This window comes from Trachinotus anak, unplaced genomic scaffold, assembly GCF_046630095.1.
Source record: "Trachinotus anak isolate AG129_WGS33_773 ecotype Australia unplaced genomic scaffold, CSIRO_AGI_Tana_v1 ptg000026l, whole genome shotgun sequence".
In the NCBI taxonomy this organism is placed as follows: domain Eukaryota; kingdom Metazoa; phylum Chordata; class Actinopteri; order Carangiformes; family Carangidae; genus Trachinotus; species Trachinotus anak.
Genome location: NW_027273877.1, coordinates 7,297,311 through 7,441,489, shown reverse-complemented (window position 1 = coordinate 7,441,489; position 144,179 = coordinate 7,297,311). Strand labels below are relative to the sequence as shown.

Below are 144,179 nucleotides of genomic sequence, written 5' to 3'. Positions count from 1 at the left end.
TTCCCTGCTCACAGTTCTGTAATATTTATGTATCTGATTTCAGTCTGACAAGGAAACAAAAGGTGCATGAAACTTAGTTACTAGTGTGCAAGCTTTTCTGTTTTGCCTCATCTTCTGTATGTGTATAACTATCATCAGCAGTAGCTCTGGATGTCCTAATTACCAGCTGAAATATACTATATAAATGACACGTACTTGACTGTGCTTGACGAGCTCCAGCTAGGCCAAACACAATCAGCGCCCACTGGGTTTGCTGCAGCTGACATATTTATTGTTTTTTTTAATATAACATAAAAAAAACCCTGCACCTCATTAATTACTCCGGGTTTATAAATTCACTGTTGGAGTGATTACCATGTCAATTTAAGTCACCCCAGTTGTGCTGATGACAAGGAAGTAAATGTGTTCGTCAGTGGAGTGTTGCGGATTGTTTGTTTGTGATCAGTGGTTGTGTTTAAAACATGACATGAATGTTGAAGAAGCCGATAACAGTTTCATTTTAAATATTAGTGTTGTAACTGTCCTGTGACCTTTTTGGGGAATTCTGTGCTGCATCGCTGGACACGCTGACCATTTCAAACATTTTAAATTCAATATTTACTGCTGAAGGAGTGAAATCTGCCAAGTCGAAACTCCAGAGGACCAATTGCAACAGCATTACTACATTAAAATAGGGTCAGAGGAGCAGACCGCAAACAACTCGCAAGCTTGACCAAGAATTTCACAGTCACCAACAGGAAGAAAACAGCCCAATTTTACTAACTCATGCCCTATAATCATTGTCTGTAACAGCATCCTGTGTGGTCTGAAGATACACATTGACTCACACGCTGTCATTATACGTAACTACACCTGAGTGACACAATTTATTTCCTTTTTATACAACACAGAATAAATAGAATGAAGAATACTCAGCAATCACAGCATGGATCACCATGAACTTTTGTACACACATTCATGTTTCACGGATAATGTATCCTAATCAGTTTGATGATGGTTTGACTTTTCCACAAATGTCACGGTGGGTTTGACATTTTTGATTCTGAGGGAAATGTCTTCAGAGTCCCTGAACTCTGGGGTTCCTGACACAGTATGACTTGCAGTTTATTGTAACAACAGAGGAGCAGCAGAAACCTGACTCCTATAATATCTGTCCACTTACTGTAAAGACGACGCTCAGAAGTTCAAACATAACCTGAGAGAAGCAGGAAAACTGAGATTTGCTAATCAAAAATATAAACAAAATCACTTGTAGCTAATATTCCTATTTTGGAATGATTGGGTATTTTTGGGTTGCAGTTATTTATTCATGGTTTAATGTTTAATAAAGGACAAATTTTAGGTACTCATTCACATCCCCTGAGGATGAATTGTAATAACACTAGTCGTCCTCAGACTGTTTATCCAGCACCATAATTGTGCTACCGTGCTAACAAGCTAAACCAAGAAGGGTTTTAAATGCTCTGGCACATGACAAGGCAAAGATTAAAAACACAACAAATGCTAATGTCATCATGCCAACACAAAGACGATGAAATCAAGCCGACATCAACTGGCTTAATTTCTTTAAAGCGTATTTAGTGCCCGTTTTCGACAGTCTGCTCCATGTGCACCACTGCTTGCATCTGGGATTATGCTGATAAAGATTCATATGTCCTCCTTAGAGAAAAGACTAGGTTTGAAGATGGTTACTGCTCAGACTGGGAATCAGCCCCCAGGATCAAAGAACCAATTTATCACTGCGTTACATGCAATCCTTTGAGGACGCTGGTAAAAAAGAAGAAGAAGAAAAAAGACAATATGCAGTATTCTTGTCTCTGTGGTTTGTAAAACATAAAATTATGAAGTAATTTATTCTTTATCATTTTCCCTTAACCCCAGAAATTCAGTGAGGAGATCAACCTGCATATTGCTGTGTAATTTTCAAACCCTAATTGTCATTTGTGGATGCCACAAACGCATCCTTAATATACCATGTTTTACCTCAGGGGCTGCTCTCCTGAACATATGTCTGTAATGAGCACAGCCAGGTCCCTGAAGAGCACCAGCAGCCACAGATGGATAAGAGAGACGCACCAATTAGGAAAAAAGGACATCAATTTAATATATCGTGAGCATGATGGAATAAGGTACACACTGATCTGATATCACAGCTCTGTAGGGCACTTGGGCACAGCGAGGTAGAGATATGTATCCCTCCACTCTGGATACAAATCCCACATTGTATATATTAACATCCCCTGTGGTTCCTGTGCACCTCAGAAGCTCATCCCCATGGTTTCTCCTGTTACTTGTGGCTGCCGTGTGTCGATAGACCCTCCAGATTCTTGCTTCAGCGCCTGAACTCCTGCTGGTCCAAAAAAAAAAAGAAATATATATATATCTGTGGCTCAGTTGCTGATATATGGTCAAATGTGATTTTTGAAAACACACAGCAAACCGTGTGACTTGTTACCTGTGGCTATGTTGATATAGATTTTCACTTCACCGCTTATGCTTCCTCATGGGGATCCAGAAGAAGAAAAACAGAATACATATGGTTCCAATATAATGGCAGCCTGTGCGGTAAATCGTGCCCATGAGCGTATCCTGACATAAATCCACCTTTGCTTCTTACATTTGTGATCCCTGCTGATAGAGTTAGAAGTGACATATTGTCTGTACATATAATAACCCCCCTTGTGGTCCTGATGAGCCACTTAAATACATTCAGGTTTCATGATTACCTACCTGGAGGCCATAACTGGTCACTTGGAACACCTGCCACTGGGTGGGCTTAGTGTGTCCAGGTGTAAAACAGATGACCTCTGACCCTTAAGGGCCAAACTTAGACCCCCAGGGCTTCAGTTCCCAGGGTGTGAGAGAGAGGCATATGACAGAAAACGGAGGAAGCGGCTCTGCTTGTAACTCTATAAGCATAAATATCTCTCTTGGACAGGAAGGATTCATTTGCTCTTTTGCTGACTGGTAAATCTTTGGTTTCCCATATGGAGGACCTGAGGTGAAATCCCGTCTGTTGCATAAGCAGATCTTTGAAGAGGATTTTTTTTTTCATAAAAACTGCAAAGAGCTTCAAAGTTATGCATTTGCACACTGATCAGAGCAGGAGTGCTGATCTTTAAGATTAAGTCAGGCTCACTTTATCTTATTCTCTCTTATCTTCAAGACAACATATACTGCACTTGTGTTTGTACACATCTGTGATTGATTGCCATATCAGTGTCGATTTAAAAAAAAAAAAAAGCAAACTGCATCAAAAGTGTATGTGCATATGTAGCATCAAAATCCCTCTGCTGATTAAATATGCATCTTGAGTCTGTCTCAGAGAGGCAAAAAGCAGATTTTGACAAACATAAATACACACAAAAAGGACTGAATAATGATTCTCCACAAGAGCTTATCTTTTGATGGTTGTTTGGTCAGGATTTAATTTGATTTTTTTTTTTTTTTTGTCAAAGTGACACTTTAAAATGTGACCGGTTTATCTTGATCACCAGTTCACTGAAACACTGTGGGAAACTCTCCCACATTTACACCTCAGATTAAGTAAAGTGGTTAAAATTCCTCAGAGAAATGAAAGGGCAGGACAGGCTGTACGCTCGCAGCCATCTTTGCCTCACGGCCTCAGAATGCTAACATGTAATTTGGAGGCATGTCTAAACATACTTCAGTCTATTTACATCTATTTATGCCAGGTGTAAAAGTGGTCTGATGACTCAGTACTGGCTTAGAGCTGAATTCTTTGATGAACAGATAGTGAACACAACAAGTGACATTGAACAGAACAAAGTGCCAGTGTAAAAGAGACTGTTTTGAGAGCAAATGATTTTGAAGAATAAAGAACTGTTTTAAGAGAGCTTCCCAGCCACAGTCTCGTGATAGCTCAGTCGATCTCATGATTGATCATGTAGCACCCTCATTTCCTAAATATATGCAACATAACAGCTCAGTGTCCGAGGAAAGAGAAGAGTAACAGCTTGGAGACTGTGTTACTCTCAGAGGTTTGATACCTAAACATGAGAGCTGGCACAAGTTGTCTCATGATTCTCATACTGGTTCTGATAGTGTTACTTGCCTGATGCACCAGCCTCAGGGCTTTCCTCTATTTCGTTCCTGCACTGGCTGTTACATAAATTGCAGTCATTGCATGCAGGCAAGGCTTACCTACTTGTGCTGACATGACTTCTTGGTAAACAGGATGTTTTTGATCTAGATGTAGCGTATTAAGAGTAGCTTGTTGCCAACACTTACGCAAGGAAGCCTCTAATATTTACGTATATATTATGACAGATGATTCTTTTATGAGGTTGATCTCAGGGAATACTAAGTGTACTAACAATAACCATGAGATATGAGTCAACAGTCAAGAGAAACAACATGTTTTGCACTAAATTTGCAGCATTTGTTCAACTCTCAATACTTTTTGACTTTTTTAACCTGTCTTTTGCACCTACCTCCAAGCCTTTAAGACATACATCTGTAAATATGCCTCACAAATATGTATGTTTGTTTCTGCAAAAATAGCTGGGCACTGCAGTTTTTAGGCAATGTTACTCAGAAAGGAGTAAACAGCACATTTGTTCCGGACTATTTTCCGCAGCGGATTGACACATGTTCAATGCAAAATAAACCACAGTGCCCATGTTAATCACAATGAGGGAACATGTCACAGTACCACAACAATTAACTTTAAAGCAAGCTAGCTACCACGATTAATGCCATTTTGTAGGCTAATGAGCTAATCACTAGGACTAAAAAATATGCACATTTAGCATCTTGACGTCCTTATTCTTCAATATCACACTTAACGCTGTCTGTTCTTGCCCTGTAAGCTGCAGTTACAATGGCAGGTGTGCAAACATTGTATCTTCGTGTTGTTGCCAGGTCAGCTGTCAATCAAACAGTCATTGGCCTGCCCACACAGAGACTTGGAGACAAAGATTTATGATATCCATGAAGACTTTTGTTTTTCTTGCAGTTCTAAGGAAAATAAATAAACTGTTTCTACATGACTTTGGACTGCGCAGGAAGTCTTGATTTAGCAATCTCGTGTTGGCACATCGAGACCTAGAAACTCATCGCTTCCCTGCTGTTATCTTCCCCTTCCCTGACTTTTTTCATAATAATACCCCTCTCTTGATGGACCAGTCAGAACATTTACGAATTAGTCCTCAAAAATTAAATACTGCTTCCCCACTTACTGTGGCACTGGCTCCTTTGATGATTGAGCAGTTCATTAAATAAGGGTCAGACATGCGGAGAGTGGTGACTTGCCGATAGAGCTGCAGCGTAGGTGTAACTCACAGGGAGAGGAATATTTTGTAGCCTCAGGTTGCCGGTAGAGACGCAGAGTCTGCTATCAAGTAAACAAATTCCAGGCCTCTTGTGACAACAATAAGGATGTTTACTGTAAATGCAGCATGCATTTCATCCAGTGTTCACAGAGTGCTCATTAGGCTGGGTAAACAAGTTCATTGTAGTGTGGGATGCAGCTCTGTTGTTGGCGTTTGTGGAGCTCGGAAACAAGTTTTTTACAAATGAATTATGAATAGACAATGATTGTATATGTATTACAATACCTAGAAATCTGCTATGCATACATATTTTACAATTAAAGATGTAGCTTTGCGTGACATTCAGCTTGTATTATTAAAATGCCAGAAAATAGAGGCACAAGGATAATCCAGAGAGGAACTCAACATCTTAATCTGACAATTATGAGACTATATACATGTAGACAAAGTCAGTTTATGATGTGGCCAGTTATCTCTGGAGAGAAGGAAAATAAATTACTTATTTCTTGCCTCAGTGGTTTCCAGTATGTATGGCCGAATTCCACTTTTCGAACAGGTGGGAACGCTTGTACATATATTTTGCTTGGCTCAAAGGAAGAAGGATTACGACAGCAGTAATCGGAGTAGACAATCAGCCATCCATCAGCATGGTGCCTTCAGTTTCTCTGAAACGTTGCCAGTCACTATATGGGAACACTCACAACAGCAATTTCACATTGTCAGTATTTTTTTTTTTTTTTTTAAATCTTACCAAACATCACCTTTCTATGGGTGTAATTGCAAATTTGAAATATATTAAAGTGTTTTGACACTGCCCTTAAGGCATTGATAGTTTTTGCTTTCCTGAGGCTGTGCAGCTATATACGCTTTATCAGCTCTGTGCTGAATGATGCGCCTGGCAGTTGCAGAAATTCATATTCTCTAGTTGCAATTTGTAAAACTACATGACACATTGTTTTTGAAATGGGATGTGCAAGTATAAATGCAGATTTTTACATATATACATTGAATTTTTCAAACATTAAAGTTTTTGATGTTTAATGTGGGTTTTTGTGCCCATACTGAAAACACTATGGCACCTTACTCTTTCAGTACTTACATATTTTCTCTTGAGCACATCTGTATTTTTGAACAGAGGGCAACGCAGTCTACGAAAATGTATACATGTGTCACATGATTAATGCTCAAACATTAAATTAGTTCACAAAGTTAGTTAAGGAAATTGCATTTGTTCAGCACTTTTCTAAATAGAGTTACCAAGTCATTAATAGAAGCAGAAAATAACAAAACAAACAGAGGATATAAATGAGCTCCTGTATGTGGGGAGTGTTTCTAATCCCTTTATATTAGCCTGATGCTTCTATTTCAGATCATCCAGTTTGCAGTCTGTACCAGTTAAAAAACATCCTATTAAAAGGCTGCAACCTGAGCTGGGGTTACATCTGCTCAGTGTACATTTCCTGCACTGATTGCTACAGTCAGTTTCTTTCCGCTTCTTTAAAGAAATGACAGTTTCAACCAGCAAACGCTCTCACTTTTTAAAGGGAATAGATTAGGAAGGTTTTAAAGCCTCGTGTGTGTGTCAGAAAGTAAACAGAGTTTGGAAATGTTAGGAAGTCTGGGGGGAGATTTCTTCTTTTCTTTTCTGTTCTTTTCATGAGGAGGAATGGCCCCTTGATTTTTCTGAAGCACCTCTAGTTTTGTGTTACATGAGCCTAATCAGGTCTTTTAATTTGAAAAGGTGTAGTCCTGCAGTGCTCACCCCAAGGACCCTCTATAAGTAGATACCTTACATTATGGTTCTTATTTAAAGTAGTTAAGGTCACTTTTTTATCTTATTATTTTATTTATATTGGACTTCCTTTTGTAGAAGGGATAGATTTTGTTACAGGCTGTCTTCCAGAACAGGTAATGTAAAAGGATCCTTATAGTATATTTATATTGTGTTACATGATTTTAGATGACAGCATGTAAGTAAAATAATTGCTTTATAGAGGAAAGTACATTTAACATCACAACAATTTTTTTTTTTGGACATTTTTCATGTCATGTTATACTTCAGAAATGTTCATAATTCACATTAACAGTATTCCTTTCAAACCATAGTGTTGAAAAAGTTGACAGTTGAGCCCAAACAAGCCTCAGGTTTGGGTTAACAGTAGTGAAGAAAAAAGAAAAAGGCATCTGTTTGTGTTTCTATCCCATAAAACCAGTACATTTTTCATACCTTAGTCGTTTGTTGAGTGTTGCTATTTGTTAACATGTACATCGTGCAGTTCAGTTTGGCACTGTGTGGTTAGACGCAGATCTGAGGTATTTATTTTAGCCTCAGGCTCTGTGGAGTTTTTCTCAAAGTTCAGAAAGGTGAACTTCCTAAATGGGATCTTTGCAGGGAGAAAGTTGAGATTTAAAATCGATAAAATAAACAAAACCTCCCAATATTCATCGCGAGGGATCAGCCCACACTGACGGGGGCAAAGCAAATCTTATCTTATTGCAAGAAACAAGCAATTAAATGAGACATTGGTTTCACAGTATTGTAGAAAGTAGAAATGAAACATTTCGAATGGCTAAGTAAGACATTATTGCACTGTGTGTTTGAAAGATGAAACATAAAAAGTAAGCAGAGGGTGAGTGGATGTGGCTGGACATTTATGTAAGCCTCTGACCACAGAGTATCCGGCCGCCCCGCTGTGCAGAAGAAGCAACCAGGGGGTATAAAGAAAGAATAACTCGGAAGAATCGGACAGCACATCAAAGCGATGGCGAAACAAGAAGGTGTCATTGGCTCAGAGGCAGCACCAGTTGAATCTGCCTTCACACGATATCCATGCACATAGCCACCTCAAGGCAAGTGGACACACACAAAAACATGCGAGGTCGCGCACACATGGAAACCTCAACCCAAGCTATCAGTGGCTCAGAGGCAGCATTGTCGTGGTGGGAAGGAGTCGGAGCTCTCAACAAGCAAAAGCCTTACAAAGCCCCGTCCGTGAATACATTAAAGTTATTTTTGTTGTTCCCCAAGAACTTGTTTATCAGCGAGGGGATTGTTTTATCTTTGCTGAGGTGTGTGTTCGCAGCCGTGCCTCGGAGCGTGCATAAGTCGTGTTTGCATGCATGCATGTGGTGCGTGTGCGCGCGCTGTTGCCTGACTGTATTTGTGTGTGTGTGTGTGTGTGTGTGTGTGTGTGTGTGTGTGCTCTCTCCCACAGACCCCTCCCGCTTTAACAACAGAGTTAAGTGGGTCAGCATTCCATTTCAAATGCTCCAGCAGTTAGTACTTTTGAAGGTGAGCTTCAAATAGAGCTGCAGGAGAAATCTTGCAGAACCACGTCCGTCCTTTACAGGTCCTAACAACTCTGCACTGCTTTATTTTTCTGTGTTCATGCATGTATGTGTAACGAGAGGGGGGTGGGCAAGTGGACATCCTTGCTGTGTACCACCCCTCTGATGGAAAATATATTAGAGTGTGCAGGCAGCTTGTCAAACAGTCGTGGACAGGAGCTATAAATTGTGTTGGTCCGTGTAAACACGATTCGTTAAGTGCCAAAAGGTGCCTGGCAGGCGCCCCTCTGTTATGAAACGTGAAGGAGAGTTGTCACGCTTTCCGCGTCCCTTTATTAGCACAGTCCACACCTGATAAACACAAATCAGCTCTCCCTTCAATCCGGACTGGCAGGGAATGTCAGATAGCAGACAGATAAGGGGGCTCTGAGCAATTAGTAACACACATTAGGTTAGTCCCCGTTTTCTGTGATGGAGCGAGTTTGTAACAATAGGTCACCGCTGATGCATTAGATGGTTTAAACTTGTTTTTGTTATTGTTTATTGAAAAAAGCTTTGCTCGACTCTGAACCCTCAGGCCCAGAAAACCCATTAGATCCTCACCAAAATGTGTGATTGTCAATTCTGAAATGAATCTGTTTTCCTAACTTTAACACAAAGTTGTTTTTTTTTTTTTTTACCTCCTCCTTTAACTTCCATAGAAAAGCACTGTTGTGTTCAGGGGCTGTGACAGGCCTGTATGCTTTAAAGGAGATCGAGGCGACTCCAGATGAGGACTTTGATTTGAGCTCTTGGCTCCTGTAGCATACACACAGTCTTTCCCACTTAAACTGTGTCCTGATCTGTGGGACGTGACAGCTCTCGCTAGTCCCAACACTTATCACATCTAAGATAACTCTCCCCATAGATTCAGAAATGTGCGGGCCAAGGAGATGCAGGTTTACGGCTTGAAAATGTTTTTGCATCATTTCACTTGCCCCGGCAGAAAAGAAATGAGGGGCTTTGTGAGGACGGAGATCGATGTGTAATTATTGTATTTTATGTGCACCCTCGCAATCAATCATTAACAATGCGAAAGTGTGTTAAAAATTATGGGATCGTTACTTTTAATGTTCCGCTGCTGTCGTATTGAACGGGACAAAATTAGCAGTTGGCCCGCTCAACTTTTTACTCTGATGTCAATAACACAGAAAATAAATGCACATGGACATGTTCTACAGTGTCCAGCTAAAAATATGGAGATAGCGTTTGGGTTAATTTTACCAAGAAATATGTGGTTTGAGAAAGTTTGTGTTTTTTTAGTTAACAACAGAGGATCTCTGACCCAAAAAGCATAATTATATATATAATTTTAACAAGATAAGCCTGTTTTCATTGACCTTAAATTAGCATAGAGATTGTTCTTTTCAGTGATTCAAGGTAATACTGTTAATGGCACAAAGGTCTTTTTAATTGAAGCTATTATGGTGATGTTTACATCTGGTGTTATTAAGTATTCATGTATTACTAGCTGACCTTGCCCTGACTTCAGGTTACCACTTTCAAACTGATTATAAAAAGCGAATGATTTGCATATTTAGTGGCATGAAGAACGAACACACTACAACCCTCATGACTGAGAATCTTTGTGTGCACAAGCCTCAGTGACAAACACTGTGAACTGTGCCCTCATGAGAAGTAAGGTATGTATATATAATACTGGCTCACAGCGCTTCCTGAGTTATTAAGTTTTTTTTGTGTCTCAACTTTTTGTCAACTTTGCTTATTTCAGACTTTAGGGCAGGTTTTATACAAATTATGCTGCTGTTGACTCCAATGCATTGTACACATTTTAGAGTGACTTGCAACCTTTCATGGCCGTCTTTGTTTTACTTCCATGCCAGGAAATAAACAAGAATTAGATTTAAACTAAACAGCCGCTTTGAATTGGCTAATATGCTTCTTCTTTTTTTTTTTTTTTTTAAATCTATTAATGCACTTACAAAAAATGTTTGTTCTTAAATGTCCACAATTAAAGAGTATGAAACTGATGCAGATGAATCATTTGCTGTGGCAGTGGTGCCCAACCTGCAGGAAGACTGACTTAAATTTTTATTTTCTTCATTATTAAATAAATTAAAACTTGTTTTTTGTAGTTTTTGCAAGTTTTGTGTAGTTTGCACTAATGTAATTGCGGTTCTAAGATTCTATTGTCTCTCAGTTCAGAAACATACATGAATCCATATTGAACACCTGTAGTAAAGTTTGGATTAACATGTTAGACAACTGTCATCACCATCGTCAAAACACAACAGGAGGGAATATCTGTTGGAGGGAAGGTTTTAATCTCTTGAGTTCCAGAGACTTTCAGAATCTATGCCAAGAAGCAAAAACATAAACACAACATGTTCTCTGTCAACGTCTGACAATGTCCACTAACGACAGCTAAAGCCTGAGTAAGGTATAGTTAACACTAGCTAAGTACAGGTGATCAGGTGAGGTATGAGGCAGGACACAAACCTAAATACCTGTTTGTACATGAAGGGGAAAAGTAGAGGTATTTGATCGACAGCACTTATAGCCAATAGTGTTAACCCTTTGTATGCCTGCTGCTGGTCCCCAAGTCACTGCTGTGAGTGTGTGTCATTATTCAGCTGAACAAATAAATAAGAATTAAGTTACTTTGATTTAATATGCAGTCGAGGAAGGATTCTGGTTTCCACTGAGGAAAATGCGAAAAGGTAAACAAAGGATACACTCGCTAATCAAATCTCTCTCCTCTCATTTCCTATGTGTGGGAAAATCATCTTAGTTGTGTGTGTGTGTGTGTGTGTGTGTGTGCTTTGCTTTTGTGGAGGTCTCGCAGCAGTTGAGAGATGATAGAGGGATAACATTTTCAGCATCATGCCGCTCCGGTATAATTAGAACAAATACAGCAGGAAAATGCAGGCTCATATGCTACACACACACACACACACACACACACACACACACACACACACACACACACACACACACACACACACACACATTTGTAGGCTTTATACAGAGTGAATAATTCCATATCTAAAAATACCCCTGAAAACAAATGAAACAACGTCACAGCAACCTTGGCAATGACAAGAAACACCACCCCAGTGCATTAATATGCTGATTTCCCAGCAGCCAATTTTCATTGCAACGCATAAAAATAATAATCAATACCAGCTGCTGGTCACATGTTTGTTAATTTTAGGTCAGTGTGACTTTTGGAAGTCTGAATGTGTTTCAACTATGGCCACAGTTATGGCTTGATCCACATGGAGCCGAAGCTGTTTTAAATGAGAGTTAAATTGATGCAACTGAACTTTAAATCTCTTCCTTCAAAATCTTTAAAATTTAATTACCCTTGGACAGAAAACCAACTAGTGCTTTACTGTGAAAACAGGATTTGAAACTGTTAGCACTGAGTTGCAATTTGTTAAGCCCCGTCTTGTCAATTGCCAGATAGATGCTACACTGTCTGTCTGTGGGAATTTAATTGGTACCACGGAGCCAGTGTAATCAATCAGAGAGAGAGAGAAAAACATGTTTATGGAAGTGTGACCTTGGTCTTGTGCACAAATGGAAACGATAGCCAAAAAAAAAACTATGACCACAACTTCCAGTATGGAAATTTATTTGAATAGAGTCACTGCAGAGGGATAAGGTCAAACAAACACCCTTCACTCAAAGCAGCACCGAAGAGGAAATAGGTTTAATGTTACAGTGGGTTGCCAATTTAAAGTGAGCAATCCGGTGTGCTTTAGCATTTTGTCAGTTATTACTTTTTGCACAGAGTGAAAGCAGAACAGGAAGGATGTAAGAGGAAATAGGAGCCAGATTCCCTCCTGCAGCAGTTGCAGTACATGGACAGTTTCCCCAGGCGAGCATCACAGTCAGCTCAGTGTATCTGGGGGCAACCCGGAGGATGAGTTTCTGTTCACCTTTACCTGTGATAATGTGGCTCCCAGAATCCTCTCATGACTTTAAATTATTCAGCTCACCAACACAGGTATCCTCAGTCTCCCCTTTTTTTAGTGAGTTATACATTAAATATTTATTTTGTTCAGACTCTGTAAGACATGAACAGGAAGTGGTTACTTTAACATACTGTAGCCTGTTTGAGTGACAACATGATACTTCACTGTTCAGCACTGAAAATATATAGTGGAGCTCAACAGCAGAATGTAAAATGTGTCCTCATTAAAAGCTCAACGGGGAAAAGATCTGAAGCTTTTTTGTTTTTTTGTTTTTTTATCTTTGGAGGAACCGGTCTGTTAAGAGTAGAGTTTTAATGGTTTCAAATGTTTTTTGAAACCTCTCAGGTGAGGAACAAGACAGATGAGCAGTAGATTTACTGTACTTACATTTGCATACCTACTGTAAACATGGATGGATTACTGAATGGGCCCAGGGGGCTCTGTTTGAAGTGACTGCTAACATTTCTTGTTAGAAAGTCAAATGACGAGGAAAAGACACAAAACAGCCACAAAGAGATGCTAAACAACCACAAAAAGACACAAAACCACCATAAGGACACTCAAAGCAGCCACAAAAAGGTGCAAGACATTCACAATGATATCAACAAAATGACCACGAGACACACAAAAATACAAAGAGACACAGATCTATAAATCTGTCAAGTTACTTGCTCTTGAAATGTAAATATGATTTCTCCAACTCAAAGGCATATTAAAACCGAATATGCTGTGATTCACATCATTTGGTTTCTAGTAAATGATGCACATCAGCAGACTCATCATACTTTCAACTGAAAGTATGTTTTTTCAAGAAACATTTCACTTCTTCATATTGATTTTTGTGATTGGTAGTATTCTATTGCAGAGTGCTGCACTCTAACATTAAATGGCATCAGTGCATTAAAGACAGCATGGAAGTTGTAATGTTCAGATATTTTTGGTGCTTTGTGCCTCCTACCGATTCCTCGTCAGTAAAACACAAATGTGTTTTTTATTAGATTTTCTGTTTCTGCTGTATTGGATTTTCTGTTTCTGTCTGTTCCAAACAAGCCAGAAGCCCATCAGAGGATTTTGGATCAGTAGACTGACAGTTTTAACAATAGTAAAAGCTATTGTCAGCTGGCCATATATTGAACTGCAAATAGTTGTAGAGAGGAGCATAAATTTGTTCACAGGAAACATTAATCTTGGTAGTTCCTGAGAGTGTTATCACTCAATGATTCCAGTATTAATGTAATTCAGTCACATCTAGGATTAGTAATATGTCTACATCCAATGAATGCCTTGTAGATTTTTTTGTTTAGCAACCCATGGACACTGACCCTGCTTTCTCCACAAAATTGTCAAAGTATTCCAAATATAAAGGTCATAATTAAATGACAGGGAAATGAGTGTTACATATTTATTCCCTTCACATAGTGCAAAGCCATTTGTCGGAGGTGTATTGTATGAATTATAGAGGATTCATTTGGGGTTCCTCAGGGGTCTGCTCTGGGGCCACTGCGTTTCTCCAGCTACAATATACAAGTTCTTGAAATCAACTAGCGCTAGCATAAGACTTGTAATCAAACTATTCTGTTCCTCCCACCCTCCCTCTCTGTGCTCTGTTACACATCATTGTCACGTTCACTGTATCAGCTAATGTGGGAATTGGGAGCTTTGCTAGCCTGTGACTTAGCCATAGCGATGCCTTCCAGTAGCTAATACTAGCCTGAAGCCTTGGTGGAGAAGTCAACCAGAGGCATGTTCTCGTATTGAGTGGTAGCCGTGAGCTCCCACCTCTTACCTGATTAAGTAACATTTTTAAAGTAAAGTCAGATGTAAGGTTGTTTTATGGCCTTTATCCCATACTATTATGTTAAACTTTCGATTTAATGCTGGTTTTGACACCCTTATTTATTCACCATTTTTAGCCACAAAGTCATTGTTATCTTTGATGAGAGATTCCTGACGGCCTAATTGCTGCTTTCGAAGCTAATTATGCAAATTTAAGCATGCTGTCAGCTTCATAACATTTCACCAGTACCACTCTTGTCAGCTCGTGATGGTGCCACTAGTTTGTTAAGCAGCCATCTCTGACTTATACTGTCCTAAATTTGCCCATGATGAATATCCATGGTCACGATTCATGGAGACTGGATCCAGGGGATTTGGACACTTTATCTCCACCACCATACTTTCTTCTAACTTTCAAGCATGTGGGTGTTCATGCTAGTTTCATGTCCTCAGGAATAATTACATCAGATCTTGTATATGGGTAAATAATAGATGTGCAAATGTATCATTGCATCACTTGTAAGATAATCCTCATGAATTGTTGTTTAATTATCTTTTTTTAATCATTAAAGGGGAATTCAAGCCCTTCACACATTGCACTCCTGTGGTTTAGTACATTATGCTCTGTCTTATAACATTCTTTAATGTAGTTTTGCAAGGTATTAATAGACAATATCCACCCCGTGGGAGCCAAACATTCTACTTTTGGACTGGCACTAGCTTATGAAGTTCATTTTAATGGAAATTTTCAGGCCAGCATTATATCAGCCAGACTGTGTTTTTTATCTATCTGGCTGTGTTGTTCAGGCTGTGCATCAGTGTGTCATAGCAGAATGCAATTTTGGTTCTCCACCCTCTACCTCAGAGAATTAAATATTACTCTTTGGACAGTGCAGACCAGTGGAAAAACAAGTTGGGAATCTTGAGTGGCATCTCCTTTTACTGTGGTAGGTTGACCTTCCAAGGTCTCATGAAGCGCAGGGCCCAGCTGTAAAATAAACATCTAAATGTACAAACCTCTCCCATAAATACCAGTCTTTAATCTGTCTCAATCCCCCTGCGATAGCAGACAGAGCACCACTCTTCCCCCGTCTCACACAGAGAAACACAACCCTCTTAAGCTCACTCAAATTTCATCCCTCTCAAGTTTTGCCTTGAGTCTCCTTTTCACTGTCCAGGGATTGAGAGCTGCCATCTGTCTGGGTCATCCACGCTTGCCTGCAAACTTTTGACTCAGGAGGCTTTTTGATCACACACAGTCTCTCTGCTTATTGATATTCAAATAACCCTCATAGGGGATTTTCAAAGAGCTGCTAAAAGATGCATTAACTGAAGAGGAAATGGGATTCTTTTCTCAATTTTACAACATAATATCTCAATCTGGAGGGGTTTAGATCGGAACAACAATGTGATTAGGTTTTCATTACCATTTATAAAAGAACTGTAAAAGTGGCAGCAGTGGTTCAGGGCGTTTATTCAATGTATAAACAAAAAGGGTCACTTGCAGCACTTACACAGACTTATAAAACATACATTTCTTATTATAACAGTTGTGAACCTTGAGCTTCTGATTTTTTTTCTTAATATTCTAGCTGCCTGGTTGAAACTGACAAACCATTGGAAAACATTATTAAATGTAAAAGTAATTGGTGGACGTAATGTCTTAACAAGTTCACAGCCATGCTAGCAGCTCTGTAGCTTTCTGAAGCTGTACTTATGCGCAGTTATGATTTGAGCTAAATGCTAAAATACTCACAACAACAATGCTAACATGCCAAAGCAAGAAGGCTATTGTTTACATGTTCACAATCTTACTAGCATTCGCTAATTGACACTAAAGACTGGAGTGAAATTAGATCTCATGATGGCGCTAGATTAAAAGTGAGGGGATCAAGGATATTACAGTTCATCTTCAGGGTTGTCGCACCAGTTGAAAACCCAGGGGATCAACAATGTGATTTTGGGGACCACAAATGTCTGTACAAATTTTTGTTTGTGCCAGTCCGTCTGTGTTAAATTCATAACACCCTTAATAATGAACTTGAGTGTGCTTATGGGGACACGTTAAGCACTGTGCTTATTGCTTCTTGCATCTTAGTCACATTCAGCATCACAGTAAAGAACATCCCTGCTGATATAATAGCTATAATTATCATTATGGATGTGATCTTTCGACTGGAAATGAGCATCATGTGTTTCATTAGAATGCATCACTGCATGATTCGCTGGACATTTTCCTTTCACAAGTATTAGGACAGTGCTCTTTCTTCTTAGTGCCATTATTATAACAGATTTCAAAATAGAGGCCAATTAGGCCCATAATCAAAGGAGGAGGACTGTTTCTTCTGCTTCGTATTCATAATGTGATATGAAGTCTAATACTTTATGGGTGAGCTCACAGCCAAAACAGCTACCGTTAGCTCACTGTCACAATACATCTGCTATAACATACCTCTGTTCACTGGCATTATCTCTTGATCTCACATTCTGTTCTTTTTTTTGTTGCATTCTCTCTGAGGCAAGCAACAGTGCTTTCAATTAATGCACAAAACATAAAAGTAGAAAGAGAATGTGCTTTGTGTATATGTATCTGGCCACACATTAATTGTGATGATATAATTTAAATCTAAAGTAATTCAATTCAAGCCATAAAACATGTTGTAGCCCAAATTAGGTGACATAATATTCTATTTTCCTATCAAGATCCCAGCTTCGTATCACGTTCCCCAGTGTTATGGGGCAAAGTATCCACTCAAACTAGAACGTGTGGCAGATGAAAAAGGCCTTGGGTGATGTCACACTCAGTAGAAAGTCACAGTTGAGGACGTTGGCTTTTATGGGGAAGAAGGACAGGCACCACTGACCTAGCTATAGTTCCATTAAATCCTATAGGAACAGGAACTAGTTTCATTTTAAACTTGATGAAATGGACAAGAACACATACACATGTCATATGTGCATAGATTTATTCCTAAACATTGTTCAGTCCTGGTCTGGAAAGCTGCAGAATAAAAAAAAAGTTACCTAAGGAGGTGAACTGCAGTAATTGTTTCAGTGCTCTTGTTAATCCGTGCAAAGCTTACCTTGCTTGCACATACTTCCAAATAAAGGTCAGGATTTCTATTTGCCACCTTTGTACCTGTTCCTATACTTCCACTGCTGTCCTCATTTTCTTTTCTACTATTATTTAACACCAGGTCAACTCTGTCTCTAATTTGTTGAAAATCAAGGGCCTCAGGTGATGTCAAAGGCTGTTGAGAGTATGTGTCTGAAGACTTTGGCTGTTTGTGCCAGCGCTGCAGAAACTCTGTGACCTGACTTCCACTGTTATTACCAAGGGATTTGTGTCCTGGGACGTGTACTGTATATCTATAAAAGAACAAACAATAGGCTCTGTGAACACTCATTCACCACCAGGGTCAGGTACAGTAAGATAGCACAGCAGATGGGCTATGAAGTAAGTTTCACAGCCATAAAATGCTGCACTGGTTCACAAAGTATTTCTGTATGGTGTAATGTAGCTTTCACATACTTGATGTACTGGATCATTAAGCTAAATGATTATGATGTGCAGTTACTAATTACTGCAATTAAAGCTGCTATACATACCGTTTTAAGTCAACAACATATGTTGACTTTTTATGGTTACACCTTTGTCCACGTGTTTTCTGCTCTTTACAGTATTTTTTCTTATTTTTTTTGTGTTTACTGAAAGTAAAAAAAAAATCTGTTTGAGTTTCACTTGTTTTGTGAGAACATCTTGTTCCATTCACTGGAAAAAATAAATGACTTACTCCTCCTGTTTTGTGCCCTAAAGCATTATTCTCTTTTACCATAAAGCATATCGCAGACTTGCAGCAAATCTAGCTGCAGAGGTCAGTACAGATTGGCTTCATGATGACGCATGACATCATGTGTCAAAACTAATCTGATAAACTGATGTTACAATAGTACAGACTTATGATTCCGCATGATAGAACCGAGTTTAAAAAACATGCATTTAATGCAGCTAAATTATGTTGAAATACTATATCAATAATTCTGACACAAGCCTAGCCATGAACGAGCAGGAGATTAGCTTAGTTTAGCATTAAGACTGGAAGTGGGAAAACAGCCTGATATTTTGTTTTTTGTATCAGTTCATCAAACAAATATTAATTAGTGAGTTAGGGTTGGTTGTTGAGGGTGGTTGATAAGTGTATTTTATTTTTATTGTATTTATATTTATATTTATATTTAAGCTAAGTTAAAAACTTAGCAACCAAAACTACTTGGTTGGGTTTAGGGAAAGATCATGGTTTGGGTTAAAATAAGTGCTTTGCTCAGGTTAGAGGACCTTTGTTGTCATGGTTACACACACTTATTGTTGGTCGGAAATGGAGTCACAGTAACACAGTGTTTGTTTCATTGCCTGTCTTTCCCTGCGTCTCCTCCCCCTTGTGTGTGTGTGTGTGTGTGTGTGTGTGTGTGTGTGTGTGCGTGCGTGCGTGCGTGCGTGCGCCAGGTTCTCAGCGGGGGTGTGGCGCAGCTCTGACTACCTGGCACACCTGCCAATCATCGCTCATCGAGCTCTGTATAAAAACTCCAGCTCTCCATTCACTCACTCACTCATCGCCAGATTGTTCTGCTCTCTTCGTGGTCACACTCGAGGATGCTTCACTCTCGAGTGTTAAAACCTTGTTTGATCACTTGTTATTTTGGATGCAACCTCACTGGTGTCTCTCTCTCTCCACCTCAGTTTTGCCTGCACCAGCTGAAACTCCGCTGCAATTACCAGACATGCTGCTCACCTGCTGCCTGCGCACCACTCACTCACAAGCTGCCTCCACACAGCTCACCTGCCCCACGCCAACCATCCACCTCCAGACTCCACCACCCGAATCACTTGCGCCCCTGCACTCCCCCGAGGACTTTCACTATCTCAACAGCTTGTGCCAATAAAGAACTTTTTTTATTACACCTATCTGGCCTTGTCTGTGTCTGAATCTGCTCTGGGGTCCAAACTGAAAATATACCAAATTGTAACAAATGGAGAAACAAACAGCGGTCTCCCATATTTAAGTCCAATGTTTTGTCAAACCATCCTCACCCCTACTTTGTTGCTTTGTGAGAATGTCACCTGACTTCAGCACCCTCAGCTACTAGATGGTTTTGTCACTCGACATGAACATGTGGCTTAACAAAAAAACTGAACTATTGGTTGTAATTTCTTGGTTCCTGGTAATGACAACTATTTATCAAAAATAACTACCTTGTTTAATGAAACATCTCCAAATTATGTTGAATTGACTCCAAAAAATGTCACTAGAGAGAAGCCACGTGTGGACATATTTTAGATTTTCTCCCTGATATTACAAACTCCTGCTTCTGTTCCTGTTGGCACGACTGACCACAGTGAGCTGAGCACAGCATTCTGGCCCAAAGATAGATGTCACAGTGCATTATGGTACTAATGACTCAGGAGAAAGGACAGGCACTAGCAATTAGAGGTATGTGTGGATCTGGAGGTAAAGCACAGGCTCTGAGTTGCTGTTCTACTGTGCAGAGGAAGGAGAATAGAGAGGACTGAATTAGGAACTGGGACCTGTGATTGCAATGCTGGGAGTGGGGGTGTGGTGGAGTAATGAGTGCTGTTTCTGACAATGGATAAAAAAAGAAAAATAAATTGAGGTGGATATACAGAGGAAAACAGGGATAATAGAATGCCCCTGTAGTAAGGCCTCAAAAGGAAAAGAAAGGAGGGGAGGCAGGGGAAATCGGATGACTTGAAGAGATGCTGTGGGGGAGAGAGAAAGAAACAGAAACTTGGTGAGGGCCGGTAATTTTAACTTTAACAGTCATTTGCATAAACTCATACAAAGTTTAACATTGTAGGTGGTAGTTATGAATATGTATCACTATCATAAAAACAAGAAATACAGTACATTAACTTCTCAGCCTACAAACTGCAAATGCAACTTTTTTTTTTTTTCTACCCTGGAGCACAGATTTTCCCTTGGGATCAATTCAGTGTTTGTCTAGTTGTACAAATATTAAAAGCTAATTGCTTTTGGAGACCACTTTACACACATAAGACATCAACTTCCAACATCTCATTTGCAATGGTCTACATCAGTGTTGTAGAAATGCATCCATGCAAATCTGGCTATTGCAGGGAATCTTCCACTCTATCTTTCATGACTGTGTGATTTTCATTTAAAAGGCCAAAACTTGTGAATCAAAGTTCCACTGTTCAACTTTTTGTGAAAGCCCAGCATTCATTTCTGTCTCTGCCAGTGAATCCACTCAATGTGGCAATCTTGTTCCAAAATTTTGCTATAAATTCTGCTATGAGGGGTGTGGGTTTTCCATCCCCTTCAGTGACTTTGTGGTTTGACTTTGGTCACAGTTATTTCGTGAAAGGCACGTAAGCACAATATACTAAGCTGTATTTTAAAGGTGCCCTGTGGAGTGTTTGACCACTAGTAATGGTATGGACCAATGTTTTGGTGAGTGGGTCACCATTTTGTTCATATTGTGCATGCACTTGTCAACATACATGAATGTGAGTGCTAATGATGGCAATGCAATACACACTTCTTCCTAGTTTAATGCTGTCCCACTGACTGACAGTTGTTGGTGGTTTTATCAGGGGGGAAAAGCATTCTACATGTTTCTTCCACCTCCATGATATACACCATGCACCTTTATCTTTTGGGCCTACAAGATGAAGGCTCAAGGCCCTCATCATTTCAGTTTCTGATCTGCTGTTGTGATGCATTTAGTATTAACACACACATTGCACATAATTCAGTAACTGCAAACTGAATGGATGCACAGATGCTCTGGGAAGGTCGCCCTGTTATCCCAGTCTGTAATCCCACCTTGGAGTACACTGAGTTATCAAAGCATTTTTGCTTTGAAGATGAACATTTGTTTGTGAATGGGTGACTCTGACGATACTTAAAATACAGATTACCTTCTAAAGGTAGATTCTTGATGATACATTGGTGAATGCAACCCTGATTATTGCCCTAACTTGCAGCATAGATAGGTATGGAGTAGATAACAAACATGCACTTGTTGGTTGATGTACTGAGGAAATGCTGCTTGTTGCAACATGTATTTACTGTAAGATCTTGTCTTGACAGGAGGGATCGTACCATCCATATGTACTGCCAGTTCTGCTTCATGTTTCACGTGATAAACATCTGACGAGAAAACCCCGTCATCCAGAAGCTGTGATGGATGACGCTTTGGGAGCAGCACTGAGAAAAGCGGCACCTGTTTTAAGTCATATGCGCCACAACACACACACACACACACACATACACTCACACACACACAGCCCAAGGTGACAACAGTTTGATCCATAAGTCTTAGGAAAGCTTCAGCATTGACATTTAAAGCCATGGTTCGTAGGTGTTAAGTGAACATTAAAAAGTGTGGTAATATGTCAGATCCAAGGCAGTATTTATGGTGTCACTGGATCTCTGTTTGCCCTCAAAGCAATTCTGCAGCTCCAGCATTAGTCCAGTTAAATCTCTGGAGCATGAAGGCTTCACCTCATGCTGTCAACAAACTGCAAGCTAATTGCTATTGGCTCAGCTAGTGGAAGGACAGTAGAGTGGAGCCAACTTTGTTTGCCTCGGTTTTTCTTCAACTTGCTCGCTACACCTGGAGCAAAACTAAAAATCCATCCCAGCAATGATTTCCTGTGATCACACATTGACAACACTGTGCCCTGGATCAGCTCCTGAAGTCAGAGGCCCTAATATACAATGATCAAGATAACACAGGGAGCTTGTCTTCTGACAGCAAATTGGAGAATTTATTTCCTGCTGGGACTGTACCCTTTTCTAAAAAACATCATGGAGGTATTATTCATTGGTATCGCTTCAGGGAGTCTCTTGATCTTATGACGCAGTGTTTCTCGGGATATTTCTTTAGTACCTTTGTGAAACTGTGTGGAAAATAAATAATTCAAATTACAAAAGCTAAGATTCATGAAGTGGGTTCCAAGATGGCTTTTCAGTTTTAGAGAACCCTGAAGCAACTAGCTTGTCCTCACGGACTGTGAGATTGAGCAAACTTTGGCTACAGCAATAGAGCCCTGCCCCGCTGGCTAGCTACGCAAGTACATCTCCAACTGATCCAGCACGTGTAAGCCCATGTGTTCCTCAACTTGTCCCAATATTTGAGTCAAACTCTTCCCTCCGGGACCAAGACCCTGATGCTAACACAGCAAACAATGGGTTGCCACCTGTGCACCTCCAGGCAAAGGCTCTCTCCAGTCACTCTTTTGGAGACAGCTGCTCGCGAAGGTCTTTAGACAGAAATGCTTCAAGACTACTATCTGTTTTTGCACCACAGTGGTGGAACGAGGTCAGATCATAACCAAAATCCCTTATGGTCTTAAAGAAATCTACAGTAAATGCCCACCTCTAAACTAAAAAAAGTTTTTGTTCCTCAGTTAAGCTAACAGCAGGATTGGGATGATCTGATCATCTGCTACTAAATGTGTTGTTTGACTTAATCTGATTTATGGTTTCTGTGCACATACAGCCAGATGCTGTAAATCAATGTTTTCACTTTATCACTAAAGTGTATGCAGTTATTTCTTATGCTTTTTGCAGCATCAAATTTATGCTGGACTTTGATGCTCTATGCAGAACATGGAGTGGACTACATTTGCATTTTGCACAGTCCACACCACAGCAAAACTGTGACTGTTTTTTATGTGATTTAGTGTTCGTTTTTTTTCCTGCAGAGTACTACTGTGAAAGTAGGAAAATGAAAAATAATGACACATGAAAAAGCAAAACCAGTGATTTTGCTTTGTGCTTTCAACTAAGTCCCAAAGTTTAAGAAAACCTTTTTATCAGTACAAAAAAACAGCAGAAGCAGCAGAAAGATGAAATAAAGAGACAAACAGGGAAGGCAGAACAAAGGAACAAATATTTGCTTCTCATAGTTTCACACAGTAATATCTGAGAGAAGGTAACTCAGATTATCTCAAAAAAACAAACAATGCACAGCTATAGAAGTGAACAACCGTACAGAATTGCTTGGATTCTCGTACTGCATGTCAATTATACAGAAGGTCTTATGGTGATGATGCCCAGAGGCTCACTTATTCTAAAGCTATCAAAGTGAAGTGCCAATGATGTTTGGGCCCTTGGCATTTCCTTTCTTTGTTAGAAACATGTGCATTTCAAGCCATATCACCCTAATCCTCCAGCAAATAGAAGATGACACATTGTTGTCCCCACTGTGAATAATAATTAGCCGCTGGCGGCTGCAAAAGACGAAAATAATAATTTGCAAATCAGATTTAAATGGGTGTCACTACTGCATCTTCATCATTACTCCTTCAACAAGTGTCTGCACCCCAGGCTTCAACAATGCTTTATTTCTTTATGTCATTAACTGGAATTCTTGTTCAATAATTTGCTACTTAGCTGAGGCTATACATCAGGCACCTGCAGCAACTAAACAAGGCTCTGCTTCCACTTGTGTAGAGCAGGGTGATGGGGGTAGAGGTGGAGGTGGGGGACACATCTCTTGTTATTGGAAGGAAGCAAGGGATGGATGCTCTGTTCTGCCTTTAGCAGAGAAGCTACTGTACAGTAGAGTGGATCTGCCTGTGGCATTGCTGCACCCCTGACTGTCACAGTGTCTAGTTTTTGATCTTGATGCACCACAGTGCTGTAGAATGACTGACTGGATATGAATTGTATGCAATGGGTAAATAGAGAGTGCACTGTAGCTCAGCATTGGCACTGAGGTGCAAATTAACTCTCTCTTTTTAGTGTTGCTCACTACTGAACTGCAGAGGACTGTGGCTCCTTTGTTGCAAACAAAAGCACTGCTCTGTGTCAATTTGCACTGTTCAAACTTTTCCTCACATGACCTTATCAGCAAGCCAATCACCAACCACTACAAGCAAATCATTAGCCCGCGGAGCGAAGTAGGACGAACAACTGATTCCGACCAATTGAAACAGCCACAGCTGTGCAGCCCTGCACCGGTTCCCCTGCTGCACAGCCGAAACTCATTTCAATTAGGACCGTGCGCTGGCAGAGCTAATCATACATCACTTTTAAAATGAACTATATTTCTGAGAGGCTGCGGAGCTTGAATGAGGTGACAGTGTCTGGGAGAAGGGCTTAAATGGAAAAAATGCAAATATCGGAGTGAGCTTTGTGTTTCATCATTTCCCCCACCAATTGTATCTTTTGATTAGTGCGACCAATCACGTTGGCCCGTGGGTGCCAAACGCCCACCCTCCTGAGCCAGCATACTCCTCACATTGCACAGACTCAATCCCATTAAAAACAGCCATGCAATGAATGAGATTATGATATGTCATTTGTTGTGTCTGCTTGTGCAGGTATTGTATTGATTCAAAGCAGAGCCTGTCTTGACTTTCCATTCTCATATAATCTGTATCTGTGAGCAGCTGAAGATGGAGCCTTCCTGATCGTGGCACAGAGGTGACTGCAGCATCAAGATGTAGGAAAGTTTCCCTTCCAGCCCTTTGAAGTTTCAGGGCGGGGGGGCTGTGGGACCAGCGCTGGAAGCAAATTCTCTCCTTTTTCTTTTTTCCTTTTCCGCTAAGAGCAGCCACACTCTTAAGATACAAACATGAAAGCAGAGCCGTTAGGGAACAGAGCACCGTTACTGCAAAGGGCTGGGTCTGTGTCAGAGTACTGAGTTGTTTACATCCCAAAAATTTTGACAAAAGCTTGCGTCCTCAGTCGTTGGCAGGACGCCACATGACCTGCAGCGAGGAGGAGGCCGAGGAGAAACAGCAGGACACCGTGGAAAGCAGGGAAGAGTCTTTGAACCGTGTCCTTTAGGGAGCACTGGGATGACGGGTGGTAAATTAATGTCAAACATTAAGGGATCCCAGCGTTATCTGTAATAGCTTGAAACTGACATTATCACATTTTACATACACTATGAATAAATATCAAACAAATTAGTGTGTATTTTGTTCTCTCTCTGGAATTTTACATTTGCTTACATTTGATTACAGCCACCGCACAGCCTACAATTGTGTGGCAATCCTGGCGTTCTTTATTGTTTCTGGTATCACAGTGGAGCTGACTAATTAGCATAAGAAAAAAGGAACAAAAAAACAAAAGTGCAGCTCCTACACAAATCCAAACATGGAGATGTACTGGACACTGTTTGATTGACAAGTGATCTCTTGTACTAAGAACTAAATTGCTGTGGTGATTTTGCACGACACCTGGGTCTCACAGATTACTGCTGTGCTAAATTAACATCGTCTTCAACACTGTCTGGCTGTGACATATACATATATTCTGCATCAGCTTGTTCCAGCTCCTCATTGAAGCTTGAGTACACAGCCAAAAAAAAAAAAAAAAAAAAAGTTGGAACACTCTTCTTCTTTGCCACATCCACTTCTACAGAACTTCTAACACATGTTCATCTACATCCCTAAAGAAAAACTATATCTGCAAAAACCCAGGTTATGCTCAAAGTGGTTTTATAATGTTTTCCTTCTACAGTATCTGTGCATGGCAATAAGGGTATGTGCTGCTCAATGCACAGCTCAGACACAGCAGACAAATATCAGAGGCAGGGTCTTTAATGCAAAGGGTTCAGTACACAGCCAGCAGGCAGACAAATCCAAAGGGCTGGGCTAAACTGGAGGTCAAAGAAGTCACTGGTCATAAATGCACGAGAGGCAAAACACAAGGAGAATGCTGGAATGAAGACGAACTGGCACAGAAGACAGGGAGCACGTAGGGGAGGACAGCTGATCACAGGTGCAACACATTAGGGATGGGGTTGACAATCATAGGAGCAGGAAACGCACAATGGCACAAGTGTGAATCTGAAATGAGAGGGAAAGGTTAGACACAACAAAATACAACATGAAGAGAAGAATAAATTCGAAGAAAAACAGAAAACATAACCTAAAGCGCAGAGAAAAATCATGGTGATGGGACATGAGGAAGCGCTGGACCTATATGTCAATATATTAAATTATTCCAATTTCTAATAGGTTTCATATCATTTTTACGTATGTGTTTTTATTTTATATGTGCATACATTTCATATATGGAAATTCAATATATGTACATATACTACATTTGCATATGGGTCCGCATAGAGTTAAATAACATCCACGTTAAAGTCAGATCAGATTAACACAGTTTAAGTATGACAAGTGGTGAAGTGGTGTTATCTGGGATTATCAAAAAACAAAGTGCTTCATGCATTTTGCATTTATGTCACTTTCCCTTTGCCTCTCAGCTCCTCTTTTTTTTCCTTGTTGGAAGCTACTCTGTGACACTTCATAATATCATCACTTGGCTATCTCAAGAGACAAGCACCAGAAGCTGGTAGGCAAACCAGATGACGAATTTGAAGAATCAAACCAAAGGCAAAACCAACGGTCAATATTTGTGGCACAGTGCCGCACTGGCAGCCTGCAGGCAGACAGGCATAATGATGTGGAACTGTGTTAGTAAGAGCAGTGTCATCAGAAATTATTCTACATGTAGGGACCTCGCATAATCCAAACTGTCCTGTTTTTTTTTTTTGTTTGTTTTTTTTGCTTACCCACCATCTGATATCGCCAAATATTCATGGTAACTGGAGTATCCACCCTGCCACGGAGTGTGGCCCACACAAGCAGGCAACCTGGCTATTATAGATTATCATCAAGGTGACAAATGAGCCGCATCGAAGGGAATTTTATAGATTTTTTTCCCGTGTTGGCCTCCCTGTGTGCAGGTTATGCTTTCGAATAAACAAAACTTCCCAAAGTGAACCAACAGCGAAGGAGTTTGAGATACAGCAGCAGAAATATCAAGCTATCAGACGTCCAACAGCCATATAATCAATTACACCAATGAAATCATGCATGCTAATTTGTGTGAACAGGACAAAATGTACAGAGGGGAACGCAGCTGATGCATATTGTCACAGTGGAGCAAAGTGTGATTTTCTCTAAAAGCAGCTGGCAGTTTTCTTAAAGGCTGCAACCGACTTTATTTCCCCTCTGGGCTCGTTTTCACGATGGGAGAGAATGTAGAACAACAAGCAGTTCAAGATTATATAATTGACACAGCATGCATGAGGTTCCTTTCTGATATTTCTCCCAAAAGACAACATCTGAGGATAAACTACAAAAGTAGCAACTCTTTCCTTTCATATTCCACAAAGAAAATCTTGTGGCCAAAAATGGTGACACCATTTAACCCTATTTTAGGATAACTCGGTAAATTAGCAATTTAAAAAGCTTGCAAATATCAGCATGTTTTCATGATTATGAGGATGACATATCGGTGGAGTAAAAAAAATGATATTCCTCCTGCCCCTGGGTTAAAAACTAGCATTTCTAGGGAGCGAGACGAGACAGATAATGTCCCATGCTTGAGTAATGCATATTCATGGTCTGGTTACTAAAAAGTAGGAGTTGAAGCCCAATATTTTTTAATGAGCTAGGTACCGAGGCTGAGCGACTAAATTTCTCATTTGGCTTCCAGACAGAAAAGGTGAAAGGAGCTCTCCACTGCCAGAGAGAAACAAAGAGAACAGAGAGCGATGGTGTGGAGACGGCAGCCAAAACCTCCTGCCAGGTTACAGCCACAAAATCCCACTTTTTTCACATTGCACACACGAGGTTATTAGATGGCCCCCTTTTTTTGTTGCATAATTCATCCAGTATCCGTTTTCATGCTGAAAATTAATATTGCAATATGCTCGTATTTTATTCAGGTTATTTGCTGAGTTAATTGAGCTATGGGAAAGTCCTCAGAGGACAATGAGTTTCATCTAATCCCATCTTATTATATCTAACCTCACAGTCTGCTTTAATTAACTGAGCTGCTGGGATTGCGTTCTAATTATGCCACTGTCAATTTGACTCCGTCTTAATGAAAAACATGAATTCTTTGATTATGAACAAAACTTTAAATTTATAGAAGGGAAAATTCTGCCACATCAAATGCAAAAAAAAAAAAAAAAGGTTATGTTTTAATAAGTTGCTGGATCATCCTTAAAGGAACAATAAAGGTTGTGTATCTAATTGTTGCTATGAATATATTTAACGTGTATCAGTCTCCTCGCACTGAGCTGTGCCCCCTCTGGGTCTGCTTCCGGCAACACTAAGTGATCTTTTCAAGTACGCTTCATTTCATTCGTAGCACAACAAGCTGTCTGCAGAGAGGAGGAGCGTCTCCCCGCACTAAGTTAATAAAACAGGATCAAGTGTGTGACAGTGACTGTGTTGTCATTGCGTGCACACCCTCCTGCTGTCCCGCTTTTACAGTAATGAGCAGGGACGTTCCTCCTTCAACCCCTCAGAGGCAAAAAAAAATCGCATCTAATAATAGAGGAGATTCCAGATGGTTTTCTCCTTGTGTCTTTTATTTTCTCTTTACTCTTTTAACTACCTCCTTCCTGTTTACACACCGTCTTGTCTTGACAGTGCTAATCTGTGTGTGCATCTTTTTTTTCCCTCATCCACTATATGGTGGCTATACGATGCAGCAGATGCCACGTCTCATTTCCCGCAGAGTGCAGCTGTTCCACAACTTAGCGCCCACTGTATGACCATGAATCATGTGAAATGCATTTGTGCTCCTCTCAGGAGAAGCTGGTCTGACTCTCAGCATCACAGGACATTTTATAGAACGCATGATTCCCTTGAGCATTTATTGCAAATGGATGATGTCCAGCCACTGAACTTTTTTTTTTTTTTTTACTCTGCTCTTCATGTCAATTAATCTCCATGTCAGCATTTTAACCTATGTGCTTTCTACCAGAGTTTAAGTGCAGTTTCTGAAAACAAATTCCCTTCAGGGGTTAAGGTTATATTGTGAATTTGGAGCAATGTTTTTGCAAGCGAGTGCCATTTCTTAAAGATAAACTGCTGCGCTCGGACTTGTCAATTCCACTTAAATCATCTTCTTTTTTTTGACTGCAAAAGGAAAGTGGCAAAAAGTGTTGGAGTGTGAAACTCTTTCAGACGCCTAATAAAACAACGACTGCACACACCAGCCACCTCTTGAAGAACACACATTTTTGTTCAGGGTGAATCAATTATGGATCACTCCGTCTTTATTGGTGCTGGAGAAATGTATGATCAAGGTGCATAAGTTTAGAAACTTGTAGCGCACAAAAAGACACAGAACAGCTGCCGGTGCACAGCATATTCTATGCTTCAGACTTCAAAAGTGCTGCAGTTTATATCTCACAGTCGGCACTTCTGTCCTACTTCAAACACAAGTCCGCTCGCTCTGAGCTACGCATCAGGAAACATCAGCTTCATCTGGTTGTCCGCTTGGTTATCAACACAAAGGGAACTATTTGCACCACAAAGTAGGGCTTATCACTAAAATAAAGCTCCCTCGCCAAATGTGATGTCCTGAAAAGTGACATAAGAGTAGGCCTGGATTTAAAAAAAATAAATAAAATTAAAAAAAAAAAAAAAAAAAAAAAAATCACAAGGCACAGGTCCAAATTTACTCTAGGCACATTGTCCGTGCAATTATTTTTATAGCATAGCAGCGCTGCACACGCAACTGCCCACGCTGGCCTGGCCTGAAGTGGTCATACTGAGCATTTTGTTGAAAGACACCATCAGGTCTTTTCTTCAGTGTCAGGTGAATGCTGAAGGGAGCAGATATAGAAGTCACCAGAGAATTAGGGGAAAAAAAAGAGTTTCTTGTGGCTGAATTTCTGTCTTTTTTTTATCTTGGTTGTTTTCTTATTTGTGTCAAACAATTGCGTGTTTCTGCCTCACATGTCAGATGAGGATAGTTTGGGGGATTTTCCAATAAGTCCTGTAGGCTACACTTCACACAAAAAACACAATCAATAAATAAAGCACTCGTGAAGCAGTTAAGAAAACAGTTTTACTGTAATACTGACTGAGGATAAATCCAGCCTTTAAAACTGGAGTGTCTTTTTTAGCCCTCATTATACAACTGTAATGTGTGGTGGAGAGCAGCCAGTCTGAGAGGTCAGACGCTGCAGCAGCTGAGCCTGATGGCTCTGCATGTTGAAATCTGGCAGAGGGAGGTTTCATTCGAAGGGCACCGAGTACCAGTGGTGGCCTGTGTCATATTAGAGAAACTGACACAGGATGACAGCAGGAGCCCACAGTGACATAATCTCACATAATCGTAATGATAAAAGAGCTTTGAGTATGATAAACTGCTGCGATACAGGCATCATGTGGTATTTCACAGTGATGATAGGAACCAGGGATTTTATTGAATACATATATATATTTAAAGCTGTGTCAAAATCCGATTTCCTCTGCACTGGGTGCGGCTAACCCTAAGAGACTTTTATTAGTGTCCAATGATCATCTAATTGCTGTTTAAAAGGCTTCCTCACAGTGGCAGCTGTGGAATGTATCAAAGTATATTTGCCCAAGAACTTCACACTTCTGCTTCACTGCATTTCAGAGGGACACGTTCCTGTCATTACTTTGCAATTTGATATTTTACATATAAATTAAACAACACAGTATTATGCAGAATAGTTAAAGTGGCTTAGCCTTGACCATCTGCAGTTTTAAATGCTTTTTAATGCGGTTGGAATGCTTCAGGAATAATGATCCAATAATATAATAAATGATAATGTAATACTGAGTATGGCCATTCTGCCTTCACAACTGATAAGGCATTTGCTTATAATGATTTTACATTTATACATTTTGCCCAAGTATTATGTTGGCTGTAAGACTTCTACTTCAACTCCAATGTCAGAATCTCATTCATGCATAGAAGATTCTAATGGATTTATTTTCAGGATAGATATTGATACAACCATGCCATTTTAAAGATTAAATATTGATATTGTTACTCATACTCATTTGATAATATGGTGATGGCAGACGTTTGGCCTTGTGGATCTTTTGTTTATCAGCTCATCTCGTTGACTTTTCACTGTTTTTGTTCACTTTTGTACAGTTGGTTACACCCTCTCCACCTCCCTACACTCTTATCTGAGTCTAATTCATTTGGCAAAAAAGACAAAACACATAAAGGTAAAGATCAATTTGACTGAGATTGTTATTATTATCATGACTCGATCATCATTATCAAGATTGTTTCTCAAATTTTTTATAGATCTTGAATTCTTTTGGCCATGATAATCATGTAATGGAAATCTGATATTACAAAAGAACTTCTTTCTTTCTTTCTTTCTTTCTTTCTTTCTTTCTTTCTTTCTTTCTGTTCAGAATAGCCTTGACTGTAAGCATCTAAAAGTAAACTAAAGTGTCCCTTCCATCAGTGTTGGCAAGCCTATAATTTTAGGCAAACACTGACTATTTGTACCATTTTTTTTTTTTACCTGAAATTGTGACATTTCAAAATGAAATTTTGTGAAGGTATTGACTTTTAGAAGTTTAGTTTCAGTCTGAGCTTGTATCACCCACTCTTGAAACTAAGAGGTACTTGTTTTTAATATAGTCCAATAATAATGTTTAATTAATACAGAATAAAATCAGAAGAGTTTAAGTTGGCGTTTTGAATCAAGACAAATTCAATATGTGGTTCAAATTTTATTTATTATTGTTTCAACTGTCTAGACTCTCCTGAAGAATTTAATGTACATCGTGAAACTTTTAATAATAATAAATAATAATAAAGAATAAAACTTTGTTTTGCAGCTGTTTTTGTTGCATTTTATTATTTTCTCCAACAAGAGTGGATGGCATGAAAGAAAAGAAAATGCAAAGCATCTTGGGAGACACGCCCCCACACGGCTGCAGTTGTAAATGTCGTTTAACCCAGCTGTCAAAACCTAATCTTTTACTTTGGTTTGTTTGTGAAAGTCAGGGCTAACACAGCTGAAACATAATTTGTCTTCTGATTACCCGGGAGGTCAAACTAATGATTATTTTTCTTGGAAGTGACAGTGACAAAGTTGCCTAAGATTGTAACAGAGCTCTCCAGCCGCGTAAAGAGCCTCCAATTCCTATTACATTCCTCAAAGAGATGCATATGTTGCTTTGTAAGGTGACATAAATGCTTCTGCCAGCAATATTTGGCTTCTGCATCTTCCTAAACCCTCCTCCCCCCTCCAGCCCAGTGGAGTATTTCAACGGCTGAGCTGGCGACATGCATCAGACCAAGCCGAATTGACGAAGCCCGACACGCTTGACATTGATATTCATGGCGATCACGCAGGTCATTTAGGCCCGTAGTAGGGGGAATTATGCAGAAAGTGCAGAGTGAGGCAGATTTGTCAGACGAGGGAACGTCTGGGACCAAGAGATGCCCTTGGATCGTCCCCTTTAGTGGAAACCAGCAGACTGACAGGAGTGTGTATGTGTGTGTGAGTCGGACACGTGCCAATTTGTCACCGTCTCAATATGTCTTCGTGCTGATGAAGGTCTCATGGACCAAAATACCAGTAGCTCCTCATGAATATGTAAACAGTTAGATGAGGACAGCCAGTTGGAGGAAGGAGTTTGAAGAATGTGTCCTTGTCGGAACGTTTTTAAACCGCAATCATACAGCGTTTCTCATTTGACTGCGTCTAATAATAAACAAACACACAACCTGATGCTCTAAAGCTGTGATGTACAGGAGCATCAGACAAAACAACAAACAGGGAAACCTGCAGAAAATATGCAGCAGGAAAACTGTAAAACTACTTTTTTTTTTTTTCCTCCTCAAACTTTTCCCCACTGCTGAAGCACATCCTTAAATTGATACAAAATGTCAGATGGTTTTTGTGAAAAATAGTGAAATTTGCATATTATGCTTGACAGAGTCATCCTATCTCTCAGCAGAAATGTATCAGCGATGCTGCAGTGTGGAGCAAATGGAAGCGATTCCAGTCACCACAGTCTGCTCGTGTCATTCTCTATCTAGGTCACACAAACTGGGAGACTGGCGATGCTAAATGGCATCATTACTCCACTAAGTGCTCACCCCCTTTGACTTTTTGTGCGTTTCTGTTGTACTTCTCAAAATGCTTTTTATTTAGGATGGCAATTTGCTGCAAAATAAAGGCGGGTGAAGCAAGTGGGACACAAAGTCTGGGTCTGATCTGAGGTTCTAGGGGCTTTGCACTATTATCAGTGGATCAAGCATCACATTCTTTGATCTGCAGTGATTCGGGGGAACTCTCAAGTGAGGTCATCGACACTACAGAGGGCGGCTGGTATCAAAGTGATTGGGTTATGAATGGGGGCACAGTCTTCACAGGAAATACCAAATCAGGGTGGATTCATAGCTCTGAAGAGTCCACAAAACAAAAAATCTGGCTATGCCAAAAATGCTGCTGATGTCACCGATCATTCTGTGGCTCCTCTGGTAATCAAAAGGCTTCTGCAGATTGGATCACTGCATTTCAAATCTATCGTGTAAAGTCTTACACAGAAATAAAAGGAGTGTGAAATGTGTTTCTTTGCAGAAACAAGAGGAGTTTCCCTTGAGCAGTATTTGTCAGTTGTTTGTGGATTTAGCAGCCTCCTAAACACTTTTCACACTTTGTGCTGTGAGAAAAATACACGTCGTCACTTGAGGGATCATCCTCATATATTCTTATCGGGCGAAGATGCCACACCAGGATGACACGCTGGTAAAATATCACAACACGAGGGTCGCCCTGTTCTCTGTTAAAGTGGAACAGTCACAGAGGTAGAGATAGATAGATGAGAGATTCACAGTCCTAACTGATGGCCTGTTGGAGGCCGCTCTACTAGCTGCAGCTCTGTGATGCAGGGGCCACTGTCTGGTTAGTGTCGACTCTTAAGCGTTCTAAAAATGGGAAGTGTTTACAGCGCGGGGGCCACGTTCTTTATGACACCACGTGGGCCCCATCAGGTCTGTTTCCAGTCAGACTCTTACGAGACTGATCTGCTTTCACTTTTCTCCTCGAACGTGACGGATGGTCCCCGTTGGCCGCGCTTTGAGATCAAGGATGTTCAGTGGTATCAGCAGCAAGTGCACTTTACAACCTGCCACGTGGCGTCCATTTACCTGCTGCAGTTCTTGCTGAGGGGGGGGAATGAAACTCAGGTGCTGCAGTTTGCTTGAAAGGTATTGACTTGAATCATACTTTTATGTCCTGGTTCAGTGTGTGTGACCTCTTGGAGTAATGTATTTTGGAAGAAACACATGGGTGCAGTGTCTACATGTGGAGCACAGCAAACTTCAAAACAAGCCTTGAAGTGTTTTTCTTTAAACCCACTGTTAAGACCTATTTCATTAAAAATTCATAAAAAATCCTTTTTTTTTTAAAGGTTTTAAAGGTTGATATTTTTTATTTACGTCTTTTACTTTTTTGATTTTGTTTCTTTTGTTGGTCGAAAGAAATCCACATACATTTTCTATGGAAAATGTATGTGGATTTTGTATTCTAGACCTGCACTGTCCACATGGCTGATTGACAAGTCAGATGAAGACAACCCGGATTATGACTCGATAATCATAGCATTTCTTTGTGTGTGTCAGACCACACATGAGACTTGAAGTCAGGTCTGGCCAAATAAAATAAAAATGCAAATATATTTTACTTTCTACTTTTAAAATATGGTTAAAGCTTCAAACATTACAAATCTTCAATAACTCTTTGTGCAAAGTAATGAAGAAAGCATATCTATAATTACCACTTTTTTTACTTTGCATCTCATAAACAGTGACTGATGTCTGAGCAAAACATAACAAATGGCTTCAGCCGGTGGAGGTTTACACGACTGGGAAGTTCAATGTTTGCCAGATTTCTGTTTTCTTTCTTTCCATCCTGGACGTTGTGATGGGAAAATCCTTTGCACTCTATTTTTTTATTTTTTTATTTTTTTTGGGAGCGTGTGTTTATGTGTGTGCTCTTCCCCAAAATTGCAACATGTCTCCTTTTTATTTGCAGATTAGTTACTTAGAGTTGAAGTTGTACAACCTGTCTCCTCTTGAGGAGGAAATAAACTCTTGGCTGGGTTTAAACTGACCCGGCCAAGCTAAACAGCTGCATTTTTTCCAGCATCACTTGACTTAAACTCAGTGAAGAATGGAGGCAGTTTTAAGCTTCTTGTCTTTGTTCCTTGGCCTCTCTTTGCACAGCATTACACGACTAATTTATTTTGAAATTGTGCCTATGCTGTGTGTCTAAACATGATCACAGTCAAGACATCACTTCAGTCACATTATAAATGTCTCCAGGCCCAGTACCTGCCCACATCAGCTAAGTAACACCACCGTTCACACGGGAACATCTTGTGGTAATCCGATCCAAATGCCAAAGTCTTACACAATACCTGCAACATCATCACTTTATTATTTATTAAATATGCAAAAGCCCTGGAAGTGAACTCCACAAACAATCCCTGGCATCAAAAAGACGCCTGCATTTACATTTGTTAAAATAAACAGGGTTAGGTCTGCTTCGTGCTTTGCTCACCCACCAGGCGAGTCATCGTTATGCTGAGTGCCTGTATAGGAATCATCTCTTAAAAAAAGCTTGCAGGAGTTCACATTTACATTAAACGATGGAAATTTATTCTTGAGGGAAGCCTCTGATAAAGCCATATAAAGGAATTCAATGAGGTTTCTCTGCAAAGACCAAAAGTGGGTCATAGGATTATGTGAAAGTATTTCACAAACAATTGTCTTTTTAATGCCTCAAATCTTGACCGCCCTGTAGGATTATACGAAGAGGAGAAACACAAATTATAAACATGGCTAGAAAAGAAAAATATTTGGTCAAGATGAGGCTAAATTTCCTCAAGTTAGAGCCACTTCTGGGAAGATCTTGCACAAATCCAACAGCCCTGGTTGTAGTTAAATGTTTGGTAACACATTCTCCTGTCCTTTGAAAAGTGTTCAATGCTGTTTGTATGGAGCTTTACCCCTCCACACCCCCCACTCTAATGCATTGCCAAGGCCAAAGGTCATTAGCTCAGATGTCACACCTTGACAGCTCCACTCTCCTGTTTCAGCAATGAGATACCTGGGCCCTGTCCCTGTGGTCATCCTCAAATATACGCTCCCATCAGCCCCCACGCTTTTAAGTCAAAAGCAATCAGCTTGTCAGGAGCCAAGACATGAGCTCAAGATCATCATTGTGGCCTCACGCCAAGGATTAACTGTTTGAAGCTGCGACGTGACAGACTGTGTCTGACAAATTCCAACCGGTATGAATTCAGTGAAGGAAACACATGTTTAAATATTGATGAGAGAAGTGGTGGTAAATAGGCTCTGTGCCAAATATTTGTAATTTGTAACAGAAACAATGTGTCGGAGTCATTCATCACCACATTACTGTAAACCGTACTCCTTATTTACAATACTTCATGTCTCAGGAATTAACAGTTTGAGTCCGATGGGTCAATATCTAATCGGTACAAAGATAAACTTTCCTTTGAAGTGAAATAATACATTTTTATTCAAGTCATAATACAAGAGTTTCATGAAATCAGATCCTACTTGTGGTCAGCATTTACATTCAGTAATTATCCCTCTATATTGGTGATCTGCCATTCCTGCTCTGAATTTAGATTATCTACGCTGAATTACACAATGTAGCCTGGAATCCAACATAATTTTAAATGATCTACATTATGTGTGTTTCCTACAACTGCTGCAAAATTATAGAGGTGAAACAAGAGGTGGTTTTTATTGTGAAGCAGCTGTGTATTATTAAAACAACGCCAGTTTTGTTTGCCTGTACTGTAGACATATTTTTTACTGTATTTAAACCGCACTTGCTGTTACCATGGAAACCATGGATGTAGCCAAATCAAGAAGGATGGAAATCAAGAAGAGTTATTTATTATTTAAAGAATCATTACTGTGGGTTATCTGACTCTTTGAATACCTTTTTTTTCTGGCCAGTAAACATAAGAGGCTGAATTTATTCCCCATTGCTAACCTGGATCACTTGAAGTTTAATGCCTGTGATCCTGGATCAGTGTCCCCGTGAGGCGCACTGTGACAAGAGGGCATAGAGTGGGGATCTGCATGTAGCAAGAGCCCCTCTCAAGTTGTTTCACAAGGTCAACAGTCCCACCTGAAACTGCAGATGACAGGGACAAGTAGTTCAAGGACTCTCGATGGCGTCCGAGAATAAATGAAAAGCCTCGTCCCATATTCAGAAAGCCATCAGGGACTGGCGAGGTCAATAATATTGAGGGGGAAAGAGCGATGTGCTGTTGGAGAGAATGTGGCCTTTTATGTTTTAGTGAAAAATGAAGGGCATCATTGACTCCTTTTACATCTCTCTCGCTCCTGTTATGACTTTGTTTGTCATCTCCTGGTCCTTGGATGCCCTTTGCACCTCTATCTGTTATACTGCAAGTGAGCTATAAACATAAACACTAAGAGGAAGTGTAGACATATGGAAAGCTGTGTTCTCACTAATAAACATGCAGGACCATAGGAAGGGGAAAGGGTCATTTTGAAAGGGAAGGGATCACTTTAAGAATGCAAACCTTATTTCAATCATAGATTCAAGGTTATTCAAATCTCTTCAGGGCAATTTAACATAACTATGACTAAATACATTAAAGGTCCCATATTGTACAAAATGAGATTTCCATGTCCTTTTTGACTATAAAGTAGGTCTAGGTGCTATAATAATACCGTAAAAGTATCAAAGCACTCAGCCTGTATTCACAAACTGAGCCTTAAAACAAGTTGTCAGGACTTCCTTAACTTTGTGATGTCACAAAGAAGCAGTCACCAACCTCAGATATGCCACAAGCCTGGACTGTTGGGACACGCCATCCAGCCTTGCAGGATTTGGTTTCTTTGGATAGTGTATCTGAAATCTGCTATATTTTTGTTGGATCACTCAGAAAATAGAAGAGAAGCTTAGAGCCTCTCTTCTGGTTAGCTCACTGACCTCTTGTTGCTAGAGCTCCAGAGAGAAGCCTGAGAGAGGTGTTTTTTTTTTTCTTAAAACCACAAATATATGTTACCATGGATATAGAAACTTCAAATAGAAAAATATAAAACATGGGACCTTTAAACCAAACGTACTGGACATTAACTTACAGTGTCTGGCTTCTAATAGAGACATTATCTGCATTTAAAAACAGTGAAATTAATTAAGCACCATGAAACTTGGAAAATCTAAATCCTTACATTACAAACTGTTCTTCTAACCAGATGCAGCCACCCACCTTCAAACCTCTTAAATCAGCCTGCTGTGCACCACTGTTTATCCTCTGGACAAAAACAGTTACCTCACACTGACTTTTTCCTCGCTGCTCATATTTAGATTGCTGTGACAGCCTACCTGAGCTATCTGGGCCATGGTAAACTTTCGTGGGTCCTGTTTACTCCTCTGGCTCCAATAATCATCACAAGACGCCGCAGCCTCCTGCTACGGAGAAATTATTTAACCTTGTCTCAGCTGGGGTACAAACAGGACATGCTCTCAGGAGCCGCTCTCTTACATTTTAGGTGTTACAAACAAAGCACATTTGGAGCCTACACTATCACACGCACATGCTTGTTTTCATCTTATTATATTGTTTGTTGTATGACTGCTGGATAGTAATTGTCATAACAAAATTATGATAAGCATTCAGAACAGGTTTTTCAGGTAAACACATTTCCTGAGGCTAAGTTTGTATTTTGTTTAGACGCCATCAGTGTCATTTGCCTCCCACACTGGACAAAATGTTCCTTTGTCCTTGTTTTTATTGGCCAAATAAATGTTTGAAGGAGTGGATAGGCAATTACTGTGTGCTTTTCACCATTAATAAATCCCAAGTAGTAAGATTACTAATGTCAAATAAACAACAAGGTCATTCTGCAATGGAGTTATGGTAATGTGATTACTTTTTTCCAGTAATGAGTAGTGTAGGAATTCAGTAAATACACAAAAGTTACTGGTGCAGAAAATAGTACCAGGATAGAGCAAATCAGCCTTTTGCACAATTGTGTCTTTGTCTGTGCTACACTTTAAAAAGTATAATGTTGTAATGTTGTTGCTAAATAGCAAGCGTTAGCATATAATTAATTATCCATTGTTGTGTTTACAGGACAAAAGGTTGTACTACACCATCTGAGCAGCTGTACTTCTTCAGGGAAGCCTGGTCGCTATAGTGACTCGGTATTGGAAAGTGATGAGACAGGTGGCCGGCTAGCTGGTTAGCATCAGTCAAATAAATGACAGAAATAGAAGCAAAACAAGAAGTTTGCTTTCCACCACTGGACACTCTTGCAAGTAAAGGAATGAAGTTTGATGCTGAACAAAGTTTCTTCTAGACCGGTAAATAAACAGCCATTAATGCTAGCATTAGCTATGTAGCAATAGCAACACTTATAGCTCCTTTAAAGACATCTTATTGCCATGTTGCGTCTTCAACCAAGTGTGTGACCTGAAGCTTGCTGTTGATGGTTAAAAGATGTGACTTGTAGGTGCAGCAGCCTGGGAGCTGTTGACGGAGCGTGGCGGAGTAACAGAAGTAGCCAGTTCCCTCTGCTGCACAGTAATTAGTAAAGTTAGAAATAACTTTTTTTCAGTGAATAATAAGTGTCAAGAGTTTTCAAGTAACTTTGCATGATGATTTCTGCTGAGCAGACACAACACATACACACACCAGGTGACAATCTTATGAAAAAAACTATTTGAATAGCAAATAGATTCTGCTGTTGTTGGCACCGGGAGAGAAGGTGATGTTTTGACAAGAGTCAAAAGGAGTGACAAGTGAAAGTAACACAAGAGGAAGAAGACAAGGCAGGGAGAGAGAAAGCAAGGTGGCTACAAGCTGGGAAAGTGAAAATAGAGAGGTTGTATATGTATGTGCAGAGGCAGGGGTGGTAGAAGAAGGGGGAAGGCAGGAAAATGCACGGGTTCAGGCACTGGAGCTGTACAGGCAGAGAGGAAGGAATAGAGAAATAAAGGTATGCATGCAGAGGATGGTGAGAAAGACGGGGGAAGAGAGAAACAAAAATGTGCGTATGTGAGACAAGAAAAAAAAAGTGATGCAGACAAAGAGAGAGGAAGTGGAAGAAACAGACTTGAGAGAGAGGACAATGATGAACAGACAATAACGGACAAAGAAAAAGAGACAGAGCTGGAGCTCACTCGCTGTGTTTATAGGTCCCAGATGTCCGGAGGTAATTGTACAGAGGGATTGCTCTGCAGACATCTGGCTGCTGAGAGCTCAATATTCTTTCACACAGACACACACTCGCACAAATCCAGCTGAAGAGCTCCACATAATCCCATTGGATGCATTTCTTCAAGCATGTAACCTGGGTTAATTTAAATCACTTCAGGTTTCCTCTCTGATGGAATCCACCAAATCAAGGGGATTCTTTTGAAAGTTCATTAGAATCTCCCTTAAAGCTGATGGGTAAAAAGGTTTCTTTTAAATGTTAAACTCCAACACCAACTCTCAATTTAATAAGTAGTAATGATCTACTGACCTACTGTACAGAAAACAAGCAAAGGCAAACATCAAGCAGCCTGTGATTCCATTATTCATGACGGCTGAATTGCAACTTTTGCTCTTGATGTGCTGGTTGGATGTCCATCTTTGTCAGCTCTGTAAATGAAAAAGTTCCACTCTTTGCCTCTTGGAAACACTCTTGTTTTCCTGCTCAGGTGGACTGGGATTTCAATTCAGGACGTGGTGGGCTGTTTGATGCTGTTGCTATGTTTTCAGTTTCTGACAGCCTTGAAAATCTGCACTGATGCCTGCAGTCCACCTTGAGCAGCCAGACTGCAGCGCTTTCTTTTCCAAATCTTCCTTCTTTCAACTCTGCCAGTTGTTGTGTGCCTTTGGGAAGTGACGTTGAAATATGACTGGCAGAAGACCTTTGAAACTATCTGAGATGTTTGTACAATGCATTATTGAATTTTGTAGCAACTCTCCCGCAACTGATTCGTTCATCTGTGAAAAACTGAGTGCAGCTGAGGCATCTAGCTGACACATTCACGGCTACACTTCTGGTTCAACTCTCTCTGCAATCAGCCAATCATAATTGATGAACACCATTGGTTTGGCCACAATCTCTACTTCCACTTGTAGTTTTAATCAAGTGCAGACTGATTACCACTGTGATTTCTATTAGAGCATCTATAGGTCACACTGTCTGAGAAAGCCAGAGTATCTTTCATCACGGAAGTTGTGGGCAATGCAACTGTTTAGTGCTCTGGGATTTTATTATCCAACCCGCCTCCATCTGTTGTCATATCAACCTTAGACCTCTTCATATTTAAAAGAAAAAAGTTCTTGGCATCCAATGAAGCTGTTGTTACTCATATTATCTTTGCACATTGGTCCTAAAATAGCTCCTCTTGAATGTTTGATCCATATGGAGATTTCTCTTTAGGAGCATTGTGGTATCAGTTGCTTCAATCTGCAGTTGAGGAATATTCTGCCAAAAAATTTGGTGAAGGCTTCTAAAAAGTAAAATCTGCCTTCCAGGATGCATTTTTTAAAACTGGCAGTAGGTTCAAAGTGGTACTAGCTACAGGCTGCTAAACATACAAGCAGTCTGTTAGGCAGCAGAGTGCCATGTTAAGCCTCCCAGGAAGCCACGCCAGAGTAGGTAGCTGCCAGACAATACCAGATGCCTGACAGGAAGTAAAGCCATACAGGGGCAGTCTGTCAGGCAGTTAGATATGAATTTAGCCTCCCAGGCAATCAGAGATACCAGATTGCTTTAAGATTGCCATATGCCTGTCAGAAGTCAAAAATACTACAGGGTTATTGAGTTATCTAGGAATATCTTGGCTCCCTTTCTTTGCTAAATGGCCATTGCTGTTATCTGCTGGAGCTGTTCTTCAGTGTGACCTGTAGCTACTCTGTCTGTGCTTGAATTTTCTGTTGGTTGTTTTGCTGGAAATGTAAATAAGTTCTTCTGTGCATGAGGAATGTGTCTTGGTAAACCCCTACCAGTCACCCGGACTCTTATCTGGAAATATTTCTTGCACAATGCAATGGGCTTGAAAGTGACATAGCACTTATTGTTCAAAAGTTGTCTTTGACATAAATAAACTTGACAGGACAAAGAGGACATTTCTAGGGAAATACAGAAACATATGTAAGATAAACAATATGTTCAGACGGGAACATGAGTAGTGGAAAGAGACAACAATGTGATTTTCTTATGTTCACTGCCAACATTTTTAAAATTACCTGTTTCTACAATGTTTATGCACAGCATCTACAGTATGGTTAAGGCTAAGAAAAAAAAATCATTGTTATGACAAATAATCTATAATATATTGATGGTGCAACTTGAAAAAGGTTATGAACCATTAAAAGTATGCCGAATTAGCCATTAGAAGTTCTTGTTATCAATGTATCAATGGATGTAAAAACAACTATCAATGCATTAGTTTTTTTGACACAAACTGCGTCACTTGGTGGCCAGTGGTTTAAAGGTGCAGTTAATTGTTTTTAATTGTAGGCCTATGGTTTCCTACATCTACTTTAAAGGCAGACACTCATCTGCCAACCCCAAGGGAACAAGGAGGCAGAAGCAAGGACATTGTTGCTTTCCGTCTCTCTACATAAAGGCCACACTACTTTCAGCGTAGGTGCTGAACATTGGTGTTGGATGTAAATTGAGAGGCATGGAATGATCTGATATGGATGAAATTCTTTCAAATACTGGGCTGGCATGAAACTATCCGAGACAAAAGTTAACAATGAGACTGAGGGCAATTTTGTTCCCAACACTCCATCCTAGTTCATCCTGCTTCTTTTTTATTACCACAATTCAAACTTTTTAGAAAAGTTCTATCTTAATGTCACATCATTTGTTGCTCAAACTTTCGCTCTCTCGATGTTCTTTCTTTTGCCGCTTACTTCTTCTGTTGAATACCATTTTAAACAATCTCTCTTTGAGTGACTGGACATCACAGGAACAGCTTTCAAACCACCAGGATTCTGAGCTTCAGGGCCCATCGGTGCTTTGTGAGCAAAGTGGCTTCCTAGTACTCCCCAACTCCCAAACTAATCTTTCTCTCTGTAAATGTATGTCACAGAGTATTTAGATACACACTCTTCCAACTTTTAGAAGTACTGGAGAGGTCTCTTGGAGAGCATACATTAGTAAAATATTTAACATACAGATGAAAAAAACCACAGCCTGTGATGATAATGATGATCTTAATATAACTTATGCTCCGGCTTGAGGTATTTGCGTCAGTGCACTTTGTTGTTTCAAAGTTTTCCCGAACCCCTTCTGTGGTGTTCTTTCATTGCATTCATGCGCACATATAGCCCCGCAGGAAGAGGCTGCTGTGACGCTGGTGTCGCAGGCCAGCTCGTCCCTGAGGAAAGTAATGGCCTGCCCTGGAAAGTCATACACAAGAACTTCACACGAACACACTCAGATGCAACAAGGAGGATTTAAAAATTAATTACTTTCCATCTTATCTTTACATATTAAGCTGTTGAGATGATATCAGTTTTATTGTTAGCAGCTGCAAACATACAGTATCTTGCTCTTGATAGAATCCTTGTCTAGGACAATTCAAGGAGAGGAGAAACTAATTTTGCATAAATATTTGAATTTGCTATAATATTTAAACAGGTTGAAGCTCAAAAATATTGACATTGCATGTGAATTCAAAGGATGAGTCAGGATTTTTAAATGCTTTTTCCCACTGATAGAAATCAACCCTATTTTGTACAATATTAATACAAAGCAGCAATATTCTATTTATTTTCATGTCCAACATGAATAATTCAGACTCCTGGAACTTGTCAGATGCGTGCATACGTGCATCATTGCCAATAATGCACCACCTACACCTGAGAGATTATGAGGGAAGACACCATGCTGAAATATTTAATGTATTCCTCCCTTTGTTCCTTGCGTCACAGTTATAGGAAGGGACAAGGAGCTTTAGTTGGCCTTCCCAAGAAGTCGTGACTAAACTGGAAGAAAAAGTGGAGGAAGACAAGTGCCCCCTCCCACCCCTGTAACCCGCTGTTCAGCCGAAAGGTACACAGTGTGAATAAGTCTGAAAATGGATTATACACAGTGGACCTGCGAGCAGTTAAAGTTTGAGTGGAAAAACAAAATTATGTACTTCCTTTGATCTGAGGCACATTTAGCAGGCAAAACGGATGTCACCCAAAATGTATTTTTACATTACAGTTGGTTGCTGCTCACTTGCATGATCAAGTGACCACATCAAAGGAAATACTGACTGCTACTGAAATCCTCCTTTTCTGCTGGTTGCTATTTTACGGTCCAGAGTTGTAACGCTGGAGCTCATGCTAATTTTAACTTAGGAAGTTAGAAAATTAACCCTTACCATCACATCACTTGTGGTGATATGAAGATCTGTGACAAAATAGTCTGAAAAGAGGAGAAAGAAAATGAAGACATCGGTTTCATCTTTTTTTTTTTCTTCCTTTACTTCATGCTCCTCTCCTCTCCTCTCTCTTGATCAGTGGAGCGGGAAATAGATCCCATGGAAACAGTGATGTAACTGAGTTATCTAATAGCCAATTGAAAATGGTCCAATTTACATCAAGCACCAACTTGATGTAAATGACCTTCTTTAAGGCACACTCGCCACCGTCAAGCATCCTGTTAGCGTTACACCCCGCAATCAGCTTCGCACTTTGCCGTGTCACATCGATATGGCTCGCTATGCGGACACATCAGAGGAGATGAGACACACACACACACACACACACACACACACACACACACACACACACATATATATATTCTGACCACTCATACCAAGGGTTGTGACAAGGTGTCGAGACAGCGTTACTTGGCCAGTGGTTCTCGAGTCCTTCGGGGATGGCCGGGGAAAAATACTGTCACCAACTTTGTGTGTGTGTGTGTGCGTGTGTGCGCATGTGTGTCCTTAACTTGTGTCGCTTTTTAGCAACAGTGAGAGACAGTGGCTTGAGGACCATTACAGATATAACCCATGACAGCCATGTAACAACACAAGGTCATTATATCCAAAATACAGACTTAATGATTGCTAGATGTACAGTAGAAGGAGTGAGGACAGTAATGAGCTCTTTTAGAGTGTTATTTCACTACTGGAGCTTCTTTTTTTTTTTTTTTTTTTCCTTCCCCGTTTCTTTTCGGAAGCCTGAGAGCCCAAGTCATTAGCGGTGCAGCTCCAATGATAATTCAATGCAGTTCAGTCCGATAATTTTGACTTAGATGAAAGTGGGAAGCTGACAGAGGCCTCTTTTTTCTCGGTCTTGTGTGTCCTCAAAAGGAAAATAAAGCAAAAGAAATGAAGCTAAGGTAGCTATTCCAGGGTCCCATAAAAAAAAAACAACAACTTATATTTCTTTTTTCAGAAATAAAACCAGGCCAGTTTATTTCCCAAATGAAGTTATGCTTTTTGACACTTAGCTCTGCATCATCAGCATTTGGGTTTTGCTTAAGGAGCCCCCCCACACACACACACACACCCCCCACCCCTCCATACAGGAGATGTTTGCAGCCGCCGATGCAGGAAATTACAATCTTGAGCAGCAAGGATTGTGGATGTGAACACGCTAATGGAATCCATTAGTTAGGGATAAGCTACCAAGCTAACTTTATGATTGGCAGGAGACATTCCTATTCATTATGCACAGTATCCAACAATCTGTCATCGTCTGCGTCTGATATTCAAGACTGCGTCAAAGATCTTGGCTGATGACGTCATCCACATCCATGATCACAGGACTGCCAGCAGTGTGTTCTGCTCCAGACTTGATTCGGCATGTAAACCGTGGGCTGAATGAAAGCTGGAAAGATGTTTTTTAAGACTTAATGCACATGAACTCTGTGTAGCCCTGATCGCCCCCCCACCCCCCCTGAGGGTACATCACTCTCAACCCTGCTCTGTACAGCAGATTGTGTGAATCACATGTTAACGGTCCACGGCCTGAGTCCGCACAATTCACACTTTATTTCTCCTGCTGATGATGAGCGTGTTTGAAAGTCTGTGTTGGGAGGAGACACATCATCGCTACGCTACGTGCGCAACGTAGGGAACACTCTGAAGCTGCCAAATAATCTCAGGTTTTTGAACACATCACATAAAGGACAACAGCCATCTTTTTTCTTTTTTTCTTTTTTTTTTTGTAATTCGACATAGAGCTTAATGCCTAGCAGCCTATGGCAGTTTGGCATGATTGTGTTTAACAAAGAACACAGTGTTTAACATGGAATGGGGAGAAAAAAATAAGATGTGATGATCTAATTCAACTTAGGCAACTTACTTCAACTTATCTGAAGCATTATATGCTTTACATTACAGAAACACAGCATTTTAGTACATATGATACATCTACATAAGAAAAGTTGGAGTACTTTTCCCATTTCTGGCAGTTTCCTTTCGATAAACACACCTTTTTTCTTTGTTTAACACTGAACCAGAACCTGACAACCTGTTACGGCAGCTGGCGAGTGGCCTTTAGCCATTCTGGCAGATGGGAAACCACTGAACACTGCTATGTCTGAGGGCTGGTCAATACCTATGACTAAATGTTTTCTTCATCACATTTCCTCAGCTGTTTTCAGGCTTTCAGAACCTGTTTTCTGTCTTGCTGTGTGTTTTCTGACAAACCTAAATCATCACACTAACTCCTCTCTGAAGTTTCTGTTGGAGATTTGCTCTATGGAGAAAACAAAAAACATGATAGATAACAAAAGCAGAAGTTTATGTCCTGAAACAGTCATCCATAAAGGGAGCGGCTGTCATGTTCATGGGAAATACTGAGAATATTTCAGCCATTTTCTGCCTGGATGCACCACTGAGGTAGCTTGATCAGGAGGAGGACTGAAGTGAACTGGTCCGCGTTGGGCCTCAGTATCAGCAGATGTTGTCAAGAACCCCCCCATCCCTCCAGGAGTCACTCAGATTAGATGGTTTCAAACCAGAGTGGTCTGTCAGCTGTAAATTATGTCTGCAGAAAAGTCTTGCTGGGTTCCTCACAGGCTTTTTCATTATAATAGCAATAATAATAATCTAGAGACCAATCTCCTGTGGCAGAAGGGGTTGTCGTCTAGGACGGTGAGTGTCTTTATTCAGGAGTGGTGCTTCAGCATCTGCATGAGGTCTTGATTCAAATGGTAATCACTTCTTCAGTTTATTCTGCTCTGATTTTAGCTGACTCTTTGAGGACATCATCAGGGAGTAATGGCTTCCATCAATACATATGCCCTCGTTTTTGTTTTTTTTTTTACTTTTAAGAATTTTAGTTCTGCCGAGTCAAATCATTAGCCTGTAACTGTAGGATGGAGCCTCTCTGAGGCACAAAGCATGGAATTAAGAAAAAAAATCAATCATTGACTCTGCAGGCTTAAAGGATTTTTTTTTTTTCAGATATCAAAGCTTGTTTTCGTCCCTTCAGAAGGAGCTATTTGCTGCCACTCAATTTTATACTTGAAACAACTTGAAAATTGCCACAGCTCCAGCAAGGTAATCCATCATAGTAAACACGAAGCCTTAATTTGGCTTTGTTTAATCGTTGCTTCATTGTGTCACAGCTGAGTGTCTTCATATCAGTGCAGCATTAGGTTACACTGCTTACTGGCAATCACCTGACACCCACAAGTCTCTGTGAGGGAATAAGCCCACAAAACATGTCACCTCACAAACTTTCTCACATCCTATTGAGGGCCTCTTTTGAACTCTTCAATTTATCTCTAGAAAGGCTAAAAAAAATAAATAATATAAAACACTAATTAGGTGTGGTGTGTATTGCACAGTAATCTGGGGACAAACGATATGAAATGAGCTCAGACTGTGACAAAATCTGGCAGAATGACAGTTGACATTTTGGAACGGCTGAGGTACCACTGAGGTGGCATTTCCAGCAGCAGCTGCTGAGTGTTGTAACATTCACAATTCATGCATGAAACTCAATTTCTCTACCAAAGTCAAACAGGACAGGCACCAGATACAGCAAGACATATTTTACAAAACACTTTTTTCACAAATCAAAGTATAAGATATGGACATCTGTTGATGCGCTTGCTCTCTTAAAATAGTTTTTATTGATCGGTATTAAATTGTTTAGTTTAGCCCACTGACCTAGAGCTGTGTGAGGTCCCTCCCCCCTCAGTCCTTGGTCCCATAATTCACTTTTCCAAGTATTCATATAAGAACAACATCATATAAGAAAAAAAAAACAAAACAAAACCAAAAAACATATCATATAACACATACAAGATGCCGGGCATAAAAATGAAGCATCAAATAGTTTAAAAAAAATGTATGTATATATATATATATATATATATATATATATATATATATATATATATAATATATATAAAATTATAAATAAAAAACTAATTCATTTTGATATTTTCATCACTTATTTTCTGTATTCTTCAGTAGGCACATTTACACTGATTATTAGAAAACATAATGAGAAATTAAAAATAGACAGTAACACCTGTGTCTGTGGTGTTATGTAAGCCCATATGAAGCCAGTTCAGACACATTTGTTGATTAAAATAACAGAGCCTCTGTTCAAACAGGTGACAGCTAAAAAAGAGCGGCTGAGTCGTGAAATAACCACCAACTCGGAGGCTGAACATTATAGTCCCTGCTCAGGACACCATGCCTCAAACACTTTGCAATCACATTAAATCTTTCATTTCATATTTTGGCACTGAACGGTGAAGCTCTTAATTGTATATTACATTGCATCTGGCATCCTCTCTCTCCTCATCTCAGTTCCTAGCTGAGTGCACAGTGAGGAAACCCGGTTAACATCCATATTTCATTCATTTATGTGTAATTGACAGCTGACATTTCCATGCAAAGGTGCAAAGTTTTGTTGCCCTTGAAAGACAAACCAGAGCATCACCTTAAAACGCTCTATATGGAGATCCTAGCTTCATGCACAGCCTAAATAACATGAAAACTTCTTTGATGTTATTAAAGTAATCCTATGCATAACCTTGCAGTGCCTCATTATCTTGACACAAAAGGGAATGGGGCTTGTCACTATATTCCATATTTTATCCATGATTTAGCACAAAGCTGCCCTGGAGTCACAGTGATTGCTCCCTACCTGTAGCCCGTGTTATGTATAATAAACTTTAAATTTATGTAATCCTTAGCGTGCCTTTGTGCTGAGCTGCAAAGTCACTGAGAACATGGTACAGAAAAAAAAAAGCAAGTAGCAATTAAGCTTGTTTTTGTATGTTCTAAACTGCACTTGAAAACAGCCATTAAGGGTGAATCTCCCCTTCCTCAGAGCCATTACCCAGAGACAGCTTTTTTTTTCCCAGGCAATATCTTGGTCATTGGGATGTAATGCTGGCCCTTTTTTTATGAGATCATCCATCACTTTTGTCCACAATTAAACTGCTTAAAGAAGCATTTTGCTCATGAGTGGAGGATTCCAGTTCATTGGTTTCTTGATGAGGTAGGTTTATAACCTGTAGTTGTTTCTTAACTTTAGATTTGGCAGGAAACTTTTGGTTGTAAGAGAGTTAAATATGTATGCTAATAACTGTTCTGTTTGTAATAGTGAACAATTATAAGTAAGTGAATTTGTCAGGTTTATTTTTGTGGGAAAAAAAATCTCACAAGAGTGAAATGTGGGCTATGATGGCATCATTAAGTCTGTTGCTATTTGTATGCTCGCAGTGTATTTTGTTGTAGTAGTTTTTTAGTGAGTTTTGTGAAATAACCTTCAATAAAATAAAGCTTCCTACAAAACTGAATAGCTAACATACAGTTAGCTACTGAAATGCTATTTACTTCCATTCTGTGCATTAACAGCTATTTTGTTTTATGTGGTAAGCTTTAGTTTTGTAAATTTTATTTTTTGTGAAGTACAACTCAAACTACTATTTAAATCTATCCATGTTGAGTTACTGCTACAAACTAAAGAAATTGTAGTTTTGCAAAATAAGGCCACAACACCATTCAAAACACCAAGTACTTCATTTGTATTTGAACCGGTTCTTTTTTTTTTAACTCTATCCACCACTGGGCGACTATGCGCTGTATAAAGACTCCCTTCAGGGCAACTCTCTTTGCTTTGCTCCAAAATGGCAGCTGCTATTGTCATCTGAGTCACACCTGTGGAAAATTAACCCAGCCATTACAGCTGACACCATTTACCATCACTTTCGAGAAGAACCCTGTTTCTAACCACGGTATGTCGTCAGGCGTGCCTCCTCCCCGCCAAAACGCCTCAGAAATATATTTAGCTTCCAGGTGCAGACTGACCAGCGTCATGTGATACGTTGTTTTTTTCCATGTTTGTTTGTTCACTCTGTTGGTGTTGGTGATTCTAGGTCACTGGATTCATTCATTTTAAATCCACAAGTGAAGTCAGGCAATGCAAATGAGGGCATGCACGCCACTTTCTTTCATTCGTGGTAGATATTTTTCTGAGGTGAACAAGGTGAGCGCATCCAAAAATACATAATGCTGAAGAGCTAGACTAACATTAAATAAAAGTGAGACAGCGACAAAAGGTCATCCTCTCATTTATGTCCTCAGGTGCTGGCACCCCAGTGATGTGTTAAAAACAGCCAGATGTCTAAGTATGTGATAAAAAAAGAAAGAATAAGAGAAAGAATGTTTTTAAGAAGAAAGTAAAAAATGCCCCCCAGGCGTACAAGTGCACTCTTTTTCAGTAATTGACAGCAAAGAGCTAAGAGGACATAGTTTAAATGCCTGAGTGATTTCGGTGTCTTTATGCACAAAGGAAAACAAGCTGGAACCAAATACGAGGAGACCTGGAGAACACAGAGGCACCGCAGTCACATCCCCATTATCTCCTTCAGGATTTGGGTCTGCCACATAAGCCCAGCGTATAAAAGAGATTCGATCTTTTGGAGATTTACTCTTCTTGTCTAACTTTCCGTGGGTGACGCACACCTCATAATCAGATTCCGGTAAAGTTGGAGGAGACTCTGGCTCATGCTGCAAGGTGGCTAAAAATAGCCCGGAGGACGATGGCGCAAAAAGAAGCTGCATGTGCGAATGCTTGGAACTGGAAGAAGCACAGGACAGATAGTGGCATGTCACTGCATTTCGTGGAAGGGAGAGGTTGGGGCGGATGAGCCAGAGTGGAGGTTGTGTCGGGTGGGAAATGGTGTCGGAGAGAGCAGGATTGAGAATCTGTGTGTGAAAGAGAGAGAAAGAGAGTGGTGAGGAGAATTGGGGAGAATCCGGAAAAGAAAAGGCCAAACTCCAGGGGGCTCGCAGCCTCTTTTCACCAAACTGACAGCAGGCTCGAGCGCCTGCCGAGAAGAAGTGTGTGTATCCCATTACACAAATCCCCATATGCTTGTGCACCTTTGGATGTGTGTGTGTGTGTGTGTGTTTGGGGGTGGGGGGGGACTCCTGCTGAAGCGTGTGACCTAGCTCAGAGTGGCTATGACTGGAGATGGAGCTCACTAACAACAGGGTGGATGACAATGCAGTGTCAAAAGCCTGAGAGGTGACTCTTCACCCCGTCAGCACATCATATATCGCACAAAAAAAACCTGAAAGTGCTCCAGGGGATTTGAGCATGATTCACCGTGTCGGATAGACTCACATTTGAGTGTGTGCGTTGTTGGGGAGGGTGAGGGTCTGCAAGCAATGTGCGCAAAGTTCACGTGCTTGTGGAGGTGGGAATTCTGACTTCACACCAAATATTGATCTGCAGGAGCTGAGTTAGTTGAGTTCGACTGAAAATATATACTTTATGCAAAAGCCCATGGTGACGAAGACACACTGATTCACGGGAATGCCAACAGGCCCGGCGAAGTGTGTGTGTGTGTGTGTGTGTGTGTGTGTGTGTGTGTGTGTGTGTGTGTGTGTGTGTGTGTGTGTGTGTGTGTGTGGGCATGTAGGAGTGTGTGATGTTGTCATCAGGAACAAATTAGCCTGGGCTGTGAGCTTTGCGGTGGGTGGTATCGAAAAGCACATGCTGGCTTCAATAAGCATGGAAACAGCAAGCTCTGGGGGGCCTACACACACACACACACACACACACACACAGATACATATACACACAAGCCTGCATATATGCAGCCATGTGTACTGGGTCATGCAGCGTATCTACATTGTGTGGTATACAAATCTACAGGGTGTACGTAGCTCTTAGATTCAGTGGAGCAACAATGACATAAACCAAACTAATCACCCCTCCTGTGTTCTTGATTGTGTGTGTGTGTGTGTGTGTGTGTGTGTGTGTGCTCCCCCGTCCTGAGCCATCAGCATTTAGTGTGTTCTCCTAAAGCTGACATTTATTAGCCTACAGGTGTAGGTACAACAGTGACCGCACCATATAAAACTGTCCTTGATTACATCCTGGAGGGCTGAGAATAATCTGAATGTGTGTGTATGTTGTACAGTATATGTAGTTCTGCTTAAAACTACTGATAATTAGTTTCTTTTATTATGATTCTTCACGTGGGTGCTAAAAACAGTGTGAATAAATATTTAATATGTCCCAGATCTATGACAAAGGAAAAAAAAGGTTTACAAAAATGCCTGTGTGCCTTTTCTGTGTGGAGGAATGTGTGTGCGTGCGTGTGCATGTGTGTGTGTGTGTGTGTGTGTTTTAAATTTGCCTCCTCCCTCAGCTCTTGCAGCCTCTATACAACACAACACAGGCCTATGGGTGAGGGATGACTTAATTGTTTTGACTTCTAACGTCAAGAATACAACAGGAAGAACACATGAAGCCCAGAGCCAAGGATGCGCACATATTTTTTGTATGAATTTAAAGTTTGTTGAAGTTAAAAAAAAAAAAAAGGGCAAATTCTGCAACTCACTGTAAATGCACGCCAGATTTGCACTCTTTTAAGTTGAAGGATGAAAGTAGTTCAAGTTCAAAGATGGCAGGTGAAAGCTGGGGCGGGCTTCGCCTTGTTTTGAAACATCAGCTGTTCTGGCAGATATCATGGCATATATAAAGAACAATGAAGTCAAAATGACATTACATTATTAACCTGTTTCCACATCTTTTAATCTTAAAGGGATAGTTCACAAAAACAAACACTTTTTAATTGTCACTTTTACAGAAATGAATGGGTTTTTTTTTTTCTTCTGTTGCTGTATTTTCCTTTTCTTTGAGAGCAATCCTCTTCTTTTAAATCCACAAGATTAAGGACTGGCTATAATTCCAAATAAGAGGCTTCAAAAATCCACAGAAGAGACTTCAGGGACTTAGTGATTTCACCAGGGGATGGTCCTAAGCCTCAAACACACAGTGGAAGTGTGTCTCTGAGACTGAGAGAGCGGGGGAACTCCAGACAGTTGGGGGATGTGACCTGAGTCACATGTGATTTATCTGCTGGGTGGACTGATTTCTGGGATGGGTCTGTTGATTTGCATCCCGAAAATTAACATCTGTCGCTTAGATATTCCGAAAATATAAACAAGTGTTTTTAACAAGCAGTAACAGTATATTTAGGGAGACGCAAAAGTAAACAGCGGGTTACTGACTGATGTTAAAAAACAATGACAACATGCAGCTACTTTGTTTTCAGTGTTTTCATAGTTATCGGGCTGTCATGGTTTGCCACGACGGACACTTTATGTTTGTGCACATTTGGACTTTTATTTTGAAATTACTCCCCTTGTGTGTCTCAAGTTAATTTACTTTCTGTCCTCGTCCTGTTTTCTTCCTCGTTGATTGACTGCCCCGCCCTAATGTGTTTCACCTGTGTTCATTCACCCTTCCCTCCATCCTGTGTATTTGGTCTCTGTGCCCCCCCCCCCCCTCCCTTGTCTTTGTCAGTTCATCTGTTATACCTGAGTTTGGATTTGTCATGTTTCCCTGTGTTTTTGGATTTCCTGGTTTTTGTTCCTGTGCCTGAGTTTCCACCAGTTTTGCCTCCTTTTTGAGTTCTGTAAGTTCATTTTTTTTTACTATTCAAAGACCTTTCTCCACCAACCCCCTTTTTGTGTTTAGTTTCTCCCTAAACTGTGACAATGGCAAATTAATAATCATTTTAGAGTTGATTTCACACATTCATCAACTGTATTTTTGTATTATTGAAGTTTACTTTAAATTAATTACCTCCATGTCTGTTTATTTGTCAGCTGGGTTACACAAGAAGTAGTGAACTGATTTGCACCGAACTTGGTGGAGGGATGCATGGGCCAGGTAAGAACCCATTACATATCAGGTAGATCTGGATTTTTTTACTGTAAATTTTATTTTTGGTCTGGTAGATTTTGTTTGACTGGCAGAGGTCTGCGCTCTTTGAGTGTTGTTCAAGTTGTGTATAATTATTTCTATCAAAAGAAACAATATAAATAACCCTTTGAGGAGAAGAGATGAACCAGACCAGGGCTGGCCAAAACCTTTTAGGGGCCCCAATCGAAACTAAGCAATATATAGTGACACAAAACATCTATAGTTCCCCTATCTATTAATAAGTACTCAATGACAACAAAGCCATGACAAAACATGAGCAGATGAACTGACAGACATTTTTAATTTGTTCATTTGGGAATGCTCAAAGCAGCCGCTTAGTTTGCTTACCCATCAGACCACACTTCAAACAGAAGAATAAGCTGGCCAGATGTACATTACTTCTTTTTTAGGGCTGCCAATTGTGGCTGTTTTTGGAAAGCCTGGGAATCAGATGTCTGACTCTGTGGAAGTCATCTCCTCCACTTGCATACCACCTTTGGATCACTGGCTCTGGTATTGTGTAAAACATCTTTTTTGTGGTAGAAATTAAAAGCAAAGAACACTTTAGTGTTTCAGTCATCATCACCCCACTTCCTGTTTTAACATACATTGCTGCAGGCTAAATGATGCGCCATTTTATGACTCTCAAAATAGCACTAATCTGTTGCTAATGACATGACGTGACATGACATGAGTACGGTAGATAAGACGTCACTCCGCTCTTCAGGCTTCTTTCCAACAAGAATATGAGTAATACTAACATCCATGTCAACTTGCACTTTCTTTGGAGCTTAATGTAGCTAGTGTTACTTCATTTAGGATCTAATGTGGAAATGCTGAAGTGCCTGGCAGCTGGCATGAGTTCAGGACTTGTGTATAACCTATGACATGAATTTATTATGATAGCTGGGTTTTAAGAAGACACAAAGCAGTTTGTAGTAGACAGCCTGGTAACAGAAATATATCTTTTCTGGAATATGATAGGACATTTTGCAGCACACTGAATATAAATCTGTGTATCTCGTCGTCCACACCTTATAGAAAACTCGACAGAGAAGAAGAAACAAAGCTGGGGAGCTTATGTGCATTGTGCAGTGCATAGAGATGATATTGAGGACGAGGGTTTAAAGTTTAACTCTCTAATTGACGTCGATGCACTTCTGTGGTGCAGAAGGAGGAGGAGAAAGTTAGACAAAGTTAAACAGAAGAAAACAGACTTGCATCTCATCTCTTTGTGCTTTGCATGACAGCTCTTTGAGGAAGAAGAACAAGATAGCTGGGAGCCACTGCGGTGGTAGTACTGACGTTGGCACACTATGAAACATTTAATTGCACCATCATTCAGTGGAGGAAGGAACGGATGGCTTGTGCTGCTCTTCCTGCACATCTTCTTGAGCCGTGAAAGCCCATCAGTGATCCTGTTCAGTGTTCCAAGTGGGCCGGGCCGGGCACTTTTTCTGAAATGGGTCATTAGCCTGCAATATTATTAGAAACACTTTGGGCTACCATCTCATATTTCTGCAGTGTGATCACATGAGGAGATTTGCTCTGATGCAGGGAGCACAAGTGTGACTTGTGACTGTCTCTGTCTTGGAGGGCGTCGCTCCCTCTTTGTTCTTCGTTGCAGACGGTCTTGTCACACCCGACCTCACTTCACGCTCGACGAGCTCGTGCTGTGTTTCCAAGATATAACAAAAGGGTATTCTCTTACGGGACACGCATACATGACGCATGCATGTTAAGTGTGCATGAGTAGGCTTTTTCTCGCCTGTAAAATTCAACTCACTGAATCCATGGAGAGGGAATAAGGCACTTCCGGGCTGAGGGTCGCTGAGCTGTGGCTTATTTATTTATCATTGTACTGTATAGGTAATACTTTTATATAAGAACAAAGGCAGGGTCATATGTGGACTCTTACATGTGTTCCATCTGTCAGGTGCTGCTTTCTATCTGAACCGTGCTCAGTTTATGCTCTGCTAGGGGGCAAACTGTCGACAGGGCAGAATGGTGAGCAAAGTTACTGTAACCTTTCAACTGAATTTAGTGTGTAAAATACCAGGCACTCTTAATTTGAAATGGTATCCACGCGTAATTACTGTACACAACAGTGGCAGTGGTCATTCACCCCTGGGTGGATACCACAAACACTCAGCATCTGCCACTGCTGCTCTCACATGGGAGTAAAGGAGCACATGCTGCAGTGGTAAAGAGCTGCTGTGCAATCCACCGCACACACAGATTCAGAGAGTATTCAGGCATGAGTTTGAAGGGTGTGAGGGTAAAGTGATACTTTCTGAAGTTAAAACCTATCTTCTCAAACCACGTCTTGCTCTGAGCAACAGGGTCCTACATGGACACACGCTCCTCTGCCCCAGTTCTGGTTGTTTTACATCGGAGAATGTTATACTCTATAATAACATTTCCATGAAATCAAACTGCTTTACATGGTCTTTAATCATCTCTCTATACAGTAGTTTTCATTGTTAGCGGTGGAGCCATTTTCATGCAGGATTTAAATAGCCTCCACACACACACACACACACACACACACACACACGCGGGTGTGCAATCCAGAGTTACTGCTAATGCAACAAACAAACAAACATGTCCTAGTTACCACTAAAGCATTCAACTCTGTGGCTTTTATTATGAAGCAGGTACGGGAAATGCCTCTACTAACGAAAATGCTATTTTATTATATTTTGTGACACCAGATTTAAATATTTAATGTGTTTATTTATTGATGCATGTTTAATGTTGGATTTAAAGTTTATCATTTAAATGAAGATATCATCTCCAAACATTTTGAAGATTTACATTTTTAGCTGTGCCTTCACATTGACCACAGTGGGCAGCCTGTATTTGGACACTCACTGCTGGTGATAGGGGTTGAATCACATCAGTGCATATCTTCTTTGTCTTGAATGTGTCTAATACAATCCCTTAATATGCATCACTTCCTGTATGATCAACAAGGATAATCAAAAAGAGATAATTGCTTTTCTTTAAATACACTATACTCCATGAAAGGGCGATTGTTCCCCAACAGATTTAAAATGAAATAAGGTCTTTTGAAGAGAAAAGAACAAATCGATACTATTCATAAAACACAATCTATTCCTGTACATGTCCCAGTGTTACCCACCATTTGATCCATCTATTGGTTATGGTCTCACTCACACTGTACACTTTCCTCTATTACTCCCCATCCATTTCCACTGAGCTGCACTGTACTGTATGTAATACCTGATAAAATGCTGCACACACTCCATTAAAAGGAGAAATCCTCCCTTAGATACTTTTACACTGTTATATATCATTAAACTGTGATTTTCGACATGTTCCGGGAGCTTTTTCGGTGATAAAGTGCTGTAATTTACTTTCGTCTGGCACCTACTTTCTCTCACTACACCTTGTTGATTTGTAGTGCAGGTAGCGGTTTCCTTCATTTTCAAGAAATGCCAGAGAAAATGCCTGAACTTCCAGCTGTGACCTATGCATGTAGAGACATTAATGAAGTTTGTAAGACTTGTTTGGAAAGAACATTTTTCATGGTTACATTGCATTCTGGTCTATTGTGGCTCTGTGTGGTGGAGAAACTGGTGCATAATGGTGGCTTCAGAGAGAAAGTGACACAGCAGCAGCACTGAAAACACCTCCGTGTAATGTCCACAACAAACAAACACCAAAACATTTCAAAAATATATTGTCAGAGGATGGTTTTAAAGTGTGGTTTGAGGGATTTTTCCCTTTCATACAACAGGTTTTTATCCCCTATACCTGTGATGCCGCTCTCTGAACAAAGGATTCAATACAGTTCATCCCATGACTAAATACTTCTGATGTTCAGATGCAAAAATTGGGTCACCGGCTTTGTGTTTAAACTGTGTGCCAAGTGAACAACAGGATAGGGGCTCAATGTCCACGGCTTCATAGCAAGCTGCTCTGCTTGGCAGCCAGCATCATAAGATCGCCCCCAGGGTAGAGCTCTGTAACAGACTACAGTTCAGGCAGGAAGTGGGGGTGCGCTTACAGACAAAGTCAAGCCCTCATAATCGAGCCTCATCCGTGGTTGAGCCTCCACAGCACGAGGACACTTACAGTATGGATTCATGTCACTTCAGTGCATTGAATACATACACTGACAAAAATAAGAAGATAAAATCTAATTGAGTTTAGTTGAATATAAATAGCTGGACATATATTTGTGTGGGGAATACATTAGAAACACCTTTGGCAGTGATTACAGCATCAGCTGACATTTTAATGGATTTAAGCAAATTCTTCTGCTCCAACACGCTCAATCCTCTGTATCGCTTTACATAAACTTGCATTTTATGCACGTCTGCCTCCCACGGCACCGGTGCATGCTGGGATAGCTCCCCCCACCATGACCCTGAATAGTAAAAAGCAGGTATAGAAATGGGATGGCTGTTTGGAGGGACTGACGGATGTGCGCTTCATTCTAAATAATACCCCGTCAGTGAAAGTGACCACAGGTGGACTGCAGCGATAGACATGTCATGGAGAGAATTTTAAAGCAGCTCCTAGTGTCACTGCAGAGGCTGGTGAATACGTAATACCTCACTAGGTTCAGAAACACTGTTGAAAATCTCATGATGCATTTGTCATATAAGAAGTTTAAAATAATCATCATAATTTCAGTCTGACATAGTTCTTCTTCATTTCTTTTTAAAGGAGCATAGCTCTCGGTGACCTCCACACCTAGTAACACCCCACTGCCTACAAGCAGGTGGTGATGCGATGCGTCACAATTCTTAATTATTGACCCACAACTGACTCTCAAACTTTGAAACCGATGTTGCTCCTAGATCATTTCTCTTGAACGAGACTGGATATTTTCCACTGCTGGTGAGCAGATGTGTGATTCAAGTCAGACACCAGACAAATGGCAACTGCTCGCTGTCTGAAAACACTTCGAGAGATGACGCAAGGTTTTTGTTTCTTTTACGTGATGACAAAAGACAAATTAATACAGTTTCCGAATATTACGTAGTTTTACTGTTTTTAAATAATATTAAAAACTCTCAGAAAATGACCATAAAGTTGAATCAAACTGGACACTTCATGAATGTTAAGACCTATTTCCAAGCTGCTTGGGCTAACTGGGTGTAAGCTGTGTAGAATAGGTTACTAATTCTAGGTAGGTCACTAGGTAGGTTACTAAGTCTGAACACTTCAACCACCCCTGAGGAACAGCAACTAAATTCAAATTTAGACCTGCATCTTTCCACCTCTTGCATCCAATGAACCTCTTTTTGTCCTCCAGCAATTATATATCCAACAGTGTGATTGTTCTGTGATTCTGCCACTGACTGCTCTTTAAATGCCAGGAGGAATTAAAAGGCAAGAAGGAGGTGCAATCTGAATAATGTAATGTGTGAGGCATTAATTGACTGCAGCTTACTATAAAGAACCTGGTGAAGCTCTTGGATGCAACCGCGGGATCGATAAGGACGCCCAGAAGAGATGTTCTGTTGTTGTGCTCGCGGATATGAATATTAATGGCTTGTGGTTGGAGGATGGTGTAACAGATAGACCATTTTATAAAATAATAACTGGGTGAAATGTTATAAATTTTTCACAGCGCTCTTTGAAAGCATTTCGCTAATAAAGCCAATATATCATCTGCCGAACAAATGAGACACTGGATGCTCCAATAAGTCCTCTTTGCAGCCTGTGTTAATGGAGGGAAAACAAATACTAATATTGCAATAATGTAATGTGTTATTTGGTGTATCAAAAGAATTATTTGTGTGTTTGCTGTTGTTTTTGTGTCCTCGTGTGTAAAAATAGACCTTATTTTTGAGTCTGGCAATTACATTTCAGGTCGCAAGATATGATTCTCTTCTGGCTGTGATGCAAAACAAAGGCAGTGTTCAAAATGAATTGTAAATAGCCACAGTTGGTTACTGGCGTATTGTTTGAGTTCAAGTCTGTGAGTTTGTTTGACTCTGTGAGTCCAGCCTGTGTGCTTTGTGTGTGTAAATAACATGCTCATTGTCTACCTTTCATCAGTGGTTACCATTACACTTTGGGGCTTTTTGTGAATGCTGCAATTAGCGCCACTGTTCGTGCTTCCATGTAATTGCTTTGCGTGTGATTATACTACGTAGATCAACGCAGTGGAAAACAGTCTTACTTTGCAGCTGCTGCCTCTAAACATGAATATCCATAGTCATTACAGCGTGGTTCCCGTAGCTCATACCGAACAAGAGGTACTTAGCCCTAATGTCCCGCCATTCTTCATCATTATTGTGTAAATTTATGCAGCAAAAACCTCATCGCATTACTTCCATTGGCTGTTAGCATGTTAGCAAGAGTCCGATGAAGATGCTACATAATTTAGTGTTGGTGACAAATACTGAACATCTAAAATGAAAAGAAGCATTAATAATTGGAAATGTTTTAGAATATATTTTCCCTTGTACCATATTGTTATCTTTCATTTAAAAATACTCAGACAATCCGACGGTTACGATGACTCTTTAAAGAGGTACATATGCAATTAAGAAGCTCGGTCACCCTGACACTGAACTGAATATGACTTAAAAAAGGCTTGACACAAAATTAGTTTTCACTTTTCAGTCTTTGAGTCTTTGAGTTTACTTCATTAAATTAGTTTAATGGTGCGGTTTTGTTGCAAAGAGACGGGCACCTTGGTGAGCTTCAGTTCATAAGTGAACCCATTTATTTGAAGTCGGCCCCTAAAGTAAAGAATCTCTCCGAACACAGTTCTGCACTTTACCAATGTCTCACCTTTAGAGGAGAATATTACTTATGAGTCTCGCAGGATCGTGCTGCAGAGGATAATTCGTCTTCCCTGCTGTGTGTGTGTGTGCGTGTGTATACAGGTCTGTTTGCCTCTACCAGCTTAAATGATGCGTGTCTGCATACAAATCTATAAACATTTATTTATTCATGTTGGTGGTTGGTATCTGTATTTGTATGCGAGTGCTGCATGTGCGTCTGGGTGCTCGGGCGTTTCAAGCTGAGAGGTTACGTGTGTGTTCTTGCACAGGAGCTTCAGATACATCAATTATGATAGAAAATGGAGGAATTAGAGAGGGTCCAGTGTTTCCCCAGAGAGAGGGAGGAAATGAAATTCATGCAGAAAAGCACGGCTGGTGAAAAGACCCCGCAGCCATTGTTGTGTGATTAAGGACTAGGTTTGAGCCGTTATGGGGGGGCTAAATTATTCACACAGTAGGAAAATAACCAAATGGTGTTTACACAAGTACATGTATGCACACAGAGTACACATGTGCAGTGTGGACGGCTGATAACGCACTGAGAGAAAGTGCCATCCTTTTTCAGTCCGAGTGAGTGGTGTGTCAGTGAGGGGACACACTGCAGAGAAGCAGCAGCTGTAACTTCAAAGTTAAACCAGCTTCATGTAATATTGCAATTCTTTATTTCCTGTTTATCAGTTACAACTTCTGTTTATATTCTGTACAGCACTGAAGGCACACAAAAACCATAGATATAATGGAACATAAGTATATACAAAATATACAGAATAAATAATTAAATCTAGTTAAGTAGAAAAGCTACAGAGTGTGTGCTTACATGAACTGTTTCAAAGTTGAATGAGTTTCCAACAGTATGAATGGAGTGTGTGGTATAAATCCTGAAGAGTGACAATGTCCACGTTGCAAAAATGTCAGTCGCCAGCGGTCCACAGCTTTTAATACGAGCTGAGAAACAGAGAAAAGTTGGCTGAAGTCAGTTAGCAGGTGGTCTGCGGGGGCTTGGGTAATGTTGCTTGACAGTAACCATTCATGTGCTAGTAGATTAATATGCCCCACGTACGATCAGTCCCAACAGTTCTGGATCAGCCAATGACAGCATGAGGAAGGAGCAATGTTCCTGAATGCCGTTTCAGTATTGTCAGACATAAAATAGTGACATGAAACACAATCTCTCTCACACACACACACACACACACACACACACACACACACACACACACACACACACACACACACACACACACACACACACACACACACCAAAGGATCATACACATTTGTGGCTCATTTTTTCTGGCAGAAATTAAAACAAAAAATGAAAAATCAGCAGGACTTTGTTGATTGTCATGCACCATCTTATGGCATTGGATTAGTGCAATGCATTTTTTACAAGATTACAGTTGTGTATTATATACTGTACTTTAAGTGCTCTATTTACTGATTGACAGAAAAATAACATCCTTTCTGTGAATATCACCGGCCTGTATAAAAATAAATAAAGATCCCATGACTGCGACTGTGCAGTGTAATGGGTCAATCAGAAGATCTGACAGGAGAATAGCAGTGGAATCACTGCTATCACTGTTTTCCAATGTTGGCATTTTGCTGACTCTACGGCACAATGAGCATTCTGGTTACAGCAATCCAGCTGGCTTATGTTGACAGAGGGTGTAATCAGGTCATACCCAGAGTAAGGATAGACTGATTAAACAGCAATTCTGGGTCAAGTGGTGATTGAAATTCACTCCAGTCTTTCCAAACATCTGCTTTATCCTGTCAGATGTGGGGGTGTGTGCGTGCTGTGTGGATCAATTCATTTGGCTGCGGTTAACACCATGGAAATTTAATCAATCGTAAAAAGCTGATTGAGTGAATTTCAAAGAGGGTTTCAACCCAGGTCTGCTCAACAGACGGCGACAGCTTCTTTAAGTTACATTTGGCCAAAAAAAATATGACACCGTTCACCAGCTACATAACATGGCTGTCAACAAATACAAGGTCACAAAAATAAACCAGTTACATTCTGTGCTACAGTTAAACTTAAAGTGATGTTCCCATGATACATATTTCACACTGTGGAACAAGAGGGCAAACAGGACAAGGCACTTGGTTCAAAACATAATATATGTATTTTTTTTTTCTGCTGCTTCAGCTCAGTTAAATGCAGTTTGATGCTCCAGAACCTCCAAGTAGTCTGGCTCAGTATGCAGGTTAGCTTTAAGTTCAAAGTACTCATTCTTAGTTTGCTCAAGCATGACCTTGCGTGGTCTTGTGTACATAATTGTCTCCATTAGCTTTAACTCCTCCTGGTGCCCCGGGACCTGCATGTCCACAGCAGACTGAAGCTGGGGCATGTTTTTCCTAAGATACTCTGTTATTCCAAGCTGCTGCAGCTCCTTCTCCCTCTCCAGTATGTTCCTGTACAAGGAGTTGGGATTCCCGAGAGTGACGAACTCTGCAGGGCACTCTCCAGTCATGGGTCTGAACTTCGAGCTGGGATTTCCCGTGAGAGGAGAAGTGTTCTCCTTCTCCATGATACTCCGGCAGAGGTGGTGCTTAGTGCTGGGCTCGTCGAGGCTATAATCCAAATCTGCGTCGTGCTCCTTGTGCTGGGAGCAGTAGGTGGGGTTGCGACAGATCTGAACAATAGGGCTATGTGATCTCTCTTCATACAGAGTGGCAGACCCTGTTCTCTGGGTCAGAGTGTGGTGTGTAGTTTTCTGCCCATACATGCTGTAATGTAAATGGATGGGGCTACTGTTGGTGTTTTCTCTGGGCTGTTCCTCTGCTGCTTTTTTCTTTGCCCTTCTCCGCCTGCGGTGCACTACAAACACCACCAGCCCTGCTGAGCAGAATATAATCATGAGGACAAAGACAAGAAGGCTTAAGATGAGCACAGAGAGTGGGACAGTGTCTGTGAGTGGGCTGAACAAACCCTTGCCACTGTTGTCAGGCCCCAGTGTAGCTGTCACACTCTCCTCCCCATCTGGGGACATAGGGTAGTAGGTCCCTAAACCGGGACATAGTATCTCATGACGAACACTTCTTAGCTCAGCCTGCATCACGTTCTTGGGGGTGTGACACAAAATGGAGCCCACCACCGTGTCTTTTCTGAGTTTCTCCACCCATTGTTTGAGGCTCAGCAAGTCACAGCTGCAGTCCCAGGGGTTGTCCTCTAAATAAATCTGCTCCAGTGAGTCGAGTTGATCAAGCACGTTGCTCACTGGCAGGTGCATAAGTAGATTTTTCCTCAGGTTTAATTTAGTGAGGGGCACGTTGCGAAATATCTGCGCTGGAAGGGAGCTGAGCAGGTTGTTATTTAATGACAACAGCTTCAGGTTTGGCAGGGGATTAAATGTGCCAGGGGCAATCTCTTTGATAAGGTTGTATTCCAGATACAGGTACTCAAGGTTGTGGAGCCCCACAAACATTGTGGAAAACAACTTTTCAATTCTATTACCATTCAAATACAGTTTTTTCAAACTGCTCAGGCTGAGGAAAGTTTCATTATCAATGTAATCAATTCTGTTGTTTGCCAGGTTGAGCAATTCTAAGCTATCGTATGTGACAAAGTCATATTTCAAGAGTTTCTGAATCATATTTCCTGTCATGACCAGTTTAGTGGGGCTTTGCTGAAGTATTCCTATATCTGACACCTTTTGAATCCCTCTGTCCTGACAATGCATCAAAAACCCAGCCACAGGGTGATTGTGACAGGAACAGTGTTCCACACAAGGGCTGCCAGGAAAGTGAGAGGGTGTCGGTACCTTCGCGTCATCTTTGGTGTTGACCAATTTGGGAACCTGAGACACTTTGGATGAGGGAGTAACGACCATATCCAGTGACTTTGATGGCTCCTCCAGGTTAATATCTGCATGAGACGGGCACAGAACATCCCGCTTCACTTTAGCCAGAATGGTTCCCTTGAGGTGATGCGGTGTGCTGCAGACCACATCCCCAATTGCAGACTGGGCCCTCATGTTCTCCATCCAGATTTTTAGATGTAAAATGTCGCAGTCACAGACCCAGTCATTGTCCTCAAGGAGAAGCTCCATTATCCGTCCGATGTGCTCCAAAAACCCCACGTAAGGCAGTGTCTGGAGCTTGTTTCCACGTAGGTCCAGGTGGGTGAGGGGCACAAACCGGAAAATGTTGCTAGGTAAAAACTCTATGGAATTATCATTCAGGATCAGGACCTTGAGGCGGATCAGTTTGTTGAAGGCCCCTGGCTCAATGACCCGAATAAAATTTGTGTCAGCTTGGAGAAACTCCAAATTCACCAGGCCTTGAAAAGTGTCCTCTTTCAGAGTGACGAGGAAATTGCTATTTATGTGGAGTTTTTTAAGTGAACCCAGAGTGCTAAAGACCCCTGGTTCCAGCTCTTGTATGCTATTACCCCCTATGTGCAGGGAAAGAGCATTCTTAAGCCCTTCCATTTCCTCAGCGCGCAGCTCAACCAAGTCATTTTTGTAAAGGTTCAGGTGGAAGGGCACACCTGACGGGACTTTGATTTGGGAGATTTTGCTGATGTTTCTCTGCTCACAGTTAAGATGAAGGATGCCATCTTTCCCCTCACAGGAGCACAAGGAGTCACAAGACTCACTAATAGAGGATGATGCCTGTGAGGGATGGATATCTTGGGATCGCACCGCAGTGACAAACAAGGCGATGAAAATGATACAGGGCACCATTTCGGTCTGAGATATCTGTGAAGAAAGCATAGAAGCATGGACAGAAGGGGGTGGGGAGGAGAGAAAAAAAACAGTAAGTGCACAGTGTTGTACAAATCATGCAAAGGTTGACACAAACTAAATGTATCCTGACTGTTTAATCATTCGGTTTAGATGTCTGAGGATGAATGAATGATATTCAATCCCAATGATCCAAATGTCATTTAAGTTTCATGTGCTACATTATTTGAACTTTTGTTGTATGTGTAAAAGTGTAATAGCGTAAAATGACATTTATGGGTGCATTATATGCATGAAGGGAAGTCACACTTGTCTTGGATGAAAGCCTTTGTGTAGTGTAGACCTGTCTTTATATAGTGAAAATGCATGAAAAATATATAACAGGAAAAGGCAAACCATGTTCACATGTCTCTTATTCTAACCTCTTTAATTCTGAAAAAATAATAAATATACTTCATCATGTTTTCAGTATCATGTCTGCTTTTATTGCTGAATTTTTTACTCCTATGTGGTCTTTATACTACTTAGCAATGCTGTGCCCTGTGTGGACTTGAGAGATGGTAGTTAAACCAAGTGTAGCTGCTAATGTGAATCGTAATATAAATCCATATAAAACAGTCATCAGAATCCACAGTATCAATGTAGACGCTGAATTTCACCAATGAGTAAATACATTTCACAGGCTGAGCAATGACAGTAAGGCAGCATCTCTTCAGTGACTCACGGTGGGATAATGGTACATTTAAAAAAAAAAAAAAACTTTCTCATTTGACTGATTTTATGCCCTTTATATGCAGACTCATCTGAACAAAGGCTTACTCGGTGTGAGTCATACAAACGCAGAAGTCAGTTCAGTCCATTTTGAGTCCATGTCACGGCTAAATTTATAACAGGCATTCCACACAAAGCACTGAAAATGAATAGCTGTGTCTTCATTGTTCAACCAGTTAACTTGCACTTGACTGGACTGAAGGGGAACCGATCACAACCCAAGCCTATATTTCATCGACCAGATTTCCTATACTATTATTCTGATTACATTAATTCACTGTTCTGAACTGTACTCCAGGCAGTGAACCAAAGTGAACTTCATTGTAAGCAGGATTTAACGTTGAACGACAAGGGAAATGCTGAAATGTGAATTTAATGATGAGAGTCCTCAGCACCACATCTAAATCCATTACATTAATTTGACTAAAATCACAATGGATCAAAGCCTACATCACTCTGAGGGGACTGGTAGAGATGTCATGGGAAGATGTCTCTTCCCATGATCAAGGAGAACCACATATCCACTCTTAACGAACAGAATTCTTCAAAGCAATAAGATATGGAAGGAAGACACAGCTGTTCCTGTTAACGAATCTGATTAGCATCTGGAAAGCGTCATTCTAACTAGACTAGGCAGGCCTAGTTCAAACCAAATGCATACTGAATGTAATCCTTTCCCAATTCTAATTTCAAAAGTTCAAGATATATCAGATTACTGTAGTTAGCTTAGATGAAAGTGTGCTAGCCCCACACACACACCTAAGGAGATGACCGAACCTGTCAGAGAGAAGCTTTCAGCTCCAGAGACAATAACTGAATTTGAAAGTTATAACTTCACTCTCACCTCTTGTTTCTCCTTCACCTTTTTGCCTGTTTTACCGTGTCTCAATATATTTTTATGCTGCTGAGTGAAGTCAAAAATGAAAACCAAGCCAACACTATCTCCAACATTTTTGATATATGTAGGCATTCACCCCAAGGTCACTCAACATTTTCAGCCACAACAGATCTAGGGCTCACACTCCACAGATCTGTGAAATACTGTTTGTTTGGTTTTTTTTTTACAAACTATTACAAAAAATGCTGGAGAATATGAAACGCACAACAGTAAATGTAAGCGCACTCCTCTTACCATATGAAAATGAACAAGTATCAAATCATAAATATCAGATCTACTGACAGAGTCAAATAAAAATTCACGAACTAAATGCATTAATTATCAATTTCACTAATTTCTACAGGGACTCACAACATCAGACAGAATACAGCAGAATAATTAGTTGCCATGTTCTTGCCTCCAGGGACAGCCAGTGCTCGGAGCCGGCCCGCACAACAAAACAACAATAGGGAGACCCATCATTGAAAAATCTTTCACAGTGGCAGCTCATTATATCTCATTAACAAAACCAGTAATTGTGCACATTAAATACTGGCGTCAAAGGTATTTCTTAAATGGTAAGCAGTGATATTCAGGTAATTCAATATATTCATGTTAATGTAACTGGATTTTCATTTTACAGTCTTGAACAACGCCTCACAGCTAGAGATATGGTCGTGGTTTACCTCAGCAGGGCCTCTGATGTTATATTTAAATCCATTTCAAAACAGATACAGACCTGGAAAGAAAAGGTTGCTTTTACTCGCTATTTGTTGCTTGCATTGTTTTTTTGTTTTTTTTTAAATATTAGGCATGTGGGCAGATTAGACTAACCTAGAATGCATGAAAAGATAATAAAATGTCAAGTTACACTTTGCTGAAGCCTCCCAGATATCACAGCAGCTAAGAAATGACCATCTTGAACCAATAATTAGCAGAACAAAGGGAGCTTTGGTTGTCTATGAGCTCCAATTACCCCTGTTTATCAGTGGGAAAATATAATGAAACACCAAAATATAATTTGTCAAACCTATTAAATATGTATTGTTTCGAAAGTGATAACATGGCTGTAAACCCTTATGCCAGAAAATATCTTTAGCCATTTCCTTCCCATTATTTCTCTGCATTTGCTTGTTCAGGAGTCTGGTGGTGGTCATGGCTGCGACCCCAATGGCTCGTCAAACAACTCGAAATGAAACAAAGACCATTAACAGATGTTATCGCATACTGCATGATAACACACTGCTGAGGGCAAATATGGAAAGGCATTAGCCGCACGCACTCTTTCTTCTGTATTTCAAACAGACTCATCTAACGGATCCATTTTTCAGGCAATCAATGTTGCATGGAAGTCAGCGTGACGGGCGCGGGAGATGAAATACTCTTCCGGTGCCAGTCTTCCACTGCGCTCTCTTTTCCCAATTCAAATGAGCATCTCTAGCTGTTCAGACAATTCAATTAGAGATCTACTGAAGCCCTATGAGATCTCCCATCATGCATGTGAGTGAAGTCAACTCATTGTCCATCATCAAATGAGATGAGTTAGAAGAAAAAAGAAATAAGGGGGGAAAGACCGCAGAGGCAAAGTGGAGGAGAAAGTCTGTTAATGGAATATTTATCACACATTGAGCCCTTCCACAAGCACTGTCACATACACAACACGCTTTGCCTACTTGCAGACCCATAAATAGCATATTCGCACTTTATTTGGACCAGCTCTATGTATCGTATTGTTCCTGTGCAGTGAAGAGCTCCATAATATCATGAAGCACTCATCATGAATCCAGCGCCCCCTCATGAGTATAGTGACGAGGTTTCTTCTGTATGATTCTAACAGACACTTTCATATGGATAAGTCATGAATATACATGTTCATATGCCACACAGACACTTCTCCAACAGTGTGGAACACTGCTCTGAGAAACTGCCTCCTTTCCATATTGATCGGATTCAATTATATATAAACTAATGATCAATGCACATAATATACTCCTCTTACTCAGTGCTAAGAAGGTGGCACCGATATCAAATAGAATCAGCAATAGAACGTCACACGAGACAAACCTGCACATCACTCACAATGATGTGTTCAACTCCAACTTTTAGAAATGATTGGTCTACAGGGTCTGCAGCAAACAATTCGGTGTCTTACTCATGGACATTTCAGTAGGGTAGCCATCATAGAGAGAAAGTAGGCTCCACGGTGCTGCACCACAATATTCTTTTCCACTTTATTTCATTTTCATCTTGGCTGTCTACCAGTGCACCACCAACTGGCATAACTGGGCTGGAGATTAGATTTATTGTCACGACTGGTCTATGTAGTGTGAATAAGCGATGGAGCCAAACCTTTGCTGATAAACTCAACACTGCAGTACTCACTACAAATCACAACCATGTTGAATTTATCAGCTTGGTTCTTGCAAGTTTTCTTATCCAGTCTACCCTGGATAGATTCTGACTTGACAAGCATCTAGAAGACAATGGTATCCACGATACATCTGGAAAGTGCGGGGTCGCACTGAGTGTGTAATCTTTATTGAAGAGCACAAAGCACATGCTTTCCACTGATTGTGAATGCTTTGCGCACCCAAAGGCCAGAGCGCTGCAGTACCACTTATTTTTATCCTCTATCCATTTGTCATAGTTTGCAGTGAATTGACACGCACAATACAGACACAGTATGTGACAACAGACCATAAACCTGGATTTTAACTGTACCGAGTAGCGTGCTCACTTTGCAGCTGACAGTTTAGGACATTATTTTTAGATAATATGAAAACAGCTATAGTCATGTTCTGTCCTCGTCACTGTCAGAGTAAGCAAAGCACACTGGAACCGCAAATAGCCCATAAGGCAGAATCCTAATTCCTTTTTCTGTAGAGTGAGGCATCTTGATGTTCAAGTATGAAAGGCTTGTTATCCCTAGTGGCCCCAGACAGATAGAGCCATTCTCCCAACTCCGTCAAGACTGATAAAAGTCGCTCCACATTTGTGTTGTAACATATCATGTGGATATCTTGTGGAAAATCCAGAATCTTCTTAGTCTTCAACTTATTTTATAAGGCTTCGCAGTCACCTTAGTTCTTAGCATTTTATGGCCTCAGTCCTCCTTATTGCTAGACTACCTGCAGTCATGGTGATTTATGGATCTTGACAATAGCAAGGTTGAAGGAGTAAATTTTAAATCACTGAAGTCTGAGGTTCCCTGTCAGAATCATATAAATAGTGGTTCATATACTGGTGTATCACCTACATGTCTGAAAGCTAAAATGTAGATGTAATCTGTGCTCCACAGCAACCATCAATAAATGTTCTTAGATAAAATGTAAAAGTATAAAATGTTCTGAGACTGAAGGTTATTCTTAGACTTTCATTAGTGAAACTTTAGGGAAACAGTCTCAGTTGATGCCAAATTAGGTAGATACCAAGAATGTGTGCTCTTACCACAGTGGCATGGTATACAGCTTTATTGTCAGAGGAAACGTGCAAGGAATAGTGCATAGTCTTTCCAAGTTCCTTAAGTGGCCTATATTTTTCTATTTATCTGCTTTCCTTTGAGATATCCACAAAATCAATACATATTGAGCAGCTAAAGGAAACACAGTATACCAACTGGACCAAACCTGTGTGCCTGCAATTATTAAATCAACCCCACATTCTCCACCTGGATAGGAGTGAGGCTCTAGCAACCCATACTTCCTCCATCAACTGCTCCACCATGCAGAAACAAAGATCTTTTTGGCAGTGTTGTAAGCACACAGCCTTGGTGACCAGGGGAGCGAGGATCATGTCCCATGCTCTGCTGGCTGCTACAAGGGTTGCATCTTTAGAAACATCATCAGTGGCCTGTTAAAAAGTGAGATCAGCGGTGTCCTTTCTCATGTCATGCAGCAGTTTTAACAGCTGGCGGCTCATCATAAGGGAACATATAAGCAGTAAGGCCCAAACTGCTTTACAGATGGAAACCTTATATACTGTATCTGTGTCATCAGAGTACAAAGGAAAAAAAAAAAACGGTTTCCCTCTCCCTACCTTGTGTACTGCATATGCTTACTGTTCTCTGCTGGTGGGCCTTAATTTCTGATAGAGAACATATGCATGATAGCACTAATAATAGAAACATAAAGACTGAGTGTGGAGGGAGGGGGTGGCTCGGCTCCCCTGGCAAGCGTGATTTAGCAGGCTTGCATTTCAAATGGTCTGTTTAACTAATGCGCAGTAATTAGTTCTCCAGAAATGAGCAGGCAGATTACACAAGTGTATTGTGGCATCAAGGTGCGTTTGGTAAAGAAAGACATCTGCACCAAACAGATGTATATCTTCTGTCTGCATTAATGTCCCTTTAAAAAGGGGCACACTTTATTCAGCTCAGCAGTGACTCACCAGTGCCCAGCAGGACTGGTAAATTGTAGATAAATTCATTCAGAATACTCAATACAGAGGTAGCTGCATCTGGGAAGTCTGGCAGATCACAAGCAAAGCTAATTTGTGAAAAAAAAAATTCCAATGCAGTTTTGCTCATGATTGTTGAACAGTAACATAATGTTGGTAATAATTTATTCTGTAAAGTTGATTTAATTAGCTGCATGGAAATAGTTAGGAAGTATTTGATATTCGACTTTAAGTTAGGATGTCACACATAATCATCCTAAGACTTCTCAGACTTTATTTGTTCTCAGCTGTTTGAATTGCCCATTTAAAAAGAGTACCCACCCTCAGTAAGAAGGCCACAGGGTAATGGTAATGACAGTCTTATGATTCACTCCGTAAATAGGTGTAGATGTGATGTCTGGTACACAAGTTTCAGTGGTCTCAATTGAGTCACACATTATAGGTAGAGGAGACCTGCTCACTGAGCATAAACAATGTAAGGGGCACATTCTGTGGTGTCGGTGCAACAGGACTACGAGGCAAATCACGCCATGGTTCATGTTGTCTATAAATACGTGTATCATTGTGTGAATAATCAAGTTCCTCATTTTAGCCTTTAAACCAAAAGGATATGAATTCTCTGTAAAAATTTGAGCCACAAACTAGAAAAGTCTTTCACGTTAAATAACTTTGACTATCTAAAAGTATGTTAATTGTTGTGTCAGTAAAACCAAACATACACATGTCTACTGTAAAATGTACATTAAACCTACATAACAAAATGTAATGACACTATAAAGCTCATGACAGATTATGGTACCATGCATGTATTTCTTGGGTTTGTGGGATCCTTTGGGCAGATACAGAATTGGTTTGAATTGCACTGTGCTGCATGCTCAGTTCCTGAGCAGAACCCTGCTGAGGTTACTAATTAGACAAACAAATACAAAGTCATAAGCTGTTTTTATGATCACATCTGCTAGTGGGTGTAGTCAAAAGTAAAAGCTAGATGGTATCTGTTTAAGACACTAACAATTAGCCAAGAAGTGTAGTATAAAATGCCTTTTTGAAAAATTGTGTATGACATTTGATTGTATTATATATTTTATATTACACTGATGGTTATAGTCCCATTATCTAGACAATTACTGTCCTAAGTAGTTTTTTTTTAATTTCAATAGAGTTGAAATATTGTAGTATGTTGAGCCCATGCATGTCCATGAGAAAGAATAACATAATAAAATAACATGGTCATAATAAACAAAACAATAGTGCCCTAACTTTAAGCCCTGTGGATTAGCTTTGAGCAAACCTAGCAGAAACCTATCAAAAGTACCCTCAGCTCTTGTGTTGAAGGAAAACGTAACACCAGGATAGAAGATTAGCACAAAGTCACAAAGTCTCCCTTGTTTGGGAAACGTGCACAAGCAAGTTTTACCTCTGACAGAAAATCACTGGTTGGATCACGTATACCCCCCTATTCTTTCTGAGCTCTCCCTGTTTATTCACTAGACAGACCATAATTAATTCCTGTGTCATACTGGGATCAGTGTAAGTTACTTTATGATGCAGACCCCATAGAAGTAAAACTCCACCCATCCAACACTGAGCAGGCTGATGCAAATTGCCTGAAGGGAATCCAGTCTATGTCCACTGGAAATAACAAGTATGAGACAGAGCAGACACAGTACACAGACACAGAGACACAGCATCTGGTGTTATGGGTAGAAAATATTCACACAGAACTGGAACACAGCTTCACTCTACAGGATAATCTGGTTAGAAGATGGAAAGACTGATAGATGTCAAGCCTGTACAAGTCTGTGAGCAAATTACTGTACACTTAATTTTCTGCATATAACAGGATTTGCTCATATTTTGACAACACATAAGGTGTGAGGGGCAAAAAACCTACATGATAGTCATGAACATCAAAAATTTAACCGTCAATGAGTAAAATCCAAAATGTAAAGCTCAAACTGAGACAGTTTTGATTTAACTTGTGAGTCTAAGGACAAACCCGAGGAGTCTGAGTTCGTGGGGGGTGATGTTTTTTTTTCAGTACTGCAGTCCCAGTTTGGGAGCCAGGCTAATAAAACAGGTATATTCTTACATAAAAGTCTTGTTCAGACACTGAAGACAGCAACTTTAACGCAGATTTAGTAAAAGGTATCATGTTTTTCAGCCTCTACAGTTTCTTTTTTTTAGATGAGGTACTACGCCTGAGTTAATTGAGTGTCTGATGACTTAACAACTACAGAGACTTGAGCTGACCTGCACTGTCCTACTGAACAAGACCTTTCAAGACCAATTAAACAGGAGTGCCACAGCGGGCAGTTAAAGAAGCTGGACAGCATTCTAAAGCTCCTGTTAAAACCTGTTGGAAGAAAAAAAAGCTTCAAAGTCAAATGGGAAGAAAGCCTCACCACACTTAATTCCCTATTTGTATTTTGGATGGATTATTGCCAGACACCTTAAAAACCGTATAACCATAACAGAAACTGAAGATTATGTGCATTTACAGACAACACAGCATGTGGCAGACGTTTGGTGAAGGAAGCGTGCACGTATCACACGTGACGCTGATGCAACAGAAGGGAGTGTTGCATTTCAAACAAACACAGAGGGCTATTTATTGTCCTAAATAATCTGCTCACTGAGCATTTCAACAGAGTGCTAACCACAGCCCATCATATTTCATGTGCAGGTTTTTCGATATGCATACGGCATTAAGCAAGATGGATGGATAGATAGACAGATGCAAAACTCAGCACCTGTCATAAATGTCTGTTTTCAAAACCATGTTGCTGTGTGCATTCGGATTTCTGTAAAATGTCAGTTTAAAACATTGATCAGTAACAACTTTTAAAAAAATCATGAATCTGTTGTGTCGAAAATGATTTTAAGTGCTGTTCCACATTTAGACTGAGGCTCCTAAAATTTTTAAGTAAAGTGGAAAAACTTAGTCTGGAGCCCTGAGAGGACTGTATCCACTCGCCAGACTCCAATAAGAGATCCCCTGGCCTGAGGCTTCCACCTCCTATATGTCTCTTGACAGAGAGGTTTATAGTGAGAAGAGCTTTTACTGGCTTTTTTCTTCCAGTTGTTTGAGATAACACACTCCTGGACAACAGCAATACAACAAGGAGTGACTAAGCACAAACAGGCAAAAGCTAGTTTTAATAATAGAGAGTGTCCTGTCTGACAATTACATAGAATGTGTTTTACAGAGAGTGCTGAGTCCAACCTGCTCATTTACTCCAATTTTCACTACTTCACTGCAAAACATGAAGCATAAATACCAGCGACCTGGTTTAACAGCAGGGGAGAGACATCCCTCTCCCCCCTTTCCTCCCTATTCACTTGGAGGTCACCAACCAACAGTTACGTGCATCCACTGATACTTAAAGTCAGGCTGCTTTTGCTTGGGGGCTGAAACAGAGAATGAGAAGGAGATTAAGATGGAGAATGCGAGACGGTGAGACTTGTTGCGTCCAGCTAGAGGTTGTTCCATTTCAGCCTGACATGGGATAGCAGATTAGAACCCCCTGCACTCTATTGCTTTAGTGTGTATGTGCACGGATGTGTGTTTTTGTCCTTGTGCACGCATCCTCGGCCTTGTTTATGTACACGTACTCGCTCTGACCGTCCATCAACTTCCCAGAGAGCCCTACAGTGTTCCCAGGCACCAATTATGGTGGGACTTGTCCCTTTTTCCTCTGTATTGGAAGTGATGTGGCTTGCCCTACAGGGTAGACACCACCACTACACCCACATATCTGCAGAGATTCTGCCAGTGCCCGCGGCCCTCCACCGCAATCCCGGAGAAATGATAATTATGACATCCGCCCACTCAAGAGGCAAGAGCTAGTTCAACTCCTTTGCCCCTTGCTCCTTCTTTTTTGACTGATTCAATATTCTGTGGGCTAACGCTGCCTCCTTTCTCCATGTCTTAGAGAAGCAGAGGCTCTTCAATATATCTGCAGGCTTTCTCTGTAAGAAAGTAGTTGCTTTAATAAAGTTTCATGATAACTCCCTCTCTGTTCCACCTCTGAGCTGATAGTCCTAAAACTGCAGAATGCTCCCACGGATCACACCAATTTCCTTTGGCTGTTTCACAACGACCTCTTCAAACACACATTTGTGTTTTCCTTCAATGCAAGCAATGTGATGAATAGAGATCTAACCACCAGTGCACCACCTAACATCCACAAGTAAACCGGTCACTGTTGTTGGGATGATTAGTGGTTTTGAAGTAGCGGTCCTTTAAATCTAAAAAAAATAGGTGATATGTGTCAATATAAATTCAAATAATTATATCCAGACCTCTTGTTAACTGTAGAATATTGGGGGAAAGCCAGAAGATGAACAAAGCAGTACAATGCATAATTTGTTAAATTGGCCCACATATGTTCATGCCTCTTTAAAAACCATCAATCAATAATTAATCCCAAATTATTCTGGCACATTAGGCTGAAGCAGTCTATAAATTTATGGTATAGAGTGCTTATAACTATGCTATTAAATTATTAACTATTGATTCATCCAAGCAAAAAATTGGGATCCAAACTCAATTATGAAATTCACAACTTAAAGCTAATTAGAGACTTCTTTCCTTCATTAACTTGTGCTTAAATGGGACTATAGCCTCACCCTCAAATGGAGGAAAAAAAATGCAGTCCTGCAAAACAAAGTACAAACTGTTTAAATGAAGCTTGATTGCTGTAAAGATGTATTTATTCAGTCCTGATCTACAGTATAGCCAGAAATGCAATAGTTAATATTAGAGTGCTGTTTAATGTCTTAAAACGAGACTAATTGGGGCAGAGAAATTATGCTTCTGCATCTTCCTTCTGATAAAACAGACATTCTCCTATCTGATTGGCTGAGATTTGTTCGAAGTTGTGATGCTGTCCCTATTAAAAACACACACCTGTGACCATTAACATGTAATTATGAATATGCAAACGCCATCACTATATTTAGCCATGGCCAAATGCCAGAAAAGAGGAGCCATTAGGCAGTGAAATCTGTCACCATGCAGAGATCTGCTTCTGCGGCTTTACAGGAAAACCAAAGCAAGATGTTAGAGATTTTCAGTATGTAGTAAAAGGCATTGTACAGGCACATCAGTGTGGATTACCATACGCCTGCACAGTGCTGTAGGATACAGTAACTGCGTGTGGCAAACAGCCAGGTGTGCTTGAGGTAATGGAGTCCCCTCAGGAAAACTCACTGGTCCCTCTCTGTTCTCTCTCTGTCAAGTCCAGGCACTTTTTAAAGGATTTTCCATACCAACATGTTCGTGATAAATAGCAATGAAGTCCGCATACTGTACATTTTACACTAGAGCTCTTTATTATTTCTTTAAAAAAAAAGGTCAGATATGGAGGGGTCAACTGCTCTATAACATACTTTAGCTAGTTGGAACCTGCCCATAATGGACACCTGGATTCCTTACCAGCAAGCCCATTTCTCAAATCCAGCAGTGAAACCTTCCATACCACCTGGTCCATAAAGAAAGTGATTAAGCTCATTAAAGTGCAACGTTTTAATGACGCATACACAAAAAAAACATCACCGGTGACCCTGCTTCGTGACTTACCGACTGAAACCGATGGAAAAGGAGGAAGGCTAGTCCAAATTTCTCCGTACTCAGTCCATCAGTAGGTGCGGGCAACCGACGCATTGAACAGGGGCCAACCTCTACAACACTTTCTCTCCGGTCCAGCGGGCTGCTTCAAAACAGGCTGGCACACGGTGGGGGGGGGGGGGTGGGGGGGAAACTTCACGGGGTCCGTCAGTCCACGCTTGTCCTCCCAGCGTCCACTGAGTCTTTCACAGCTGTCACTCGTGGGGCCACTAATTATTCCGTCGCGCGAAGGGCTTTGCGAGCTGCCGGTCCCGGGATGATGAAGAGTGGCGCCCTCCTCCCGCGGCCACCCGCAGTTAATTAAGACGAAGTTACAGGTTCGAGCCGCCAGAATAAAACAGTGCTGGGATGAAAAAGAGGCTATTCTCTCATCTTTTTTTTTTATTTATTTATTTATTTTTTTTAAAGTCCACTCTAAATGACAGAAGCGCGCACCGTGTCCTCCTCTCCCGCCGCGCCGCCCGCTCTGTAGTTAACCAATCTGCGGTGTATTGGAGTTGCTCCGTAATTTGCATGCTGTAGAGGTGGACGGCGGGGAAGGGAAGGAGTGTCAAGGCAGCCAGACTACACAGCAGGAGTTCTGGTGATGCCCTTCAGAATAAAAGCCGGGAGGGGTAAACGGACAAAAGCGTCAAACTCAATTTAATGTTTTGTTCCTTTCACACCTCTCCCCTTAGTATAAGATATTATAGAAGCTTATAGACACATCATTTGCACTCTTCTGCATCTACATATAGATTTCGACTCTCCATTTAACAAGTGTAAAACATATTTTTGGAACTATTTCATGTGTCCTACAGCTTTTTTCTAAAAAGAACATATTTAGAAAGGAAAACCGCTCGACTTCCGGTATTTCCCTGCCTACATGTGGTTACTTTCTTTACAGCTGGGAAAGCTCTGAAGCAGTTATGCAGAGCTCCTCCTCTTGGAGGTTCTTAAAATACCAAGGAAAAAAACACATGCATTGATTGTCTTTAAATAGACTGGATGCAGCACTAAGCCCAAACGATGAATATAATGCTGTTTTAATGACATGAGCACCCAAAACACAGATTGATGAGAAAATGAGCCAAAATTATTGCTGGGCCATTCACATAGCATGTAATGCAATAGAATCAGTCCTCATAAGAGAGCTAATAAGGCCTTTTTCTGTTGAAAGTCCAGTGGTTAAGTCTTGTGGGGGATCAGCACACTGGCTCAATGCCTTCCATCATGCAGTGCGCTGGGGTTCAAGCTGGTCTATGCCCTTGATCATGACACTGAAGTGTTACCAGTTCCAGCTGAGTTGCTGCTCAGGCTGACCTCTGAACACCCTGAGGTGCAGGGACTGATAAAGTATAATCATTGTTATTCCAGCTCATGCTTCTGTGTGATGAGTTTAAAAGCCAAACAGTTGGATATATCAAAACTACTGTAAGTAACCTTGGGAGAGAAAGTGATTCATCTGCGTCTATTCCCCGGTTGTAATTCTCTACAGCTTTCTGGTTGATCACTTTCACATGGGCTGGGAATGTCTCCCTCACGCTGTGGTTTTGTGTCTGCTGCTTAAATCCAAGTGGGTTTGTCACAGGATTAGTGTCAATTTAGCTCCCATCTGGAACATCATAGTGTGGTGCAAGTCTAAGCTTGACCTCACTGGTGACCCAACCTAGATACAGTTTCTCAAAAGAGGTGGTAGGAGGATTGAGGAAGCAGAAGCGAATACAAAGTGAAATATTACAACCTTGAAAATGCCGGAGGGCCTATGATGGAGTTATTGCAGAATGGAGAAAGTTAGCTTGGCATATCATTCAATATTCCATTAACACAACCTGACATCATCTAAAAGTATGTTTTGCAAGCAGATTCAAGCATTTAGACAAAATAAATGTATAAACAGTACATGTTGCTTTAATCATGTTGATTATGTTTTAAGAGCCAGCTCTGTGTATTTTAAGATTTTGCAATGTCACTCTTCAAATAACTCCACAACCTAATGTCTCGTTCTTTTTGAGTGTAAACATACTGTCTTCTTTCAGTGGCGCCTTGTTGAAAAATGTTCTTTAGATACTTTCACCTGTGGCTTTTGAAGCCATTAAGCACCTTAGTCAGAAAGCTTTTTATGTGCTGCTACAAAATAGTCCTTGTGCTTTATCATAGGGGTGTGAACTAATAACAAATAAAACGTATAGATAAGACATGTATCCGTATTGTTCTGTATTTGCTTTTGCAGACTGGGACTAGGACCTAGAAAGGGTGTTGACATAGCTGTCATCTCAACGAGGGTACGGCATGTTTAATTATTTATTTCCCTTTATATTTATCTGTTGTTTGATCACAGGATGAGGGACCCTTTGTTCATAATCAAATAAAAACCTTAACCCTACCAATGTGCAGATGCTACGGCGACAGACACTGAGCTTTCTGCACACACAGCTGAAATAAATGGTCTTTGTCCAACTTCTGCTGAAATAACGTGAACACTGAATGTGTAAAAAAACAAAAAAAAAAAACACGACTGATATTCAGATCTATTCAAAACTATGTTTACAATTCTAATGTGTTCTCACGCTCTGTGTTTCATATTTCATATTGAGTGCTGTTTAATTAGCTGGAAAGACACGATACATTCTGAGGTCACAGACAGTGGGTGGACAACATGCGAAGAGAAATGCCTTGATTGCAGCAATGGCCCAACAGTTAGAAAAAAAAAAAAAACAAGCTTCCAATGTTTGACTTTTTCTGAGACGGTCTGAGATGTTGATTCTACCTGATGGTATTTATTGAAGCTGGAGTTTGTAGTTGTTGCGAGCAAATACCTTGTCGGTGTCTCTCAAGTAGTGTTGACATCCTGCTTGTGACAACTGTGCCTGTTTTTGGGATAATACATCACGTTATTCCAGTTTTCCCTTTCCCTGTTTTTGCATAGAAGCAAGATATTGCAAGCCAACTACTGTCAACACTGACGCTGGATTAATTTTATTCATGGAAGCTGGAAAACATTGGTTTTCTTTTTAATGTTTGTTTTTTACCATGGGATCCCCAAGTTTTCCCTGCCGTAGTTTGTAAGCTTGTAAGATACTGAGCCAAGTGCTCTGGGCCGCAACGCATGCATTCTGATTTTAACATTTTGTACACTGAACACCATTAAAACTAAAAGCAAACTGGAAAGTAGGGTGACACTCACAAAGGAGCCGTTCGTTGGCAGCTGTTCAAACACATCTGTCCTATTTTCTCCATAATCATCATATACTTAACAGCGAGAAAAATAAAAGCTTCGCTGCTTCCACGGCGTGATCCCACGTCTGCACTTTCTCCCGGCGCTCCATCAGCAGTGAGTGAGATGTTACCCGTGCTACCTCTACACATTGAAAGCCATTGTATCAGCACATTTACATGCCTCCCACTTATCTGACAAAGCAGCAGATAGGAGAATCTGAGCTGAGATGGAGCCTGGAGATATTTAAGGGAGGGACAGCATTAATAGCAAGACCTCATCCAACTATTATCCAGTTGGATGTGGGCTGAAAGTCTGTGGTTGAAGTTGCAGTTGGAGAATGTTCAATCTGTAACAAGGCTACAAAGATTCATTTATTTAGTGAATATCTGATTTTGTTAGTTTCTTAGTTAAAACTGTCTCAGTGCATAATTTAAGAACTCTCAAGTCACAGATTTCTGTGGTGACTCGTATTCTCTGAAAGTTGGGTGCCTTCTGAAGAACCGTCCTTTGCTAAACAGAGGATTTTTACATAATAGCTTGCATAATAGCTCTGTAACAATATGCACAATTATCATCAATGTATTCCGCAGCTGTTTGTCTGTTTTTCTCTATCAAGGTCATATTCTCTGCCGCATTTTAGGAAACAAAAAAAATCATACTGTACATGTGTTCTCCACTTTGTTTGGACCTGAAGGCATACAGATTTTGCAACCCATTCAGAGCCATATCCTCTGCTCCTACTTTTAGTACTTCTGATGTCACTATCGGTCATCTTCACAGAAGTGGCTCAGTACCCATGAAGCCAAAGGAGTACAACCCTGCAGTGTGATGAGATCCAAAAGACAGCGGCAACTTTTGCTTATCTGCGATGAAAATCTCTTCTCAAATAATGGAAGATCTTTGTGCATTTGTGTGTGTTTTTGTCTTGGCCTAAGGAGCTGGCCCACCCACAGTCCTATGCTGCACAGTTTGTGTGCTGCAGTCTGAGATGTCTCACATGCTCTGCATCAGAGATTCTTATGAAAGGGAAAAAAAAAAAAAAAGTCCTGCCAGGACCCAGACTGGGTAAATTTAGTTTCGCTCCTCGGTATTTCTCCTGTCAAAAGAAGACCTATTAGAAACAGGCCTTCAAACCCAAACTTTAGAATCCCATCGAGTCCTTTACGCTGTTCACCTCGAGCTCTCAATCGTGAAAAACTGGTGAGCAGAAGTCCACAGGCTGGCACTGTGTGGGATTAGGGTCAACAAACACTGCATGCTGTTTGAGCTGAAAACATCATATTAAAAATTTAGTGAAGTGTACCAAATGGGAATGAATCTGCAGTTATTTGCACATTTCTTCTGCATCAATTAAACCCCTCAATATACAGAGTTTCCCCATTTTTCCCAATAAAGTTGGGGAAAATCATTTTTTTCCACCCTGTCAGACAGTATCATATTCTATATATTCTGCATTATCTTGTTCCAACTCCTCATTGAATCGCTGTGATGTTTACACAGAGTGAAATATTCAAGCTCAACATGTTTTTATGGCTGCCCCATTCAATCAAACAGAAATTTACCAGAGTTATTTGTCTAATGCATCATTTTTTTAATGCCAGTTCCCTAAAATTCCTCTTGGCTTATTTGGTATCTTTAAAAATGTTCAGATCGCAAACAATTTTCTTTTAAGTGCTTAAGTTCTTTGGATTTGAACAATTTTTATTTAGTGGTGACAGATTAGTGAGGTTTAGATTTATTTATCAGTGTTACCTAATGATGTCACCACTGTAAGACCATATGGATGCATTGTACACCAGCCTGTATTATTCTTTACTTCCCCAAAGCAATTGTGCTTACATCCTTTCAATCAGTTTAGGTATATATGCCAACAATGAGGAGGTTTACTTTGTCTAATTACTGAATGACGTGCAACTGCCGTGTATTTGTTTGTACATTCATTGTGATTGAGACAATGGTGATTGTAGCGAGCAGAGGGTTTGCTTGATTTTTATGACTGAAAATAAGAAGATAAGGAAATCTTTATGCAGCTTGCATAATATTATCTTCACAGTGAACAGTTTCCACTGGTGCATTAAAAATGGGTGCACTTGCCCTTTAAGAGGTTAAGATGAACCCACAAATTTACAAATCAGCAGCTTCTTTTTCAAGCTGTTCCCTTGTATTTCAGCCTGATGCCACTTTAACTAGCCTAACTGCCCAGGGTGTCCTGTGGTCAGGCGAAGTGCCCCTTAGCTCAAATAATTAAGGGGTACAAATTCCCCTGACTCTTAAATAACATGGAAAGGGTTGCAGTGAAAGGAACTGAAACTGTAACCCTGGTTTGTGCAAAATATGAACATTTAGCATTACAATTTGGAGAAACTATGCGCAAGCAGTTGAATGTTAGGCATCAGATCATAGTATGTTTTTCATAACACTGTTGGAGCAGTTATGTAGTGAAGGAGCTGGGTGGTTCAATCTCTTAAATAAGGTCACAATTGATACTTTTGATAATGCCAGTCTGTTATCACTCAGCTATTGTTGGCATGAAGCAGCAGACCACGGAGCACCAAATCACCCAGGGACACATGAATGCCTCTGGTGTCTTCGCTCTTATCACCTGTCCTTTAAAACCGTGTTCAGTCTTTAGAAACATCCTTTCATGGTTCTCCACCCGTAGCAAGTCCTGAACTTTTCCAGTGCAAGTGCATACAGTATGTGGTCGGACTTGTTGGATGAGGAAAGTAGGACAGAGACAGAGAGGTAAAGAGGATAAACTGAGGGCAGGATTCATGTGGTTAAAAGACACCATGCCCTCCTTTACCCGTAAACAACCTGCATGACATTTACATTCAGTGTGGACTGTAGTAGCAGTCAGTGAAAAATGAAAGCCTGCGAACACACGTGCTGCATGGTGGATATTTACACATGCTAACTCTTAAACCGTCTGATGACAGCCACTCTCATCAAGTCATCTTGCAGTGCAGGGTCAGCTGCCTTTGTCTTTTGTTAGCACAGTGACTTAGCAGTGTGAAGGCAAAGAATACTTCCTCTATCCGTCTTTCAAATCCTGCCTTTTTGACAAACATGTATGAGGCTGCGGTGCGTGATGAGAGGAGAATGCTAATTTCCCTCGCTGACACAGGTCCAGGCTTGTAGGATATTTGATTGCTATGTTCTGGCAGTCCAACCTGTCCTTGTGGTGTTGTGCAATGTGGAAGGAGAATAATGTTTATATCCAAAGCTATGTACAGAGATATGTGCCCTTTAAAGCATTGCAGCATCTTGATAGTTCAAAGGTTCGTAACCAGAATTCCCAATTTAAAACTTAGAAGTTTAGGTGTTTATTTATGTTTATTGTTAATCTGTTTCATGAATGATGAATGATACAGCATGACAGATTATATATATATTTTTGACTGGAAACATATCCCAAGTTAAAACATGCTCTTCTTTAACCTTCATTGACAGAGGTTTGTTTTCTACCTCGTGGCTCTCCCTGTGGTTAGCAATGATTTATGGTTTGTAATGAGATACTTTGCTGCGTACTGTGGTTGTTTTTTTGAGTAACCACTGAAAGAAAAAAAAAATTAAAGACATAATAAGGAAGCACTGCAAGCCGCTGAACCTTAACTGCTTTGAGCACGACAGGAGCCAGCAACTTGCTTTAATTTCACCCTCTTTGTTCATACTTTTATCATATTCCTGCTGAATCGTATCCTTTTATGCTAAATGTCACTGCTGGCTTGAAAGCAAAGCACAGTGGACTCTAAAAGTCACAGCTGAAATTCATACCTTTCTTCAAAATGCTTCACAGATCTCAAGCATGCCAAGCAACAACTTTTTTTTTTCATTTCCCTCATACATTCAATCATCCTGGTAGGACACTGTTATTTTCAGAGTATGGGCGCTGCTGTTATTGTTGTTGCTGTTATTGTGACAAGAGGGCAAAGGTGAATGCGTGGCAGCCAGATGCAAAGGCACAGCAGGGGAGGGAACATGGCAGGTGTCGGATTTGATCCCATTCCCCTCAGGGCGACACACTTCAAGTGTATGACAGTGTAAGAAAACGGGTGCCAATGGCTACCTGGCCAGGTGCAAAGATCTGACAGGAAAGGACAGAAAAACACAAGGGCTGTGTTATTTCCTATCGTCACACTTTAGCATATAAGGGCATTTTAAAAAAAGCGTTGCAAGGCACATTTTTTTGTCCTGAAAAATGTTGCAAAGCCAATTCCTTGACTGATTTTACACATCATACACAATTTGTGAAAACCCCCATTCTCATGGAACAAAATCCCAAAAACTAAAAAAAAAAAAAAAAAAACATTCTGCACATGTCGACCTATTGCAAACATTCAAACATACACATCTACTGAGACAAAAGTTTGCCACACGGGAATCCAGCACCTTTCCTGTATGGATGTAATTGGGCACACCGCTGCCCTGTCACGCAAGACCACATGGGAAATGCAGTTCAGCAAACACAGATCTCAAGATTTGGACCCAAACACAAAAAACAACTCTGAAAAACAAGACATGAACTTTAACTGATTCAAAACGCAGTCACACATCCAAGACATTAAGACTATTTACATAAATATAGAGACAGAGGAAAAATGAAAGCTGCCAAAAAGGGAAGAAAAACCTTTAAAAAAACATACAAATATATTAAATCTATGGCATAATGCTCATATCAAAATGTATCTCATATATAGGTGACATATTTGATGTTTTAGCAAGGTTGTAAGTTCCTAAATTAAAGTGTGCTTCCTGAAGGGTCTGCTGCCATGACAACAAATCAAAATCTATTTGCAGAGCGTCTTAGTAGAGCTTTTGAATTAAAGCAGCAGGGTACAAATGATTTCCCCACATAAAGACACAGCAAAGGAGGAGACTCAAAATCATGATAACGTTCATGTAACTACTTTAAATGACTCAAACTAACACCTATCACAGAACACAATGTGCATGGAAACTCTCTGTCCTTGAGTCGAAGTCAGGCTGACCCCTCTTGGACATGCATTACTCATTCTGCCTGAACCCCATTGATCTATTATTGAGCCAAAATCTTATTAGCGATCCAATCCCATTTGTCATACAGTGCCCTTCCCCTCAGCATCATGCCTCTTTTACCTGTGCTGCGTGACTCATAAATGCAATATGAATGATCCCGACGACATCATCCAAGTAATTTTCCATCCTCTGAACACATGTCTGCTCTCGGGACATGATCATTTGACACCGCTCCAGTCATCCTCATGTGAGTCTCTACACCCTCCCCGAACCCCCACCCCTCCGGAAGCTGCTACAAAAGATGACTACCTGTGCAATGTCCTGCTTATTGTTCACCTGGGAGAACTTTTAATTAAAACCTAACGCTGCTTTTGTGTTTTTCAACAAAGCAAACGGTGCCATTGTAATCAGGCCGGGAGCCACCTCTGCTTTTGTGTTTGGTCCTCTTCGCCATTCTTTATTAACTGCTGATCTATGAGCCACTTCCAGGTAACACAGCAAATGATGAACCCATCCTGACCTGTGCGCGGCTGACGTAAATTCTGGTGAAAGAGGACAGCTTGTTTCGTTGATAAAGGGATCGGAAGGGCCCCGGGGTGCGAGCCCTCTGCCACATGGTCCCTCGGTCTATTGCTCTTTGATTTCTGTTTTATTTCGCTTGCGGTGCCTGTCACTCTGCATGTCTGCCCCTACTCTCGCTCTCTCTCTGTCTGTTTGGATCAGTGTGCAATTGGTCTTGTTCAGTGGTCTCAGAAGTGGACAGAAGTGAGCTCGCACATTCATACAGAGTTGAACTTAGGGTATCAATGGCTACGTTCATTTAATGCATTCAAAGCTCACAGGGTGAAATAAGGAGAACTGAATTTGTTGGCACAAATTAACAAGTACGTGTCTCTGTCTTGAGATTTTGTGAAAGATAAAAGGGAAGAAATGTCAATTTCGCTTTCAGTCCCCAAACCCCCGTATTAAATTTGAATGAACACTGCAGTCTTGAGGGGACTGAACAGCATATTGTTAATTGTTAGTTTTTGTGGCCCTCTGCTGGTGACTGGACACAACAACATTTGACACTGAAAACTGTCAAGGGAACTCAACCTGAAGCACACAAAATACCACTGAAATTAGTTTTTTTTTTCACATAAAATATGATCTAAATTGTATTTCATTCATTAAGTGTCTACAAAACACATTTGTAGTATCCGGTGAAATATTTTCATTAAACAGTCCAGACAATGGAGGCTGAAAAATGAGCTTGTCAGTCAGTGAAACAGAAAAGCTGCATAAAACCCAAAATACAAAAATAAATCTCATGAATTCCAACAATTAAAAAAAGCAGATAAGACTATGGAAAATGGATCCACATATAAAATTATTAATTATTCAGAATTAAGGAGTTTAGTAATGAGTTCAACAGAGGGTATGTGTTGAAAATATACACAGTACGGACACATATGGTGTTGCAACAGAAAAGCTGCTTTTTTTCAGTACTATCATGAAATCAGTAGTGTTTCACAGTGTGTTTGTGTGTGCATGCAATTTTATTTGTTCATCTGTGTACTGTACATAGTGCATATCCCGTTGTCCTTGAATAGGAGCCAGAAAGGTGCTACTATCCGCACAGCACATTGGTGTACTATTGTTATGTTTTTATACAGGCTGGACAATTGCACACACAGGAAAACAAAGGAAAGAAACACAAAGAAATAATGATGATAAAAACATTAACATAACAATGTCTCAGCCCTACTATAGAAAATACACTGCTTTATAAATTCCTACCTTTTTTCTAGCTCCTGCTCATATGCACCACAACGGCATTTCAAACTAAGATGTATGCACTTACATATGGTCTGATCAACAACAAACTGTATTTATTTGAATTATTTTGTTTATTTTTGTTCATCAGTTTATGGCAGTTTGCCCTATAGTTTTCTTACCTGATGGTCATTTTCCATCCATCAAGGTGTAAAATTCAGTTTTTTGGCCTAAAATATGATCAAACTGTAATAAAATCAGCCTTCAAACAGCCTCAACTCATAACCAGGGCACCATCAATTTAAGCCCAGAAGATTTATGGGACAAGTTCAAAAAGATCAGTGAAGTGATTTCAGGTGGGTTTATTTTTCACCTCATCCATGAATGAGAGGAAATCATCCATGAAAACCTCTTTGCAGTTAGTTGGCCGGAGCACGCCCACTCTGACCCACTCATTCTGACCCTTTCTGCTGTGATGGCAGGGCATTTACCAACGGTGGACTTTTTGGAGGAGGGAGCAAAAGTCGAACTGTTATACAGCAGCTGTCTGGCTAAAGTCAGCCACATATTACACCTTAGACAGCTGGAGAGGAGCAGTGTGGTATATTTCTAAAAGGATAGCTTAATATATCTCAACACGTGTACCTGCATTCATTACAGTACTGTAATAAGAATCTGCACACAGGTGAGTAAAAAAAAAAGCTAAAGTATCTATTAATAGCATAATTCAGATCCTGCATCTTTCTGCATGTATCTAAGCAGAAAATGCACAGTGTATATAGAGTATTGGCTCACTGGACACAAGCAGCAGCCCTAGATTTCACACACACACACACACACACACACACACACACACACACACACACACACACACACACACACACACACACACACACACACACACACCATCTCTGGGCCTCAGCTGCAGGTTGCCCTCCACTGGCAATTACTTTCATCCACGGACTGTGACCAGGAACTGTTACCCTTGGGGTTGGCATGCACACATCCACACACACACACACACACAGACACGCACAGACAAGCACACACACACAACACTAACCTGCCGAATGCTGATTCTGGGCTTCTGCCCGCACAGCTTTGGTTCTGACTCTGGTCCTGATCCCTTCCTACACAGAGGCAATCCTCCTAAATGCACCCCGATGGCTGCGTGGTCACTGGTCCCTGCCCGACCGTGCTGGTCAAACTCATAGAGACACACACACACACACACACACACACACACACACACACACACACACACACACACACACACACACACACACACACACTAGGAGCCAGTTTTTAGTGCCCCAGATATACAGGAATGAGGTGGTAATACATGCACACACACAGACATGCACAGAGAAACTCACCTGCATGAGTCTTGAAATGCCTTGAAGACAATTAGAGTGAACGCAAATAATGAATGAGGTGTTCGGAGAGTGGGGATTAGGGCTGCAGTGTTTGGCTCCAGGGATTAGTTCACAGGGTGCAGGGCGCTTTAAAAGCAGGAGATAAGCTCTCCAACAAGTAAAGGTCATTCACCAAACAGATTGAGTGCTTAGAAAGGATGAGAGGAGATCTTAGTGGCAGCCAGGTAGAGCTCAGCAAAGAGAAAGTGTGTGAGGGTGCACAAGCAGCCACTGTATGTATGCAGTTTGTATACATATAGTAGCTACGTTTTTCAGCTGGTTTGAAGAGTCACAGTTTTCTAAATAACATCAACTTTCTAAGATTGCAGAGTGAATTCATTTGTGGTGGCACAACAGCTATATGTGTAATTCCTCTTTTGGATTTTAAAAGTTGGCAGTTTCATTGAAAACAAATTGCGGCACAACAGTATGATGATAAAATTAGCTTGAGTGACAAGTGAGTGTCTTGACATATTGCTAAGTGGGTGTTCAGGAAGAAGAGACAGACAGGATTTTGTGACACTGGAAAGTTATCATGGTGACATTGTGTTGTGTCATTTTACCCTCTGTTGTTGCCATTACAAGGGTAAACACTGCTTGTATTCAAAGTTAATCTTCCAGTAGCCTGGTATTGTGCTCATGAGTTCTTGGTGGTTGTTAGGTTTTGCTTTGCCCAATAATTAGTCTCATTGACCTCATTTCTAGTTGAAACAGAAACAGTGTTAGCGGCTGCTTTGATCAGTTAGCTTTATGTTTTCCACAACAACCAAAAAGCCAATGTAAGAGTTGTTTATTGATTAATTTAATTTATTTTAATTATTTCTGTAAGTCAGCCCAACGACAACCTCTAAAGTCCATGCATGTGGACATTTTTTGTCACTATTTAGCAGGAATGTAGCTCGGCCGTTCACCAGATGATGTCTACTTCAGTATAAAGCTATGGTTAGCTGATGTTAAATACTGTAAGTAGCTTCCACATCCACATTGTAATTATAGTATGTGTTATAAAAAACTTTATAATATAGAAGTGCAATCCAAGCAGACATGGACACCCATGTGCACAACAATTTCAGTCACTTTCTGAAACTGATTTAAACTCTCCCCCATACGTGGCTGAATACTTGAGAGTTACTCTTTACTCAGCAATGTGCATCCATATTACCCAGCATGCCCAGCTAATTAGCATTTTAAATTCAAGATTTAAACAATACTCAGTGTAACGGCATTGCTTTCCATCTGTCATTAGTCCAGATTTGAGACTAAATAATCATATTCCTGGTTTAAAATGATGTATATCAGGAGCCATCACACCTGTGTATTGTCTGGACTGGTCCCACAGAGGTCGCTGCTGGGAAGCACGAGTTACATTTCATGAACACATGTTCACATGTGATGTGGTTACCTTTTCCAAGCTGCAGTTTATAAACACTGTCTCCCACTGGCAACACTGTATGTATACAGACAGCCCTGGACGAGAGAGAGATGTACATCAACTTAATATTGCTGTTATTTGCGGGCATTAAACTTGGACATGAGGATGCTGTACTTGCATAATGAGAATATAGGGCCAGCCAGCTCTGTTTCAACCGCTCCCGGGGGCCCTGTGCAGGCTTTTAGTTTGTTTATGCGTCAGGCCAGCTCTGGCTGACACAGTACATGATGTGCTGTTGAAGGCTCTACAATAAAGAGAAACTTTACAATAGTAAAACTCCAGTCTGCTAAACATTCATGTCATTAACTCCCATCCACAATCAAACATAGGTGCATCCAGTCATGCACTTCAATTAGATGTCTCCATTCACATTACAGCTGGTAACACCTGCTGACCCGCCTGCCTGCCTGACCGCCCGCTGTGATTCAACTCAAGAAGCCCACTGGGTTTGTAACAGCCGGCCTTGTTTAGCACCAGGGACAAGGTCGTTTAAGTGATAATGAAATCGTCTCATTACTGTAATGAGACACATTTATAATGAAGGTGATTTGCCAAAAAAAGCACACACACACACACACACACACACACACACACACACACACACACACACACAGGTACATGCAAGCTGACAGATGAGCACCGAGCTTAACACATGTGGAAACATACGCACAAGTCGAAGCTATCCACATGGAGACACCCGTGCTCTCATCACAAACACACACAGGAACTTCAAACGCAAAAATCCGCGACCTAATTACCCAGCAAGCAAAACATATTGTACAACCTCTGTTCGAGGAGAGCGCTGGAGTCACGAGCTTTTCCCCCGCCACGGTCAGGATCAGTCAGAGAGGAGCTCTCTATAGCTGCAGTGTATCTTCGTATTAGTGTATCTGTTTACTTTCAGCCAACACCTCGAAGCTAATTATGCTGCAATGAAGTCTTAGACTGTCAACAGAAACACCAGATGTGGTTTTACTCTGGGTATTACTGTTACAGAGAGTGGGGGAAACAAATATGTTATAACTGGCAGGAATTTGCTTGATTTCTTGTTTAACACTTTCATGTCTTACATCATTATTATCATCATATTACTAGGAATACTGCCACAGTCACTTTATATGGTAGTAAACAATTATGTGTTAAGCATAGTTGTGAATGTCATTGTTGCTGATTTATGAGTACATCAACTTCAATGATGTTGTCCTTTGCTTTTACCTTATAAGTCTGCAGCCTCTGCAACATTTCACTCACAAAGACTTTCAGAAGACATTTATGAATGTAAATTGGTTTATTGGAATGAAAAGTAGAGTGGTGGTGTTGAGGGTTTAATTAATTTAAAATGAATCGATTAGAATTTAAAATAAGTTCATTTTTAAAAGGAGTTCTTGACCTCTAAAATCACTGCGGAACAGCTTATTTAGGAGTAAGTCCCTGTTTTGGTTGTGCTGCGCATGAGAATGCATACTCACATGCACCTTGGCGATGCAATGCACAGCACTGTTAATGGTTTCACACAATTTCTCACCTAATGTGGCACGAAATGTAGCATTACTTTTTATTTACAAGAATCCGCCACAGGGCACCTTTTTAAATTCAAAGAAAATACAAAATAAGTTATGTAAACATGTAACTGCTGGAGTTATGTTGCATTGATCTACTATCTACATGCTTCCAATAGTTTTGATTAAGAACAAGAGGGTTTTACCCAAAGGTGATGCTGCACCTTTAACCTATGGTTCCTTTTGCAAGCACTCACTTGTGTGAAGCTGGATTTAATGCTCCTGTTTGCGTGAAATCAAAATATCAGTCCAGACCAGACATGACAGATGAGATAAGAAGCAAACTCGTGGCTACACCCTGTGACTCCAGGCTATAGCTCGACATGCAAACACAACCATCTCATTAGACATATTGAGTTCAAATGAACATATTGTGCTCTAGGACACTGAAGTATCATAGCACTGATTATCAACTAAACCCTTGATTAAAATTCCTGTCTGTCACTACAAAAACTATCTAATGGCAATGAAATGTCTTTATTATAAACAGCTGTGTTATCAAAATAAAGTTGTGGGATCCGGGACCAAAACTGGGAGCCTCTAGATTAGACACACCTACAGCTGCTGTGGCTTTAACTGTAACTACTGAGGCATGGTCTTTGTTGTTTCACTGGGCCGAAATAATTGCACTTCTTCTGTATTTATCTAACAGTTTTCCCTTGATATTACTCCAGGGATCTGCCTCAAATGAATGTGCTTTTCTTCAACATTAACACTAGTTTCCAGGAAACTGTGAAAAGGAGTGAAGCTGCGTTGCAAACACTGGTGCAATTATCACCTTGTATTGAGAGAAGTTGTCAAAGAGCAGAGATGTTCAAGCTAAATGTGTGATAAGACCTGATGAACTTCTTTAAGTAGAGAAAATAGGGAGGAGAGGAAGAGGACGATGTATCTAGTTTGAGCCCATGAATTTATGAGCAGGCGGCGTGTTTCGCCTCGCTGAGTCACCACCAGCCCCCACTCCATAATTTGCCTTTTAACCCAGCTTGAACTACCTCCACCTCCCCCCTGTGTGAAAGCTTACTTTGTGCAATGATGTCACACACACTGTGCATCTGAAGGGTGCTCTGCTGCGTCCGGCTTGGTCGCCACAGATTAGCCGACTGACTCCCGTGGGTCAGCGGACCACATGGGGGCGGATTTCACTGCATCCAACTAAAATCACCTACGACTTTACAGATTCACTCAAAAGCCCACTCTTAAGGGGGTCACTTAATTTGCTCATCTCTCTTGAGTAAAACCCCAAATAAATATTCTTTTTGAAGCTGCCAGCTGTGGGATTGATTTTGGACAGAAGAGGGCACTGGTGGTTTTTCCATAACACTCCCTGCAAAGCATCCAGGCAAGTCAATCATGCTGCATTGCCCTGTGGAGTAGCCTATTCTCTGGTGCTTGTTCATATATAAATAGCCCCCCAAGGTGAATATCCTACAAATTGCCTGTCCGTGAGTAAAAGGTTCACAATTAGGTCTGTCATTGAGACTAGAAAGATTGAGACCTGATGTCAGGCTGTGCTCAGTATATCCGGCACATGGCCCTGTATCTTTTGCCTCCATGCATTTATTCTTCCTGTTTGTGTCTTTGCCCTGCAACGGAGAGGGCACGTCAACTCTATAACTCAGCTCTGGTAATAATGGCCATGAGTGGCCGTCCATCACTCAAGAAGCAGCCCCTATTAGTTTGTCAAGAGCGGCGGACAGACAACTCTTTGAGGAGACGCGCATCTCGTCGGTCATGGTTGTCTGTCTCGCATCTGTTGCGTTTCGCAAAGCATGTCGGATGAGTAGACGTGGGGCTGTCTTGCACTGAGTCACAGGGCGAGGGGGAGATGAAAGCGGAGGGAGCCCTGCAATAACGTGCACACACACACACACACACACACACACATACACGACGGCCAAACAAGTGAGCATCCATGACAGATGCAACAGAGTGAATGATGGGAAGGACTAAAAGGTACAGTCAATGCTTGAGAGCATTATGTGTGTGTTCTAGTGTGTGTTTTGCACACCACACAGCTATGTCTTTATAGTGCAAGTCTGCATTTCTCTATATGCATTTGTGTATGGACATGTGTGTGTACTTCCACTGTAAGTGCTTCTGGTGTGTGTGTGTGTGTGTGTGTGTGTGTGTGTGTGTGTGTGTGTGTGTGTGTGTGTGTGTGCTCCCTGCAGATTGCTGCTCATCTGTGGTTTATTCATCCCTGTGGATAGCAAGGGTGTACATGCTGAAAGGATACATCAATCATTGGGCGGGGAGTAAAAATAGATGGACTGGGTCGAATACAGATGTGTCTCACAACTCTGGATGCATTTGGAAGATGGGAAAGTGTTAAATAGAAGACGAAAAAAGAAATTCATTTCTTTTCTTTTTTTTCTGTCTACATTTAGTGGGCTCGTCACAGCCTGAAAACACGTTGCGCTCTCTCCACCCTGCCACCTTCTAATCCCACACACTGAGAAGCTCCTGCTGTCCATATCAATTAGCAGCATTTAGCTGGTCACACCACTGTGCTACAGATGCCTACATTTCCCACATCTCAGTGAGGCAGATTGCCTCCCATTATTAATGGCACCGCTGGGGAGGAGGTAGTTGCTGAGCGCTACACTGTGAACCTGCAGTTGAATTCTTGCCATCAGAGTGCTGCAGGAACCTCCTCCTCTCTGCAAAAGGTCAGCTGCTCAGATATGGGGACATTTTTCCTCCAGTTGCAGCACACTTTTATCATGCATTTTATCAACTGTTTGGCTCAGCCGCCCGGCTGGGGGTGTTTTCTACTTATAGGTATTGAAGTCAGCTGTCAAGTGATGTAAAAAAGGTGAGGTATGGTGCTTCTGCAGAGCACAGATTTGCTGTATATATGATCACACATGTGCACATGAATGCATCCTGCACTTCCTGCACATACCCTTGATGGGCAGGGGGGGGGGTGTAGAGTAGGAGAGCCAAGGGTGACTGATCGATCTTGGCATGGTGTTAATAGTTTCAATGATGGAAGGCATGACTCCTGTTTGTGTGTGCATGCGCGCCCAGGGGCGTGTGCATGCGTCCAAAGCTTTATTGATCGTGTGCCAGGGGCGTGGGTTAATGCTCAGCATTTTCAAGTGCTCAGGGCAGACGGCGGCCAAAGTCACTCCATGAAAAAGAGCTGTTGGCGAGGGATCTGCGTGTTTAATCCTTAAATCAAGAGGAAGGGGTTAAATGTTGCATGTCACCTTCATCTAAAGGGACTCTTGGAGGCTAAGAGTGCTCGGAGAGGGACTGCTGGTGTCTGTCAGTATGGAGAGGCATTTCAAGCTGGAAAGAATGTTAGATATAGATATTATTTATAGACATTCTTTTTTTCATCATGAAATAGAATTATATTGACAATAATTTTAATGTACACTCAAGAGTATGTGTATTATTCTTTAGTAATAGGAGCTGTAATTGTTTGCTTAAGTAAACCACAAATTGAATGCAAATTTAGCAAATGTAGCTAACAGAAATTATGAATTGTAAATGAAGTGTGCAAAAGACATAGACCATTATATAATGACTATTATTAGTCATATCACTGTTATTAAATATTTATATTAACTAAAACACTTAAGGAGCATTTACCTTCTAATTTGATGACGATATTTTTTTTTTATGCTTATTGTTTCGCCCACTGACTGATTGCAGCAGCACTTACCTTATTTAGTTTGTTTTTTTTTTTTTGTTATTTGGCAATAAATTCCTGTAATTTTTAGATAGAGCATGCAAAAAGCTGTTTAAAGAATTAATGAATATCTATGAGGTGAAAGGTTGTTAAATTTACAAATAAGGTTAAGATGTTGCTTATGTCGAGATTAGAGCCTTGTTGGGGGCCATGGCAGCTGAATCCTTCAGGTGAACAAAAACTTTCTCCTGGAATTAGCATTTGTGTGATTAAATTGGTTTGTTAACATCAAGGTTTGATTTGATTCAAACCTCGGCATGTTATTGTAATTGTGGTTTGATTATTTGAATGACAAAAAGGCAGTGATTGGGCAATTTGCAAATATAGTAATTCCAGTTATTTTCCTTACCATGGCAAAAGAGTCAACAATAGTACCAGGTCTGACAGATAATTGGATGGGTTGAAAGGGAGGATACAAAGTTTACTTTTTGTATCTTCCACTTTTCACTTAAAGTGAAAAGTAAAAAAAAAAAAAAAAAGTTTATTAAATAGTATTTTTTTTAATATTTTGACTGTTTCACTCTCCCACAGTAAAAGCATCTGGGGCAGGAGTGTTTTTGCATATCCTTGGGAATATCAAAAGGCTGTATTGGTTGTTTTTCTGGCGTTAGAGCAAAAAGTCAAAGGGGAAAAAGTATTTTGTAACTTTTGTAACATTCTTCATCCACACGATAAGAACTTCAGTCCCTTTACAAAGATCTCTGGCACAGTTCCCCTGCCCTTCTCTCCACTGTGGGATTATAACTGACAAATCTAGCAAACATTTATATTAACACAACTTTCTTTTTTTCTTGCTTTACAATTGATCAGATTAACACTTTTCCTGTTGGTGACCTCCAGTGCTAAGCAGTACAAACTGCCAGTGGTTTGCTGGACAGTGAGTTTTGAAAGCCAGAAATCCCAAACACTTGCTCAAGAATTTTTTGGGTCACTGGCATTGATCAATAACTCCACAGATGATATGTTATGGCCATTTTGTTTTATGGGGCAGTATAAATCTCACTCATTGCCCCTCTAAATGGAGTCAGTGAAGGAAGTTTAGTGTGAAGCATCGATACATGCGACGATCACTGCATGTCAATTCCCCTCAAGGATTTATCCCCCAAATAGTCATATGGCACAGGTGGCGTTCTCAGGCTTCAGGCCGTGCAGAAAACCAAACTTCATCTACTTTTTTTTCATTTTTGGGAGGTGAGTGTGTATATGTGTGGGGGGTGTTAATAAACCGCTGATTCAAGCAGCATGATAGCTGGCAGCATACACCTCCACTTAACAGCCCTCATAAAATTAACAGTAGCAATAAAACACATACTGCGAAAGTATGTTTCTAATGACACCTGGAGCCCCGCAGGTCATTTATGTAGGAAATTATATAGTAAAATATTATTGAAGCCAACAGCTGCACAGGATCAGAGGGCAGAGTTTCGGGAAGGGGGGGCATAGTTTGTAACACAGCAGAAAATTCAGGATTGTTTTTTTTTTTTTTTTCAAAAGAGCAACAAGAAGCAGGATCAATATAGATATATATTATCTCTAAAACATATTTCTTTTGATGCCAAGTATAAGTGGAATTTTTCAGCTTTTAAAAACTGAATCATACACATGTGGCTGCCATTTTTGTTATAGCCATCCCCGTGGCCATTTTGATACAACTATTGACACGAGTGTATTCCATAGTGCTTTCTGAAGATAGCAGAGGTTGTAAATTGTATCTAGGAGCTACCTCGACAGTCAGAAAAAGCCATTACTCAGGGCAGAAGTCTCAATATGTTTCAGGAAACCCAGGAGGAACATGAAAATTGAAAAATCATCTGCACTGCGCTGCAATATGGAGTAAATGATCCAATGCTTTGGTGAGAGGAAAAAAAAAAATACCCCGTATCTGTTGCTCCTCGTCTTGTGTGAATCATTACATCCCTTGGCCTGAAGCAACATATGTTAAGGCAGCAGAAGTTATTTTTATATCTTTGGTCACATACGTATAGTGGTATCCATCACTGAATCTTCCCTTTTATATGTCATGTTCCTATAAGTACTGCAGTAGCCTCTACAGCTCATTATCTCTGCATTTGTAGATCTGTTTTAACACCGAGTGCCAATTTCTTGGAAAAAAAAAAATCTTTGATATTTTTGCAAAGAATATTATCTAGGTCACAGCAATTATCAACTAACTACTGTCAGCTCGCCACTACATAAAGCATAAACCGGCTACAATTAAATATGCGACCCAAGTGCAAGTTTCTCACAGGGTGAACACAACCCTGCACTGACAGTCACTGGAGAGGCTACAAATGACATCTCACAGTCTTAATACATGGTCAGCAGGGAGAGCATGTGACTCAAACTCTTGGTTGTTGTCTGATCACAGAGCAGACCATGTGACATCATGAGTCACATGTTAATGTGGGGCATTAAGGAAACCAAAAAGCTTGTTTTATTATCTAAATTTCTTCCCAGATACAAACTGTCTACAGGATTTAATATATGATCTGACGATGACGATATGTGGTTAGTACTCAGACATTGACTCGTCCTTTTGATCCTGTTATACATTTATCAATATGTTTACATGGAGTCTAATGTTGATTGATAATGATTAGAATTTGTTTGAAAGCCAAAAACAGAATACAAATCATCTATATGAACACCTCAAGATGAATAACAATTAAGCTGATTACTTTTTGTGCTTACCTTCAATCTTGATGTAAATGTGTTGGGATGTACATTTCTCTTGCTCTCTCCAGTCAGAATGAAAAAATGCTAGCACGTAGGCTAACTTTGGTGCCTAATTTTGTGAAGTAACATGCAGCCACGCTAACAACTGTGTGGGGCCATACGAAAGCATACCAGTGCTTTCAGCTAAATGCTACCAACAGCGCGCCAGCATGCTCACAATGACAGCGCTAGCCTGTTGGAGTGAGCTCGCGGATTTGCAATGTTCAGCATTGAAGTTCAGGGTGTTACCATACTTGCATTTGCTAATTAGCAATAAACAATAAGTACAAATGAGGCTGATGGGGATGTCATTAGTTTTGCTGGTGCGTCGAAAAACTGCTAGCATGGTTAAAAAGCTGAAGGAATGTTTTTCACTTTAAAAGTAGTGGGAGTCATTTTTAAGTTCAAGCTAAGCTAAGCTAGGCTAAGCCTTGCTACAACATCATTGAAGAGCCTCCCAATGATTGATAATGCATTATTAGATCAGCACCCATCTCGACAGAACTTCTATACTGTATGGTTTTTCGCCTTTTCTTTTCTTTTCTTTGGAATAATGTGCAAGACAAACTTCATTTGGAATCACTGCCTTTATACCAGCAAAAAAGTGCCTATTGTGAAAGACTTAATACAGCTCAAGAGACTTCCTGGATAAATAATGATGAAATAAAAGTAAATAAAATATAGACTACATCATCAAGAAGTGGGGTGGTTTTTCATTACTTGCATATTTTTGGCCCGGTGGAGGAAAAGGGAGCACTCAGAGAGAAGCCCACCCATACTGGATATCTTAAGGTGACAGTATAACAGCATTAAATTCATGCCTTGAAATATTAGCATAATGAAAATGTCTCCTGATCACGTGTACAGACTGGCATGAATGTCTATGAAGAATCCACCGTCAAAAAATGCAGTTCACTGACTGACAGCAAGAGGGCATTAAAAGCTTGTGAGACAAGCAGCAGGAAAAATGGCTCTCTCAGGGCTGGTTAATGTCATTCTCTCTCTCTGTCTGTGCTCAGCCACAGGAAGCTGAATTCTGTATATTTAGAGGGAGAAACAATAGCCTGATCTCTCTGGTGTTTATCCTGGTGTCCCATTTTCTACCTAACCACTCTTGCAGTCCTCCTACGCACTATACCACGACACTTACGCCATTGTTATTGAAATCAGCCTCTGAAAACCGCGTCGTACTGTAAACACCGGGTTTAGAATTAACTCTGCAACCTCCACCTGGTGAATGTGTGTGAGAGGTGCTGATGGTAAAAACGCATTCAGATGCACTGTAATAACTCCCTGCATGTCAGTGACTGTGTCTAAAGTAATGCTTGTGTCTGCGCTCGTGATGACACAGCCTTCAATATCCCTGCTTTTCAACTTGATCACTAAGGGTGGGTGTTAGTTTTTAATGAGAGGGAGTTTTGACACGAAATCACTGCCTGCCCTGTGCTCCTGTCTTGCTCTAAATATATATTAAAAATTATACTTTCTTCCTTGCTCTCATTTCTTTATTTAGTGTTCATGAATATTTTTCAAATGGTAGAATTATTTTAGGCACCGGATTATTTGTTAAAACTATTGGCTGTTGACGAACTGAAACTCTGAGAGGATGTCAGTCGATTCAAACAGTGGATCTTATTTTAGAAAATTATTCAAATCAGTAAATGTTGATTTTGATGCGACATGATGGAGAAAAATACCATACTTAACTGTAATGGCATTTGCAGGACTCTATAAAAAGAGCAAAAAGGATGGGAGTTTAATAGAACTGGTTGGGAGAGTAAAGCTAAAAGCTTTCGGGGATGTTTAATTTTGGCTTTTAAAAAAACAAAAATGGAGCACCAGCACCAGGGAGAAAAAGAATCACTATCAATTGTAGTGGGTAAAGTCAAGAAAAGACATTTTGTTGTTGTTGTTCACAATCAGAAGTACAAAACTGCAGAATCTCAATCTATTGATTGCAAGGAGGAGTGTAACTATAAATCACTATAGGTGCAAGGCTATTTCATCCTCTTGATTAAGACCCCCTAGGGGTGAGGGTTTAAAGAGTGAAATTGTAATCACCCTCCCTTTGAAGAGGAAGGTTATTTATATTGCCTTCTCTTCTTGGGGTTTGAACTCCGCCCATGTTTGTTCAGCCAGTGGACTACATTGGTCTTTATCACAAATACAGCATCATTGTTGTTGTTTTCTGATCACAATGCTGCATAATTTTTTCTTTTCATATTGCAATGCACCATGGTCATGATAATTACTTTGACAATATACAGGGTTTCGATATAAGTGAACAATTATTTTGCCCTTGTTTATACTGTGTTGCACTGTCTTTGCACCTTCATTTGGCAGATAATGATAATGTAATTTGTGAAATCGTCAATTGTGTCTGGTTATTGTCTCAACAAATCGTTGGGGTTAGGGTTAAGGTTTTATTATAATTTAATATAATATAATATGTACAGCACACTGTGATACTGCCACTATGCTTCTTCAGATGTACGTGTTAGATGGTCGAACAGCTTCATATACCCCCCTCACCTTTCTGAGGTTGGAATTGAGGGCGCCCCACTTCTATCTGTGATCAGCCCTTTGTGTGGAGGTGAAGAAGCAAACAGGGTTTGATCTTCTTTCTTTAGTTCTTATCGTTAATTCTTCACACAAGACTTTCTGTCACTTTTCATGTGAACAAGCAGCGTTACACCATGAATGCCTTCCAGGAGAGTCTGTCTGAAAATGTGTGCCATTATCCCCGTATTCAACAATATCACATGTCTACCCACTCTGTGAGGGTTTGCTTTTCACTCAGGCTATAACTCTGGCTGTTTGGATCAGGTATAAACACATTTGATATCCAACATCCCACACAACATGTCATACGAATCACTTCTTTTCTAGTATAACCTGGCCCATAATGTATATCTGTTCAAAGCTAACAATTATGAAACTAATCACAAATAAGCTGAGGTTTCTCACAGGAAACTGGTTAGCAGAGGACTGTTTGCCTTTACTTATACAACCAGTAAAAATGTTTTCTTTGTTCTCTGACGTTGCGTCATGCTGCTCTGATTAATGATTGTGAAGCTGACATCCAATGTGATCGACTGATCGCCTGCTGATTTTAATCAGACAGATCCTGATGCATCTCATTGTGTTATTGTTGTTGTGACTAGATGAGGTTCAAACCTTACTTATTAAGTTCTAGGTCATTGCTATTTGTAGTGCCACTGCATGTTTTTTGCCAAAATATTCATAGCCTAATATCGTACTGTGTCTAAACATACAAACCATGAATTTTATGTTTTCAAACACATCGTTTAAAGTAGGCCTCTTTGATGGGCTAATACAGTTTAATGACTTGCTATTACAAATGGAACAGGTAGGCGTAACCCAGGTCACCACCTCCTGAGGCTGGAAAGTGATGAATTCAGGCTTTATACCCAATGCCCTTGAACAAGAGCCTTGCTCTATTAGTTTAGTTTAGTCACATTAGATGAATATTCACAAAAGAGTACACTTTAAAAGACAAGCTAATGAGATGGAATACAAATTCTGACAAAGGGACTACCCTGATGAATGGAACAGAACAGCTGGATTCACACAAATGACCCTAATGAGAGTTTCTAAAAGGGCAAAAACATCCCCCAGTCAATGATCCCAGATGCTGGCAGCGGTACTAGAAAAGGATGAAGCAACAAAACATAAAACACCAGCACATTTTAACTGTAGATCCACTGCTGATTAATGAGGGCGTCCCTCAGGAGGTGTACAAATGTCCCCCTAATCTGAGGCAGACATTTGTTTCCTTTAAAAGCCAATACATTATTTGACAAACCTCCTTCAGGCAGCTATCAATGTGGCTTCGCTGCACAGTGCTATTTTGGTTGTGAGTGCACCAGTTATATCTACTCAGTAACTGATAAAATAGTGATAATAAGCAAAACTGTTTCCTTCATCCAATTTTTTACTTGATTTAAAGTCTTTGCTAGAGAAGATACTAAAAACACATTAAAACACCAGCCAGAGCAAACGTAAATGTATCATATCCTGGTTTCTGTAAACTACATGAGGCTGGGTTGTCTTGAGTTTGGTTCTTCTTTACCGCTTGATGGTAAGTCCAATTCTGAGTGGCTATGTTTAGCTACATATAGTAACATTTTCAGCGGCTCATCTGGCCATTATCCTCCTCTACCACTCAGTGTGCAGCAGTGCATTGTGAAAAGGAGGCTGAACTTAGCTTGCTGCTTTCAGCTGAGCACAAGTTTATATGATAGAAAACTTTGCTGGAAAGACAGAAAACTTTGCTCACAAAAATCAGCAGTCATTCTCCTGCTATCCTTGTTATTTATGTCGAAAGTAGGTCGCAAAACATGGTTGCTAATTCAGTTACAACACTGTATTATACAGCTGGAATAAGCAGTCAGTCGATATTAATAAATTAATTTGACTACAACTGAAACTAAAACTATTTTGCAAACAAAATACCAAAAACCATCTGAACGAAATTTTACATTCTTCTCCCTGGAGCTCAAACAACAACAGGGTGTTTTGTGTCAGTCTTTGAGCCTCTCTTCTGATTGGCTGACTGTTTCCTGAGTGACTCACTACCAGGCTAACCATTGGTAACCATAGGTAAATTGTAGCCTACCAGTTTAGCTTAGTAATTTCTTGGACATTTTTCTGTCTTGTAGCCACTAGCTCAGTGAAGGAATGGCCGCTTGGTGTTGTGTTAATCATAAAGTTAAAACAACAACAAGAGAAGGTTGGGTGGGTCCAGTGGGCCATGCTGGGGGCATAGCTGAGGATGGTGACTGTGTAGTTGTGACATCACGGAAATGAAAAGAGACTTAGTGCATTCAGCATGGACTGTGGAGTGTTTTGATACTTTCACAGTATTCATATAGCAACTACACCTGCTTTATAATAAATTAAAAAAAAAATTGGAAATCTCACTTTCCAAATTATGGGACCTTTAATTTTTTTCTTTTATGTATAAAATTTTGTTTGTATTAAAATGCTCAGCAGCTGTTCAAAGGGGACAACTGTTTATTATCTCATCCATCTGTTTGATTTCAGTGTGTGTACAGAAGAGAGATCAGAAACGAGCTGAATCAAACCCGATCTTTTAGTGATGGAAAGCTTATCAAAATAAAATCCTCACAACCTGCACCGTCAGCCTTTAAATGCAGGCTGACCATGGTAGATGTAAAGCTTGTAAACACAACAGATTAATTATGCCTGATTAAAATATCAGAAGGATTAAAACATTAAAATGAATTGGCGACATGAGATAGTACAGTTAAAGATACCCTGTGGAGATTTCACTGTGAGCAAACACTGTTTTATTTACATTCAACATTTATCACTAAAAAGCTGTGTAGGCCTGAGAGATGTATTGAATGCATTTCTCATTGTGCTTTATGTTGGTGAGACATTTCAATCCTGGTGCCCTGACAGAGTTGCTGTTGTTGTTGTTGCAGACTGCTGCGATAGCCACAATGTAGAAGAAGAAGCCCGACGTCACTTCTTCCCTTCAGCCTCCTCTCGCTTCAGCAGTGAGGGCGAGCTCTTGCACCAGAACGACATTAACGGTGAAAATAGAGTATTAGGTATTGCTGTGATGCATTTGGTGTGCAGGTCATTTCAATCCAGCAGGGTCAGCCTTCCCATTACCCTATTGTTGACTTGATGTTGAGTTTTGTTGTGATTTTGTGGACTGGATTTCACCATTTAAAACAGTGGTGCAAAGCAGTTCAGAGTGTGGGCATCAGCTCTTATGTAAGATACTTTTTGGAAGCCCAGGCCTAAACTTGGCCTCAGAATTAGACTAGGAATATAAATGTTTGTGTGGATTTATAGGGATGGAGCCCTATAAACAGCGACCAGTTGCAGATCCTTACCATAGGGAGCCACAGACAGACAGGGTGGTCTGAATATCCTTCAGCTGAGATTATCATTGGATCCTAGAGATGCCCCAGAGTGATGAATGATAGGATGATAAGTGTCCTCTTGCTTGAACTTGGGGAAGAAACTTTATAAAAGCTGCAGCCTCACAACAAGCAGCCATCACCTCTCCTCCTCTACTACTGATCAATGACTGGCATTTTACCCTCTCAGCCTCACTGGACTTGAACCAACCATCTGCTCAGGTAAGCACAGAGCGAGCTGGACAGATACAAATCATGCTCAGTATACACTATAACTAAAAAACAGTCACAATCTCTGTGATGTCTGGCGCTACATTTTTTTTTTTTTTTTTCATCTAAAAGTTTTGGTCTTTGATGTATATGTATGTCCTGAAGTTGGCAACCCCACTAACACAATTGGGTAGAGATGCTGCAGTGATACTGCAATGATGAAGCATCAGCTGAAATTCAATTTCACCATTTCTGACTCTGGCACCCCTGGTGGGTGCATCGAAAAAGACACTTTGGCTGACCAGGATTGTAATTGGGATTTTAATGATGCTGTAATGATATATAGACAATAGGAAAGACAGTTTCAGAGTTGGCAGAACAGGGTTTGTCTCTGTGTTTGCTTCCGCTTTTAGTCTTTGAGCTTCTTTTCTTTTCCTTTTGTCTTCATTGAGCAGCAGCTCCTATAGCTTCTTGTAGAAACACACGTTAACAGCTAAGCTTGGATAAACACATCCAGGATACAAAGAGATGAAATCGATGTCGGACTTCTCATCTGGCTGTGTGTTTAATGACAAAGAAGCCTGTTGCTCAAGATGTCCGACTGTTTGTTTAAACACGCAGGTGTTTGTTCCTGCATAATCACACACAGTGCCAAAAAAAATTACATATGCAATATGCATGAATGCATGAGGATGCTCCATATGCAAATGCATTTGTGTGTATATGTGGTGGCAGTTTGTATGTGCATGCGTGCATATCTCTGGGTGAATTTATTATGCATGTGGGTATATGAAGTGCATATGTGGAGGCACTAAATTTCGATCATATGTTGATTGAAGACATTACTATGATCCTCAGCTGTGAGGTGCTGACAGGAACATAACGTACTCATTTGCTACTATCAGATAGCTAGTCATACATTATCCATAGTGAGCAGTGTGTCACTGTGGCCCTCTCAAGGCATACTGCTGGGGTGGAACAGAGTAGAGGCTATGACTTGGCACATCGCCTCTGTGACTCCTGCTGAGGCCCTGAGCTGTGTCAGTCGCCCGTCACTCCGCAGCATGTGTGCGTGTCTGTGCGACCCTACAACCCAAAAAGAGATCCCGCGTGTGTGCGTTGAGTGTGCGCGCACGCGTGTGTCACTGCGCTCGGAGCAGAGAGGAGTGTGGCTCACGGGAGAATGAGCAGGGAGCTGTCACAGGAGGGGAGGCAGCCACCGCCGCTCACCCTCCTCCCTCTTGCAAAAAAAAGAAAAAAAAAAAGAAAAAACACACACACAAGCTCAGAGATGGTTACAGGCCTGCCCACGCGCTTTCTGTCACTTCATTCGTTCATTTTTCATTCGTCTGATCTATCTCGCATGGGGTTTAGAAGACCAGGGCACGACAGGACTCAAAAGGCAGCACTCTCATGTTCTGACAGACTTTTCAGCCCCTTCTTTCCCTGTGTTTTCTAACCACCCACCACCTGCTGCTCTCCAAATTCAAGCGAAAAACCGGGCAAATCTTCATGTTTACGATACAGCTTATTTTCACCCCATTTCTCCTCTCAATTAGCTCTTCATATAAGTCCTCATTTATTGACTAGCTCACATATTCTCATCATTTCTTTTCTGATGTTCTGATTGGGGCTAAAAAAACTGAGCCGCATGAGGCCTGGGCGCAGCAGGAATCAAAAGTAATGCCCTGACAGAGATTTTTAAACACCTCTCATGTGCAACACTCACTATATTCCTCCCTTTTTTCCCCTCTGAATCACTCTGCCCGTTGTCAAAATCAATGGCATTAGCTTAATGAAACAGCCTTGTGCTGTAGATGTACGACTGCTGGATAAACTAACTCTTCAGCGGCGAAATGCCACCGCACGCCAACTTCAAAAGATAGTGGCTTTTGAAGTGGCATGAAGGGATGGTAAGCTGTTGCTAGCACTGACAAGCAAAGGATTTGTGAGTTGTGATCCAAAGAAGACTAGACATGAGAAGGAGGGTAACTTCTTGATTGCATGAGTGGCATTTTTTCCCCGGTGCTCCTCTGACCCAAGTAAAATATCCCTAAATAAAGAAGTTAAATGTTATAGGGGAGTTCAGTCAGGTCCTCAGCAGAGGGCTGACACGCCGTCTGGGTGATGTCAAGAGATAAAAACTGAAAGCTGCCCTGTTGGTGATGAATAGAGGAAGCAGATCTGTGGAATCACACAATGCCGCTCTGAGCTTTGCACTGAAATAAGCTTCATATCATCGTGTTCTGAACCAGATCTGAACCAGAAAATGTGCCTTTATCTGTGGAAAATCACCTTGGGTGCTGCCACAGTGTCGACACAGTTCATCTTCCCTTTATTGTCAGTGGAGGAAAAAATTGCTATATCTTGAGGTGGACTTTCACTTTAGGCATGTATAATAGGTTTTGATCATCACTTTGAGAACAGACATATAGACACCTAACTGTCTGAGCTACCATTTCTTTAGCACATGGTGGCTTGATATGCTACAGGCCTGAGAAATGTGCAAAGAGCCTGAAATACACCATTTGCCATTCTGCTAAATTCACATGTGGTTAATGGTTGCTTTCTATAGGTATAAATCTCCCCCTTTGGGAGATTAACTGAAAATAGGGAATGGAATAAATAATGGTTTTTAAGTGCCAAGATGAATAGCCTAAATAAAACAGTCATGCTCCACAAAAATATGCAGTAGCAGTAACTTCAGTGCCCAGATAGCACTTCTGGACTGCTTTTTATGTTTGCTTCCCCTGAATACAAAGTTAAGGTATGCAGCCATATGTTTAATGGGCTTTGTTCTGCATACCTTTAAGACTGTATGCTTCTTTGAAAGTGCAGCAAGATGAGATTATAGAGAATATCGTTCAGCTTTATCCCTGAGATGTGTCGTTTTCTGTGTCTTTGAACACCTCGCTGTAAATGAACATCCACCCATCCACCCATCCACTGTCACATCATTAGCCAATGGAGACAGGAGTTGAACTCATAATTTGCATTGTCAGATCAGAGAGGAGCTCCAAATTATTCAGAGACAATAGAAGAGGTGGCTGCAACATCAGCCAGGACACTGCGGTATTTCTGGGGAGCAGGGTACATTATTTCTCGTTTGGAACTGACATTTCTACTAGTTGGATAAAATTGTGACAAACAGATACTGTGAGCCCAGAAAACTCTGCATTCATTTGCAGACATTGCAACATTTTATTTCCAGCATAATGACAAACTGGCACAAAATAAAGGCGGACTGTGACATGTTTGACTTTTCTGGATTTCATAATTATTTAATCACAGCCAATACCAACTGACTTTTTCCTAATTAGTCCAAACCCAGTCCTTTATTTATTTAGCTGCTTGTCCAGTGGTGAGGCGAAGAACTCTTAAAGATGCACGGCTGCAAGCCGAGTCACTCTGTCTTTTGAATTTGGTGACTTTTAGGACATTTTGGTCCTTTTGCTTTAATGATGAGTTCCTGGAACTAAATTTTGGTGATAAATCCAGGTACTTTCAGGCCAACTGTGATTGGCCAAACCAATGAGTCATCAGAGAAACCAAAATTGGAAAACAAAATGGGGGGAAAACTCTCTCAGAACCAGCGAACTAATACGGTGAAAAAGCAAAGAGAAACCTAGTGCCAAAGCTTCACAGTGACCTTGTGATTCTTCCAGTGTTTCCTGCTCCTGTCTTCCCGTTCCAGCAGGGGCGTGGCAGCAGCACTGGTTACCTGGCTCATCTGATTCTCATCAAGCAATCAACACAGTATAAGAATCACTCATTCATTGCCAGATTGTTCTGCCTGCCATTTAAAGCCACTTTACTCTCCAATACAGCACTAGATTGATCGCTTCACCTTTTCGTGAGTTGAAACTCACCAGTGTCTCTTTGTGCTTCAGTCTATGCCTGCACCAGTGCTGTGGCCTGCTCGTGCTGAATTACCTGCCTCGCCGCCATTATCCACCACGCCACTCACCTGCTCCACGCCAGCCATCAACTGCCACACTCTCTCAGGCTACAACTGGACTCCCCTGTCCCTCATCATTCCCCCCCTGAACATTCTTTGTTGGCAATAATAAGTTTGTCATTAAAGAAACTTTTACTCAAACCACATCAGAGTGTCTCTGCTTTGGAGTCCAAAACAGCAAAGAAGCCAAATCCTAACGCCATATTGCAGGTCATTTATTTCATACAATGGGAAACAACTGAGTACCTTTTCCCTTCAAAAGGAGGACAGTAACAGACCTAATGATGATGAAACAGGCTGAACAAGCAAGGTTCAACCAAGCAGCAGGACAAATGTGAACTCGAAACACAGTGGGATCAACAAGCCGTCACTGAGCTCGATTGTTTTAACCCTACCCTTCCTGCACACTCCATTGTTCCACATGTCGAATTTGAAACACTCTCTCAGCTATATTTACAAGAAAATCATCCTCTTTAATGTTCTGTGCTTTGATTATCCAAAATGGCATGAAGGCACCATACAGCTCCATTGATCCTTAAGAAAATGTCTGAGCATCATCCTCATTTTGAAAGACGAGCGTCATTTGTCATTTAGTGGCTATTTCAGTCTTGTACCCTGAATAGGATTTGCGTTGCTGTTGCTGTGTCCTGAATTGATCCTTTCCACCTGGTCTTCTTATTGGAGTTGGCGCTGACAACATCCTTCAGGAGACCAATCATGGATGAGTGAAAAGCACCAACAAATCAATGGTTTTAGTCGTATGAACCTTCAAGATTGCATGAGTGGAGAACATGACTGTGACAGTAAGTTTTAATGGGTAGCTACAGAGATAACATCAACCATTCTTTATCTGTTTTATCAATAAGTAAATAAAATGCCTTTCAACCCTATATATAATAACCTATTTAGCTGTTATTTGCCTGTAAACGTCAAAGGTACATACTCTACCCTCTCGGCTCCTTCTCTGGTGGCATGGATATTATTTTTAGCTAGATATCCAATGTGCAGGTGTTGAAAAGGCTATGCATATAAGGTCAAATGTGTTGTCTGGAATTCCCATGTTGATATAAGTGACCCATTTCTATATCTATGATGTGCTAGATACTGTACAGAGGGGGGATATATATTATCACTGATCTCCTGCAGCTTGTTAGACAAAAAAAGAAGCATCTGAAGCATGAGGTTCCCACTTCATAACAACAGTAATAGTCAGGTTTTTTCCTTCATATGTGCTATCTAGGGTAAAATTGGTGTTTTCATCAAGCATCTTAACAACAATGATGCATTTTTACTGACTTTAATAAATAGATAAAGGCTACTGGATGTAATCGGTTGTCAATATGCTCTCTTCCAATCCACCACTGACCTCATGAACTTTTTTTATGTAAGCCTTTTTTTTTCCCCCTCAGCGCTTGACTGCGCCTTCTGCTCCATCTGTTTAGAGACCAATTTCAGCCATAATTTTCATAGCGCCAGGAACTCAGGTGTAAGTGCCACAGCTAGCATCTTGTCTATAATTGCAGCCTTGTTAAATCCCATCAGCTCGTGAGTATCATTTGGGAGGCCATTCCAAATGACATCAAGGAAACTTATAATCTTGACATTGTGGGAATTTCCAATGCAATTAGCTCCACACATGCAGTACAAAAATCAATAGGCAATTTTTGAAGGGTTTCCAGCATCTCATTAATTGATCTGGTTTACACAAGTGCCCTTTCTTCCTATGTTCATATATTTCCTTGTCCTAAGTATTACAAACCTGATAATATGAGAGACATAAAATAAATGCTTTACAGCCTAGTGATTCTTTAGGGATGTCTGAATCATAATATGGGTTTATTAACAGTAAAAATAAGAGATTTCACCTTTCTATTCAAGCACAAAGGCCTCCTATTAATGTGCATTTGGGTATGTGTATTTCTCACCACAATAAGTCAACAACTTTCTCTTATCACACTATGTACCTATTCCTAACTGCAAACACAATTTGCTCCCAAAACTTGCTGGCCACCTTGCCATCCGTGACCTGCTCCATCTGACTCAATGAGAGATTTGTCATGTGCCTAATTTAGATATTCTATATTCTGGGTTTCCGGACCCACAGGGAAGGACATAATTGAATAGGCTGTGTCAAAGCCTCCCCCACTCCACAAAACCCTCCCAGGGACGAGCTACCGTTAATTATCTCCCATTGCAATATGGCCTAGTTTTATAATTACTGGTCCTGCCAAATATATTACAACATACTAAACCTCTCACTAGACAGTTATTAATTTAGTGCGTGTGATCTGTCGACATGTGCTGTACAATTTGCTTACTTACCTTATTTACAGATTGGATTACAATATTTGTGGATGAGGGGTTGATTGAACTGTGTGTTGAAATCACAGTCTGTTGTTTAAAAATCTAAGGCAAGCTCTTTATTAGCTGTAGATATCAACATTAGTGTGCTCATTTTAAGCTTTCCAGGGGCACTATGTTGATTTTGCACGGGGAGATTAGTCCATCTGTCATAACGAATACCTCTGAGCCTGAGAACCCAGTTATCAATGTCTTCTCTGGCTCTGAAGGAGATTTCTAAAGCCTGAAACAAGACTCAAGCCATGCTAGTGACTTTGTGAGGCTGTATCTAGGTCCTGTGGTGCTTTGAGCTAGCATCAGAGTGCTAACATGTTCACAATGACAGTGCTTACATGCTGATATGAAGACGGTATACAATTTTTAATTTGTTAGCATGCTAACATTTGCCAGTTAGCTGTGTGGAGTTTGAAAGATTTCAGCATTTATCAGGCAGAAAGGGTTTAATGAAAAATGTTATTGCAAAATAAATATTATTATTGCATTATGGTGAATTGTAAGAAAATTCTTTCTAATGGAAAGCAAGTCATTGTCCACCATGAATATGACTTATATCAGTATTTCTAAAGCAAGTGCTGTGAAGCCAAGGCTATCATTTGTGATTCATTAGTGTTGTCTCATGGGGACAGCACCATAAAACATTCACATAACAGCAAAAGTATTTGCTAAATGCAATAGATTTCTCCTAATATCATGACACATTCCCTCCATTTAACTAAAAACTCATAATCATAACTTGAGGCCACATCAGATGAAATTAATTAAAATCATTCCTGCTTGCTTTTGCATGGACGTGCAAGAAGAAAAGCAGACAACAAAAAAGCCCTGGACCTTCCACATCTAGACCAGTGTTGCACAGAAATGCTAATGCATATTAGGTGAGAGTTTCTTTAAATATTCAACAGTTGGATGAATTATGTGCTATCTCATCATCTCAGAGAACCTTGGGGTGAAACAGAGATAGTATGATGACCACAAGTGGCTCTCTTAAGCTTCTATTCCCAAGGCCTAAAGTTGCAAATAAGATTTATTGTCATTTCAAGTGTGTTACTTAGAAATAACAACAAAAATGACCCTTTTACTATAAGATTAGTGTATGGTTTACCTTTTACTTTGAAAATCCAGCAGGTTTATCATCACAGCATGTATGTAACTAATAAGTCTAAACAAATTATGGATTATGCATGAATTATTAGTATAGCTTCTGTTTTTCTGGGTCATATTTACCTGCTGTTGGGGTCATGCTTGCACACTCAGAACTCATTAAAAATGTGTCTGTCAAACCTGAAGACATTATATGAATAATAACATGTATCATTAAACTGCTGTGTATTTACATGTTTAGCATAAGTGTCACTTGTTGCACTGTTAGCACTGCCTTGAGGAGATTTGTATAGTTTTGTTGTTTTTTTGTTTGTTTAGCTTTATTATTTAGCTTCTTTTTTTTTCGACTGGGAAGACAGAAAAATGCTCTGTGACTAAGTAAAGGTCAGGTTTTATCTTTGTATCATTTTTAGCTCTGGATGAAATTCACAAAAGCGGCTGCTGACTGGCTCTAATCCTAAAACTGGCGCCCTCCAGTTACTGTATACATCCTGTGCCTTTATGGCTGGCCAGATCCACCTGAAGACATTTTTATGGTTTCAATTACTGAGTGCTATTCTAAAATTAAGGCTAGCAATTAAGACACACCACTTATCCAAATTATATCATTGACTAAAGGTTAACAGCAAGCACAGTCAAATATAGTTCACAGAAAAGCGAGTTCAGAAAAAGCAGAACTCTATAGGCTCCATTTTTTTTTTTTTTGATGCAGTCCCGCAGCACTTGTCTTACATAGTAAGGCCACAGTGAATCCAGTTAACCCTCTGCTCAGATTTTATTGCTCTGATCCCGCAAGCAATGATCTATGTCAAGCAGCGGCTCCTCACCTCCATTAGCATAAACACTTGCTAAATGAAAGTAAAGAATGTCTTCTTCATTATGCCCTACTTTTGGAAATTCTGTGTGTGTGTGTGTGTGTGGTGATGTCTACTACTGAAAAATGTAACATTTTATTTACATTTCCTCCAGTCCTTGGCATTGCCTTTTTGGTCTTTATTGATCTCCGGGAATAAACTGCTGCCTTCAGCCTCTTAGCCACGCTGCTGTTAGCTTTTGTTCCTTGGATTTGTCTTCAGGTGCTCTTCTGGGGAAATAAGGGCAAACACTGTCACAGAGGTGAAGCAGCAGGATTGCAGAGAAGACACAGATTAATCTTGCAGGTCCAGTGTGTGGTCTGAAGAAAATGGTGGAAAGTAACTGAGTACATTTACTCAACTTTTGTACTTTAGTGCAGTTTTAAAGTAGTTTTCTGCTTCTATCTACCTCTATTCCACTAAATTGCTGAAATATTTCATATTTTACTCCATTTTATTTAAAACTTTTGACAGATTTATGAAATGCATACATTTTTACCTTTAACTCAGATCATGAAAATACATTGTCAAGGCCCAATTCTCCAAGAGGAGAATTACTAATCAAATCAATCTGCTAAATTTGTCAGACACTATTTTTCATAAGCCTTGGGAGCCTGACGGTCTGAATACTGACAGTCCAACCTCAAACCTATTAATTTGATACTTTCAGATTATACATATTATGTGGATGAATGAGATACCACTCTGTTGGAACTGTGGTGACTACAGAACTGAGAGTGTGTGGGTCACTGCGTTGTCACAGTCAAAGTTCTTTGCTCACAAATGATTTGACTGAGTACAGACACCGGCTGTAGACAGCACACAAACCTGACAACAGACAAATTTAATTTTGGCCTGTTATCAAGTTCCTGACAGAATTAACTTTAATTAAGGACAGCTGATATGACCTGCCACTGGTGCCGCTTGTAATTCCAACCAGTCAAAGTGACAGTCGGCAGCAGCTCAAAATGAGAAGCGGCTACCTGAATGTTTTGTACGCTGCTCTTTGCTAGTATGAAAGAGAGAGGAGAGATAAGATAAAAATATACAATAACAAATTCATTAGCATCAAAATGTTGTAAGAGGGTTTATTCTGCCAACCTGGAGTTTAGAACGCAGAGTCAAGTACACTGTTACATTAATTGTCATTCACATATGCAGTGAAATACATGCAGTCTAGTGCCTGGCTGTCATAAAAGAGAGAAGCCAGCGGGATGAAGTGGGCAAAAACACACCAGAGTACCGTATTGAGTGTAATGGTATCAATCAGGTTTCATTTAGCCAATACTAATGCATTAAAATATGCCCAAATTTGCTCCAGTACCAATCCTTAACACACCTCTAAAACGTGGCCACTATTTCACAAAAACAGGAATATAAATACTGAGAAATGTTCATAATTTGAATAAAGAAATGTGCTGCATAACCTTGTTTTCTCTTATCTTGTGACTCTTTGGAGGCATTGACGCATTAGTATGGACAAACTAATAATGTACTATATCAGTCTCAGTGACCATTTCTTTGCAGGACAAGTGCTTTGACTTCTTTGGCTCTTTTGTTGTGAGATTTTAAATGCATGACTTTTACTTGTATGAGGTAATTTGACAGTTTTGTATATTTTTTTCAAGCATTTTGTAACATTAAAGTGCAGATAGGTTACCTGTGAATTCAATTAATAAAGCACTTTCCATGGAAGTACATCTTGTAGTGATCATTTCATACAAGCTGAGCACTCATGCCTTTAAGTGTGAAGGTCTCAGACTTTTGATTTCGATCCCATACTGTAGCATTTCTTCAGATTTGCTGCCCCAGAGCGGACAGTAAATCTAAAACTGTTGTTTCAACTCTCGTCTGATCTTGAGTCTTGTCACTTCTTATTTGAAGTGAAGCACTCATCAGATCATTTGTCAACCGTGAGTGCCTTTCTGTCTGGGTGTCACTGCTGTGACAGCATATGGTATCGTCATCAGTCACCGACCTGTTTCTCCATTACTAACATTTCTCTCTGGACTCTGATTCTGAACAAAGATATCTTTGGCAAATAAATTTCTTTCCCACAGGAGGAAGTAGGTCTTCCAAACTTTGTTCAAGGATATTTCAGCAAACTGACCCTCCTACACACACACATCCTAGGGATATTTTTTTGGGAAGTGTGCCATAAAAAGCTCTGCGTAAAGGACCCTGACCCTTAACCATTTCAAAGCACTGGTCAAACAGAAGCAAAATCCTCTGACATATGATCTTTTGTATGATTTATTATGACTTATTTATGACCTTTGTTGTTGAACAGTTTATATTCCAGGCTAAAATTTAAATTTTAGTATACTCTGATATCTGACTTACAACGTAATTGTTTCCAGTTCAACATACCAGCAGGCATCTACCCTATTCTTTGCTATTTCATTATTCTAAATACATGTTATTAAACCTGGTTTGGAGAAGTGGTGGAGGTATATACTGTACTGCACTTCACCCTCTCAGTAAAAATGGCTAGAGTTCAATTTCCCAGTCTGGTTCATGGGGTTTGCAGCTTCTCCCTGTGGGTGCGAGGCTTCCTCTGACATTGTAAAGGTGGCAGGTGTGTTGGAGACATGGGAATAACTGTCTGTTTATCTGTGTAAACCCTGTGATGGACTGCTCAGCTCTTCATGATGTTTCCCTGCTGTCTGCCAGGAGCAAAAATGCATGCTGGGATGGGCTCCAGGCCTGACCCAAAAACGAATAAATGGGTGAAGGATAAATCCATCATCTCAATTAGAGCTTGCATGGCAATAACACCTTGACTATGCATTGGTTTTATTCCACAGCACAGTCTGAACAGTGCACAGTGTCACTGGAGTGATGTGACACTGGAGGCAGTCCAGGCTATACACCATGGCAGACAACACTTACCACCCACTCCACAATGAGCTGTCCTCAGTGAGGAGCGAAGGTGCAAAGGAGCAGTGCGATGCCTCCATATAGAATGGCTTATTCTTTAGCTATTATGACCATGCTCAGCTCCTAACATTTGCATAATGGTAGTGGATGGAGTTGTGAATAAACACCCATTTTCTTTTGCCGCTTTTCTAAAAAAGTCTGTTAAAATGACCTCTTGATGGAAACTTGATTAGACAGGTGAGATTTTGCATCATTCATTTATTCACTGCTTTTATATTTCAAAACAGGTTACAGTGTAATATTCTACAGAGCAAACTGCTGAGCATGAAAGATGTACTCTCATCAATGTGCTGTCTCATGAGCAACACCAACAGTGTCAAACTTTATGTGAGGCACAATGCAAACATCTGTGTCCACAGATGCACAAATTGGTTCAGGTATATTACTATCAGCTGTACAAGCTTTTGATGTTAATTGCTCACTTTATGGCGTTTTCTTTTTTCTCTCTGAATAATTATATTAAAAAACAGTTCCAGGAAGAAAACCTGTTTTTTTTTTTTTTTTTTTTTTTTGTTTTGTTTTTTTTTAATTGTGTAATGTTAAATGTAAAAAGTTATGTTCATTTCTGACATGTTTTACCACTGCAAACCTAGTGTGTTACCATGTTGCAGAAGGCGCTTGACAAACTAACATGACTTGGAAAACATGAGAAAATAAAATACATGTTACTGCAGTAGGAAGCAGTGTGACAATGACATGAACTCATTTTAAGATAAATTTCATTTCAAAAAGTGAACGCAAAGAAAAGAACTTGGCGTCACTTTTTCATTGTAATGGCCTCTGTATTACATCACGGTGCGCTGTCCAAGGTACTGAAAGTGTTCAGTCTGTTTCATCACACAGTCATGCAGCACCTCTATGCATTGCTTATGTACATATATAACGGGGTTCTTCACTTCTGAACCCAATGTTACTGAAATGAACTATAGTCCTAATTGATTTTTTTAAACGTTTCGGGGGAAAAGAAAGTCACAATGTTGAATGAAAGAACAGAAAATCATTCATCTCAAGTGACAGGAGGTAATAAGGTATAACATTCACTGCATGTTTGCTATGCCATTCATCCACTCTGGCTTGGTATCCCTCGCTGGCGACTTCATTGTACTCAGGGACTTGGTACATTATCATTATGTCTCTACCCTGTTCTCCTCAAGGCTGTACAAAGCCCCTTTTACTACTCCCAGCTCATTCATTTTTCATTGGCCCGGGCTTGTTAATTAAAATGCTGAATGGCACACTTTAGGTTGCAAACACAAAATTTTGTTGTTTGACCTTTTCTTTTAGCCAATATGTGGCGCTGCCTGAGTATGACGCGTTGATGAATGGATAATGTACTATCCCAGCTGACAGGCCTCTTTGGGAAAATTAATGAGAACATAGTGAGCAAGAAAAGGGATTGCTGAAAAGGGGGAGTTTCTTTTTATTTTTTAAGGCCTGAATTACTCTTCATGGATTATGTTGGTACTGGTGCTCACAACTGGTTAATGGATATAATGTAGCTATTTATCAAGTGGACATTTGAGAGACTGAGTGATAAAAGAGATTGGAGGGGAAAAAAAGGGTAAGCAGATGCAGGCTGAATGATAAGAGATGGGGAAAGGTTGGCAGAGACAGGTAGACACAGTGATAACCATCATAGATGTCATCTGTCTTTCCTTCATTAGTGCTAATGTTTGTTGCATCCTGTTTGTTCTGCTGGATGTTAGCATCAAATATGCAAATTGTGACATAAAATGGATGCTTCTGAAATGACTAGTTGTCAGACACTGTCATTCATTGTACCTCCTTTGAGCAACACAACCATTTCTTTTCCCATAGATTTCTTTGCATCAAAGAATTTCACCAAATCATAAGATTGATGAATTAAATAACTGTTTCCTGTTACCTTCTTTGTTACCCCTTCTTCCTCTTTCTGTAAGAAGAAGACCACGACCAAAATGAGAGGACAAAATGGATAAAATCTATTATGCGCTGCAAATTAGTCAAGCCATCTTGACTATCTCATGAGTCATTACTGGAAAGGTGAAAATGATTCTCCAGTAGATTAACACATCTTCATGAGATGTAATAAATGGCCCTTATCCTCAATGATGACCACATGTGCGGGAGATGAAGATTTGCTTTAAAAGACCTAATTAAAATGTGTGGTCAGTAGCAGCTTTTGGCACTGAAGTGCATTATTAGATGAAGCCTAGATTGGACACTCCTGGAGACTAACCAGCGTGTTGATCTGGTTAAATGGACACACACTGTAAACATTTTGGATTTAAAGAAAGACTGTGACCAGCACTGTTGACAGTGGTATTAAGATTTAAATTATTTACAAAGCTCCCAAATCTATGCATTTGGCTTGGTTCATACCCATATAACAGAAAGCCAATTATTTTCTCAGTTCCATGCTAGTTGAAACACCATTTAAGGTCCAGTTGTTCCAGCTTTCCAAGCGCTTGAAGTTAATGTCACAGTCTAATTCCTCCATAAAACACTTAACTGAAAAAGAAAGAAGAACCAAATAATTTTCACAAACTTATTCTCAAGCTCAAAACACAGCCTGTTAGTGCTGATTCAAGAAACTCATTTACTGGAGATACTGTTCCCTCTGCTCGGGGCTTTTTGTACTCAGGCCTTTGATGAACAACTTTTCATTTGGGTCTTTAGGTTTTTGAGTTTACATTACCCATATGCTGGAGACACTTGTTATCTCAAGACAGCCTACAAATTACAATTTGTCTGCCACAGGGCTGTAGCTTCCGCTGAGGACAAGGAGGTCATGTTCTTATTATTTTTCTGTAGATTTTGGGGGCATTTGAGAGAGAAAAGTGTCTGAAGAGACTATTAATGTGAAATGATACTCCTGCTTGTTGGTCATTGTTCTAAGTAACCTGTAACCTCCAAGTCACCTGCCTTTTTATTCGTTTTTATTCCGGACAGGAACACACCCACCTGATGCAATTGATCCTCCACAGCCTGTGAAGTATCATTAAGTACTTTAATGGACCTGGAAATTGAACTCTGTGTTATTATGTTTGCTATCAAAAAGCTTTAAAATGATGGGTGCCCACAGATGCAGGGGAAGTAGCAGCGACCCATCACTAGTGCTGGGAGTGTTGTTTGAATGTTTCCCTGGTATATAGGTCATAGATCTGGATCTCTGAAAGTATCGGTAGCAGAAATATAAAATGAATTGGAGAAGATTGAAGTATTCAGATCAATATGCTAAACCAAACTTACACACACTGTAAGTATTCTAACAATCAACCAAACTGCCACAGGGAGTCTGACTAAATCTGCAGGCAGCCAGGAATAGTATCCATAGGCTGATTGTACTGCGTGACTGATACGTGAACAAATGTAGCGAGCCTCGAAGCGCTCAAGCAGTCTCTTCAGTTGCAGTTAAGTTGAGTAGAGTATACAAGTTTGCAGTACTGGAGTGTTATGGTAAGCCCTGAGGGGAGAACACGAATCATTAAAAGCGAGCTAAACTTTGTCACACAGCACTCGAGTAAGTTTGTTATACACTGTTTAAAGTTGTTGCTTCCATTTTAGCTGCTGGCAGCTTGTTTTTTAATATATAAAAAGAGAGAGTGGGAGAATTTATCAGTGTCAGACTCATAGTGCAAGGCTGTGGCTATTTTGTGTGAGCAGTATGGACCGGTCCAAAAAAGTAAGTAGAAAGATCATTTTTTTGCCAGCATCAAGAAAGTGGAGTTAAGTTCCTGTTTGTGGTGCTTCTGCCTTCTCCGGCTGTTAAGAAGTGGGAACCCAGTGAGGGATCAAAAGGACTGTGAAGCAGCTCTGCAGTCAGTAGCACCTGCAGGACTTGGGAATGTGAAGCTAACCTGCAATATGCTCCCTTAAAGTGGCTATAACTGTCTTTCACAATAACAAATGTGAAGGGGCTGGTTTGTCGTAATGTCCCTACAGAGAATTATCATCTGACTTTGCAGCCCTGCTTGGCTTTATGGGGCCTTATAGTGAATTTCAGCTCATTGTTTAGCATTGCAGGTTTAATTAATGCAGTATGAGCACATAGGGAAAATAAAAGGAAAAATAGAAATATAAAAGCTCACCGATATGTCCTCAATGTCACCCTATATGACCTCTATCACCATGTGTGAGGTGTCTTACCTTTAAATTATATCTAGTCCATCTGTAAAGGAAGGAAATTTGACTGCTAGACGTATTGTGCAACAGTCAAACAAATAAAAGAAATGTCTGCAGTGCTAATACAGGATCAATAGGCGCCATGAGAGAGGAGTGTTATACAAGCAATTACTGTGCACTATTTAAAACCTGCCCAACTGTGACAGAGCTGGAAGAGTTGGTTAAAGTTCATCAAACATCAGCTGCTGCTGCTGCTGTGAAGTCCTCCCTTCCAAGTGCAGACTGTGTAATCAATCACCTGAGATCTGAGCTAATCACGTCCAGCTAGTTTTAGCTACCGACATCGGCACGCCAACTTCAGAAAACTCTTGATTGATTCCAGCACAGTTTGTCCTTGGAAACAGATAATTGCCTGTTTTAGTGTTCTGTGTACGCTGAGACCACTGACCCAAGAGGCATGGACCATTTCAACAGTAATGGTCATTAGCTCTTCTCTATCCGTGGCTTTGTCATCCAGTCATGTCATTTGCCTCAGACAGGGCTGGATGTGCTAATTGGTTTAACAAATTTGAGTGTCAGTTTTAAATTGTAGCAGCCAAAGATAACAACTTGTCTGTACTTGTCTTGCCCACATAATTACGGCTTTATTTGCTTATCCGAACTGAAAAGAATAATGCTTCATCAATCCACCATATCAATCCTGTATTCTCAATAGTTACATTTAGAGTTAGAATTTATTTCCCTGTCATCCTCACTGTAATATCAGAAATCCACAGCTCTTACGGCTCCCCTTGCAGGTGAATTTATTGGACGGCAACAAACAGATTCATCTGAAATCTCCCTTATGTGGGAGACGAGCGTTGCTGCGTGTGCAGTATCAATCATGTTGTTGTCTGCTCCTGTGTGTGTGTGTGCGTGTGTGTGTGTGTGTGTGTGTGTGCTTTTAGAGATCATCAGCGTTCCCAGGGAAGAATGAAGTTGTGTTTGACTTTGCCTCCTCAGAGGCCATCTTTGGAATTTGAAAGATCACTTGTTTGTATGAGAAAGACAAAAAAGCGGAAGAGAACACAACTCAAGTGGGTGGAAGTTGTGAGGTATTGATTTACCATTATGGCTGACCCTGATGATGCCTGTAGAGTACATTTATGTTATCAAAGATGAGCCATTTTGATAGTGCTCTATTATGACCAGGAGTACTTTTTCTTAAAGTGATAAAGCTGAAAAGAAACAAAAAAGAAACAAAAAGTTGCTTTCAGGAGCTTAAGGACAAGTGATTTTTTTTTTTCTTTCCTCTTTGTATTTCTTATCAGAATATTGAAAATGTGTTGGATTACATTATCAGATTTCAGTTCTGTTTGGTGAAAATCTCCAATTTGAGTTACTTTCAACTTTGCACCTCAATTAAAGGATTACTTCAGATGAAACGATAGTCTGGCAAAGGAGAATGTATAATTTGCAATTACTGCATGTGTTGTGAGTGTCCGAGCCATAAAGCATGATCAACACACCATCAGTTATCACAAACACTGAATCAGGATCAGAGCATTGGCTTGCTTGGTCTTTACTACTATAGTTTTTTAATATTATTATGATGTATTCTATGTGTGTACAAATGGCTTTCCAGTCCGTTAAATCTATGTATCTTATCTTAAATGAACTTTATTTTTATTTCAGCTTCTATAATTTCATCTCCCATTATTTAAAAAAAATGCTAATAATAAAACGCATGCTTGAATGTATACTTGTTTCATGCAGCATGGAGACACTGTATCTCTGGTGTATAATTTCTTTGAAGAGGCACTTTTATCAGTGAAATTATAATGATCATATATGGTCATTGTGTGCAATGGTGGGTTTCAAATTTGTGTGGTTGTGTTCGTCTCCATGTGTGTGTGTGAGCACTTCTGTGAGCTGGTTCATCTTAGGCCTGTCGGCCACCACCCGCTGCTCTCACGCATTGTGAATCATGAGGACTGAGGGGTTTAACAAAAAAATAAAAAAATAATAAGAAACTTTCCTGTAGGGGGATTGCTAATGTGTGTGTATGTGCTGTTGTGTTCAAGCGTCTGTGTATTCACATGCATGCGTTCATCAGTGTGTCTGTATATGGGGTCTGCCTGCTGCATCTTCCGTCTTCTCCTCCTTGTTGTTTTTTCCCCTGGGAGGCCGTTTGGATATTTCATGTCCCACCCCCCACCCCCCTCTTTTTTTATGTAGGACACTGCTGCCTGCTTGATGTTTGAGTTGGGAGGGTGGGGGTGCTTTAAGACGCTGCTGAGCCTTCTGTTTTTTGGAGGAGCTGAGATATGATTCAAAGCCCTGACAATCGGATGCTGAGGAGAGGAACAACAACTATTTTGGGTACAACAGCAGCTCACCAAACACAGGATGTTCCGAGTGAAGATGGTACAGAGCCTCTGCTTATTGCACATTAGAAGAAAGAGTCGGGGAGAGGAGGAGGAGGAGTGGGGGTGACGGTGTGGGTGTACCAATGAAGAAGGGAAGGGATGAACCTTAACCTGCTGTAAAGGAAACTTCTGATCTTAACCACCAAACGACATAATGGAATGTGAAAGGTTCAGTTATAGTGCCAAACACACTGAGAATGAACGGTGAAGCCTGCAGTCCAGTGGAGCTTTAAAATGCTTTTCACTGCACAGAGACTGTACGGTTGGAAAAAAAAAAAAAAACAATAATGCACAACAATTCTGAGAATCAATTAACTGTTTATAAAAATGTTCAACATGATATTCCCAAAACTAGCTGGTTTTAAGCTCTCAAGTGCGAAGATTTCCTGCTCTTTTCTTTATCAAATATGATTCTAAATTGAATGTCTGCGCTCGAAGCTGTTGGATTTTAGAGACCAAATTTACTAAGTGATTAATTGCCAACGAAAATGGTTGTGTCACAGTTTGAGACCACGCCTCCAGATCTTCTTTCTTCCCCTTCTTTGTTTCCTCCTGTGTCCGAGCATGTGGCGGCAGACCTGATTCCCTGGCAACCAGCTGTCTCCACCCTGATTGCCTCATACCAAACACCTGTTGTTTCTCCAATCCAGCCTACCTGTGTATATACCTCAGACCCGCTCGCCATTCCTCGCCAGATTGTTGTCTCAGCCGCGGCGGCAGTACTAATCTCCGTCTCTGAAGAGTACTTTTTTTTTTTTTGGTTTTCCTGCTTGTGTTTTTTTTCTCAGTTGTAATTCCTCTGTCTGTTTCCTGAATCTGGGTCCAGAACGATTTTCATTATCAGTCACAGGTTAGTTGAGGAGAGAAACAAAATGATAAAACAGGGACTCACTCATATCATTAAAAACAAGACCCATAATGCTACTGAAGCTCTAAAACTGAGGAAGTAAAAAAAATTATGAAATTTTTTGTTTTAGATAATTTATATTATAATAAAAATTTATGCAATGGTGATTCAGTTCATTGGTGACAAAATCATCTTCCACTCATCTACACAGACTGCGTAGTACACGCAGCAGAGGTAGCAAGGTTAGCAGAGTAGTCTGGCATTTTGGCAGAACCCAGAGTTCAATACACAGACTACTTCCATGTGTATGAAAGTGATATGAATGCCAAATGAACGCCATGAAATGTTGCTGAAAGGTCCATAAAAATGTAAAAGCTCTTCTGCTTTAGCTTTAACTGGCACCAACGCTTTCAGGAAGATCTCTCTCAGAAACAGCCTCTGACTCAGACGCATTTACAGCAGCATAAATAGACTGATGAATAAGATCACCTAAAGACTGTGATGGCCTGTGGATTGGAGTCGCGCAGTTGGCACTTCCTCCGGCGAGATGCACACTGACTGATTCTTGAATATCAATCAGTCCAGTTCATGAACAGGTTCGGGGCCTGGAAACTTTGAATATCTTAGTCAAAATGAGTCCATGTCACATCATAAGGTAGATAAGAGAGCCATGGGACCCGATTGGCAGTAACATGACACCCACAAGGAAAAAGGTCACCCGTGCTGCTCTGCTGACAAGTAATCTCCTGGAAGCAAAGCGCAAAAACACCAGAGATGTAAAGGAAGACGACAGAAATATGAGAAAAACACAAATCTTGCATATTGTTTCTTGAAGAAAGATGGTAAGGGGTGAAAAGAAGAGAGGAAATGAAAAAAGGGAAAAAACAGCAGATGGGGGGGGGGGGGGCAGTACTGAATGATTAGGAAAATAAAGACTGGCTGGTAGTGAAGGAAAAATGATAGGGAAATATTAATGGAGGAGTACGGGGAGATCTAGGGGAATAACAAGAAAGAGGATAAGAGGATAAATGTATATCATGCAGGGATTTAGAGTAAAGGCAGTAAACTTGCTATCAGAGTATGTCAATAATAAACCCTCTGCAAAAGTGTGTGAAAGTTATGCTTGTTATGGAACAAAGTGATTAATCTCTACAGTTAAATAAAAGGAGGCTCTTTTTATGGTGACTAAGCATTCTGGGGTGTGAAGCACTGGTCATGGCCAGCTGGTAGATTTTAAACTACTTAGGGAATTAGCTGCTGCTACAATTGGCAAGAAACTGGATTAACATTTTAAGATTTTAAGCCTGACTTACCCCTGCTGTTTTTCATCTGAGACAAAAACACTGCCATCACCTCATAAAAAATTCAAATGGCATTAATGATGCACCGTTTTTGTCAGGAACCAAAATAGATGAATTACATAAATGATACAAATGCCACTTGCTGGATGAATCAAATATTGCATTTAACAACTCCTCTCTACTCAAACTCCTTACAAACAATCGTTAAAGAGAAGCACAGAGGGCAAAAGGTGCTTTGAAGGCCAGGTCTAAAAATGATAATAAATGAGAAATAATTATTTCTCTCTCTCTTCACATCCTGTTTGTCCTTTGTTGTCCGGGCTCCAAGGAAACACAAAGACAAGGTCTTTATCGTATGCATCATCTGTGTTCATTAGTGCCACCATTAAAGTCTATGTCATCTTTCCCACTGGCTCACAAGGATGGAACAGATTCCAATTTGGACGTCATCTAAAGATTTGCCTTGAGTGTTACGTGACCTCCATGACATCACAGTGAGGATTATGAGTAATGCCATGGTACAGAAATGCGCACAGACAAATCCCAAATGACCACTTCTGCATTCGTATGGTGAATACATCGCAAAGTCCTCCAATCTGAATGACCGTCTGGTACGACCCATGAGAGGCATATGCGACCTTCGTTGTCATGGTTACAATAAATACGGTTAATACGGTCGTGGAGCGGTAATGGATAAAAGCAACAACAGCAACTATTGGTTTCAAAGAGAAAATGAACAACAGTCTCAGGGAACAATTCAGCAACTGAACTGTTGCAGAGCAGTTGTGTGAAGTGACAGGTTTTTTATGCAAATTAAAAAAAAAAAAAAACACATTTCTGCTGTGTCTTTTCTGAGCTGGAGTGTGACTATATTTAGACACACTATAGAAAAAAATCCCCTCAGCAGGATGTAAGGCCACCTAACTTCACTTTTCCCTGTGCAGAAAGAGATTTTAAAAACAAATGTATGGGAGTCCCAGATCAGTTTCTCTTATTTGTATGCAGGAAGAATGAGATAACAAAAATGCTTATTAATAACAAACGTAAATGCAAAGAGCCACTGAATCAGATATTATTAGCCAGATAATGTATCCAGATACAGATGACATATTAACACCAGGTGTAAATGGGGCCTGACAAAAGCTCTCATCGTGCTGTGCACACTCTGCTTTTGTACATTACCAAGCTATCTGCAAGTGATCGAGACATAAGCACTGCAACCTTCGACAGTGTTTTAAAAGCGCAGCTTACTTTAAGCAGAGCAGGTGGACTGATTGTAGCCTCAGGGCTCGCCCTACAGCAGCTGTACAACCCCTGATTGGCTTCCTGCTGACATCATGTAGTACTACTGCAAACCAGCATGCTCAGCTCTACTTGGATCCTAGTGATAACAGCTGCTGGACATACTCAACTGCTTTCCATGTACCAAAGATACCATTTGGGGGCTTTGGGGCTCGCCAGATTTGTATGTGTACCAGTCTCAGAAAGTGGGCTCAGTCTTTGTTCATAAAACTTTAACTTCCATATACACAAGTAGGGAGTCTTCTCTTCACCCATTTATTTTCTGCACCTGCTTTTATCTTTGGATTGTGCACAACATCACAGGGACAAAATGAGAAGGGGGAAAAAAAAAAAATCTAGATACAACTGCAATGAATGAGCCAAAAATGAAACCATTATGTTACAATATACGATATACAGTCAGACTTTTTCCAGCGGGTTTCTTAAAAGTCACTATGCAGCCATTAAGCAGTGATGGGTTATCACCCAGCATTAGTGTTGCTGTAGTGCTCTTCAGGCTCAGGCAAATGCATCCCGCACTGTCAGAGGGAAAAAAAAATAAAAAATTCACTGAAAATTCAGTTTTCAGGGATTTCATAAAACACCACTTACTTTCAATCTACAATACTACTCAGCTGTTTTTGAAGATTGAGCACATGTTGGGAGCTGAGACCATGGCACTCGCTCATCAAAACAATCGTGAGGGGTTCTGATATGACACAGCATTTGCAAATATGTGCATTTTAAAATGTCTGCGATGTCATGACGAGGATGCAAGGCCAGGGCTGAGTCACTGCTTTTCAAATGTCAGAGTTGTTGCTCACTGGAGATGACTCAACTTATCGTAGCATTATTATTATTATTATTATTATTATTATTATTATTATTATTATTATTATTATTATTATTGTTATTATTATTATTATCGTTGTACCTCACCATGCTGAATTTCACATCAGCTCTTGTGTATTTGCCCGTTTTTTTTTTTCCTTGCAACATCACATGTGTGTGTTCCTCCACCACTCAGGAGAATGAGACTTGATTATGAATTACTCCCTTCAGAAATAAGCAACTGACAGCGTGACATGCCGAAAGCTCGGGGACGGTTGAGCTTGTGGAGGCATGTGTAAGTATGCCATGTTATTTGAGGACAGGAAGAGAGCAGAAACATGCGCAGCTACGAGCTTGAATTGCTGCAACATAGCGTGTTATGTGGCACACTGCTGACAATCCCATAACAGTCTTGATTGATCGGAATGGTAGTTCAGAAAAAATAAATAAATAAATAACAGAAGCGATTGTGCCTTTTTTGTTGAATCTCAAAGAAAATTGCGACCAACCTTTTAAGCCTTAAACGCCTGGTGGCTTTCATCTGACTGGGGGATTGTGTCTTTCTTCCTCCTGCCCCACTTTTGAGATCCAAATCAGTCTCTTTCAAAAACATTTTTAGGTCATAACTGATAAGTGTGAACACATCAGCAAAATAGTCATAGTCATTGATAAAGTGTCTTTTTTTCTTTTATGTGTTGAGGATTCTTGCAAATTGCAGCACTTCAATGTCCTGAATATCAAGGTTTCATTGTACGTCAAGAAGGTTGTATTCTTAACAGTGTCTAGACATTTATTAACTGACTCACCTAACTTGCATTTCTTTTTTCACGGTTAAATGATAAAGGAGGGGAAATTAAAGGGAGACTTTTCGGTTTTGGACAGACAAAAAGTGAACTCCTCAAACTGAACTGCCTGCACACTCACACACTTACCCGCTGGTTCTCTTACTCCATCCCCCCACCGTCCACAGGATAACTTGACTCACGTTGCCATAGAAACAGGAATTACCGAAAGCTCAATAATATCTGGATAGAGGGCAGACAAAGAGAAAGAGAGAGAGATGTTTTATTTTGTTTTTTTCATACACACTTTGTGGTATAGGACTGTTCTTTTCACAGAAGAGACAAAAGTAAATTGCTGACATCTCTTACATACCGTAGGTAATAAATCAACAATCAAAATGTCAAGATGCATTACATCTCACACTGAAGGAGCTCACAAAGGGGGCTAATGATAGACAGTGTCTTATGTTGTACAGACTGTAAAGCCCTCTGAGCCCCATTTGTAACTTAAGGCTATGTAAATAAAATTGATTTGACTTGACGTGCCCTACAAACATTTAATTCCTTTATTCAAGGTCCTTATACACGGTGCAGTGTTGGGCCGTCCTGGAAGACAGCTGACAATTGAGAGAAAATGGGGCAAGACAACAAAAACTACAAGTTCTTGGCAACCAAAGACAGCCAGCATTAAAATTCAGTGTCAGAAATTTAAAGCGGTAACGCATCAATTTAGTGTGCAATTGTGGGGACCTATAAACTTACAAAAGATTAACAAAGAGATGTTCAAAACTGGAGAAGGAGAATTTGAAATGTCCCAACTTTCAGCTCATAGTATGAGTCAAGCTCCAAAAATATAGAATCCTGTATTTCCCATAATGCAACAGTGTTTCCTTTGACAGACCCTCCCTGCCTGGTAAACATAGGCGTTCTCTCTGTGAATGCATTCGTTATCTAAAATAACCATGATTACATCACGATGACATCATCAGGGTTGTTCTCACAGACTAGGAAGCCGATCTTACTGTGTAAAGAGTGGAGTGCTGCTTTCAATCATTAAATCATTATCAGATGTTATCAAAGCAAACTTCATTTGCATTTCTGAGAGCAGTTCTGTTTTTTGGGTGTTTTTTTTTTTTCTCCTCAGAATTTGCAAGTCTTCAATCTGTTACTAATAAACACCATCCCCATTATCATCCAGAATGAAGTACTTTTGTTATGGTTGGACATTAAAGCTGCAATCATGGCGGTCATCAGATTTTAATACACCAGACGTTCCTTTTTTCTTTTTTATGTAATATGCAAATGATTCCATTCAACATATTTAAAACATCTTCAGCCATGACAACACAAGTCTTTGGCTTTTGTTCCATTCAGCTCATCCAGCAAGTACATGCCCAAGTCGGTGGCCGGTGGCACGTTTCCACCCTTCTCTTCCCCACAACATTATCAACATTGCCTCACCACCACATTAGCAGAAAGCCATTTTTTTTTTTCCCCCACTGAATTAATCTGTGAGGAGCAGGATCGCAGCATTCCCTCTCCCTCTGCTTCTTATCATCGCTCTCAGGCAACTTCTTAAGTGGGAACATGAGATAAGATGAGTCGGAGGAATGAGATATCACAAACTAAATTGAGATTTAATTTGTGATGGAATTTCTAAGCACGCTGGGTGCCGCTATGCAGGTAACACTTTGGGAGGTATGAGCCCTCCATCTGGGCAAACAATTGCTCTCCGCCTGTGCAAACAATTCCTAATTACTTCAGTCTGATTAACTGGAGATTTTGATCCACGTCCCAGACACAAATAAGCCACAGGTGTGTGCAGGGTAGCCGCCACATGATGCACGCACAGAGACACACATACTTCCTGTTTCCGTTTTGCAACCGCTTTTGCATTGACTCAACTCAACATGATAATAATCCAGCCAAGACAGTACTGTAAATGAAGAAGAGTAATGTAAGAAAGAGGTTTGGTTTATCCCTCTTGTTACCATGGAGGAGAAATCTTGCCTGTTTTATGGGATCAAACACATGCAAAAATGTTGCTTTCCTGAATTTCACTGAACTTCACCCAAAAGTTTTAGATCCCAAAATGGAGTATATTGTGATTATACTGCATTAATCCTCTGTGAACATCTACAAAGTCAGACACAAAGTCGGCCCAACTCATACATTTTCCCTCCTTCTTCCTCCCCTCACCTGAACATGGGGACCTCCGAGTCATCACCTGCTGTGTAAGGCAACCCTGGGCAGGGTACGGTGCCTATTCTTGACGAAAACATCAAAAAGGATTCATCATTAATGAACCTGCTTTAGCATTCTTTCTTTCATTTAGATGTTTGTTTGAATATTCAAAAATCCCTTTCATCCCAAACTCTCAATACCGATGTGTCATTCCTGCCAAAATTCTTCTGTTCGTGCTCGTCTTTAAAAACTGAGCAGCTCTGATCAAAAGACGATAAAAATAGCGGTGAGATAAAGGAGACAGATCGGATTCTGTACTGTATTATGAATTACAAAAGAGCTGCGGTGCCTCCTTTACCTTCCTAGCATCTTATATTCTCACTAGGAGGCATATGTTTTCAAAAGCTGGGGGAGGAAGACCCATGCATGTTATTTATCTTCAATACACAGCCACCATAAGCATTTAAGATTCACTTTGACATAACATTTCCAAAACAAAGAGATGCTTAAGAGGGATCCTTTGCCCACTGAGAGAAAAAGGGGTGTAGAGTGAAATGAATTTTGCCTGCAAGAGCTTATTTCTGCCTAAATATTCAAACAGTTTTGCCCAGGTGTGATCCAGTTTTTCATTCTTTCTGCCAGGGGATATTCTTTTCAACATGTGGGGAATACTCCTGGCTACAAAACAACAAAAAAAAGTTATTTTCAAGAACTTATTTCTTTGCCCAGACCTTCCTTTGCATGCAAACTGCCTTTCTGCACTCTAACCGTGCACAATTCGTCCTCCCATGTTCCTCTCTTTTCCCTCAGTCTATTCCTCTCTCAATCTCTCAAGTGCTGCCCTGAATGGTTTTCCTTAAATGGAGGTCCCTGTGGTCGCTCAGAATCCAATGACACCTGGGGAAACACTGGCGAGGCTGTGATCCACTTACCTCCCCAAAGACCCAAACTGAACTCCCATCCTCCAATGAGGGACAGTTGCTAACATCCTGAATCTTAATTCGGCCAGTTCTTTATCTCTCCCCATGGAGATGGTGGCGGGAGTTCAATGTTCTTTTTTGGGATAACAATTAATGACTTGCTGGCCTTGTATCTTCAAGTGGATCCAATTGGCTTTGGGGATTAGATGCACTTGTTCAATGCAAACTCTCTCTGATTGAGCCAGTTGATACAACCATTCAGTATCAGGCTGAGGCCAGCCCTATGTGCAGTGCAGTACATAAGAAAGAAAGAAATGTGCTGCATGTGCTACTATATAGATTGCCAAGCAAATATTTCAGAGAATACAGGCATGAGTGTACAGTTTACACAGTTCAAAAGAGACGAGATGTGATGAATTCCCCTTCTGCAGAACAGCAGCAGAAATGTGCAATGGTTCTGCACGTTTCTGAAGTGGTTACCTCAGTGTGATTTGCATGTTATTTTGAAAGCATTTCGGCATTTAGCGATGGATTTTACTCCAGCATGTGAGCGTTGTCGAACAAGTATCTAAAATGTTCTGTGGAGAAATCCCATTTCAGGGTTCAATGGCTCTTTCAAAGCTGCTCATCCGGGCAGCCATGAAATATACGCCCTTGTAAGGCTTGTCTATTCAATCAATTTCCCTATTTTCAATTACTGACATTACTGCTCTGCATGCTACTGTTTTTTTGCACAAAATGTATTAAATCAGTTTTGGGTCGATCAAAACTGAGGACAATTAGGGTGGCTGCAGATAAGCTGATGAGATTTATGCTAAGGTAAATAGTGTCTCGTTGGGTTTTTGCACGTTATTTCCTTTGTCGCTTGTGTTTTTCAGTGTAAAAAGATTACTTTGTGCGGATTTTAATTAAAAGCATACATTCTGCATGCTCCACTCAAAGAATCTGTATTTGAGCTTGAAGAAAACATAACAGCGTAGTTACACTGGTCAAAAAGTCTGTTACCTTGGTGACGCTACAAGCTTGGCAGGTTAAAGGCAGTTGTTTTGACCCTGTGCAAGATATTGTCGCTGTACTGTTCAAAATGTGGTAGGAAACTGTAGGCACAGTCTGAAATATGATTAGAAAACGTTGTGGAGTTGTCACCAACATGCATTTGTTAAACTGATTTTGCTGACTTCAAATGAATCTTTTAGATAGACGTAAGAAAATACTTCACACGACTTTAATTCAGGCTGAAAATTCCTGGAAGTGCTCTTTTTTCCATTATGCCAACAAAAGTGCTGCTGGAGGAAAAAAATACTTGCACACAGGCTGGATAAATGAGAGATTTTAGAACATATTTTGCATTTGAATGCCATTTTATCCCCTTATCTGCATTCACGCCATGTTAGGCATCAAGTAAATACCATCAAAAGGGAGAACATGATGCCTTATATTCTGATTTCCCCTGTGATGACACCAAGAGGCAGCCATATCTCCAGTGTCATGGCCTTGGTGGCTTCAAAATTCTGTACTTTTATCCGTGTTGGCAGGCAAATCATTAAGACACAGTCATTTATTCCTGCTGGTGAGAGCTAGGGCTATAGCTGCGATGTCTCACAGTTTAATTTGAAATGCACAGGGAGCATGCAGCAGGTCTCCCCAGCTGTGACCTTGTGTTTCTGTGAATCTGAGAGCAAGTGAGAAATGGAAGAATCTGCCAAAATTATACAATATATGCAAAAGAAAATGCCAGCATCAATATTTGACTGCCTATTCAAAATGGGAGGCCAAAGGTATTACAAAATTACTGTTTCGCTTTTAGATACAAAATATTTTCTTCAGTATAATAATTGTGTTGATGTTAGGACAGTGTCAGAATGTGGCTTCCAAACTCAGTGAAACTATGATAGATAGTGACAAATCAGCCAGAGATTACTAATTTAGAACTGCCTTTAACTATTAAGAACATTTTGTTTCAGTCTATTTTTACATACTTAGATGAGTCAGCTTCGTCCGTGACATTGTTATTGCACCAACAAGCTGGCAGCTGGCATTTAAGAATGTCAGTCCGTATGGCACCCTCCTCCATTTTTACCTTTTTCTGCGTCCTGTATTTCAATTGTCCACTTTATGCACGACATTGTAGAACAACCCTGAGCTTGACCACTGGAAGATGGGGCAGCAGTCTGATCCGGTCTGTTTGGAGCGCCATTGGAGGAGCAGTGCATGTGTCTATGTGGCTGTGTGTGTTTGTGTGTGTGTGTGTGTGTGTGTGTGTGTGTGTGTGTGTGTGTGTGTGTGTGTGTGTGTGCCAGCCGGACACACAGAGAAAATGACAGTCTGCCATATGGACCACCAGCAGTGGTCTCGCACAGCAAGACAACCTGGTCACTTTATAAATCTGTTCCATCCAGACGGGTCCAACCAGCCCGCTGGGATTCCTCCCTGTCCTCCTGATTAGCCAGTCCACACTGCATTAAGAGCCTCGCAGTGTCCATCAGGCTGATCAGCCTCAACACTTGTCTTTGCCCGGATTACAGTGCTGTGCCGTTGGGCTGCATCCAATCACAGCCTCTCGATGTGTAAATAAAAGTGAAAGTGAAAATTCCACGCTTGGCTCCGGCTTGTGTTTGTTGGTAAATGGGATGCAATGAGATATAAAGTGAACCATCCATCCATTTATTGTCCCCACTCAGCAGTTTGTTTGGACTAATTGGCACGGATGATTAATTATTATATAACCCATGACAGGCCATGGTAAATTGGAATTAAATGACTGGCTGACATTGCATGTCCCAGTTCAGTTGTGCAATAAGCTAAGAAGGATTCATTTGCGTACTGTGGTATACTGCTTGCTGGATTCATCTTCCCTTTGCACTCATTCAGCGCTCAGTAACACAACTGGGAAGTAAACTGTACATGTTTGCAGATAAACACTGAGGCATTTTTAACAGTTAAGGGGACTCGAGGTGTCAGAGTACACACAAAGGATGCCAGATATTCAACCGTCTATCAGTAAACCATCTGTCAGAGCACACAGCAGAGCTATCAGCAGCTGCTCTACTGGATACTGAAATATTGTCCCTTTTTCAGACAGTGACTGGTCGACAAACACAATCATTAGACATCTGAAAAATATAAATTTAAGAAAATCACATAAGATTAAATTAAAATAAAATTCTATATTTTACTATTCATATAAATATTTGACCTGTCTCCTTATTGACCAAAAAGTGAAAAGTCTTTGAAAATGAATTGAGGCTTAAAAATACAAAATTCTTGAATTTAATGTAAAGTTTCAATTTTTACATGAAAAGAAGACGTGTTTATTATTTTTATATTGTAGGCTGACAACTATCAACTATCATCAGGGTTATATTCTCTATGACTTTTCAAAGCTCCTCCAGAGCTAAAAAATAAATATCAAACAGTAAATGTTTTTACAGGCTAAACTAATAAACTGAAGCATGAAATCCTTCAAAACAAAAGTTCCAGTATGTGGATATATGGAACTTAATAAAGAGATAAAGATTGTTGTCTACATATTGGAAGATATCTAACAACAAAAAAACAAAACTTTATTCAGTTTGTGTAAACATTACAATGTAATAATTGTACACTTGTGTAAAAGTCCAGTCCAGACCTTCCTGGTCTCGATAACAACAGTTTAATGCACTCCTCCACCCAATTCAATTTCTACACTCTCCAAAGCCACTGCTGGGCTGCAGGGAGACATATGCACTGTCAGTATCAAATCTAATCAAGTCTGGGCTCCGTACCTGTTATGGTTGCTGGTATTCAAAACGGCCGTAATGGCGCTGTTGGTGCTGTTTTCATGTCAGTGTTGAGACTACTAATGTATGTGATGTGCACAGTTGCGCTCTCTCTGCCGAGGATGGTGGAGAAGATGATCACAAATCATAACCCTCCATTTTTTATTTATTTATTTTTTCATATCATGATGTCCATCCATCTCGCTCATGCTCCCATTCCCGCCATCCCAGCGTCTATTGCATTCCTTAAGGATTTTGGAGCAACACGTAATTATAGCAGATTTACATCTTAAGTCCAGTGCTGCTTGTCTGCTTCCCTCTTTGCCTTTCTTGTTCTCACTTCCCTCTCTGCTTCCCTCTCCAACTCTAAATAATTACCTAAATGGATCTATTACTGGCCTGGCCTCAGCACAGCATTAACTGAAATGCCAGTCCATGGGAAAGTGATGCATTCCACTGCAGGTACTGTATAATGCCTGGGGGGATAGCATAGAAAAGGATTGTTTTCTTTGTTGTAGCAATGTGGTTAGCCTCCACTATTATTCACTTAAGAGATTTTTATGTTCTTATGGTGAAAAAAACAAATTGTGCAGATTTGAAAAGTGCACTGGCCGAAAATGAAGCATGATGATCAGTGTCAAAGAGATTGATTGGCTGCTGTGGCAGCATCAAAGTTTTCTGCTATTAAATCTCGAACCTTTGATCAAATGGATGTTGAGACTGACGACTGCTGAGTGCTTGCTTTGTTCACGTCCTTGTGTGGCATCTTGATCTCATTTTCAACCAACACTGATGCACGCACCGATTTCTTTATAGCCTTAGTGTCAGTCACAGAAGACTGCAGTCTGCATCTATCCATAAAAAAAGTTCTTTCAAGTGTGCAACAAGGCGTTTTTGGACTTTCTTTCACCTCTTTACCTTTCAGAAGTGATACATTTATTTAGCTGTTAGCCTTCTAAATACTGTCTGCTGCCACACTGATTGCAGAATGACCGATAAGTATCAAATATCTTCATAGCCTTTTGTTAGTCCAGGACTTGAAAGTTTTACTTTTCTGTTTTTATTTCTGTTTTTATTCTCATTTATTTCTGATGTATTGTGTACGACAACAGAGCACTCACATGTACACGCTTGATGGTGGGCGTGCCTCATCCTCAGTGCTGGTGTGACAGTCATCTCAACAACAACCAATCACAGTTTCCTACTCTTGACAAAAAACAGAGCTAGCTAGAGACATGCTATTTTTTGAAATAACGTGCAATACTAGCTGCCTATGCAATGCTAAAGAGAATAACACTGGAAATGACACATACCAGATTCATGAACTACCTCTGTCACCCTCTCTCAGGCTTGATCTCACTGGTACATAGATAATCATAGAGACCAGGGTGATCTCTCACTGCAATAACCAACCTCTCCTCCATGTTGATGTTAAATACCAGGCTGGATCTGCATAAGCGTGATTTGTTTGCCTGGTAACTGGTTCTCCTGCAAGCAAAGCAAACAGAACCACAGTGCAATAATGAAAAGGTATTGGTTAAGGTTGGAGGACCTTTGTCGTCACGGTTACAATGTGTCATGTCCTGTCCTTCATCCTGGGTTGTGTTTTCTGTTTTCTTCATGTTTATGCTGCACTTCCTGTTTTATTTTGTTGTGTATAACCTTCCCCTCTCATTTCAGATTCACACCTCCTGCCATTGTGTGTTCCCCACTCCTGTGATTGCTGACCCCGCCCCTGATGTGTTGCACCTGTGACCAGTTGTCTTCCCTCTCCTCGTGTATTTAGTCTGTGTGCTAGTTTATCTTTGCTCTTTGTATCAAGCGCATCTAGCCTTTAGTATTTTGACCAGTTTCTTCTGTGACCATGACTTTAGGCTTTCCCCAGCCTTACCTGCTGGAATTAAAGACGCTACCTCTGATCTTCCAGTTGTACATACTGAGTTGTTGTGTCAGAAAAATAAAGGTTAAGGTTGTGGAACGGGTCATAAAAGAAACAACAGTTTTACATGGGGCAGCGCTTTTCTTTGTAAATGTCCTGTGTTTTGGTGACCCTCTGTCCTCCTCAACCCTGTAACACAGCCTTTGTCTAATTTTATAATGATATAGAAGCAAAAAGGGAAAAAAAATGAATTATTTTAAACTGGATAAGCTGAAACCTGATAATTCTTGGTATTTTTGCTTGATGGAAAAATTAACTTTTTTTTTTTTTTTTTTTTAAATATAAGCATTTCAATTTTAATGTGTGAGGAAAAAGGAAGAATTTAATAACAAATGATTTTGAAGGGGCATTTGTTGTCATTTTGAATACCTGTGTTGAATTGTTTGCCTGCCTGGTGGTCACAGCAGTTTGAAGCAGACTAACTAGCAGCTACAGACTGATCATCAGATGGCTAGTTTCAGAAGGTGCTCTTTCAGATGATATTGTTTTCATCTCCCTGCATAAACCAAAGGAGTGGACATTTCAGAGTTTGAATAATGCTCTCGGTTGGAACAAAAGCACTAATAGTCTAAACCTAATTATACTTTCAAATAAAGGCAAAAGCTACCAGCTCCTACTCTGTCGTAGAAGTTGGATGTGTACAAGCTCTTGCAGCACTTTCATCCTTTGATTGGGTCAACAAAGCCTGGAGTGTTATATTCTAGTAATTTTACACACAAACAACACACACTCGCCGCTCAGCTTGAGGGACTTTGGAGGAAAGAACAAAGACACATGCACACATTCCTGCTCTGCAGTTGTCATCCCATTTTTCAGAGACACTTTAAACAATCAATGCCGTCTCCAGAGTAATACATATTCTCCATATCCATGTTTTGCAAGACATAAAACATCAATTATTTTGTCAGATTTTATTCAGAAGTCAGGAGTGACAAGTGGGGCGTACAAATGAGGCCTGGATACATACACATACACACACACACACGCCCACGCAGGGTCACGCATAAACTGTACCCACACAAACTCTCTCATACGCTCCTTCTTTGCCTCAGACACACAAACACACCACCCTACACACACACGTTCACATTCACCCCCCAAAGCAATCCTTTTTTTTTTTTTTTTTTTTTTTTCTGAAAGTGGGGGGCTGAGAGGGGCGTGGGGCGCAGCTCGGTAGCTAACGTACATAATGAAAAGTGCAAGCTCTGTCATTTTCTGCAGATAAAAGTGTTCTGATGAGAGCCGGAGACAATAGCAGCGCATTAATCTCCTTGACGTGCCGAGCTTTGGCTTTAAAACACTCACTTCCCCCATTAAGAGGCCCTCTATCTGTCTAAAGCTGTACTCTCTGAATTCACATTACCAGTCCACACACACACACACTGCAAAATTCACCGTTGTATATGTTTTATACGGAGAATTGGTTCGCACATATATGTACACTTTCATGAACCAGTTAACCTAATATTAACTGGCCTCCTTCACATAAACTTAAACCTGCATTAATTGATTTTTCCAGCCTTCGGGGCAGCGCAACCAGTTGCAAATGCAGCACTGGCATATTTTTAAAGCCACCGAGCGTAAAAGTGAAACAATGAGTGGAAACTCTCCAGAGAGCTCAGGGGAACTATGGGTTCGTCACTATAAGCAACTTTAATATTATGTAAAAAATATGATGAGAACAGCTTTAAATGAATGTAGAAAAAAGCCATTATCCCGTGCTGAAATGTAAACTGTGAACACATTCACCCAACACATAAATAAACCTGTTTTATTATGGGAAAATCAAAACTAAAAAGAGGAGTACAAGCATTAAACACAATAGTTGCAAAATAAACGTCTACTTTTAGCTCCTCACCGACTTCTGACTCTAAATTCACCGGCTGTTCATTAACTTAATACTAATAATAATAATAATAATTATGATAAAAATACTAATTGGAGCAGCTTTAAAGTGATGCACTAATCCGTTCAACATACTTCGCTAACACAGAAAAAAAAAACAACATAACCTCAACATCAGCCACATCATAAAATAAACAATCTCATTACTTGACAACACAACAATGTTCTGCATTTTTTCGAATTGGGAGGAAATGAGTCCACAAGAGTCAACAAATACAGCTAAAATCGAAACGCGCCACCTGCTGGACCCCTCCGGTAACAAGCTGCTGGTGACATCTTGAAAACACAAAAAAAAAACTCTCTTTTTATTCTCGCACCAACCTCTAAATTTCATCTGTCGCACACACTTACGAGCACATGCACACTGACATTAGCCTTGGTCCTGTGTCAACATTAATGATCCTTGTGGAGGAGGATGTTTGTTTACAAGAAGAAATTCATTCAAAGACATTCAGTAACATTTGCTTTCAAATTCAGTTGGACTGATTAAAAAAAAAACACATTGAGGCTTGTGTTGATGTGTTTCTCATGGCTTCTGCTTATGATACTATCATATAGGCCTATCACACACACTGATTGAACAATTTTAAGATGACACAAAGCCATCGGCATCAAAGTATATGGTGACTGTCGCCGTTTTTTTTTTCTCTCTATTGCTTTTTAATCTTCTGTTGCCGAGTGATGTGTGGCTCACTGTGGGCAAATAATGTTTTGAAGGACAGTCGAATTATTTCATGCACCCTTTATGCGGCTCTGCTTTCATCCTGCATCATGATTACTGCTCAGAATGGCTGAGCTGGAAAGGATGGGCGATGTTGGTGCTGATGCTTTTCCATTTGGGAACAATGTGATCTGAGGTTCTGACAAGCACGCAGGGTTCAAGATGTGCTCCTGATATAATATCTCTTCAGCAGGTTCTTGTTTCTTTTCTTCTCGGCTCCCTCTCAAGTTTAACGCTGCTTTGAACAGTCTGGTCATTTTGCTGCTGGTTCAGCAGCACGCTGATTTGCATTCGTGCCTCACAGCTGCACAGTAAAGCTCCAGTCCTCTCGCGCAAGTGAATGCACGTTGCCTTGCTCAAGGGTATTTTAGTGGTTGTTGTTCAAAGACAGTTACTCACTCCCTTTTTGCTTTCACAGTATTAAGAAATATTGTAGTACGGATTAACAGCTCACATTATAACAAAAGCACTCCAAAATCAGTGCCCAGGAAAAGCTAAATGCCAATAAAAGTTGTCTTCAGTGGATAAATCAATAAGGCACACCCACCGCACAAGCAGGTAACCTTTTTCGGAGAGTAACATTTTCAATCCTCACTGATCCCTGTTTAACTTCAGCCCTAATGATTTGCTGCTTTTCAGTCTAAAGAAGAGAAATGGCCAGGTACCAGAGAGGCTGATGATTGGTTGCCTGTTATGCTGCTTGATACAAAGCAGTGGCAGCTCCTTTTGTGCAGACAATTGGCCTGTTTTATCTGTTGCCTGATGGTTAACTCGCCTGAGTTTAAATCTGCTTGACTTGTATCACACCATATTTGATTCTATCAAATCAAGCTTTATTTATATAGCAAGATTGGCAATACAGATGGTTAGCAATAATAAAACACAGTGAAATCAATTGAAATAAATTGCTTTTATCCAGGAAACAATATCAAAAAAATGCGCATCTCCTCTTGGGGACATACAAATGTGTACATAATGACACATGCATTGTAAAATGAGTCATTCCAGCTTGCTGGCAGCAGTCTGCAACCTTCAATGACATATTCCTTCAATAAGATGAGTATGTCGCTGACCCCTGCCGGTGTTTCTTCGTGACTGGCGAGGCAAAGGGGAGTCCATAGGTAACTCCTAATGTGGCCCCTGACAAGTGCCTCCAACCCCGCTAACGATGACAGAGGAACTTCCCACACAATCAGCCACTGCATCAGTCTCCCATGGAGAGAGAGAGAGAGACGTGGGGGAAGAGCATGAGGTGGAGAGAGAGAGAGAGAGAGAGAGAGAGAGAGAGAGAGAGAGAGAGAGAGAGAGAGAGAGAGAGAGAGAGAGAGAGAGAGAGAGAGAGAGAGAGAGAGAGAGAGAGAGTGTGTGTAGGCTGGAAGGGTGAGTAAAGGCAGTTGACATTTGTTTGGCAATGCATGTACACTTAAGTGATATGACTTGGTTGACGTGAGTGAAGTGTTTACATGGCAGAAGTTTGTTGTTTTTTTTGGTTATGTAAGGGAAAAAAATAAAAATAAAAAAAAAAAAATAATAAATAAATATATAATATATATATATATATATATATATATATATATATATATATATATATATTCTCTGAATGTGCCATTTGGCTGCAGCCATGTGCATAATGTGTTGCAGAGTGAAGCTACTATGTTAGCAGCTAACAGATGAAAATAGAGAAAGAATGGAACTATTGTTCACCCTGGGCAGTATGATGTATTTCCAACCTGTTTTTATGCACATCTTTCATTTGTGCATGGAAAAAAAAAAAAAAAAAAAAAAAAAAACTCAAAAGGAAATGTTGGAAATTTAAAAAAAGTATATTTCAGAGGAAACCTTTTATGCTTGGCTGTGGGGAAACATTTGGTGTAATAAAATAAAAGATTAATTAAGATTAATGAGAACAGGTTTGGCCAATGAGTAATGACATCTATGAAGCATGTCACCTAAAGGCAGACAAAAACAGATCTGTGTGAAGATTGTATTGTTTCTAGTTTGACTGTTTTCTTATGTTGTTGCACCTTCTTCTTCGATTGTATTCTAGCACCCAATGGGAGAATTGGAGCCACCAACTGTTTCTCAATGTGTCTATAACCTAGTAGCCACATAATAGTTGTGGATGGAAAAATATAAATATATAAAATTGCATATTTGAGTTTTAATGTGACATTTTGGATAAAATAATTAAATAAAAAATATGTTGGGGCTTAGTCTTGGTTGAACCAGTTTGGTTCTGTTGGGTCTTAAAGATACAGATAAAAGTTGAGATGGTAAGTGTGATTTGATATAAAGACAGTAACACATTTGATTCAAGATTAAGAAGCGTTTGAATCTGAGTTTCATGCATAAGTGCTTTTTCAAGTTACGTCATAAATTGCTAAATTTTATTTCTGATTTTACCTCATGTTTACTGCTTTTTAATCACTGAAAGTTCCAGAAGTTCAAACATTCGCTTTGAAAACACTTGCAAACATTTGTCCATCACGTCAATCTCAATTTCAGTTATTTCCTATCATTGAGAAAGGCCTCGTTATTTCATTTTAAAAGACTACAAAAGATGAATCCACTAGGATTCATAAAATTTTCTATTTGAAGAAATTTAAGACTATAACAGCATGAATCGTTTTCTGTTTTTGTATAAAAAATAAATTAAGAGCTCAAAAGAAAAAAAGAAAAAAAAGTCAAAAAATCCATTCAATAAACCCATTTTTATTAGATTTGTATTTGGACAAATCCCCTGGGAGCCAGAGTCACTGTTACAACTTGCATCACATGACAGTGAATAATATGCCTGCAAGCCTCTGACGACTGTTGGCAGCAAAACCAGAAAGTTTGTTTTCACTCATCTTCAGCTGTCAGCTCACATTTATAAATCAATCTGAGAAGCCAGTCAGTAATGCAGCCTATTGCTGTTTCATAACAGGCTCGTCGTGCTTAGTCAGACTGCTTTCCCCCGCCCCCCTCTCAGCCTCTCTCCTCTCCTCTTCTCTGTTTCATGTCTCCTCTTCCACTCCCTCTCATTTTGTCTGGTTCTCTCTTGTTTCCTTTTCACTTCCCTCTTTTGATTTCCTTCATCCTGTCGCTCTCCTTATTCTTTGTAACAACAATCTCTCTTGTTTTGATGCAATCATGGGGGGATGATGTCAGCAAGCCTGACTGCAGCTATATATGATACGTGCATACGCGACTTGATATCTACAGTGGTGTAAATATATCTGTGTGCTAGTCTCGGGTGCTGCTGGCGAAGCAGTACAGCTAGTTGGTGTTATCTGTGATGTCGTAAGTGTTGTTAATAAAAAGAGCCAACCGAAAATCTAGGGAAAATAATTAATCATTTGTCAGCTCCACTATAAGCCGGGCACACACACACACACACACACACACGCTCGTACACTCCAACAGTGGCAGTGATATTTAGATACAGCAGGGTGCAGTCGTTCTGTTCTTGGAGCTTTGGAAGATTGCGATTGGTGGTGCAGCAGACTTCAAGGCAGTGGATGCCTCCCTGGGGATAGAGCCATGCGACAGTCTGTGCGTGTGTGTGCGTGTATGTATGTGAGAGAAGGAGAGAGAGAGAGAGAAAGAGAGAGAGAGCAGGGGCATGTGAGGGAATGTGTGTATTTATCTGCACTGAAACCTGCTACAAATGTCAAATGTGAATTCTCTGCCTTCTGGTCAGTTGACAGTGTTTCCAGCTTGCTTGTCACTGTATGGTCAGAAAGGCATCAGCGTGAGGCTGTCTGTCACAATTCTCAATATTCCTGCTATTGCTCCAGAGTGCACCACAATCACTATTTTTTCCACCCAATTAATTCAATTAAAACAGTCTTTTCCTGACTGATAGTTTTGGTCTAAGCATAAAGGAACCAGTGCCAAGAGGGGGAGGGGAAACATTAGCATAACTGTCACAGCTAATCTCCAAGTGTCGCGGCCAAGCAAGTCAGAGCTCAGTGCCAAATTAACAGTGAAAGTTAAATTGGCCAGTGAGATGTAAACGTGTAGTGAGAGTTGAAAAATATTTAAGGGAGGAGAGGAGAGCTCATTGTTTGCAATTGTTTTGGTAAAAAGCAGACATTGATATTTTCCTGCTCGCTTGGCAGAGCTATAGAGTTGGCAGAAAGTTAGGTCTCTCAGTCTGAATGTGGAAACATACTGACACAGGGCATTTGTTTTCTGCCAATATAATTACACTGATTCATCCCTGAATGTCACGGATTTTGCGCTCAAATCATACAGAACTGACTTGTCTGAAAACTGGCAAAACAATGTGACGATGTTTGAGCAAGTGTAAACCAGGGAAAATCTTTTTCTTTCTTTCTTTTTTTCTAATAGTAAAGTTAGAAAGTATAATGTGTGTCAGAACAGAGGTTGTGCCCTCCTTGACTCACCAATTAAGAGGAGGTTTGAGCTTAAAGGATAAGGCTGATGATATTTTGTATGTTTGCGGTTGTCAAAAATATTCAATCCCACTAACAGGTTTTGCCTGTGTGGCTAAAGCCCGCTACAGATGATTCCTCTGTGACAAAGAGTGTCGTCCAAAAACTGTTCAAAACACACACTGTAGTAGCAGTAATATACATATTCAACTTCATGGTGTCTTAAACACTCACCTACACTCCAAATGTGTATTAATCCGCAGCTAAAAATTGTACCCAACTAATGTGTCATTTACCCATTACTCATTTACTCCTTTTTATTAATTTTTAAAACATTTTTTAATGATCAGTATTATTTAGGTGATTTTTAGATTTGAAACTACATATTGTGACCTGAAAAGATTTATGTGTACTCAGACTAAAGTAAATGCACCAATACAACAATATAAAAACACTTAGGTACAAGGTAAAGTCCGATATATATATATATATATATATATATATATATATATATTATATAGTTGGTTTTTTTTTTTAAATAAGGAACATTTAGGAAATTTTAATGAAGAATTATAATATATGCAGACAATTACTCAAAAGAAAGAACCTCAGATTTGCACTTGTATAGAATACTTAAAAAAGTGCATTAATTACTTTTCACCATTATCAGTGAGAAAGAACAGGCTGGCAGCAGAATGATACAGAAGTCTGGAAGTAAAGGTTAAGCCCTAATATTGGCAAACATCACAGCCACTAAACTGTTCTGCACATTCAACAATATGGGCTATAAAAAGTGTTTCAGAAGGTGAGCTCCTGCTGCTGCTGCCTCAGTTGTTTGCAGTGTCAACACGAATGTGCAGGGTTATTTGCCACTAGCGTCTGGGTTGAGCCGATGCCTGAGCGAATTTTACTGGTATCTGAATTTGGCTTAACATCAAGCTTCGAAGTTTAATTACCTGCTCAGAGTCATTAAAGAATTCTTATGATATCAGTTAGCCAAAGTTCTCGTATTCACTCTGTCACATAAATATTGTCCCCTATTTTAAGCTACAACCTGCAATATATAGTACAGTGCTAAGATTAGAGAAGCTGCACAGCAGCTACCTGTAGTGGAGGATTGGATTTAGCCGGTAGCCATGGCAGCAGTCGTGCCCTGCTGCTGTCCATTCAAAACAC

At 40.3% G+C, this 144,179-nt stretch overlaps 1 protein-coding gene and 1 long non-coding RNA gene across 2 annotated transcripts; one reads left to right on the top strand and one right to left on the bottom strand.

Moving 5' to 3' along the window:
• The first annotated feature begins 53,946 nt into the window (after window positions 1–53,946).
• On the top strand, window positions 53,947–109,305 carry LOC139609818 (uncharacterized). Its single transcript, XR_011685368.1, has 3 exons — window positions 53,947–54,096; window positions 54,290–54,353; window positions 108,320–109,305. It is a non-coding gene; the product is annotated as an uncharacterized lncRNA (long non-coding RNA).
• slitrk6 (SLIT and NTRK-like family, member 6) lies at window positions 61,805–80,262 on the bottom strand. The gene is made up of 2 exons (XM_071464800.1): window positions 77,478–80,262; window positions 61,805–65,865 (listed from the first exon to the last, which is right to left on the bottom strand). Exons 1-2 carry the CDS (start codon window positions 77,559–77,561, stop codon window positions 63,313–63,315), a joined length of 2,637 nt encoding a protein of 878 aa, XP_071320901.1. The 5' UTR covers window positions 77,562–80,262; the 3' UTR covers window positions 61,805–63,312.
• Window positions 109,306–144,179: the final 34,874 nt, after the last annotated feature.

Bases quoted from the DNA above. Each gene is read 5' to 3' on its own strand.
- slitrk6 (XM_071464800.1), bottom strand. From the start codon at position 77,561: ATGCGTCGGTTGCCCGCACCTACTGATGGACTGAGTACGGAGAAATTT. The intron at 65,866-77,477 runs GTAAGTCACGAA...CTTTCTTCACAG, and splicing joins TTTTCCATCGGTTTCAGTCG to ATATCTCAGACCGAAATGGT.